Source organism: Ictalurus furcatus, chromosome 13 (genome assembly GCF_023375685.1).
Source record: "Ictalurus furcatus strain D&B chromosome 13, Billie_1.0, whole genome shotgun sequence".
In the NCBI taxonomy this organism is placed as follows: Eukaryota; Metazoa; Chordata; class Actinopteri; order Siluriformes; family Ictaluridae; genus Ictalurus; species Ictalurus furcatus.
Window position 1 is genome coordinate 7,295,431 of NC_071267.1, and position 144,179 is coordinate 7,439,609.

Here is a 144,179-nt window from a genome sequence, read left to right on the forward strand (position 1 = left end):
CCATGTCAAGATATCCATTACAGACTCATGACGGTTTTTAAGACAGTGACATCTGAGGGATTGGAGATCACGCACATTCAGAAGTGATTTTTGGCCTTGCAATATACGCACCGAGATTTGACCAGATTCCTTGAATCTTTAATTATATTGTGCACTGTAGAAGGTGAAATGCCCCAAACACTATTGATTTGTCTTTGGAGAATGTTGTTATTAAAGTTATTATTTGATGATACATCTGTTGGCAGACTGGCAAACCTTGACCCATCCTTGCTCTTAAAGGACTAGGCCTTTTTTGGAGGCTCTTTATATACTATGATTAGATGATAGCCTCACCTGCTTCACATCACCTTCTTATTTCAACTTGTCACACTGCTATTAGTCCAAATTGCCCCAGTCTTTTTTGGAACATGTTGTGTGCATCAATTTCAAAATAAACATTTACCTTCAAAAAGCTATGCAGTTGATTAGGTAAAACATCAAATACCTTGTCTTTATATGATTTTTGTTTAAATACAAGTCAAAGTACATTTACAAATCACTCCTCTTTGTTTTTATTAGCATTTTCCATATTTTCTCACTTTTTCAGAATTGGGGTTATACTATTTGTATTTGTATTTTTTTGTCACACTAAATATTGACTTTGTTTCATTTACTACTGTTTACTGTTCTTTATGGTATTTTTTTTTTAATGTAGAAACATTTCATTTCATTATTTTGAAAGCATCTTTGCTTTACACCATTTATTTGCATGTGCCTAAATCATTTGCACAGTACTGTAGGTAAGTGTTACGAAAGGGTTACACAACTCTTCGCAATATCTCCTCTGCCTCCAAGGTGCAGCTGGGTCATATGTTTTGTAAATCTAACAGATGTCTTGATGAATACCTCAAAGAAGGTTTCCAAAACATATATACAATTCCATGCATGAAAAACACTTTCATGCATTGAAAAAATCCTGGATCCCCAGTCCACCAGCCAGATACCACCACTGCAGCCCTCACCACAATTGAGGAAAAACAGAAACAACGCTGTACCTCTATTCGATTATTTTAAAGACATGTATATTATCAGAACACATTCTGATGGAGAGTTTGGGTGATGACAGGTGTCGTGTGGCAACAAATAAACAGCATTGTTACATGAGAAAGAACAATGGTTGCACAGAAACACTGCATGAATTGAGTGTAATATATGTTAGTAGACAAGAATCTCTACACAAAACACGATGTGCCAGTGCTGTTGCTTCTGGCAATCACCTGTGCAAGCAACCACAACTGGCAATACAAACTGGCCAAAACCTTTAAGCACAGCAAGGGCAGCTCCTGGTGGCAATTTCAACAACACCTTTTTTATGATCTTTGACTTTGCTCAGCAATGTCCGCCATTGTCTTATCATAGATTGAGAAACAAGATAGAACAAATGGTTCTTTTGATGGAGGACAAATGAATGTAAATGTTTGGGTGAAAACACTGAGCAAGTCCATTAACTGTCAAGGCGAGGATTTGCTTGTAAGTTGCTTGGAATGAATACATGTAAACATGCTCTAGTCCCACAGAAACTTCAACCATCTATCTCTACATGGCCGTTCCCTTGATATCCCAACTGGTCCCATCAAAACCCTACCTCCTTCCAGCTATAGCTCCTTCCATCCCTCCCTGTGGGTCTGGGTATGCACAACCTGTAATTGTGGAGTAGCCACAGCACATAGACTGTGATATAAATATCAATTTCTGCTATTCCTGTGAAAATAAAGCATGCTGTGAAAAAAAGAGAAAGAATGGCTCTTTTTTCATGTCCTATTTCAGGTTATTCTCAGAGCCCGGCACCTACAGCATCCTGAGCACTGCCTCTATGAATGTGATGCACTGCACTATTGTGTTTAGCTCTTAAGACTGTGACTTCATGCTTTCAAATTGCTATTTCCATTCTTAAACAATGCTTCGATATCAGTTATCAGAGTTATAAGAGGCTCCAAGACACAATAGATTAAAGAATATATAAAATACTTTTATGACATTTTAAATTCATCTGAAATACTAAGTACCTCTTTTGAGTTACCAAATGATGAAAAAATTTTTGCTAATAAAAGCGATATTCCATTGATTTGTTTGCCTTTCTAGATGATTGTGCAGTTGTTGCGCAATCGTGAGGCAGCCTGCTCACCTCCCATTTAGCTGCACTGAGTTATTATCACACGTCCTGGTCAAAAACAGGAACTGCAACAAGAGCTAATAGAAGCACACTGGGGCAGGAATCATGCTGCTCCATGCTCCCTCTCTGAACAAGGAGCAGCTGAACACAGGACAGATAATCACAGGGTTGCCAGGGTCATGTTTTGGACTACTTAATATATAAGTGATCTCCTTCTTTTAGAGGAAATAATTGGAATTAAATCTATATAGTGTTTTATATATTTACACAAACAAAGGCAAAGTGTAAGTGCAGACAGTGTGTCTAAAATTTACAGCACCGTTTCTATTGCACGATATCTTGCAAACATTGAAAGAGGCATTTATAGAGGGGAGTTATAGAGTACTGTAAAATTTGTCCTAAATCCCGGAAATTAGTTAGCATTTTAGCACTTCTGGTTCCAGCATCCTGAATCCAATGGGTTTTTTAAATGAGTTTTTGGATAAATGCCTGAAATAAGATCTGTGGTTAACACAAGTTCAAGATATTTTCACGTTTTATTCTACGACATAAAATACATCAGTAATACCCCACTTGAGATTTTGTTAAGCTTTTATGTGGCTTGAAAAAGGTGGTTGCTAACAAAGTGGCTAAATGGGACTACAGAGGTTGTCGGGGACAGAGTTTATTTTCTGCAATAATCCAAAAGCCAGTGGAAAAATCTTATTGGCTTTTTGCCGATGGAACCAGAGTGATGCTAACTTCCGGGTTGGCCTACAAAAATATGTAATTTTTGCTGCACTCTATTATGGAGTGGATAAGGTCAATACATCAGAAATGCGTGTGCACCACTGTGACATTATTTACTATGCAAAAGCTGAGAAAAAGAAAGAAAATGTATCTCCTTTTTTCAATGTCCAGTTTTTTTGGGCCTGCTGTATTGAATACAGTTGCTCATCTAAAGTGCTGATAGACTGCATATGTCGTCTCTCAACTATCTATTATGAGGTTACTATAAAAATTCACTATAGCATAAGTCAAGTGTAATAGCCTCTCTGAATAATTTCATTTGTGACTACGTCCTTATTAATGTTGTCCTGCCCAACCAAAATCTATGGTCATGAGCTTCTGCTGCTGCTTTGCGTAATGCTAAAACTAGGCAAACATAAATCGAATTATGGAACATTACCTCCTGTACTCCTCTCCACTTAAACAATAGAACATGATGGTTAAGTATTTGTACTGGATTTTAATGTCACAGTCTCCAATAGTCGAATGTATGAGAATTGTGATTAGTCACCACTGCAAGAAAATGTCATGACTTCAATGAGAGCACTCTTTCCAGGAAACACACACTCACAAACATGAGTAACCAGTTTTCAGTAACGTGTTTGATGTTTTGCATATTGCTTTCCTTAGATGTACATCATTGCTGTGCCTGTTGACATAAATATGGATCAAAGCAAGAAGCCTTTCGTGTTGAATATCAGCATGCCTGAGGTTGCTACAGCGCACACACCTGCCTTATGTATTTAACACACAACACACAACACACACACTCACTCACTCACACACACACACACACACACACACACACACACAGTACACAGATAAGATCCACCTACTGACTGCCAGCACAGAAACCTGCAGCTGACTGATGTCTTAGTTTTGCAGTGTTTCACTGTAATTATTATAAGGTTTTACTATTTACTAATATGTACATCCTGAGCCACAAATGCAAACATCAAATATAAGCGGTATAGAAGATGGATGGATAAAATCCATTTTAACAATGGACACTGTCACAAAGCAGCTTTACAGAAATATCTAAATTCTGGATATAAATTTTAAATGTATAAATGTATCCCTAATGAGCAAGCCAAATGAAATGAAAACATACATACATATAGAAACATCCACCGTACATACATAGAAATATCATTATAATTATAATTTTAACTGTAATTATTAGAAATAGGTAATTATACCCATTTGTGCTATGCAGAAGTAACACACAACTGGATGAGGTCCTTCTCTAGTCTGTCTGGGATCTGGAAAGAAGTAGGATGGGAAGCTAAAAACCAGGAGGAGGAGGAGGAGGAGAGTTCTATGTGTGGAATGCTCCAAACCCGGGGCTGGTGTTGCGACTCGTCCCAGACTCTGTGCCGTCACCGCTGGGGTCTGTGGCCAGACCTCCCTATGCCAGACCTGCTGGCTCCAGATCCCGCCCAGGCCAGTTTAGCTGCAGTGCAGGACCCATAATTACCGCACGACACACTACTCCCCCCCTCCACTCCCTCCTCTCTCACTGTTAAAAAGTGCAGAAGAAAGAGAGATGTATTGCTTAATATGAATATGATGCAGTGTAAAATTTATATACAAGCTAGCAGGAACTATAATGTGAATGGGGTGAGACAGGGCAAGAAAAGATATGGTGTGGTTTTAGGATCTACTAAAAACTTGTTTGAGGAAAACTTTATTACAGAGACATGAAGCAGAGTGAGGGAGGGAGAAAGAGAGAAAGAGAGAGAGAGAGAGAGAGAGAGAGAGAGAGAGAGAGAGAGAGAGAGAATTTTTTCTTAGGCTGAAGGCAAACAGCTGATATACATACATGCCAAGCAGGAAGTTCATAACACAACATTATTCTATTCTCAAATCAGAAGGTGATTATTTTCTATATCAGCAGCTCTTATATTAATGCACTCGCTCTAATATGTTATTATTTCTATAGTAACACAATTCAAAGGGACTTGTATGGTGGATGATCTACGAAATCTAAGCCTAATAATAAGCAGATTTTAAAAATGTGTTGTTATTTTAACAAAGAAATATGTGTGTAATCTTTAATATTGTGAGATTTCTGTAAGGAGATGTTTATTTAACATTTAGCAAAGGAGCCTCCAGTGCCAGCACTTTGTAACACTAAGTTTTCCTGCATGGGAAAGTCTTCAAGACTGAGTAGTTTATTCTCCTGATTTCTTGGTAACATGACATTTATTATTCTTCAGTCCCCCCAGGATTTCGCAATTTTGCAATTGCAGAAATTAACACAAACTCAAGCAAACTCCGCAAAATTCAGAGGAGCTTGCAATTTTTCTAAATTACCACAGATTTTCCGCAGATTTGGGGCAAGATTCATGTGATGTCATCACAACGAGCATTCAGCTAAAAAGCCCTCTTCGATTCATGTGCATTAAACATAAGTACAGCAAAAAGGTCTGATTTACCAGCAAACATCACCGTGAAAGATGGCCACTTGCATTTGCATTTTTTACAAAAAAAACCACAAAAAACTCTGCAAGTTGCATCACAAATTTGGAAAAAAAATTGCAGCAAAATCAAACACGTTTGGCCACAACATCACAAAAAAACTCTGTGAAATCCTGTACAGATTGACTCTGGTTTCTCTGTAAAAAGACAACCTGCGTTTTTTCATCTTATTGGCTTAGATAATAGATATAAATACAGGCTGGTGAGGGAATATAGCTTGTATAACCTAAGTGATAACAGGAAATAACTTGGATCATGGATATTCCATTACATAAATCATGGATATGCCATGACATTGAATATAACTACAAATGCATAAAAAGTGCAACATCATAATTTATTAATGAATGAAAAATTGTAATTGTTTGCAATTTGCTGTGGTATAAGCAAAATAAAACACTTCAGGACATAAGAGTTACTCCACTTCATGTTGTGCCACATCACACTACACCACTGTTGATTATTTTCTTATAAAATAATGTCCCATCGTGTTTTAGTCCTTACTCAATACAAAGCCCCACAGTGACTAAAATGAAGTGTTATATATATATATATATATATATATATATATATATATATATATATATATATATATATATATATTCACCCATGTGCATTTAACATGTATTGCTGATGGACCAGACTATAACAATCACAGATCAAAGGATTAAATTGCGCATTTCTGAGTCTCAAAAGCACAGCTACTTTCTTCTTAATGAACGGGTGCTTCATTGCTCTTTAGTGAAAGAGATGCCAGGTAAATCTTACGTTGACTAAGAGCCATAATTGAAGTTAAATAAGCAGTACAGTATCTGTTACTGAGAACTTCAAAGTCATAAAACCATATGCACAGAAAGGTCTCTCATTGAAAGCTCAAAGTGTCTTTTGTGGTCCTGCTGGTGTCCTGTAACAGAAGATCACATCATGCACAGCCTAGCATAACAGAATCTCTAAAATGTTGCTATGAAGAGACAGAAATTCCAAGTTGGTAACTTTGCCACTGGGTAAGTCTAGCACTGACAGATTTACAGATAAATATCTTTATGATTTATACAACTTCTTTCACTATCTCCATTGCCTAATGAAGGCCCAGCGTGTTTATCCAGCGTGCTTCGTAAATCTAAAAGACTTCTCGAGGAATACCTCATCCTCAGAAAAAGAAAAAGGAAAATTATACACTGAATGAGTGGCCTTTCCTTTTTTCCCCTTCCTTTTTACTGCCGCTGTAATTTCCTTTTAAGCGGAGCTTCCTAAAATAACCTTGAACCTAATAATCCCCAACCAAAATGCATAAAGGAGTTCCTGGAGGTCCTCTTGGGTGGTTTTCCCTGTTTCATTTACACAGGAGACAATATGTTTGCTCACTTATACTTAGCATGGGTTACTCTGTGAGAACACACCAGTGAGTGAGTGGCATTTAGTGGACAGTAAGAAAGTGAGAAAAATTGTAGCCCAGCATTGTAGCATATTAGAAAATACACGGGGTGTGAATCATTGTTTGGACAGTGAATCAATTTGATTGCTGACTCATTGCTTTATGGTTTTATTCAAAAGTAATTTTACAAATTATGAACAATTCAATTAAATTGACAAATTAAACTGTGATTTCATTCAGCAATCAAGTTTCTTAAGAAATACTATTAATACATTAGAAGTATTCCTTCCTCAAAAATTTCTCAGCGATATTTATTTGCTACTGATTCATTTGCTTTCTCAATAACTCTTTATGAGAATATAACCTTCAGCTCCCCCTTGCAAACCCTTTATTTAGCTAATTTGTCATGTCCAAAAAATATCTGCATTTCCTGTGGGAAAACAGAATTAATGGAGGAATACGAATATTAAACACCTGCTATTTGCAGTCTCTTTATGGATTTTTAATTTCTGCTCACCCCCACCTGCATGCATCACGCAATGCCCCCCAAAAAGCTTTCTTTAAACATGGTTGTTTTGATAATAAATCAAGATAAATTTTATTTTATAATTTTTTTCTTTACCATTATTACCATTTATTTAAATATCATTTATTACTCATATACTTCTATCAAGTGACTATGTATTCTGATGCATTGAAAAAATAAATGAATCTCTATCCAGAAAACAAAATGAATGTATTGTGCAGTTCAATTTGGTCTGTTTAAAATACTGGGTAAGGATAACAGGATAATGCTATTTGGATTAAATGACCCAAAACTGTATCATGTTTTCAGAAGCAAAGGTTCTTATTTGTGCAGCATTACAGCACCAATAATACGGCACTTTCTTCAAGTGTAAGGAGATCCACAAGGTGTCATGGAGGCACCCACGCTCCCGCTATTGGCACCAATTAGATTTAGTCATCACAGGCGTGTGGACCTTGCAAGCGTTCTCCTCACCGGCAGCTATCACAATGCAGATTGCAACACCAACCACTCCCTCGTGGCTAGGGAGGTGCGTGTATTGCCAAAGAAACTGCACCATTCCAAGAGGAAAGGTCGCCCTTGCATTAACACCTGCTGTATAAACAATCCAGAAAAATCTGAGTGGTACGTCAGTAAGCTGCAGGAAGCCCTCACTGAGAAGTCACCTGACGGTACTATTGACTCCAAATGGACACACATCAGTGAAGCTGTGTACAACTCAGCGATCAATGCTTACGGCAAGAAGGAGCAGAAAAGTGCCGACTGGTACGAAGCCCACTGGGAGGATATGGAGCCTGTAACCGATGCGAAGAGGAAAGCTCTTCTGGCATACAAGGCTGCGCCTAACCCCAGCACATTGGAAGCCCTTAGGGTTGCTAGAACAAACACCCAGCAGACTGCCCACCATTGTGCAAACATCTACTGGCTGAATCTCTGCAGCAGTATACAGGCAGCTGCCAATACCGTGGATGTAAGAACGATGTACGAAGGCATCAAGAAGGCGACTGGACCCTCTATTATCAAGACTACCCCACTCAAGTCCAAGACAGGAGAAGTCATCACGGATCAGGGGAAACAACTGCAGCGCTGGATTGAGCATTACCTTGAGTTGTACTCAATCCAGAACGTTGTTACAAAGACTGCTCTGGATGTCATCCCAGACCTACCAGCCATGGAGGAGCTAGACACAATGCCAACCATGGAAGAGCTCAGAACAGCCATCGACCGCCTCGCCTGTGGTAAGGCTCCAGGGAGCGACAGCATCCCGTCAGAAATCTTGAAAAGCGGGAAACCTGTACTACTCCAGCCCCTGCACAAACTTTTATGCTTGTGTTGGGAACAGGGATATATCCCGCATGACATGCGAGACGCAAACATCATCACGGTATATAAAAACAAAGGGGACCGCAGCGATTGCAATAGCTATCGGGGCATTTCCCTACTGAGTGTCATTGAAAAGGTGTTTGCCCAGGTTGTCCTGACACGTCTGCAGATCCTAGCCTCTCGAGACTACCCAGTGTCTCAGTGTGGTTTCCAAGCTGGCCAGTCAACCGTAGACATGATATTCTCACTACGCCAGCTTCAGGAGAAATGTCAAGAGTAGCAGATGCCCCTGTTTATTGCCTTCATTGATTTGACCAAGGCGTTTGACCTGGTTAGCCGGAGCGGACTTTTCAAACTACTGAAGAAGATTGGATGTCCACCACAACTTCTGGCAGTCATCACCAAATTCCACGAGGACATGCATAGCACAGTCTGCTTCAACGGTGCAACGTCTGACACTTTTCCAGGTAGCAGCGGAGTGAAACAAGGTTGTGTCCTTGCGCCCACACTTTTTGGTATCTTCTTTTCCATGATACTCCAATATGCCTTCAGAGACTGCAGTGAGGGAGTCTACATACACACCAGGTCTGACGGCAAGCTCTTCAACATCTCCCGCCTTCGTGCCAAGAACAAAGTCATTGAGTTACTCCTACGCGAGATGCTTTTCGCTGACGACGCAGCCCTGATCTCACATACGGAAGAAGGCTTGCAGCAGCTTGTCAGTCGCCTCCCCCACGCCTGCAAGGAGATTGGGCTGACCATTAGCTTCAAGAAGACCAACGTCATGGCTCAGGGCACAGACCATCCTCCCAGCATTGCCATAGATGGATGCAGCCTGGAGGTTATGGAAAGCTTCACCTACCTCGGGTCAACTATATCCTGTTCATTCTCCACCGATACAGAGGTAAATCATAGGATTGCCAAGGCTGCAGGAGTTATGGCCAGACTAAATCACAGGGTGTGGCAAAACTCCAACCTTACTGTGAAAACCAAGCTGCGTGTCTACCAGGCCTGCGTTTTAAGCACACTCCTCTATGGTAGTGAGACTTGGACAACCTATGCTAGACATGAGAGGAAGCTCAACAGCTTTCACCTGAGGTGCCTGCGACGCATCCTCCAAGTACAGTGGCAGGACAGGGTACCCGATACAGAAGTTCTGAAACGCGCCAACACAAGCAGCATGTTTGCCATCCTCTGTGAGAAGCGTCTCCGTTGGCTTGGCCACATTAGAAGAATGGATCCGTCGCATTCCCAAAGATCTTCTGTATGGTGAGCTGGCTGAGGGTTCACGGCTAACTGGATGCCCCAACTGCGATTCAAAGATGTCTACAAGAAGGACATGAGATGCGGCATCAACCCTAGTTCGTGGGAATCCAGCGCTGAAGACCGTACAGCCTGGCGTTTTGCTGTTAGACGGGGCACTCAGAAAGTGGAGAGGGACAGGTTTAAGCACCTTGCTGACAAGAGAGACAGGAGGAAGGCGCCTCAATTTCAGCCACAGTGTGCGACTCTATTTGTCTGCGGCAACTGCAACTGGGACTGCCACTCACGGGTTGGCTTGTACAGCCACTCGAGAAGGTGCAAATAAATTCACCCAAAACGGATGTTACACCATCGTCTCCCGAAGACGGAAGGATGTCAATCAATCAATCAATCACAGCACCAATAAGACTGTTTTAGTCATATTTTTTAATATTTAGAACATTAATAGTACATCAGTAGGGTAGCATAATAAAATCTCTTCAGATAATCTGGGCAATAATTTTTGTGAAATATAGTTGCATGTGGTACAGCAGTTATTAATACCGCAATGCTATAAACTGTACATTGTACATGTTTTACTATGCTCTCTAACTACATAATGACTGTGGCAATGTTCAAGCTATTTCACATTAAGGGGTTCAAGTGGTTGTAAATTTTCACTGCCAACTCCACAGATATCTGTGGTCAATCAAGCTCATCAGGGTGAAATGATAGTTAATTTGTGAGTTACTCATTCCTTCTGAAAAGCTGCTACCGCTGCATTGCCAGAACATGAAGGAAATTTGATTTGTGTTAAAAGTCAGGTACTTTATTTTTATTAGAATCCACGCTATGTCAAGCTTGAGTGCAGGTGAATATGTCTATAAAAGTTTTTAATCATCAGTGTCGTCTAGGAATGGTAAGACAATGCAACCACACTTGAAGATAGTTTTCCTTGTTTTCCTGTTGTTTTCCTTGGCCAACCTGCTCGATGTCTGGCTGGACTCAAACCAAGAGTAGACATCCAGAGCTATTAATTGTTTAAACAATCAATCTAATATGGCACACATGGGCAACAAGAAACACCTGCCAGTCACATGTTCCAATATTTTTTATCACTTGAAAAATGGAGGTGTGCCTTTGGTCATTGTCATGCTGAAAGGCAAAATTCCTCTTTATCTTAAATGTTTTAGCAGAAGCCTTAAGGGTTTTCATCAAAATTGACTAGAATTTGGAGATATGCATGACTCCCTCCATCTTGATTAAAGACGCAGTTCCTGCTGAAGAAAAGCAGCCCCAAAGCATGATGCTGCCACCTTCATGCTTCACTGTGGGGATGGTGATCTTTGGTGACATGCTTTGTTTTTTTGTTTTTTTTGTTGTTGTTGTTGTTTTTTTTGTGTGTGCCAAACATATTATGACCAAAAAGTTTAACTTTGGTCTCATCAAACCATAAAAACATTATTCCACATGGTTTTGGAAGATCCTGGAGCAACCTTGGGAGCAAGCCTCTTGGCAGCCTCCTTGACCAGTTTTCTCCTGGCATTCTCAGCAATTTTGGATGAACATCCTGTTTTTAGTAATGTCACTGTTGTGTTTTATTTTCCCCACTTGTTGATTATTGTCTTTACAGTGTTCTATGGTATATCCAATGCCTTGGACATATTTTGTAACCCTCTCCTGCTTGATATTTTTCAACAATGAGGTCCCGTACCTGTTTGTAAGCTCTTTGCGGCCCATGGTTTCTTAACATGGATGTTACAAAGAAGATGTCAGGAAAATCCTATAAGAACAGCTGTACATTATTTGGGGGTAATAAGTTACTTTAACTGATGGCAGGTGTCATGTTAATTAGTATTTAACATGAGTTTGAATGTGATTGGTTGATTCTGAACACTGCCACATTTCCAATTATAAAGTGATGTGTACACTTATGCAAGCTGGGTATTGGAAGTTTTTTGTTTTTCTTTTTTTTCTCTAAAACATTTCTGGTTGTTTGTCCCTTGATTTTTACATGTTGACATTTAAAATAAATATTTGATATGATTTTAATTTCATTTTTACATAACAAAAACCTGCTATTTTAACAGGGGTGTGTAGACTTTTTATTTCCATTGAACATGTAAATATCAGAAAACAATACATTTCTGTATAAACCAAAACATCTATAACTATAAACATTGTGCATAGCAAAAACAAACAAACAAAATAATTTGGTCTTGCTGTTCCAATAGCATATATACAGGTGCATCTCAAAAAATTTGAATATCATGGAAAAAAAAAATCGTAATTTAATTTAAAAATTAATAACTTTAATACATTCTAGATTCATTACACCTAAAGTGAAATATTTCAAACCTTTTTTTTTTGTTTTAATCTTGATGATTATGGCTTACAGCTCATGGAAATCAAAAATCCAGTATGTCAAAATATTAGAACAAAGAATTTATAATATAGAAATGTTCACCTTCTGAAAAGTATGTTCATTTATGCACTCAATACTTGGTCAGAGCTCCTTTTGCACGAATTACTGCATCAATGCGGTGTGGCATGGGGGCAATCAGCCTGTGGCACTGCTGAGGTGTTCTGGAAGCCCAGGTTGCTTTGATAGCGGCCTTCAGCTCGTCTGTATTGTTGGGTCTGGTGTCTCTCATAAATTCTCTATGGGGTTCAGGTCAGGCGAGTTGGCTGGACAATCAAGCACAGTAATACCATGGTCAGTAAACCAGTTACTAGTAGTTTTGGCACTGTGGGCAGGTGCCAAGTCCTGCTGGAAAAGGAAATCAGCATCTCCATAAAGCTTCTCAACAGATGGGAGCATGAAGTGCTCTCTCTCCTGGTAGACGCTGCATCGACTCTCGACTTGAGAAAACACAGTGAACCAACACCAGCAGATGACATGGCACCTCAAATCATCACTGACTGTGGAAACTTCACACTGGACTTCAAGCAGCTTGGACACTGATCCTCTCCACTCTTCTTCCAGACTCTGGGACCTTGATTTCCAAATGAAATACAAAATTTACTTTCATCTGAAAAGAGGACTTTGGACTGAGCAACAGTGTTTTTAGCAAAAAGGTGTTTTGAGTTAATTAGCTGATTAAAGCTCTTCTCAGGTCAACATTGCTGTATAATAAATTCTTTATTCTAATATTTTTGAGATACTGCATTTTTCCAGTATCTCATTTTCATGAGCTGTAAGCCATAATAATGAAGATTAAAACAAAAAAAGGCTTGAAATATTTCACTTTATGTGTAATGAATCTAGGAATGTATGAAAGTTCCACTTTTTGAATTAAATTACAGAAAGAAATGAACTTTTCCACGATATTCTAATTTTTTGAGATGCACCTGTATAGCAAAAACAAAAGAATAGGCCTTGCTGTTCCAATACTTTCAGAGGGGACTGTCAATTTATTAGTGCTACCACAGAAAATGTCTGACTAAAATGATCGAAAAACGGTCCAGCTTAGTTTTCATAATTGGTGCTACCAGCAAGCAGTTCCTGACCACACAGCTGGTAAAATTACTATACCCTCCCATACTCTCCTTAAATCTGAAATGGTATAAATGCTCTGTTCTGGGCAATTAAATGGTTCATCATGATTTTCTACAATAGGAAATCACAAGCAGGGACAAATCAATATTGCTCAAGCCGACTACAGACCATTGTTTCTGCATCTCATTTATTTAGTTCAAACAAAAGTTTGTTTCCTCTCGGACCAAAAAATGTGGTGCACAGAAGTGCATATAAACAAGAATATTAGATCACCAGTGATATTCTGATGTCTGTAGTCATCTATGTGGTCTATATACCTCTGTGGGTGGAGTGTGTGAGACTGGGACTTCCCCATACGTGATGTGTAATGTTCAGGCTGAGCTATCATATTTTCTTCTGCATCAGGCTCTCTAGGTTCCTGCTCCCCCCATCCCATTGCGATATGGAGGACGTGCTTGTGATTGAGCTGGAGGTGTGCCCAGATGTGGAGCGATTCACACAGGAAGAGAGGGGAATGTGTTTAAATTGGTTCCATGCACATAGCTGACAGTGAGGTCATTAAACTAGGAAACATCTACATGGGTGATCTGTGCACTGAAATGGAGGATATCTTATCTTTAGAGTGAGGTAGCTGGGATGAAATAAATTATTATGACTACAGTAAATTTTCTAAAATGATTTGCAGTAAATGTTTAAGGACAAAAGAGTCCTTATTTGTCATGATTTTTTGTGAACATTTTATAAAAAAATTTTATACAGTCAGTATGACTCTTTACCCACATGGAATTTTCACTAGTATGGTTCACTCTTAGCCTTGCCAATAATAAATAATAAAACCTTTCTCGTCTGTCCTTGTCCATGTTGCTGGTGAGAATATACGCCCTGGGGTCTGCAAGTCTGGGAAGCCAAGCACAAAACCACCAAGATATATAAATAAATATGAATAAACGAGCTGGATTTGCCTCCGGTGCCTAGATCTGTCCAGTATACTCAACTCCTTGGCTTGCAGCAGAGCATCTACATTTGGTTTGGCTTTTCTTGCCTGTGAAAACCACAGGAAAAGGAAATGCAGAGCCCCCAGAAGACTCAAGAAATTGACATAACAAAATGGAACAGTGTAGACTTAAAACTAACAAAAAATCCTGGAAACAGAGGTTGTTTATACCTTCTGACACTTCAGCCCTGTATTTTTAATCCCAAAGAATTCTTGCCTGGATAGTTTCTTCATGTGGCATGCATTAATTCCTTTCTCATGTACACTGCATTTACTTGAATTTTAGCACTTTTTGTTGTTAAGTTATAAAAGTTTAGCAGTGTACAACACTTACAGAAGCCACTGAGATGAGTGGTGAAAGGTCTTCCTGATTACAACATGGGTTCAGTCGCCATAACTTACCACTTCTAGACACTGTGGTGAATTTTGTCTCGCTTATAAGCATGGTGACAGAGAGTCTGCCTTGGCTGTGGCAGCCCCATCAAGTCTCCAGGGCAAGAGTGAGGTTTAGCTGGAGGACTCTCCATTTGGTCAGCATTGTCGACTCCTTGAAGTGCGCCGGGAGAAGCTGCTGCGGTCTTTCATGGCGACGAAAGGCTTGCAGCGCAGCACTTCCATCCCCTGCCCTGACCTCAGAAAAGGAAATCTGGGCTGGTGAAATAGAAGGGTTGCTCCTGATCTATTTACAGAGACTTGTGCATGTCCAGTGCCACCCACGAGTGTGCACAGTGTATACACTGATGATGTGTGTGTATGTGAATGTGCACTTGTTGTTTCTTTGGAGTGTACCTTAAATTTGATTAAGCTATGATGTTATAAGCGATGGGCTATGAGCTATGATGCCTATTTTTGTTTCATTCTGTAGATGTACGTATACAATAGCCTAAAATGTTTCAAGTGGGTATTTAATTGTAATTAAATTGTAATTCTTTTTCACATGCTGTCACCACTTGTCTCAAGTCACTGTGTAAGAGCCATCATACCTTCCAACCAAGCTGCTCCACAGTTTCCTCCATTTATAAAGGCACACATGCTTCGACAACAGCAAAACCAGTAAGCCAGTCTCGACAAATAACCATAAAAAATAAATCAGCATCTAGCTTCTTTTTGATGCCAGATTTTTAGTGCGCATACCTTTTGCTTAGATTTGGTGGTTAGATTTTCCTTTCCATGCCTATGTAAACAGTCATTAGTTTCGGCTGTTGATAGATATGTGTAAGGGGAGATCATAAAGAGAAATATGGGGGCTGCGTCGGCAGAGTATATTCAGACCTCAGCAAGTGAGTCTGTACTGTCGGAAACTCTGGTTTAAATGAGATCATGGGCATCTCTGTTTCAGCAGACATCAGTGGTTTTTTCTTTCACCTACAGGTCAAAGCTACCCATTTGTAGCATTGAAATAGTAGGCTGGTGCCTTTGATGGAGTATATATATATATATATATATATATATATATATATATATATATATATATATATATAAATATATATAAGCTGTATGTAAGCTGTGATTATCAAGATTAAAACAAAAAAGGCTTGAAATATTTCACTTTAGGTGTAATGAATCTAGAATATCTGAAAGTTCCACTTTTTGAATTTTATATTTATTTGTATGATTAAAAAAGTGGAACTTTCAGATATTCTAGATTCATTACACCTAAAGTGAAATATTTCAAGCCTTTTTTGTTTTTATCTTGATGATCACAGCTTACAGCTCATGGAAGTCAAAAATCCAGTATCTCAAAATATTAGAATAAAGAATTTATAACACAGAAATTTCGACCTTCTGAAAAGTATGTTAATTTAAACACTTAATACTTGGTTGGGGCTCCTTTTGCATGAATTACTGCATCAATGTGTTGTGGCATGGAGGCAATCAGCCTGTGTCACTGCTGAGGTGTTATGGCAAGCCTAGTTTGCTTTGATAGCAGCTTTGATAGCTCGTCTGTATTTTCAACAACCTTCACAGGGCAGGGGTGATGGTATCACAATCCACCATTTGAAAAAGACTTCAAGTATAGAAATATAGAGGCCATACCACAAGATGCAAACCACTCATCAGCATTAAGAATCAAAAAGCCAGGTTGGAATTTGTAAAGAAATACAGAGATGAGCCACAAAGTTTCTGGAACCAAGATTAACCTCTACCAAAATGATGGAAAGGCCAAAGTATGGAGAAAGAATGGATCTGCTCATGAACATACAAACATACAAGCTCATGGTGGAGGTCAAGCATGGTGGGGGTAGTGTCATGGCCTGAGCTTGCATGGGTGCTTCAGGAATAGGCTTAGTAATGTTTATTGATGATGTTACTCATGATGATTGCAGCAGAATGAATTCAAAATGTTACAGAGACAATCTGTCTTCCATTTTACAGAGAAATGCATCCAATCTAATTGGGAAGAACTTAATCATGCAGCAAGAGAATGACCACAAAATCCCTGCCAACACAACAAAAGACTTACACAGGGGGAAAAAGTGGAAGGTTTTAGACTGGACATCGCACCCATATGTGTTCCTTATCCAAACTATTGCCACCAAGTTGGAAGCACACACTTGTATAGGGTGTCTTTGTAGCTGTAGCATTAACATTTCCCTTCACTGGAACTAAGAGGCCTAAACCTGTTCCAGCATGACAATGCCCCTGTGCCCATATGTTGTTGAAAAAGTACATATGGGTTTGATGGTCTGGTGTCCACATACTTTTGGTCATATAGTGTATATGTCAATTGGCTCTCCTCCCATTTTATTGGAGAGAAAAAGACTGCTCTTTTGCCATATATTTAAGTCATAACTCGTACTAGCATACTCCATTAAATTGTGGAGCTCCTAAGCAAAATAGTAAAGGTTGGCAGGCCTGGTAATACAATATGATCGGAGTAACTATCAGTAGATGTCATGGAAGTGTATTGTTGTGTAGAGACAATTAAATTGTTATATCGTACAAGCCTAGTCTTCAGTTGATCACTCACATTGCCCCTTCCTGTCAGCGTAGGTGTTTTTTATTTACAACATAGAGTGTTGAAACTTACCAGACATTCTGGCGATAGCTAGAAGTCTGTCTTACAAGACTATGAATGATGCAAGAGTCTGAGTGGAATTAACTTGTCTGTGATTTTCTGTTTACCCATTAAAAGAGGCATGCTTATAGGCTACTAGGTGCAAGAGCTTAAAAAGAAGAGACGGAAGAATATCAGCTGACGGAAGTATAAGAGCTTAAAAAGAACAGAGGGAACACACACACACACACACACACACACACACACACACACACACACACACAGAGCTCATTCTTTAGCCTGCTCCCACAGGCCCTTCTGGTCAGGTCTGTTGCCAGTGCTAAGAGGCTGCACAGAGCCTCGGCTCACATGCTCGACCTTGCTGCTACACACAACGCAGCTTCAAGAAACAGCAATCTCAGCAGCTGGCAGAGCTGACACGGAAAATTCAAACACACCAGGATAGATGCCAAGGGGGTGTGGACACAAAGCAGTTCATATGGCCTTTCACATTTTTTACGTCTTATGTATTTCATTAAGACGTTAAAGAAGCAGGAAGCAGCCACAGCATAATCCACCGCTCATATTTCAAAGAACCATCAAGGTGTGACAGGTAATTTTCAACATTCCTCATGGCACGTAGCCCAAGTATTTCTAATCAGTTGTGAGTTCATTTAAAGAAAGCAATATGCATAGTGGCAACTAACAATAAAACACAATACCTTTTAAGTAGGCCTGCTTACAAACACAATCCATCAGATAATACAGACAGCTATTAAAATGATTTTCAGCAGTGCAATTATCCCATAATATGTGACTTCTCTGACCTGGCAAATTGAGTGACGCACTTAAATGGTGAACATGTTGACATTTCCCCTGATGCTCTGCTGCATAATAATAGGTCGTCCCATTAATGATGGGTCTAATGTGTTTATTTACCCTGTAATCGCTCACCTTTCACTCCACTGTAATGACAGAGCACTCAGGCAATACTGTTGGATCACACCAAATAAGGAGCTCACAGCCAGTTGTTACATTGGGAATGAGGAATGTAGGACACACAGAGAAAAATCTAGATTGATATAATGTTCAGGAGTCTGGCGATGTAATGGCACTGTAACGCTTTTCAAATGATTAAAGCAAATCTAATTAGTCTGGATTTTAATTGAGATATAGTTTTGTCTCAATTATTTTAATATATTTAATTGTTCCTTGTTAATCCTGCAGTTCTTATTTTGATTTTACATTATTACTTTACAGTTTTTCATTGTCTAAAGCAGCCTTATAAATCTTTTAGAACTTAAAAAGTCAATATAAATGACGCTGTGCCATGGCAATAACTAGCTATTAGCTAGTTTCGGAAGATTTTTTCCCCTTTAACTTCTCACCTATCTAAAGCTGTCAAATCAAAATGAAAACAGTGACATCCTGATAATTTGATTGCACAATGTAGCCTATCATGTGGAAAAGCATTTCAAGATTACCCAATCAGCAGTGAGAACATATGATATACAGTAAATGTGTGTTTATGAGGGCACAGATGAAAACCTAAATATGTTTGATTTTAGACTCTTAATATGGCCAAATCAGGTTCCTATGAATAAATACTTAATGTTAGTTCCTTAATGTCAGCTGTTGTATTGTGTAAAGTTACTCGTTAATGACATACTAATGCCATGATTATGCTCATTATTAACTATTGTATTGATGGTACAATAACGTTATGTAATGTAATCCAGAAATGAACAAATAACTTGTCTTGTGCAACAAAATATTTAATTCAATAAAATGAATCAGTTTAACTGGAGTCAAAGCAGTTTATGGAAGAAGAGAAGGATAACATAATGAAATTCAGCATTGTGAATTCTGCAATGTGGGTCTCACAAAAAAAAATTATCCTGGTTACTGCACTGAGTTGAGGTGAGAGCAGTACATAACATGAAATCTGTGTACTAGTTGTATTACAAAAGAAGGTGAACATTTATCGCTGAAGTATTTACGAAATGATTTAGAGACTTGCTCAAACAAGACATCACGTCATAATTAATGATAGTTAACGATTTGAGATAACTGCAATCTTTATCTTTTGCCGTATTGGCACTGTTTATGTGAAAAGGAAAACAGCAAGCTGTGGAGAGAGTCAATGAAGTGACTTGAACATGAAGCTTGCATGTGGTATGGCATTGCTCCGATCCATGAGGTCATTTTATAAAACTAAAACGCAATGACGTCGAGCTCCAGGAACACAATAATTACAGGTGCAGACAACAGAGTCTGGGGTTCTGTGGTCAGTCGGGCCAATGATTCAGCCGGATAAGAAGCTGCCCTGCACGCACAATGTAATACTCTGTGCTTTTTGGCCAAGACATGCACGCAATCAGTCCATGACGACCTGGCTACTTATGACAGCTCCTCAGAAATCTCACTGGAGGTCGTGCAATGATTTGCTGTCAAATCAGGCAGAACTCACAGCTAATCAAACAGGCCTTTTATTTCTGTTTGAGCGAGACGCTTCACAGGACGACGTGGCTGTGAAGAGCAGGAACTAGACGACTAGAAATCCTTTCAGCATTGTGTTTGTGTGTCTCTCTCTGTGTTTGTGTGTGTGTGTGTGTGTGTGTGTGTGTATTGTTGGGGATAGTAGGTGTACAAAGAAAAATCCCCTCACCTAGATGCAATGGTGCATGGGAGACATTGCTCTGGTCCTGTTTGATCTCCACAGGAGGGTTTATAGAATGGCTCCTCTCTAATCTTCCCTGTCTGTAAATGAAGGGCCCTTCAGACAGAAGCTCAGCAGGGACGTAAACACTGGAGGAGACACGCCAGTGGCACCACTGTAACATGCTCTTACACACAAGCTCACAAACACACAGGTGTACATGAAGCACACTCATTGTGCAATGCAGTGTAGCCAATGTATGGAATATATGTTATGGAATACATATATATACATATATATACACACACACACATACACACACACATACATATATACTATGAACACAGTATATAGTAAAAATTAAGTACAATTAAGGTTCCAGAGAAACAGGACCAAAGTCAGATGTAGTAAAATATATGCACATAAATGTCTGCATATTCAACAAAGTGACAACCATACTGCCTACATACGCACGCCTCCACAGCAAAAGGACACAGGGCATGTTATACTGTGCTTATTAAAATGTTTTTTGTTTGTACCATGGCGTCTTTATTTACTTCGGTGTAGGTGCTGTGGGTGGGTGGATTGTCTGGCTCTGTGAATGTGCTGTCTCTCGTTTTGCCGGCATGTTTAAAGTGCCTCAGCATTCCAGAGAGTTTTTTAAAAGATCTTTGAAGTGTCGCGCTATAACTTAGGTGTGGCAAAGCACATAGCTTTAGGCTGACTGTAATCACCAGAAAGCTGAGCTGATGTGTTCCTCATATCAAGTTCAACGGAATACGTGAAGCTCTGAGAATGAAAGTAAGGGATTGAGCATTTTTGAGTGTTTCATAAAGTTTTTTTTTTTTTTTTTTTTAAAGGGTGTCTACATATATGTGTGTGTGTGTGTGGGTGTGAGTGTGTGTGTGTGTGTAGTCTGATCGTGCTTCCTGTCTCCATTTCTGCTGGCCCACATATACAGTGAGAGAACTTTGGGCGGACTGCAGGCCACATGACATTTCAGTGCTCTTGCAGAGTGATGTGTTCACTCCCTCCCTCCTTCCCTCCCTCCCTCCCTTCCCTCCCTTCCCTCCTTCTCCTGCCCTTCAAAGCTTCGACATGTCATCTCCCACCACAAAAACAGAGGTGGGAAGACTCACTGGCGCTACTGCTGCCTCAGGGCGTCTGGCACTAAAGCTGCCTGCAAATACAGCAGGCAGAGGAGGAGAATGAAAAAAAAATAATAAAAAAATACAGGGTGTGTATTAAACAAGGCTCTTAAAGCCTACGGCACCAAACCGTGGTGGAGCGCATGTTTGTGTGAGTGCGCAAGCGATAGGTGGCAATCAGGGTAAAAGGCCTGGAATCGTCAGAGGACAACTATGTAGTAAAAAGTTGAGAAAATATTAAAGCTGCACTTCCAGGTTTGATGCCCCAATTTCAGTAATACAAACTCCTTGAACTCGTGCATGTAAAGATGTCAAAGACATTCATCTGTGACATTAATATGTACGCATTTCTATCATAAAACCACACAAAATGGATTGAATCAGACACCAGATACCATTATAAATGACAATCATAATAAAACTATAATAGTTCATGCTCATGATCATGACTGGGGGTGAAAAAACCCTCTGAGATAGGGGTGGTATTTAAAGGTCTGACACTACCTGAAGAGACAATAAAGCTTGTGGCTTTTGCATTTCCCAAAGCAGACAAAGTAAAAATTGTCACAGACACAAAGTAAGCAAATTTTCCCATTTGAAGCAGAGCACACTCACTCTCAGGACATTCATATGAAAAACTTAACCAAATAATGCAACTGTTCTACTGAAAGATAGCTAAGATCCAAAGAAAACAGGACTGCATGATGATATGGCTCCTAATCTTTGAGGCAGTGTCTCAATTTGTCCCCTATTCACCATATAACACATTATTTAGGCTGCAGTCATTTTGTAGTGTTCTCAGTGAAATCTCATGATACTCACCCTTATGACTGCTTTATTCTGGTCAGGATTGTGGTCTATCTGGAGCCTATCTGGAGAACATTGGGCATGAGGTGGGAACACACCCCTGATGGGATGTACCTACAGGAACCTAGAGGAAATCAGAGAACCTAGAGGAAACCCACACAGACACAGGAAGAGAATGTGAAACATCACTGATGGTAACCCGAGGTCAGGATTGATCCAGAAAGATGTCCTGGAGGTGTGACGTGGCAACGTGCTGTGCCTAATGCAAAAACTAAGCATTAGTTTGCCAAATCTGTTGTTACAATATGCCAACATTTAGGTCTGACATGTTTTCCTTGGAACTTCCATTTGGAATTAAACATGACATGTTGAATTCTGTGAACAAACATTAGTTTGTTGAGAATACAGCATTATGTGCATGTTATTTTGTTTTTGCTTTGCCTCATGCCATACCCTACACATGGGCTCAGCTTTGACCAGCCAGAGAATTTCGGTTGATTAATCTGGCAAGTTAAATGCATTGTTGTTACACTCTAAAATAACTGTATTATTTATTCTTGAAAAGAAACATACAAATCTTTTCATCCTTTCTAACACCAGCTTGTTAGACCTAGCCAGCAAAACCTAGTCAGATAGCTAAGATCAGCCACAAAATCGGCACATAGCTTCAATGGACTTCAAACACCAAGACACTCCTCACACTTGAATATTTTTTAAAGACAAAGTTGATATAATTACATTTGTATTGAATTAGCTCAGCCAGATAATTCTTGTCTTTTAAATTGAAGAATATCAAGGTTGTAGCTAGTCAACATATTTAACTGCTAGTCTTTTGAGTCAGTTGTTTTACATGTTAATGTTCTGCTGTTGTCCATTTTAGGTTCTTCATGCAATACAGCATTGTTTAACTGTGTTATTGTGTTGTTTGGTTTATTACAACATATTTACACATTCATATTTTTGTTTTTGATCTATACACTATTTCTTTAAGCATTTGCACTACTTATATAAATATAATCAATATTAATGTTTAATTTTTTTTTTTCTCAAACATTTCAAAGTTACACTTTGGTCTTGTTTCTCTATATAACGAACATTCTAAAAATTGTCATATGAACAATATGAACAACATATAAATTGTTATTTTGCCAAGTTTACTAAGTTTTAAATAAAGAAATAATTATAATAATAAATAATAATAACCTTTCTGCAAAAAAAGCATTGCCTTTAAAAAAAAAAAAAAAGTATCTGATTACAATAGACCTTTTTCATTTGCACAATATAATTATATTCATCAAACAAACAGCATCTTAGCAAGTGAAAATATCTTGAATATAGTCAAATATATCTAGTAAGGCAAGTGGGTTTTTATTGTCATTCCTCTCTATAGCCTGTATACATTGGAATGAAATGTTTCTCTAGGACCATGGTGCAACACATAACAGTATACAAGACTACATAATGTACTGTGCAGTTCCTGAACCACATTGTGAGACAGCTGGTCAGGATGCTCTCTATTGTCCCTCTGTAGAACCTTGTGAGGATGGGAGGGGGAGTTTATCTCTCTTCAGCCTCTGTAGAAAGTGGAAGCGCTGCTGGGCCTTCTTGGCTACTTCTTTGTATTTCCTATTATAAGATTACAATAATCCAAATATAAGATTATTAAACCTATTTCTAGATATTTTATTTACTACTTATTTACTTCGTTGACAATTTTAAAACTTTCGATTTTCTTTAGTTAATTGTCATTTTATAATAGGAAATGCCATATAAATTTGATTTCTTTGTATGTTCCTTATCTATGCCAATATACAATATTATTACCCATAATGGACCATAAATCCAGCATGCAACTGATACTACTTGCACACAAAATACCACAGTCCATAAAGATTTATTTTAGCTTGAATTTTTAATGTTCTATTGCCAGGAACATTCATTAATCTTTAGTAACATTAATCTTTAGTAAGCATTATTTTGGTCAGGGTCACATGGATCCTGGAAATGCTGGGCATGAGGCTGGAATACGTCCTGTATGGGACACCGTTACACCGTCCCTAACACCTAGGGGCAAATTAGAGTCACCAATCTGTCTTCCATTCTCACTGTATGCAGAAGAAAATATATAGTAAACAGTGAATGAGTGAGTGAGGCAGCACTTTCAGACACAGCTCATGACTCACATTTGTTAAAAATGGCATGAGCTCAGGGAGGGAAGCTGGCAGCTGAGCATGAATCCAAATAATGTTACATAAACGAATGCCTCCAGCACTAAAATATCTAAAGTTCAAAAGATATTTAATGCCATTGTAATCCCAGCAAATGACACTTTCCTTCATTTATGTGAAAATGAGGCCTGCAGCCTCACAATAACAGTTTACCACACTGACGGTGTGTTTTATCTTTTGTAACTGCTTTATCCTGGTCGGGGGTTGTGGTGGACCCAGAGCGTATCCAGAGCATGTTTTTGGGAGATGGGAGGAAACCTGAGAACTTGGAGGAAACCAATGTGGACACAGGGAAAACACTGCTGCATGCTTCTTTGACATATTTTTCTTTTATATTTGTATTATTTTAATGAGCAAAAGTCAAATTTACTGCTGGGTGCCTTCCAAGAATGTGAATGTTTTGACATGCACATAATTCCCACGCTAATTCTTTTGAGTAAAATGACAGAATAGGGGGAAAAATGAGCATAAAGATGCTGAACAAAAACTATGTCTTAATAAGAGGGGACATGATATACAAAGAGAGAAAGAGAATTCAGTGTAAAAGTACAGATCTCCCGGGAAGGTTGTACAAAGTGTCACGGCTCCCAGAGCTCGAAATACAACTTAAAGAACATGAGGGCGGGTGAAATGTGCCACTCATTGTGACACTTGATGGTTCTCTGTGATCTGGGATGCTACACCCTCTATTGTGACAAATCGGGACTTCATTTCAAACATCTAAACGTGCCACGAGAGATCATCAACATCTCGCATAACATGGTGGTGATAAGGTTTTGGATAATGGATAATATAGCAGATGTCAACCGAGGCGACTGCTCACCACAAGAAATATAAACTGCCTTCTTTACGTGTGAAACAAATGGCAAAGAAGCAAGCCCTGTGTGTGTGTGTGTGGGCATACTTTTACCTCTTGGTGGTTATCAAATGTCCCTACGAGGATTAGAATATCTGAAAGTTTTGATCTTGTGGGCCCCTACAAAAAAAACTGCTTTTTCACAAAATCTGCAGCTGTAGGATTCATTTGGGTTACTGAAGTTAGTCAGAGTTAGATTTATGTCTATGCGTTAATAAATATGTCAGTGGAAAGACCTCACAAGGATAGTAAGACTTTAATAGGTTATTAATTATGTATTCATATAAGCATAGACACTTATTTTGATCTATATACTATTTCTTTAAGCATTTGCACTAATTATATCAATATAACCAATATAAAGATCGTATTCACGGACTGATTTCCTTGTTCTTTTAAAAATGCTTAATAAAACACAGTTCAAACGCACCTACAGGTGTTAACTGTCGTCTCTTTTAATGACTATCACCTGAAACCAACTCAGCGAATATGGTTATGTATACCTACGCTACTGCATTTTTAATCAATGTATATTAATGACTGAATGACTAAACTGAACTTTTTATTATTATTATATAACACAATTCTCTTTGTTTTTTCACAACTGATCAAGCAAAACCAATCTATTCTGAGCTCTGGACCCTAATCATTTTCTATAACAGCAGATGTGACCATAATTCAAATGGCAGGCATTTATTAATGCACAAATATGTTATTGTTTCTATAGTAACACCTCATTCAGAGGGACTTGCATTGTCCCTACATAATCTAAGGCTAATAACATATATTTTAAAAAAGTGTTTTTATTCAACAAAGAAAAATGTGTAATCATTCATGTAGTTATGGTGATGGGTACTGTAAGGAGCTGTTCCTTTTATGGAAGGAGTCTCCAGTGTCAGGGATTTGTAACAGTCAGCTGAAAATCTTCAGGAGAGAGGACTTTTTTGGACAAGATGATTGACAAGATGTGTTTTTTTTTGTCTTAAACTTCAAGACAGAAAAAAAAGAGAGGCTGGTTGACTAACTTGACTAACAGGAACTTGTCTCGTTGACATTAAACCTCATTAAATATGACTATAAAGGTTAAAATGGACAATGTGTTATTCATTAACGGATTAAAAATTGTTATTGTCGGCAAACTGCTGTCATATAAGGGGAATAAAACACTTTGGCGACAGATGATAGGAAAACTTGGGCCGCATCACACCACCATGCCATGGATTATTTTCCTATAACAACACACAAGTCATGCTTTATTCCTTACATAACAGCTGCTCAGACAGTAGTTCCGACTTCAAGGCAAATCATATGTCTATGTTAATGCATTAGTTCTAATGCATTATCGTTTCTATAGTAACAGCTCATTTAGAGTGACAAAATAAAAAACATTGTGGTAACAGTTTCATTGTTTTATTTTATTCCTTACTTGTCTAAGGGATTTTAAAAGCCTAAAGGTGATAGCAGGTGATGACATCCTGACTCCCACTCACATGAATTAAATGTCAGTAGGAATAAACATAATGATAAACTACTGGTTTTGTCAACATTTTGTTTAATTTGATCGCATTTAGCAAAAATAAATAAATAAATAACAATAAAACGTTTTAAAATGTGATACCTGTGCTGTGGCTTTATAAACCTTCCTCCCAACCCCTGAAAGCAGACAGAGGCCTGAAAAACAGGCACAGAGCTCAAAAATTCATGTTTAAAAATAAGAGAAGACTGCCATCCAGTGTTGAGATAAGAAACTGCTTTCTGATGTACCTTTTATTCTTCATATCATATGAAGCATATTACAATTGCAGTTAAAATGAACATAGCCAATAGTAATAGTGATGAGAGTTCCTTCATGTACAATGTGCGGTTGAAAATTTACTCACATACTTGCACAATGTAAATATTTCTGATGATATGTACATATGTATCTCAGCAGTAATTAAAGTAGGAACATCAATAAAGATTAAAATGTGTGAAGTGAGGAATAGAGAGTGATGCCTTGCCCTGATGGAATGCACCTGAAATAAGAGGCTTTAGTTAATTGAAGCGGGACCTTTCAGGTGGCCTATGGAATGGCTGCCCTAAGGTGCCATGGGAGGGGAGCCCGGGGCATCATGGGTGGAGAGGTCAGGAACAACTCGTTAGACTGGAGTTGTCTTAGCAAACAGCCTTCACACGCAACAACTGAGTTTGACATGAGGCACGTGGAGATTGAACAAAAATAAATCCTTGTCATGTAAATCATTGATTCAAGGTATAAAATAATTAACAAGGCTGAAGGGGGGTGCATCTAAATGGATTGAACACTGATTTAAGAGTTTAATTAGAGAATCAGGGATAGAGGAAGAAAGAGTGAAAGAATAGTAAGAGTGCCAAGGCAAATAGCATTAAGAAATTCTCACATATTTGAGTGTCAAATATTATTTTGAATATAATATATAGCATACAACACAGGTTTTATGCCAAGAAAATATGCTCATTTTGTTTATATGGGCAGTGCTGTAAGTGTTTGTACAATCACTAAACATCTTTAGATTAATCATAAATAAACTATAATACAATAAAATGAATTATTTCCAATTTGCAAAAGGTTTACCTAGAAGGATAGATGAGCACAGACTTGAGACATTCATACACAATATCATGTATTTGCCAATTTGAAAAACAAACAATATCTTTGTTGAAGCAAAGCAGATTTACAGAAATCACAACAATATTGATATTTCCCAAGACTGGATTTTCAAGATGTGACATTCAGGATCAAATACGTAGGAAGAAATCCCAACCCTCCATCTGATACATTTGACTTAAAGGTCCTTAAGGGACAATCAGATACATCTGAGATTTAGTGAAGACTGTTACTTATTGTGAGAGACAGTCTTGTGAAGCAAAGTCTTGTGAAGCAAAGGGTCCCATTGAGAATTTTGATTTACTCTGTGAAGAAGAAGAAAAAAAAAAATCACATTAATGTCTAGTGCTTTTGAGCAACATGATGTGTCAGGAGGACATAATCAACAGAATAGAGCATGCCTATATATATATATATATATATATATATATATATATATATATATATATAAATTCCATTCATTATACTTCAAAAACTGACTCAGTGATTTCAAAGGAAGGCCACATGATCCTTACCCCATATGAACCTTACACACCTTTACACAAGACTTGCACACCTCTGTATGTTTTTTACAATGCCTTAGAGTCATGTTACATAACATGAGATAAATAAAAAGGCAACCTGAGTGAACATACAACACCGTTTTTTGAAGCAAAAAAAAAGTTGTCCAAAACCCATCACCCATGTGAAAAACTAATTGCACCCTTAAACTTAAAATCTAGTTGTGCCACCTTCAGCAGCAATAACTGCAACCAAACTTTAACAATAACTGGAGATCAGTCTTTCACTTATGTCTAAGACTAGGATCTAGTTCTATGCTTTGGTTATGCATCGTCTTGCTGCATAATCCAGTTGCGCTTGAGTTTCAACTAACGGACTGAAATTCTCTGACATTATCCTTTAAGATTTTCTGGTAGAGAGCAGAATTCATGTTTCCCTCAATTACTGCAAGTTGCCTAGGCCCACCAGGCAAAGCATCCCCACACCATCACACTTCCACCACCATGCTTGACCGTATGTATGATGTTCTTTTTGTGGAATTCTGTGTTTGGTTTATGCCAGATGTAATGGGACCCCTGTCAGTTGAACAGTTGAACTTTCGACTCATCAGTCCACAGAACATTCTCCCAAAGGTTTTGAGGATCATCAATGTGTGTTTTGGCAAAATTCACACAAGCCTTAATGTTCTTCTGGGTTAGCAGTGGTTTTCACCTCAGCACTCTGACTTTTATTGATGTAAGAGAGGCCTGTAGGTCCTTTGATGTTGTCCTTGGGTCTTTTGTGACTTCCTGGATGAGTAGTTGCTGTGCTCTTGGAGGAATTTTGGAAAGTCGGCCACTACCTAGGAAAGGTTCACTACTGTGCTGAGTTTTCCCATTTGAATATAATGGCTCTCACTGTGGTTCTTTGGAGTCCCAGAGCCTTTGAAATCGCTTTGTAACCCTTCCCAGACTGACGTGTTTCAATCACCTTCTTCCTCATCATTTCTGGAATTTCTTTCAATTTTGGCATAGTGTGTTACTGTGTAAGACCTTTTAACCAACTTCATGCTGTTGAAAAAGTTCCATTTAAGTGTTGATTTGATTGAACAGGGTTTGCAGTAATCAGGCCTGGTTATGTCTAGTCCAGCTGAACCCCATTTTCATAGATTTGGGGAATTAGTAACTATGGGGGCAAATAAATTTTCACACAGGCCCAGTTGGTATTCGATACATTTACTGCTTCAATAAAAAACTATCATTTTAAAACTGTATTTTGTGTTTACTCTGGTTGCCTTTGTTTTATCTTAGATTTTGTTTTAATTTCTGAAACAATTTAGTATGAGATCTACACAAAAAAAGAAGAAATGGGACAAAACAAAAATACTTTTTCACAGCATTGTAAGTGCATAAAGATTCTTTCCTGTAAGGATTGATCAAGTGTTACATTTTTAATATAATTCACACACACACACACACACACACACACACACACACACACACACACGCGCACGCACACACACAGGCAAACATAATGGCAATCGGGGCCCATCTGACAGAGGAGATGCAGTGATTACATCTGAAATATGGAGCTGTGAGAGTAGGATAACACAAAGACTGCTGCGGATGTGTTGTGGACCTGGCCTGAGGGCTCACTCCCTTGGGTAAAAAGAAATACTGTAAACATGTCCATCCTCTCTTTGTTCCATTAAACCTACCCTTTACAGACACACGATTTCTCCAACAAGTGTACATTACCTATGCAATCACATCATCTCTCACACGCCACACAAATCTCTGACTTCTGTAAAAGAAAGGAAAGGGTCATTAATGCTGCTCAAGATTAAGGTTTATTGATATGTTTATGATCTATAATTACCAGAATTTGCTCCTTTCTTCCACCATGCCTGAATGCTGAATACCACAGCGCTAATTTGCTCTACCATTCTTATTCAGACCTTTTCAGAATTCAGAAAACCCTCTTCTTTCTTAAAAATGGCTTATCCTTTTTAAAAAAATTGTGTGTCCTTTTTAACAATAAATGCAGTCTTCACAGGCAAAACCCAGGGCTCAAAATAAAAGACATTCAAAGTTATTAATTGTTTAAACAATCAATTTAACAGGGCACACCTGGGCAACAAGAAACACATCAGTCACAGGCTCCAATTAGTTATACGTGCATCACTGTATGGTCTCTCCTACAAGACAATGCAATCAGCTGTACATCAGGGAGAAACCAAGAAGAAATTAACTTATTGTCAAGCAATACATCAAGTTTATACATCAATAAGTGAAGGACTTCTCCTTTGCAGTAGTGAAACAGTAAAAGACCTAACATTAATTACATCTCATTGCATTGCAAGTTGTTGCTATGGTAGGAATGAATGGGGAAGCTGAATGGAAAATAAATGAAGTAATGGTAAATTAAGAATATTTTGAGATCATTAATGTGAATAATCACCACCATGATCATCAAAATACTGACTGAGGGATTATATAACTGAATACAATGGTGATAATTAGAAAGTGTAAGAAAAGCAGTAAATCTAGAGAGGATTTTATTTCTAACAATGACCTAACCGAAGAAACTGTTTGTAAAAATTGCCTAGGTCTGTCGGTGAAATGAAATGGCAATCATGCCAGAGGAATCTGCCAAAAAGTTCACACGGGGAACGTTCTGTTCCTCTTAGAGCTCAGATTGTTACAGTGGACCTGGCACTGAACCACCAAATTACAAAGGAAAAAAAAACCCTAGATACCCTTTTTTATGCTTTAAATAGCTTTGGCACATGAGGTGGCTCTAGAAGCAAAGACTTCTAAATGCCTGAGGACAGGTTGATCTATTCCTACAAATGGCAAATTTCAGATTTATATATGAAAAGCAACAATCTGATTATGCTGTGCAATCAGTCCTTACATAAAGACATTTTGTAGACACCATGGTTGGATCAGTGGGTGAACCTGGGTGCAATCATGTCATATGGAGGACACTAATCTCATCATCTCATCTCATCAAAAAATCTGAAGAACTGATTGAGTGCAAGGTGTTTTTTTAAGAGCATGCACAAATCTTCTCCACTTTAATAATGAAGAAGATTTTGGTCCTGAATCAGACTTCACAATACAGTTCTGCTCATATAATTCAGGCAAAAGTCTGTGGACACCTTATTATTTGGAAATGAACATTTTTTAGAAAAATGTGTTCCGAATTTTTTTATATAAGGTGAACGTATTGAAATCATTCTCATGTCTGGAATGGGAATCTGTCACAAGGTTGTAATGGACTTTAACAGGAAACATGGCTGCCAAATTTATTAACAAATTCAAAAAGACTGGAAGTGCTGCGGACCAACCGAGAAGTGAATGTCCACAAACATCCACTGACGAAGGTACAACAGATGTGATGCAGGCTTACAAAGTCCCCTCTGTACGGAGACTTTTGGACACCCTGCACTTTACTTTAGTATTATTGAAAGTGAATACTTGTACACTCTTTACAAAGAGAAAAACATACTTTTTACTCCTTATATTATCATTTAGACCTTCAAAATCCCAAAAGTGATTTTGAGAGAAAAACTTCTCTCATCTAGCCAAAGAATGTCAGTTTAGCAATCATTTCAAAAGGCTATCACAAATTGTACAAATTTGTCATTTCCTGTGACCTTCTTTACACAATGCTACACAAGGTAGGTAGTGCTATAGCTGTAATGTATGTTTGAACATAAACCACTGGACTAAAGTGTTGAATGTGCGCTCCCGGCTCTACTGTAGTAAAATGTTGGCGTAAGTAAAGACTTGTATAATAGGAGCTGTTTCCTTCACCTCCTAGAAGTCACAGTCTATCTAATTTGGAAAAGCATGTTGCGACACATTTAGTTAATTTGCTAACATTGCTAACATAACTTATCTAACTTACTGCTAATCCACCCTGGCATGGTTTATTTTTTGCACAACAGCATGCTCCAAAGTGTTTTGTATTGTATTGTACAGAACTTTGGCCAGCATTTGTGTTTAAATAAATATGTAAATAAAGTGACTTGACTTAACACGACTAAAGCACAGAACTAGCCTATCGCTGGAGGATGCAATTTAAATAAAATCTAAAACTACCACACCACAAAATCAAGGTCCTGCCATGGCCATCCCAGTCCCCTGACTTGAAGCCCACAGAAAACCTGTGGGGTGAATTGAAGAGGAGAGACCACCAGAGTGGACCTCAAAACTGAAGGATCTGGAAAGATTCTGTATGGAGGTATGGTCTCAAATCCCTCACCACATATTCTCCAACCTCATCAGGTATTATAGGAGAAGACTCAGAGCTGTTATCTTGGCAAAGGGAGGTACCACAAAAGTACTGACTAAGAGGGTGCCAATATTTGTTGCACACATATATTTAACAGATTTCTTTAGATAAACCTGTGTTTTGTTTGCAACTGTTTGATATCCATGACAGCAGAGTATTTCTGTGATTTTTTTTAACAAAAGATTTTGTCTGCTTAGGTTACCTTATTTTACAGTAAACCCCTAAATACAAATATTACATTTAACCCACTAAAGTACACTCAAATGTCAAATGTATTGCTTCAGTGAAGAGAGACCAGTAGTTCATGGTTTACTTTTTTAAGCAAGGTTTTAGTGGGAATAATTTGTACATAACTATAATAACTTGTAAATAACTTTTGAAAACTCAAGGTATTTAAAAAAACAAAAAAAAGAAAAGAAAAGAAAAAAATGCAGTGAAGCTCCTGCCAGCTTTTAACTTGTACTGTTTATATCTGCATAGCTGAAAACTCTAAAAGAAAGTATTTCAAAAGCAAAACAAATCAAAAACGCAGTGCAGCTCCTCTCTCCTCCGTCCTCACTCTCCCAAGGGCCCTTTAAAAAGAGAAAATAAATTAATCAACCATTTTGCCACTCTTTTTTATTCCCTTTTTCACAGTTAAAACAGATGCATTTATGACAAAGAACTGCACAGATGCAGATGTCACAACAATCCATCAATAAATCCTCGTGTAAAATATAGTGGCTGTGGATGAGAGAGGAGTTGACTGCAGGAAGTCAAAGACGTGGTATTTAAGTTTATGTTCTGCTTGTTCAGCAGTCGTTTGATAAATTGTTATTAAATACATTCAGACAGATTTGAATTGCTAGTTTAATTCTCAGTTCTTATTGTTTTGGTTATGGGCACCAGCAATTCAGGAAAAATGGTATACCAGCCTCTAACATTAAAAACTAATGTTTTGGTTGACATTATGTTCTGAAAACAATGTATTTCTAATACATTTCAATTTTCAGTTTTTATATAATAATGTAGTTCTTACTTTGGGTACACTGACTGACAGCACAGTCACCTCCAGACAATTGACAGCACAATGGCAGTGGCACGAATGGAAAAGTCAAGGGGTGGGAGATGGGCCTTACTGTGTGAGATCTCGCAAGATCCCGCAAAAGGTTTTGCAAGATCTCACAATTGTCTTTTTTTTCCTCCATATCTGGCTCTTGATCCTTTTACAGAGCAGAAAATTGGGTAAAATTGCATGAATGTTTTGATTTTTATATTTTGATTAGATTGAAGTAGCTTAACTTACCAGCTATAATATTTGAATATTAGTCCAAGTGTCAAAACAACAACAGCAATAAAAAAAAATATTTTCATCTCAGATCCATGTAATCAGCTTATATGTGATTGACTGTGTTTATACTTGTCTAATCCATTTGGTAAACCAAAATGGGCCCTATTTGTGTAGCCCATTTTGAGCCTATGCCATCATTTCCCATTGGTGACCCAACTAGGAGCCACATAGGTAGTCCATGTGGGACCTACTTAGTTGACCCAAGTAGGCCCATGACCACTCAGTACCCCTGTAGCTCAAGTGTAACCCACGTGGAGCCCACATAAACATGTTGGCTGGGCAGTTACAGAAATAAATTGTTAGTGCAGTGTTGTAACTAATAAAAAAAAGACTCATTTCTATATAGTACAGAGATGAGACAAGATAAAGGTGACAAAGTGATTGATAGTTAAAATGGCTAGTGCATGATTATGGGTTGTCTGTTAATTTCAAGGTAGGTAAGCAACAGGCATGGACTTTAATATTGAGGCCTAAATATCAGCAGCAGGCATTGAGTTCTGGAAACTGGTGGACTTCCCTGGACACTTCCGTATCTTCTGGCAGATTTAAATATTTCTGAATGTGTTTTTTTAAGAGGCAGAAAACTGGGCAGATCTTGACAGATCCATCCCATCCCTTATTTAGCGAATTTGATAAGCTTTCCTCTGGGAGGTCATATAGGGTACCTAGAGCTACAAAGAATATTTTTTAGGAATTCTTTTATTCCACAAGCTGTTGCCTTGGTGAATTCCTAACTTAGTTTTTAATTGCCCAATGTATTACTTTCTAATTCATCCTAATGGATGCATTTTTCAATTTAGATTTCAAACAATGTATTTATTTCTATGCAACTGCTCACTGCACTTTATAACAAGAGAGTGAAGGTCCTTTATTTGTTATTTGTTGTCTTCATCGTGAAGCCAAAGGCAATTTTCCAAAAATGGACAATAATGTTATCAATCAGTCAATCAAATCAAACTTCTTAAGCAAAGCCCAGAATCATCACACTGCTGGATATGGTAAGCCATACCTATACTGCAAATATACATACATTGTGGTTTTAAATATATATATATATATATATATATATATATATATATATATATATATATATATATATATATATATATATATCTCAGCATGTCCATGGCAGTACATAAACCAGAGCTGGAAACCACCACACTGCTGGATATGACATGGTAATATGGTGTCAGCTCTGTGGAAGCCCTTTTGAAAAAGGCCGTTTTTACATGCAAATGTAGAGCTTCTGATTCCTTTTGATTCAGCACTCAATGTTAGACCTCAGTGTGCTTGCGAGAGCACAAGTGGTGTTCAGGTGAAATTACTGAAAATTGGTTTCTTGCTTTGTTAAGCACCTGTGGCGAGATCAAAGGACACTACTGCGTATGTGTCATCTCGATTTCAATGGGCGGTGATTTTGCAATACCTGATAGGACAGTCATTGGGAGACAAAAGAAAACTTTATACAACCTCATGACAATGCTCAGTTGCTCTCGGTGAAATTTTCTGATTAAAGAGAAATTAAAAATTGTAAGTGAACAAAAAAAAGAAACAAACAAAAAAAACAAACAAACAAACAAAAAACATTGCTCAAAAGCCTTTTTAGGAACTTTCTTCGTTGGTAAGACATTAAACAAAAGCTTTGTTTTTACATTAACATTTATAGCATTTGGCAGACAACTTGATCCAGATTGTCTTACAGAAGTGCTACATCAAAAGCGCATCCTCATGCTAGCTAAAACCTTGTTGGGGTTAGTATAGCATGAAAAAACACAAGACAAGTTGTTTTAATAGATTGCTTAAATGTAAATTTTAGTGCTTGGATTTTTAATATACCTATGAATACTATGGCAGGATAAATTAGAGAAACACAATCTAATATGTGGCTCCTAACCAGACATACCATATCTACCGCAGAAATATTTTTTCCCTCCATTTAAATAGGTTTTCTTTTCTTCATCTTTAAATAAAGCTACAGGAGACATTTAGACATTCTCTAATCTTCAAGTGAGTCATCACTTCCATGAACAAGTGATTGGTGGTATGATGAATGCTCATCAGAGCCACTCGACTACACCAGAAACCTTATATAATACAATTCTCCACTCTTCATTAGACTGTTCTAACCTTTCTGGAGAAAAACAAAAACAAAAGAACTGTCCCTTCTACAGGTGATGCCATTAAAAAAGAGCATCAAAAGAAAGAATGCAAAATGATTAGCTAGACTCCGAAAAGGCAATTAATGCCAATTTAGCTTTTGTACAACATCTTTGTTACTGCTTCTTTATTATAATTGGATCTCATTATACGAACTCCAAAGCCACTTTGTCCTTAATGCAGTAGATTAGCTGATGATTCCAAACTACAGCAGGAGGAAATGTTTACTAAGATCTCTCATAACCGCAGGTAACCAATCACTTCCATTATCACTGTGAGCTTGATCTCATCCATTTATGATCTACAATCAAACAGAAGCCAGTGACAGATGTCTGGAGGATTCAGGAAGCCAATATTTCGTCAGTGCCAAACACTGGCTATGTTCAGCTCCAAACTAGTTTGTTTGGTGGAACAGTATGAAACAGAATGAAAAATTCAGTATAGTTTATTGCATAAAAGGGATCTAGTGATGACAAGTAGGACACTGAATGACACGGCAGCAGTAAGACAAAGAACTTTTATGGAAAAATGCTAGAATATTTTTGTAAAGCGTTTGTGCATTTTATGTGGTAGGTTTGCAGTCAGCTTCTTCAATAACCACTATTAAATCTTCTTTGAAAATGTATTTTTATTTTTAGCTTTTGAATAGGTCCTTTAATAGTAGTAGTAGTATTACTAGTATTTTATATTTATTCGTAACTCTGTCATTGTTTATTTGTTTAATCGATCTGTAAAGCACTTTGGGTCAACTTCTGTTGTGTTTAAATGTGCTCAAAAAATAAGATTTTGACTTGACTTGACACTGCTAGAACAGATTTTGCCAAGTTAAGCTCTCTTGAATATAGGCAAATCTATGTAATATTTCTCATCATGAGAAAGTTATGAAGCCTACTTCTAGGCATTTTACCAGCTTGAAATGTACTTATAAATCATTTTGCTTCTTTACTGAAATAAACATCTGAATTAATGTAAAACTGTCTGTTATCCAGAGATCCATAGATGTTTCAAGGGTTAGGGTTTAAACTGTACTTTTTCTTGTCACTGGGGTGGTACCATCAAGGGTCCATATTTTGTAACTTTAAAAATTATAATATTAAAAATTATTCTAAAGGTACAAAACATACAAACTTGATGGTACCACCTGAGCAACAAGGAAAAAGTACCATTTATTTCTGAGAGTGTAAAGTACTATGAAAAAGTAGTTTCCCCATCCTGATTTCTTCTGTTTTCTGGTAGAGAGCAGAATTCATGTTTCCCTCAATTATTGCAAGTTTCTCTAAATCAGCAAGTCAGCAAAAAAAAATTCTTTCAATTTTGGCATAGTATGTTACTAGTTAAGACCTTTTAACCAACTTCATGCTGTTGAAAAAGTCCTATTTAAGTGTTGATGTGATTGAACAGGGTTTTGCAGTAATCAGGCCTGGTTGTGTCTAGTCCAGCTCAACCCCATTATGAATCAAGTTTCACAGATTTGGGGAATTAGTAACTACGGGGGAAAATACATTTTCACACAGGCCCAGTTGGTATTGGATAACTTTTTTGCTTCAATAAATAACTATCATTTAAAAACGATATTTTGTGTTTACTCTGGTTGCCTTTATCTTAGATTTTGTTTTCATTTCTGAAACAATTTAGTATGAGAAGAAAAACAAAAAAAAGAACAAAAACAGAAGAAATCAGAATGGGGCAAATACTTTTTCACAGCACTGTATGCAAGTCATTATAGCATACATCATGTGTACAAGGTTAAAGGAAATTCCACTGATATTTAAACATAGTGAGCTGCAGTGATGTGTCGCTTTACTTGCACAGCTATGGAGCTACAGCAAAGACCTTAAACATCCTTGTCCGTACAACTGGTTTGATAATATGCAGGTGGAAAGTTCATGGAACCACAACTGATCACTGGCTCAAAATTTCACAATGACTAATGATAAGGAAGGAAAGAGATAAGGCAGTAGTCATATGAACAGTTGCAGGAAGAGTTGACCCGAAAGCAGCAGGAACAACAGTTACTTAGAACAATAAGCAGTGAACTACTGCAATAGTCTTGGCTCCTACACCTCATGTACATGCAAAGGAAACATATTAGAGGAGAATATAATCTCATCTGGGGAGAAAATGCACAACCCCCCACCAAAAGGTGAACGTGCTCCTGAGTTGAACTGCTCTGAAGATGGAGGATTGATGGAGGATTTTGAAATCTTGAGTCCATCATAGGGATCCTTATAACCTTGGGGAATTGATGATTTAGGATGAGGAATTGGGCCAAAATTAAACCACAATGCTGCAAAAAGCTAATTACTTATTGATATAGACGTCTGGAAACAGACTGCCAACAGCTTTGCAACAAAGTACTAATGTTAGTAATTTGTGGTGTCTGAATACTACCCCCCCCCCATCAATTTTGTTCTTCTTTGTGCTTATGAATACAACTTTTTTTGTTCATATTTATAAATGCAAAGTCAAAGAACTTTGTGTATGTAAATATTAACTGGATATACTGTATGCACTGGAAGTATATTAAATAAAAAGAAAAGCATCAGAATACTAATTTGTGTGATCTTAAAGAGAATGTAAAATATTAAAAAGTGACATTAGTATACATATTTCCGATGTACAGCAATTTATCAGTGTTATGGCTGTTATGTTACATAAACATAATTTAACATGAACTTTCAAGAATTTTGCAGAAAACATGCATCCAGTATGAAATGAACAAAAATATATTTAGTGTTTAAAAGTAATAATAATATTATATAATTTAATATAATTAAATTATATAATATAATTATATATTTAAAAAATTTCAGCGTTTCAGGGCAATTTTTTTTGCATGAATAGTATATCAGGAAATGATGTCTCATTGGAGAAAAAAACTGATGAAAAGAACTGATGCAAAACTTGCCAAGAGGATTTAAGCCACTTCATGTAAGTGGTGATTCTATTAAACTGATTCACATTATGGCAATGGGGGTAGGGGGGTAAAGAGGGTCAATTTGGTAAGGTACACGGTAGAGCTGGGAGGGGGTTGGCAGTTGTATGTGTATAAATGCACCGAGCACTATGTGAAGGACCAGAGAAAGACTGCAGACTTCACCACATCCTCCAAAAAACCTGAAAGAATAATCCACCAGCACTTGATTTTTGAAGAAAAAAAGTTACAAATAATTTTTTAACTATAGTATCATCCTGTCAGTTCACTGATTGATTGGTAACATCCTCATTGTCCGTTATTCTCTTTTTGATAATGGAAATTTGGAGACTGCTTGCTGTAATCATCACCGTGAGTATCCTTGCATGCAGTGTTCAAGGAATGTCCATTACTCTTAACAAGGAACACTGGATTTCCAAGAACTTGGAGGTATGAATGGCTCTATGTACACATATTGTCTCTTGCATTAGTAAGCTTAGATGTCAATGTAATATATATATATATATATATATATATATATATATATATATATATATATATATATATATATATATATATATATATATATATATATAAATCATTCAAGATTCAGAATTATGTCTATATATAATGACAAGGACAAGGATTTTGTTTCAATTATTAAAGCCACAAATAGGAATTGGGCTGCAAACAATGATATTTCTGTATGATTTTTCTTTTAAAACAATAAAATAACTGAATGTAAATACTTCTAATATAGTTGCAAAACCAGCTGCTGTGTACATGTAAACTAAACTACAGCAATTGAATAGTGAACATTTTCCTGCTGTGGATTTTATACTAACACAAATGCAAATGGAAAAAAGTAATAAATATAAAAATCTGACAATCATTTGATTTAGCTAAATACACATTGTATTTATGGTTACTAGGACAAACCTTTGGTGGACACATTAGCGAGTGAAGTGGAAAGTCTAATCAAGAGATCCAAAGCACACCAGTTCTATAGTCTAATGGGAAAACGTTCTGGTGAGAATTTCTTTTTCCTTGACAACAGGCGTATGTGAAAGCAATATTTCAAACCTGACTAGCTTTGATTAATATGAAGTTTACACATACACTTTGTTAAATGTACAATATGAGTATATGGAGTGTTAAAATAAAGGAAACAAAACTTTTTCAACTTATTTCTCTATAGATATTCCTCAGCGTATGAGATTGGGTCAGAAAAGTGAGTAATGAAACAGTAAAACCTCTAACATACTAATTAAATCATTTTGATCACTATAGCAACATTATGCTGATAATCATCTATTATATTAGAGACTATCATATTTATCAGGGGGATACATATTTCCTTTTCTTGTTCTGCCGTCTTTACAGGAAATAAAGGAGAGAAGTTTGTTGGTCTCATGGGTAGATCATTAAGAGGAGGTAAATTCTAGTGGTCACTACAGACAGACTCTCTGCACTACATTAGACATTTGTTGCTTGCAGTCTGTGGTGGTGTTGATGTAGTGGTGCAAGGACATGATCCATCATCCTGCACTCGATTTCCTCATTTCATGCGGAGTGTGGCGTGGCCTTTGTTACTACTGCTGTCATTCAGCTGGAAACATTTGTCTCACCTAACATTAGCTGTTGCTCATGCTGGATTGTACTACATGTTAAACACTCTCATGCTGCAAGAGTAATCACTAATCATTGTAAACACACCAGAAATTGTAGTGTTAATTAAAATCATAGTTAATTATGTTGCTCAGACTTAATGAGAAGAAGCATCAGATACAAAAATGCAAGCTAGTCATGCATTGTGCACTGTTTAAGCCTTCAAAGGAACGCAGTTTGCGTAATTTGTTGAGCTCAAATATATTTCTATAGTAAATGAAATGCAATTAAATACATTAAGAAATAAATTTCTGGTTCTGTAACTATTACCATTTGGTGATTTTCTGAAAATGACAAACTCTGGAATCTGGTCTAAAATCCCAGATTCCACTGGCTTCCAAAGTTACATATAAGATCTTTAAAATAAAGTTGTTACCTCACCCCACTGTTTAAAACATGGCATTTGTTTTTGCAGACACATTCACAAGAATAATCCCAGCCGAGACAAGTACAGCTATGCAATCAGACAAGCAATCAGGTGCAGCATTTTAAATCACACACATTTAACTTATTTATATATGCGATAAATGCCACAATCTTGTAAACTGACATCTTTGTTTTCTTCCAACAGATTTGCAAGAGGAATGGGACAATCCTCAATATTACTGATAGTCACGATACTATGCGAGAGCATTTTCCTATTTAGAAGGAAGCAAAAGCATCCATTAACATGTAAATTAAGCCTGGAGATGTGAAATAAACTTATTACTTGTTGCACAAAAAAAAGTCTTCGCATGGATATGTAAAATACAAGAAACATATGTGCACATTTCAATGGTTTATTTGAGATCTGAGCATGACTTTAAAAAAAAAAATGTCAGAAAGGAATGAAAAGCGAAGAGCTCTGAAAGAAGGAAAAGATGAAATACTGTTTGTGTGCTGACTATACTATACTGAAATTGACGTCAGTAACAGGATTAAACCCAACTTGTAAAGCATGTGTGTTCGAATTCCTGTTGTAGGAGGCGCCTTTCATGTAAAGTGTCATCCCTGATATAAAAGGACCTGATTGAAATATTCAGTTAACTACAAAGTCTTTCTGCAGTTGATGGGTGTGAGAGCTGCATAAATACTTTGCAATGACACCTATGCTTTGAAGCTGACTGGCCCAACCCAATTCCTATCGTTATGTTAAGTTTAGTTTCATCAAAGCTAAGCCGGTTAATCAAAACTTTCAGTAAAATTTGAATATTAAGGTGTGCTGGAATTAAAGTCTTTCTAAAGATTGGGTGTGTTTTCGTTAAGTCACAGTCAAATGTCCTCCTTTGAAACGCAGAACACTCCAAAATGTGTACTCAAAAGAGAGGATCTGCAAAATAATTACAGTGGCACAAGAAAAAAAAAAAAAAAAAAAATCACAACAGAGCTAGAAGTAAAAAGGCCACACAGAGACCAAAATAACAATGAACGCTGTAAATTCATTGGAAAAGATGCTGACATATGTAAAAGGCTGAAATGGGAGAAAAGTGTATTCAATGGGACTTCCTAGGTTCCTTTGGGAGGGGTCCATTTCAGTGAACTTGGATCTATGGTCTTGTTGCTGGTGCCTCGTTTAGTCTCTTTTGCTTTCCAATCATCAATCAGATCCTGTGATGGTAGACATCAAGGAACATTTTACAATCATATTGTACAGATGAAAGAAAAAAAAAAATCACTATCTACTAAAGATATGACAATGTTAGTATTATAAGCTTCTCTCTGATGAAGAGTCACCCTGAGGTATGGGATATAAAATTTTTTTGGAGATTCCCTCTAGCAAAACGGTAAAATCCTGAAACAAGACCCACACTTTACTTCAAAGTTACTTAAAATTTACATCATCAGGGTATCTGCAGTTAACAGCACTTCAAATTTAATACTTTTAATACTATACCAAATATAATACCATATTCAAGACATTTCCAAAAAATTTAAAGACCTGAACGTCACTTCAATCCTGCTACACGATTCATCAGCTATAATGGATTATGTTCATGCATACACTTCTATTTCTGGGTTTAAGTAAACTACAGCAGGGTAAACTTCTATAGAGGTATATGGGACACCATAGTACATATCCTTTTTGTATTACCATTTGCTCCAACAGTGAAAGAAAAAAAATCAGTATTTCCTTTCCATGCCTTTCCAAGAGAGGAAAAAAATATAGAGAGAGATGGATTACGGCAGTCAGAAGAGAAAAAGATGTAAAATTTACCATCACTCCCTCAGCAGCTGTATCAGAAACCCCCTCACAACAGTGTATACAAGTTTTTTTTTGTAATTTAATGCCAGGGTAATGCAACAAGTAGGGTTATAAATATAACCTACAGAAAAAAACTTTTGCTATTTTGTTATATTACTATTGCACTGAATAATACTTAATAATAATAATAAATTTTTATTTGGGGTACAAATGGTAATATAACAATAGCAATATATTTCTGACTTAATTGACTTTTATGCGTTATGTGGCTTTTACTTTGGTGGATAACTGCAGGAAGACCTTCACTTAGTTGGCAAGTTTTTTAAATTCACTTCTCATTACCCATCAGGTGAAATGCTGTAAACCTTTGCCCACAAAAATGTTTGAGATTATGCTAACGTAAAACCAAAGTGAATCTGGCGCGTGTCGTGTCTAAATGCACGTTAAAAGCGACTCAAAGTCACAGCACAGACAAAGATGACGGTGAGGAGCAGCATTTACTGTGAACTGAGCCGCTCTAAAACACTGATGAGCAACACACAAACTGAGTGCTACACAGTCACATGGCTTTACCGTTTCAAATAGCAACGAACAAAAATAAAATTTAAATCTTCTTTATGGTGTTGGTTAGGGTGCATTTTTAAGACCTATGAAATGTGAATTTAAGACATTTTAATGTTAATCAAAGCCTTATTTTTACATTAAGGAATTTAAGACAATTTAGGACCTGCAGACACCCTGATTATGGAAACTGAGATATTTAGAAAGTGAATTTTTAAACAGTAGCCAAGCATGCTATTTTGTAAGATCAAATACTCATAAACCACAGCAAAAAACTAACTTAGAATAACCATTTTATTGTATTAAATGCATTAGAAAAAAAGAATACATGTTTCTGTGCAACCACAAAAACATACTACAAGCTGCTAGCTGATCTTATGTACACTGGAAAGTTCAGTTTAATAGGCACATTGTATACAGCTAGCTAATATTAGTAATATTTAAAGCTAATGTTATCTCTCAAAGTCACTGCCTCTTCTCACACACCATACCTAGGCTTCAAGTCAGATCTTTTATGAATGAGTGTAAAAAGAATGTGGATATTGATTGGCCAAGACCATGTTCATCCTCGATGATGACTGGCTGGCAGATAGAACCTTACAAAATCAGGTTTTATGAGTCAGGAAATAGAATGTTTCATTCTGTTTCATAGAATGCCCCCCCCCCAATATTACACCAAAAACAAAAAAAACAAACAAGCAAACAAAAAAAAAACACACAACAGGACTATAAAGTATCTCCCAGTGATAAACCATGTGTTTAACACATTTTCAACCAAAATGCCAGACAAAGTAATACTAAGGTCTAATTCTAAGGTCACAGTGTGTAAGAATAGACTAAGAGCTTGGTGGATCTTATTCCATAGCATTTTTTTTCCTTTTTATTATACCACAGTGCTACTGAATTATTATAACTGATTGGTCAGAATGTGTTGGTTAACTTTCTTTAGCAGCAGCTCTGACAATAGTGCTGCAAGACAATTCACAGGTTTAAATTAACATGCTTGTTCTAATATTATTGTTTCTATGGCACATTGCGACTTATTTTTAATATCACCAACCTCTAATATCCACAGGCAAAACTATAATTAGCATAAAATAGATACTAGTGCATATGTTTTACCTGTCTCTTTAAAACCAAGTGTTTCCCCTTCCAGTACTTCAGCATCTGCAGTGACTGCAAAGTGCTGACGATATCCACCGGGTTCACAGCAGTCTCTTGGCTGATTTCTGAACAAAAGAAATGCGTAAGGTTGCAGAAATTGTCTCAGAGAACCATCTACAGAGCAATCACAGTGGTTTTCCTGCACTGTTTCTTACCACTGGTGGTCTTAACATGCACTCTTTCCTCCCTTGTCAAAACCATAGATTGATTTTTGGAGTCCATGCACTAGTGATCTGAATTCTCTCTTATCTTTCCGCGGCTAGTTAAGATGGCACACCTACGTATCCTGACTTCTGACTGTGTGCCAGAGTTCCACCCTGTAGCTGACTGGGTGAGGTTTTGGGTAAAGGACCACTCTGCTGTACTTACCTTTGATGGAGATCTCTTTGCCCTGGAAGTTGTACATGTATCGCAACAGGACTTCCTTCCAGTAGCTGCGGTAGCTGATGAGCCCCAAGTCAGAGAGAGGTCTTTCAGGAGATCCCACCTTCTCTTCCACTTTGGACAGCAGATAACCTACAGCAAACACAAATAGGTTTAGAAAATATGGACACACTACAAAGATCAGACTTGCACACTGGTTAATTTGAGTTGTCTAGCAAAGCTTAGAGTATCGATATACAAGCTCTGGAGGGCACAAAGTCACATTTTTTTATTCTTTTTTTAATCCAAGCATGTTTTATCAGGAGGAGATTAAAACTGTCATTATATATGAGTGACAGCTTCTATGAGCGAAGTAGTCACTGAGGCACCAACAGACTTTTTTCAGGATCTTCGGGAGGAGATTGGAGCTTTAACTTTAATTTCTACTTTCCATAACTGTTTATTTCACACTGACATAATGAGTTGAAAAAGTTCAGGGGCGTGTGCTTGCAATCGATTCTGCGGGAGTGTAGGTGGGACCTTGATACTGTAGCTCCACTTCATGCTCATTACTGCGCAGACTCGGGCTCCGAGTTCACTACTGTGCAGACTCGGGCTCCAAGATGTCAGCGCCATATTGGGACATTGGCTGCTTCACTTTTCAACAAAGGAAGAGAGTGAAGGTGCGTCTGATACTGATATAGCTATCAGTCAGCATGACAGGAGGGTCTGCAGCACTGATGTATGTAGTGGGCAGTTGATTATCAGTATAAACAAAAATGAATCTTCTTAATGAGGCAAAGACACAATAATGATGCAGCTGTCTGGTCCTCAAAATGGCAGCGATTATACACATTATATGTGGTGGGCCATGATACTAATACTTGACTGTTTATGAACACTCACTAAAATCAATCAGCATCTTGCCATAGCCCTGCCTCATGTACTGTGGCATGGTGAGAATGCAGGACACATTGTAGTTCAGGAAGGAGTTTTTTTCCTGCAAAAATCAGACAACACGTTTAGCAAAACACTCTCAGTTAGTTATCAATAAAATGTCTTTAGTGTGTGAAATATTAATGTGAATGTTGTATGTGTAACCTGTGGAGGAGAAGGCATATCTGGCTTTTGGGACCTTCATACCTTTGAGAAATATCCCACGAGATGGCAGCCTGTGTTGTCAGCCTCAGTCATGACATAAAAGAGGAAGGGCTCAACGTCATAGTACAGTGTCTTATGGTCCAGAAACAGCTTAGCCAGCAAACACAGGTTCTGGCAATAGATCTACCAAGAGGAAGGTAAAAGGTTCTTTTGTTAAGGTGCATGACTTAAGGAATGTGTTTCATCTCCAATAAAAATCACTACACAGCAGACATGCAATGCTGTAATGATCAGCTATTACCTTGTTTTTTTTCCCATCCACCTCAAACACTGAGATGGCTCCTTTTCGATAAACCTCATCTCCGGGGGGGTGTTTCCACACACATTTGGCCTGTGGGATTCAAATACAAATTAGAAGCAAGAAAAGAAGCAAGCTGCTTACTAGGTATTATGCATAGCATAATGATAGGGAAGGATAACTGTCTGAAATGCTGGATCAGTATCAGGTTGGATTTGACATGGCAAGGCTCGACTTGCCATACCTCAAGGCAAAGAGGACTGCACCCAGTACTGCACCCAGTTGGTCGAATGAACTTTCCCTGGCTGAGTCATTAGCCATCTTATATGCAGGTTGAACCCACCGTTACGTTAACTTAAGCAAGAGCTAAACTTAAACCAACTAAAAAACTCAAACAAACAAATAAATGTAAACGTAACCAATACCCTGTCTCCATACCTGTACTAACTTACATATACTGTGCATTTGAGTAGAAGTTCAAGTGCATTCTTTGCCCGAACCAATACTCTGGATATGGATATCTACCAAAATGCCATAAATGTCAAATTTATTGACAGATTTTATGATCTCACATACTGATGTCTTTTTATCACATCCCATAAAAGCATATGACGTTGACAGACAACAGACCTCACAAGAACATACTGACACACACACTGTCTTAAAGCATGTGACCACAATACCTGTGACATGCTTTATTTTTATAGCATTATAACATATAGCATTATTTATAAGGCATCAGCTGATACTCAGAACAGAGATAGAAAACAGGACATACTTAAAAATGAAGGCTATACAGAAAAAGAAAAATGCGATCGGTTCATCCCTGAGATCACAGTTTGATTGAAACTCTTAAAAGTAGACTAAGAAAGAAACAGTGGTTTAGCAAAGAGTAAGATTTTTACCATGTGTCTGCGCAAGATAGTCTGACTCTTCATGTACTTCAGGCAGAACTCGCAGACGTATAGGCGGCCAAGCCGGGCGTATTCCTCTGGGTAAGGCGAGTGGTACCAGGTGTCCAGCTCGTAGCGACCAAACAGAATGGTTTTTATCATGTTACTACCTTCAGTGATTTGACCTTGCATGCGCAGCTTCTCCTGAACAAATCCAGCATACAGACAAAAATACAACTGAATAAGAACCTACCATTAAGTTGTATGTAAAATAACTGAAGAAGAGAAATGAGGAGAGATATGAGAGGAACTGAATACTATTAGCAGAAGCATCACAAAGATGGACCTGATCAAAGCAAAGTTGTCACTGGTCTTATTTGACAAGTTAAAATTCTGACAGCTTATAGTTATGGCTGACCATTTTAGAGAGTTAGAAATAATACAATATAAAAACAAGTCACTTGTAACCTTCTAACATGAGAAGAACTTGAGCACGTGAAATATGCTCACACACAAGTCACTTTCTGCAAGTGATTAGTGCTGCCTAACAGCCAACACTACGCCGATTGCAGAGGGTTCCCAAATTATAGGTCACCTGATTTACAAATAAGGTCATAAGAGAAACTCTCCTCTTTTGTTTTATTTATTTAACAAATTATTATTAGAAATATCTTTCTAACTACGAAGATGGATTTTTCCCTGTTTATCTCCGCTAAACTAATTATTGTTGTTTTTCAAAGCAATAAACTTATATAATACTTATGCACCTATCATCAAGCTCATTACTGAGTACTAACACTAACTGCTTTTCCTATTAGTGTTTGTTAGTCTGTTTTGTGCACCAGTCTTCTGGATTTTCTAGATTAGCAAATATTTTTTAATGACTTGAGCGACTTACAAATGAGGAAATACAAGCAAAATCACAACAACAATCACAACAATGGCGGACAATTTTAACGAGAAATTCTCCTTAAACTCTGCTAAACGTTGCTGTGCATGAATCATTCAACATTTTACAGTTTGACCTGGAAATCAGACGGACAGGGATGTTTAGTCTCTGGTATACTATCTAGTCTAGAATGTCGTTTTTAAATCTTCCAGATCTACATAAAATCTGTGTGCGAACAATGCCACTCAAGCTGCCATTGCTTACAGCATTGCCTCAAGCAGAAACTATGCTCCTCTGCTTCATGTTGGACTGTATCACACCACCCCCACACGGATTAATTTTTCTATAACAACATGCCCCATCATGTTTTATTTCTAATGTATCGTTCGCAACTGGACGTGACAGTTGAAAGCGATGTGACCTTACAAACACACCTCCTAACTTATTGAAGAGATGCGTCATGAAATGTTAGTTCACCCTTCACAACAGGGTGGAAAGTCTGTGCAAGGAATTTTCCATTAGGTTTTAGTCACTTATGTTACAGACATAATACAATGTTCAGATGTTACCGTAGTCCTAGATTATAAATCTGGAATTAACAAAAAATTGAATCTTGCATTCACATAAAATTCGTAAAGTCCATTTAGGGTTATTTGCCCAAATGTCTGGTCTCTCTGTGGAATATTAACACCATACGATTTTATTGGCCAACCAATAAACTAGTCGAGCCTGAATACAAAAACGTTTAGAGAAGAGTGCAGAAGGAGTTGTCTGTTCTTACCAGATCGTCAGACGCTCTTGCTTGGGCTTTTCTAAACAGCTCAAGATCATATTCACTTGTGATGTTCTCCAAAAGTGGCTCTCTAGTTGTTCCATGGGTCTGCCTATGTTCCTAATGAGAAACCAAGCTTAAATTCAATATGGTGGATACAACAGAGTAACACAAATAGTATGGATCACAGCAAACAAGAGACATACCATGTACTTTTCTTTCTGCTCCTTTGACAGTCCAGTGTCCTTCTTCTTCCTCAATTCTTGAACTTTCTCCTTATATTTTACCTGCCTTGCAGTAGGAGCCTGCATAAATAATATACAATCAAATCAAACTCACTTGAGCAATTCCAGTGTAATGGATGGGATATCTGAACTCAGTTACTTGCAAAGTATTGTATGGAGAACATAAACAAATATTCAAACAGGACAGATTCATTTTCATATAACAGATACAGTAGGTGCTATACACATTCTTGAGGAAATTCTATTAATTCTATTTTTGTATAAAATTTGAATTAGGAACAAATAGATATTTCTACTTAGGAATAAAAATTAGAAATATAATTACTGTAAATCCAACTCCAACCTCAGGCAAATACCATAGTTTCACTGAACACCACGTCAATCATGATGTGACGGTCGAGGTTTGCCCCCTAGTGGCACTTGTATCATGTTTACATCTTTTTCACAACGTTACACAGTCATTGGCCACATACGAGCACAGGAGAGAGGCTAACGCAGGTTTAAGCACCTTGTCCTATGTAAGGTACTACTCAAGGCATATAGGTACATAAGTACATACGGTATGATCAACAAAAACGGAAATAAATAAACGGTTAAACTTGTAAAAACCCAGCACATATTGGATTATAATTATAGAATGATCATGTACCTGGTGACGAGTAGCATGTCTGTTGTCCTCATTCTGAGTTTGACTTCTTTCCTCTTCTTGCTTTTCCCGTTCAGTAGCTTTTACCTTAACACAGAAAAAATAGCGCATAAAACTTGTACAAACCGAGGTACAAGACAAATGTGCTCAATTAACTGCATAAAATATTAAAATCACTATCAAACCTTGCACTCATCAGCTGATAGGTTATGGTAAAGAGGACAGCCAGATATGGAGAAGTGTCTTTCATGTTTTCCAGTTAAATGTCCTGTGAAAGGTTGGGAAAGCATTATAGTTATAAAAAAAAAAAAAACTGTGAAAAAGTCTTATTCTTTAAAAAAATAACTTTTATTCAGTGAAAGAAAACAATGTCTTGCACGGTACTGAGAAATATATATTTACCTACCCAGAGAGTTGCATCCAGGTGTGGGACATTTCATGTTAAAGTTGTAGCTCTCGTGGAAGCGGCGGCGCTTTGGTCGATGAGACGGATCACTGCCTGAGTCTTTCTGGTCCTTGGCAGCACCTTCATCATGGGACGCATTGGGACTGGAGATGTCAATGTCTGACTCGGATGAGGGCGCGTTGCCTGTAGGAGTCCTGGGTGGTGACTCGTCTCTCTCTGCTACTTGCTTCACGTCTGCTGGGACATCTAACGTGAAGAGCAGTACAGATTGCAAATTACACAAAACAGATTGTGTATGAGAGCACTACAATGCATGCATGAGTTTATTTTTTATCCCTTGACCTGTTCAGGATAGAAGATATAATTTGTTTGACCAATATCAATCGCAAGCTGTGGACTAAAATAATACATGTGCTACTGTTCCAAATAGATTTTAATTTGGTATGAGAAGCATTCCTGTTGTATAATCACTTAAAAAAAACAAGCCAAACAGGACTTTACAAACAGAACTCATATATTCATTTTACAATCTTAATAAGTAGACATTTAGTCAATATTTACAGGGTTGTCGTGCTCATCGTGTGCACAACAACCCTGTAACTCATGACTGGAAATTCATGAAGCAGATTTCAGTGTGCACCCATCACGGGAATGAAGAAACATGGCTAGGAAAAACCCTACACTGTTTTTAAAAAAAAAAAAAAAAAAAAAAAAAAAGTGCCAATAATAGGTTCTTCATAGTTTTAGTTTTCATTTTCTGTTACAATAAGTAGTATGTGGAAACACGTTCTCACCACTATGATAAAAAAGCAATACATGAAAATGTATTTGGTTTCAAACGAATACATCATGTAAGGCCAATGCTGTTCTAAGATGACAATTAACACCGGTGTGATGTAATGCGGCCCACCGCAAAACAAGTACTGTTACCACCCTGTTACTGTGTCTTACACTACAGTATTTTTTTTAGTTACTGAATGACATGTCATAACTTTTAACCATTAATAGTCATGTTGTGGGATGGCTGAAACAAGTTACTTCCTGTTATATCACAGCATGGTTGAATTCTCGAGTCTGATCGGTCAGAAAGTAGGGAAATGTTAAAGACTTCAGGACAGAGAACTTTGAGCTTTCAGCTTTCTCTGTAACATGCAATAAATTGCTTTTTTGGTCTTATTAACTTCAGGTAAGAGGGGAAAAAAAAGAGGGTGCAAACGTTAGCTGTATAGCTGGTATAATATAAAAAATTATAAAAGAACTAACTTTTCCCCCGACAGATGTTCCATAACATAAAATACAACTATGAACAGTTAGAAAGCATGATTTGTTGCTCATTAATGAATTACATTTGTAATCTTTGGCAAATCGCTATACTTACACAATACAACATATACAAATCACTTGAACAACAGCACATTACAACAAGTGCATTAACATAACCCTGTGACTCGCCTTGCAGTGGACACTACTGTGAAAGCTGTTGTGACAGTAAACTAATTTACACCTTCTAACCAATCAGATTTGAGAGTTTAGCAGTGCAGCGGGGGTGCACATAACGCGTGTCAGTCCTCTAGGCGGCGCCGTTACACACCAGAATTTACAGAATTACCTTGAGCAAAATCTGAAAAACAGTACAAGGCCGTGATTCAATGTAGGAATAACATATAGAAGATAACACGGACATAATTTTGTTTTGAAACCGGGAAAGAGTGAAACTTTGTACAATTTTGTACAATTGTTTAAAAAAAAACTTTAAACAATTATAAACCAAGTAAATTTTCACTGAAAGCATCTCCAAAGTGTTAAGTCGGCTATATTCAGCAGTATGAGCAGATCTTGTATTGAAGCAATTCAATTTAACTAGTGTTTATATCCACAATTCTATCAAATACTGACTGATGGATGCTTTAATTTTAGTTTTACTGACTTGATGTGGTTTGCATCACCTATGCTGTGTGCTTCTTTGGAGTCTGTTAGAAGAAAGAGAAAGTAAACTGTGTCATCCTGCAAGAATAGATTGGCCATTATAATGAGCTACAGCCTTTATAAAGCATCGCATTTTATATAATGTATTTACTAGGGCTGGACGATATGACCTAAAATCAAAATCTCGATTAATTGAACATTTATCTCGATTACGATTAATGAACGATTATTTTGCTTTTGGGGTTTTTTTGCCCTCATAGTTTGACAAGGTTTGTACTGTAAATATGCTCAACTATTAAAGGTGGGATATTTTTTTTTCCTAATGAAAGCATGTATTTCTTATCTTTTTTATTTTAAAATAGTTGAAGGAAACACAAACTATTAAAGTATAAACTATCATCCTATCTGAGCAGAGAGCAGATGTGGCTGCAAAGTGCAGACTTCAGCTCAGCAGCTACCTTTTTATGACATGTTTTGTACATGTTGGGCAGCGCAGTTTGGAAAAATATGGTTGCAGTGGCACAGTGCATGTTCTGTCAAGAGTTTTAACGAGGTGTTTAAACCCACTGTAGCTATGGGAGCCAAAATATTTCGCGATGTAGTAACAAATGGCATCAATTATTTTTTTCCATCTTCTTCAATCCTTTACATATTATGTAGCATTTTTTTTAATGCTTGTGTTATCGGCACTTGTTGCTGGGCGCTTGTCAGTCTCTCTCTTCTTGAGCCATGCACTGTTACGTCATTGTGTTCCGAGTGTTGAAACAGATTGGTGGTAGTACCTTTGGTCGCTGAAATGGTTTTTCTGCAATGTTCACATTTGACGTCATCTTGTTAGGTGTCTTCATTACCGAAGCCAAAATGCATCCAATTGAAGGACATTGTGTATTTCTTTGGTACAAGCTGCACCTGTTGCTCAGTTAACTCTGTGCTTGAGTCCGCCTCCATGTTGCTTCCATGCCGCTGACCGGATGGGGCGGAGTCACGTGACTACACATGCACTAGTATGTTCTTAAGGGGAACATAGTAACAGGATAAAAAAAACACGAAATAATCGACAAGGGGCAATTACGTCGATTAGAGGCTCTGAATTTCGGTTTCAATTACTTTTCGATTAATTGTCCAGCCCTAATATTTACATTAACACAATATTATGATTGTAGTTTTCTGTTAATGAACCCATTACACAATAATATCACACAGGAATATCACACACTTGCTTGTGTTCATTTATACTCATCGTTCAGTGAGGTTATGAGTATAGAAGAGAATTTTTTTTAATTAGATTTTAGACTTTTTAGAGTGTTTTCATCCGTTTCTGTCGTGAGCTATTTTAAAGTTTTTAATGGCGTACACAAAGCATGAGCTGGTCTATAGAAGACAAAAAGTACTGAATGAGGGTAATTTTATTGTTTACACAGAGGCATAAATCTGCCTTCTCTCTCTCACACACACACACACACACACACGTTACACTTGTTAATGATTGCATGGCTGAAAAGCAGAGAGTGGGTTTAGACCAAAAATGGTGACTACTGAAAAACTTTGGTTAGATTTGTGGTGGCATGAGCTGTTTAAAATGTTAAGCTATAACCACTGCAAGGTTTATTACACTCCACTTCAACCAGCGTAGCTTTTTAGCCCAGATTTCAACAATAAGCGGTGTGGGTATGATGACATTTTAGTGATTCGGAATTGTGTAAAAACAAAAGAGCAGAAAGATATTACAATGATTAATCTTTGTGATGCTTTCACACCTACCTAGTTTTGGAAGGACCTATCTAACTTTTTCTTAGATCGGTCTGTTTTAACATGTGAACGTCATCATTATAAAACAGTTTAATTATGGTCCGCACTAGAATGATGCAGATCTAAGCGCTTGTATCATGTTTTTTTTCTCTCCATTTTTAGTCATTTCATTTGATTCTTGATGACAGCTTGACCTTTACAGACCCCATCTCAACAACTGCACGGTCCTGTAGGTTCATCCTGTACAACATCATGAAAATCAGACCATATCTCACCAAACAGGCTACACAGCTACTAGTCCAGGCTCTTGTTATCTCAAAACTGGACTACTGCAACGCACTACTCTCGGGCCTCCCAGCAAGCTCCAATAAACCCCTTCAGATGATTCAGAATGCAGCAGCACGCCTCGTCTTTAACCAGCCCAAGAGAACCCATGTCACACCCCTCTTCATCTTCCTCCGCTGGCTTCCTGTAGCCGCCCGCATCAAATTCAACGCCTTGACGCTCACATACAAGACCTTGTCTGGAGCAGCACCCTCATACCTCAACACTAACCTGAAGGCTCACGTTCCCTCACGCAATCTGTGATCAATCAATGACCGACGCTTACTAGTACCTACACAGCGTGACTCAAGGTCCCTTTCAAGAACCTTCACACTAACTGTTCCTCAGTGGTGGAATGAACTTCCAACCTCAGTCCGGACCACAGAATCTGTCACCATCTTCAAGAAACAGCTAAAGACCTCTTCCATGAACACCTAACCAACCCCTTAAAAAAAAAAAAAAAAAGTACTCTGCACACTTTGCTTCTTCTAGAACTCAATTAATGGATCTTGTATGGTAGCAATACTTGTATTGTTCTCTGCTTGATATATGGCTTTGCTTGTATATTCTCATTTGTAAATCGCTTTGGATAAAAGCGTCTGATAAATGAATAAATGTAAATGTAGTCATTCCACAGACCGTGGAAGATGTTGCTACCTGGTCCCAGCCACCTGTGGAGAAAAATTTTGTGGCATTTGTGGCATTTAGCAGACGCCCTTATCCAGAGCAACTTACATTTAGATATCTGAGCAGTTGAGGGTTAAGGGCCTTGCTCAAGGGTCCAACAGTGGCAGCATGGCAGTGCTGGGGTTTGAACTCACAACCTTCTGATCAGTAGCCCGACATCTTAACCACTGAGCTACCACTGCCCTAAAAATGCACACAAACCTTTCTACAGTCTCAGTAAGATTCAGCACAATTCTGAATTAACTTGGCAAAATGACCTGCTCTGCTTTTTCTTCTAGCAGAGTTAGTTAGATGGGGTTCACTGAGGTCCTTCATTAAATTTGAGGACTTTCAGTAACTTAACCACTACTGTCTTGTTTTGAGGATCAGTCTCAATGGACGCAAGCATTGATAAAGCTATTGAACGGCTAAATTCTAGTACCTCAACCCCCTTGTGTATTACCTAGTTACACTCTAGCACTATTTGGTGCTTAGAGGAGACAAATCACCTACCTGTACTGTGACCATGCACTATTCTTTCTAGCCATTGGGAATTTACCTTGAGAGCTCTGGCTGAGGCGGACAGAAGCTCTGGTTAACCGTGCGTTGCTACGTGGATTTGCATCACTGTGCGAGCTGTCTGTCTTCTCATGCTCTGTGGAGTCGTCTGAATCTGCAGTCCCGTCTGAACTGCTCCCGGCAGCTCTCTGTAAGCAAACAGAGAAGCAGAACTTTGCTTATTTGCAGTAATTCAAGATCTGACTCAAGACGTTACACCACTCATATTCTGAAAGATTCGTCATTCAACACCTGGAGGATTGAGGAGAGTGTGTGATGATTTAGGCATCAGTGTGCACAATGCCGAACTCGCCGCTATAAGCTTACCCTGCATGTTCGTTATATTAGCCACGTAGCTCAAGTACAGCTCTAAAGAAGCAAATATCAGATGTTAAAAATGTTTTGGATAACCGACCAAATTTGAGGAAATGAGACACACAATAACTGTGTAAAGTTACATTTACTTTCGATGACCTACACCTTTAAATCATTGAATATTTAGTTATAGTTTATTCACCATTGAAATAATACATATGTTGCTACCATGTGTTGTCAAGTCATTTTTGTTGTACAGTTTAATATTGAATCTAAAAAATATAAGTTTTAATCTAATTACAATCATTACTTTGGCCCGAAAGTAGCATTTGCATGTTAATCCTCAACCAAATGAAGCACATTCTACATACAATCATAGTTTCTGCTTTATTTATCGTTGACGATAATCGATGATGCATTTGGAAATGACATAAGTGTTATGTTCTATATGGCCAAAAGTATGTGGCCACTGGAGACTTGACCATACCATGCCAAAACCATGGCCAATATGGAGTTGTTCCCCCTTTTCTGTTATAATAGTCTCCACTCTCCTGGGAAGGCTTTTAACTAGGTTTTAAAGCATGGCTGTGGGGATGTGTCCATTCAGTCACAAGCAAAATAGTGAGCTCAAGCACTGATGTCGGGCGAGGATGCCAGGTGCACAGCAAGCATTCCAGTTCAGTGGGGTTAAAGTCAGGGTTCTGTGTAGTACACTTGAGTTCTTCCACTCCAACCGTGGCACATCATGTCTTCATGGAGCTCGCTTTGTGCACTGGGGCATTGTCATGCTGGAACAGGGTTGGGTCTCTTAGTTCCAATGAAGGAAAACTGTAATACTACAGCATACACAGCAGGGCTGGACGGGGACGAAAAATCAGCCCTGGCATTTCAGGTCTAGGCGGCCCCACCACTATGATCCAGAATCAATCCAAATACACATCGTTTAAAATACACACACAGTGTGCATACCTACTGTATATACCAGTTTAAGTGGACCAGTGTACTCACTGGTGCTCGACCTACTCTCTGGTGATCTGAGGTGGCCAATCTCCATGCTCAAGTAAAATTGTCAAAGAAAAGAAACTTAAGGTCAAAGTAGTGATCAGCTATTCAACATTTAACGCATGGAGCTGATATAATTTATTTCATTTGATAGCCTATTAAATATTTAGTTCATACAGGTTTCAAATATCCAAATATTGATGATGAATATATCTTAACGTTTACAGTACACAGTTAAGATCATCCTTTGTTTAATATTAATGATAAGAAAGGAGGAATTAGATATTTCTTTGTATGTGACATACGGCAATTAGGTCAATTCCGTACATGTTTTGGGGATTTGACCTGCAGTCTGCATTCATGAGCAATGGATAGTGGGTTCTGGCTGCAGAAGTGACTCCAGAGAGGAGGTCTGCAGCCAGAGCATCTTGAACAATTTGAACAAATAGACCCCACAGGTCTATTATACAGCCACACGTCTTTATCAAATGATGATCACCAAAGTCACTCACGGCAATGTGAGGTGGAGCTTTTCAGCACCCCCTTTGCACTTTGGTCTGTCCATTTTAAGAAATGGAGAAGAAGGGAAGAGAGGTGAAGCGATATTTAGATATAGGCAGAGCAAGACACTTCATCACTCCATCTATGGTGCCTTGTGATTGGGTTTACGCTGTTAATACAGAAGAAAAACCAACGGGCCGCTGTCCCTGCATGGTGGGCCAGTCTTTGGCAAACACAAAAAACACACTGTATAGGCCCAAAGGTGTGGCAGCCCGCCGGGAAAATGCCCGGTATGCCAGATTACCAATCCAGTCCTGATACACAGAGATTCTATACAATCGTGTGCTTCAAACTTTGTGGCAACATATGGGTGTGATGGTCAGGTGTCCAGACATGTTTATCCATATGGTGCTTGAGCAAACCCAAATATTATGGGGTTAATGCCATCACACTTTTCTATCCGGTGTGTACCAGATAAGGATGGGTTTCCTTGAGTCTGGTTCCTCTCCAGTGTTCTTCATCGTGTTATCTCTTGGAGTTCTTCCTCGTCGCTGTCACCTATAGCTTGCTCATTACTGATCTAAATCTACATCCGTATGTCTGTAAAGCTGCTTCGTGACAATGTCTATTGATAAATGCTCTATATTAATAAAACTGAACCGAACTAATGATGCTTCATTTTAAGACAAATTCTCAGCAGCAGTTGCTAAATGACATGAAGACACAGGTCATGCTCATTATATTGCTATTCTTGCATAAACTATGACACGTCTAACATTCTAACATATGGAAAAGAGTGAAAATATCAGCAATGTCCAAGAGTAAACTGTAATATAGTACAGTTCACACGCGCAGCCATTTACCTCATATTTAATATACCGCTAGTTTGTGTAAACCGGGTCACGTGAGCAAGCCGGGATTCGAAACGTCGACTCGGTTCAGAGGAGTAGATTCATTTTGCTCAAATGGTTCGGAGTCGACTCGCCATCACTAGCCCATAACACACTCAGCGTCTAGCTATCTAACCGACCTTAACATTACACTGACTTCCAAACAGACAAACACTCTGCAAAAACACGAACAGGGTAGTTATTGCCGTTGGCCTCTCGCTTTTTCATTAGGAAGAAAGAAAAAAAAAGTATCCGCCATAATAGCTAGCCCAACAGTGCTCGTTTTTTCAGTGATAGTGAACAGCCAGTGGACTTTTCACACTTTTATGTTAAACGCCGTCCGTTTATATCGGTCTACCGATGTGTGTTCATGGTTAAGTATTACTTAAACTATTTAAATAAATAACTTCACAATATCAGCGTCAAAACACAGAGCTGAGTGTGAAAAAGGCTAACAGGCGTCTAGCTAATACAAAAGAGGAGTCCTGCTGTAAATTTAGCCGTGGCTCAATCCGAAATGGAGTCGTACAGGATACATAGGGCACTAGATAGGCATACGAGGGACTTACTTAATACACTAAGAAGTGCGCCTATGTAGTGCACACGGACCTTTTTGAGAGAACACCCGTCGCTTCGCTAGTAAAACATTGACCCTTTCGTAACATCTCCCTTCTTACCTTTCTTCGAGGCATTATGACTGTAAAGTAATTCCCGTTTCTTCTCAGTGACAAATAACTAAGTATATGTTCTTAATTTTTCCTTTTTTATTTTAAGATGGGTTGCCTTTATCATTTGGAGCACGGACTTTAAAATTCACTAACTGTGTAGTTTAAGCAACAACAGCCTTTATCGCGCGCCACATTCTCTTTTCCGGTTGGAACCGACCAAGACCGGAAATGGTGATGTAAACTGTTGTAAAAAAATTACACCAGAAGATGGCGACATCTACACACGCTATGTTTATGTGCCGTCCTAATGATCGTTAACACAATTTTAAAGTCGTAGACACATACACTCGATTCAATTCGTACTTACAAGAGAAAGGTTTTGTTTTTGGTTTGTTTTTGCGTGTTACTAATCATAACCCTTACATCATGGTGTAGGAGTCAGTGATAGTTAATCTTTTATTCTTATATATGCAAAGTACCTCATGAAATTCGGGGCCCTATGAAATGTTAATACTCTATTTAGGCTCTATTTATTTGACCCATATGTATTTTTAACATTAGATTTTGTATTAGTGAATACAAATGTCATGTAGCCTATGATATGGACTGAAAATAGCACCATCACAGCATGTTTATTGGTGTGCATCAACAGCTACTCACATATAGTAATAAAGTCAGTAGACAATAAAGTCTAAATTTTCCTTTAAGCTTTTGTGCATGCTCATTTTTACTAATTAAAAATGCAGCATGAATGCATATTGTTAATGCACTATTAATGTAATGTTGGGAGAAAGTGTTTGAAAGTGAAATGAAAATACACCTATGCTATTATGTGCATTTACTGAAATCATTTATACAGTGACTTGCATAAGTTTTCAATCCCTTGAACTTTACCACATTTTGTGATTATTGAAGTGGGGAGAAAATCAACATAGTTTCCAAATTATTTACAAATAAAAACATGGAAAAGATCTGATTGCATAAATTACACAGGTAGATCTTGACCTGCATTACTGCCTGTCGCACCTCCGCTGGTGCCCATAGGATTACCCCGCTCATCCTTCAGCCTTGCCAACATGCTTAATGCAACCAAAACTATACAGGCCTCCCCAGTGGCTGTTGTGAGCACCACTGGCACTGTTAATGCATGCTCAGTGCCATTGGTTCTGTATGGTTTCCTCCTGTTACACCTAACACCACTCAGGCATGTTTGCCTAAAGCAACCAAAGCCATACAGACTTTCCCAGTAACTAAGGCTGTGGCAAGCTGGACTGGCACTGTTGCTCTGTACGGCTGGCTCCATATGGCATAGGTCAGCTACAGGGTCATCAGCCAGGTACCACCGCTCAACAATGTTTCGCTTCTTAAGTATTCACCCCCTGTTGCTACAAAACCCTTAAATTGCAAGCAAACGTTTATTTATAATAGATATCCCAAACTTTGAACATCCTGCACCAGTAACTCCATTACTTAAAGAAAATGGAATGATTTTGCCTAGGAGAGGCCATCCATTAAAAGTCAGTGACCAGGTAAAGATGGAATTAGTCAGAGAATCAACCAAGAACAAAAGGGTTGAATGCTTATGCAATCAGAACTTTTGCCTATTTTATATATTTTTAAAAATGCAAACTATATTGTTTTCCCCACAGTATTCAATATTACAGGCTATTTTATATAGATTCATTACATGTAATATTTTTTTTAAAGATAAATAAAAGCTGAGATAAAAGCTCCCCCCCCCCCTCCCCCCCACAACACACACACATTAAAAAAAAAGTTATTGGTGGGTGCCTGGAAACATTGCTGGTGCTTGAGAAGCCTGATGTGAAAACATTTTCCCCCTAGAGTTTCTGGCAGATTCTCCATCCCCCCATTCACACAGACGCAGAAGGAAAACGCTGTGGTTTTCCCGACTGTTCCACTCAGGCCTTTAAATGGGAATGGGGTGGAGGGGCAAAGAAGGCACCTCTAGCAGCTGATACTGTCCATCCTAAAATAGCCCAGATCACTGAGCTACACTTCACACACACACACACACACACACACACACACACACACACTGCGCTCACTCTCAGAGTGGATACAGAATTTGCAAAAGCTCTGAGAATTATACTGGATTATACATTAAAGAATCCAAACATTTCTACTACACCGGTGAACTCTGAAGACTCAAGATGCCACCGATTGTCAGACCGGATGACTGGTGGGTGAAACTCTAGTGTGTTGTGTGAAAGGGGAGTACACCGCATGATTATGAATGCCCATGTGCGTTCACTGAATAACTGTGCAGATAGTGGTGTAGTTACTGAATCTGAAATGATGATACAGACATGAGGTATTAAGTATTTTATAGTGTTTAAAGTATTTGTGTAAATTATATTTTATGTTTTTTCTTTCCTTCTTGCCTAAAGTCAACCAGCAAAAACACTGTGGTTTGACCGCAAAAAATACATTACAATAAACTTCCTGGTTCAGAAAGCAACAAATGTTCAGGTCGACATCCAGGACACCAAAATGATCCTAAGGTGAGAACCTATTGCTATGCAGTGCCTTGCATAACACCCCCCCCCCCCCCTTTAAAACATCTACCTTTTGTAACGTTACAAGCTGGACTTGAAATGGACTTAATATGGTTTTTATATTTCTCAGATTTTCTTGTAGCCAGGTACCCCTTTAGTTCAGATTTCTTTCCTGAACATTATTTAAATGTGCACAATACTATTTTGTTAAGTAGAGCTATATAGCTTTTTATTCCTGAACTTTCCACCAACAGAGCACATTACATCCAAGTTGAAATTAGTTATATGACAACTTGGTTTGGAGTTATTGAATTTCAATTCAAGTGACCAGTGAAACAGTCTATAACAACAAAAAGAACCCAATAATAAATATAATAACTTTGTTAATGGTGGGTTGTGATTTCCACCATTGTAATTAATTAAAAACTCTTGGTTATTCCCCAGTTTCAGAACATTGATTTGTTCAAGATGCAATATATATATATATATATAATCACCCCTCTGGGTAAATACTTGGTAGAACCACTACTGGCTACAATTATAGCTGCAAATCTTCTGGGATATACTATATATGCTTTACACATCTGGATCCTGATATGCTCTTTTGGATTGGATGGAGACTGTTTATAAAAAGCAAATTTCAAGTCTTGCCACAGATTGTCAATCCTGGGCTTTGACTGAGACATATACTACACATTCAGGATCTTAGTTTTCAGTTTTTGAACAACTTCAGTCTTGCTGGAAGGTGAACGTCTGCTCCAGTCTCAAGCCTTTATGACAGTAAGTCCCAATTAAGTCCATTTCAGTTCCAGGTTGTAATATTTATGCAAGGCACCATATAGCAACTTCTGACTTTACATAGAAGCTTAAATATTCATGCAAATAGTTAATGACAGTTCATCTAATAATTCATTCATTTACGTCTTTGTTTTACAGCTGCAAAGACGACGACGACAACAACATTTATAATGAAATCGAATTTTATGATCGAGTGCACAAAAACGTAAGCTCACAAACCTGTGCTTCAGCAGTTTTGTTATGTAAAGTCATGTAAATAATTAATTCATTGTGCACAAATGCTCCTTGACAGCATTCAGTTAGGTCAACCCAAATGAACAGTGGTAGCTCAGGGGTAGTTAACACTACACTACTGATTGGAAGGTTATGAGTTGAAATCCCACCAGCCTGCCTCTGTTGGGCCCTTGATCAAGGCCCTTAACTGCTCAGTTGTATAAATAAAAGTAAGTTGCTCTGGATAAGGGTGTCTGCCAAATGTCTTAAATGCTATTTCATATTTATTTTTGCAGCATGGCTTCAACTGCTTGTCCTGAGCAATGGAATTTATCTACATTCAAAATTCAGATGTTTTTATTTACTAACTTATTTAAATTTATTTTAAAAAATAATATTTTTTGATTTTCTTAATATTTATTACTCAAGAACACATGAAAGTGCATGAAATTTAGCATTTTTCATTTAACAATGAGTAAATACAGTACATAGTTAAGTTAACTAGTAGATAAAGAAGATAGAAAAATATGCAGCCAAGTACAAAATAGCTTTTTATTTCAGATTTCTGGGGGTAAACATGCAGACAGTCTTTTACACACAGCATGTAAATTTTATTCCAGTTTTACTTGCTCTCAGTGGTGATAGACAGGATGTCAGGAAGCAGTATTAGGTGTATTAACATGAAGGAAGTCTTAACTTCAAATGTTCCGCAAGACTTTTGTGACAAAAATAGCGTACATAAATGTGTCCCAGAGTGTATATAAATATCTTATCCCAAAAACATTATCATTTTATAATTTTTATTTATTTTTTAACTATTGTTAGTAATGACACAGTCTTTGGCTCCTTGGTGGTGCAGTTGGACTTTTCGACCCTGCAGGATCATACAAGACTGGCTGTTTCATTGCTATGTGTTGACAAGCAGTTGACTTCTGAAGCCAGTGCAGAATAAAACAGCATAGGGCATGTGGCTGTAGGTGGTGTGATGCAGCCTGACACAAAGCATATTTACTGTTATCACCCCAAAGTTTATAATTTTCTTATACCATCACATACTGAAGTGTTTTATTCCTACGGCAATTTGACAACAATTGCAATATTATAGTTAGGCATCCATCCTAAATGCTCATCACAGTAGTCCCTGTTATAACTTACGTTATAACAGCTATAAACAGTTGTTTCCTCATCAGCCCTCTGTCCTCAAATTAGACAAATATGCAGCTTGTCATATTACGGAAAAATGAGAAAGTGCAAAATGCTCCATCCTGAAGACTTTCCCATGCCAGATAACTGAAAGTTACTTATTTACCTCTGACCGTTACGAAGCACTGACTTTGAAGACTCCTAAAGCCAAAAATGTTAAATGTCTCTTCACAGAAAATTCCACCATACCCACAATGAGACACATTTTTAATCTGTTTATGTAGAGCATCCACCATACAAATACTATAATGTAAAACAACCCCAATTCCGAAAAAAGTTGGGACAGTATGGAAAATGCTAATAAAAACAAAGAGGAGTGATTTGAAAATGTACTGCATAGTTTTTTGAAGATAAACATTTATTTTGAAATTGATGCATGCAACATGTTCCAAACAAGTTGGGACGGGGCAATTTAAGACTAATAGCAATGTGACAAGTTGAAATAAGAAGGTGATGTGAAACAGGTGAGGCAATCGTCTAATCATAGTAGATGAGGTACCTCCAAAAAAGGCCTAGTCCTTCAAGAGCAAGGATGGGTCGAGGCTCACCAATCTGCCAACAGATGCATCATCAGAAAATCCAACACTTTAAGAACAACATTCACAAGATAAATCGGTAGGATTTTGGGCATTTCACCTTCTACAGTGCACAATATAATTAAAAGATTCAAGGAATCCTGTCAAATCTCGGTGCGTAAAGGGCAAGGCCGAAAACCACTTCTGAATGCACGTCATCGGGGATCTCGCAGACATCACTGTTTTAAAAACCGTCATGAGTCTGTAATGGATATCCTGGCATGGGCTCGGAAACACTTTGGTAAACCTTTTGTCAGTCAACACAATTCACCGCTGCATCCACAAATGCAAAGCAGAAGCCATACATCAACACTGTCCAGAAGACTTCTCTGGGCTCAGTCTCATCTGAAATGGACAGTAGTAGAACAGTGAACAGCAAAAACATATGCTGCCATCCAGTGCAGGACAACGCCAAACCACATTCTACCCAGATTACAAGCGCATGGTTGCGTAAGCAGAGAGTGCAGCTGCTAGCATGGTCTGCCTGCAGTCCTGACCTGTCTCTGATTGAGAATGTGTGGTGCATTATGAAGTTCAAAATAAGGCAATGAAGGCCCCATACAGTTCAGCTGAAGAGATGCATAATGGATGAATGGGGGACAATTCCATTTGCTAAACTTAACCAACTGCTTTTTCAAATTACTCTTTATTTATTTATTTTTAAATTATTATTATTATTTTTTTTCAGTTTCCATACTCTCCCAACTTGTTTTGTAATTGGGATTGTATAACAGTATATATATATATATATATATATATATATATATATATATATATATATATATATATATATATATATATATACATATATATATATATATATATATATATATATATATATATATATATATCATAATGTATTAGAACAAGTGTGTTAATATGAACCCATGATTTGTTTTGCATCTGGAACTGTTGTCTGAACTGTGCTGTTATGGAAAACTAATCAACACATTCTGACCAATCAGAATTGAGAATTCAACAGTGCTGTAGTATAAAATGAATAAGAACTACCATTTGAGACAACATTTTACTGCCATGAAAAAAGCATAATTTGCTTTATAATGATGTATCATGTAAAATTTCTGTTTGTTTTTGTCTTTTAGGATTCCAGGGAAAAGGTATATGACCGGACCATTAATGTTCTGATAAGAAAAATGAAGGACAATGTAGCCTGGCCTCGTCTGACGAAAGACACAGCCAAGGTAACACTAATGAAAAGTTTATGAATTTCTGAATTTTTGCTACAATGCTTTGTGAAGAATCATCCAGAGTCCCTGGTTCAATCGTGACCTTGGGTTATTGTCTGTGTAGTGTTTCACACTACAGTGTTCTCTATGTGCCTGTGTGGGTTTCCTCTGGGTTCTCTGGTTTCCTCCCACCTCCAAAAAACATGCATGTAGGTGGATTGGCTATGCTAGATTGCCCGTAAATATGAATGTTTGTCCAGGGTCTATTCCCGCCTCACATCCAACAATTCCTGGGATAGCCTCCATATCCACTGCAATCCTGATCAGGATAAGGTGTATGCTGGAAATAAATGAATGTTTGGTGAAGACATACAGTACCAGCGTGAATGTAGTGAGTGTTGGGTGGAAGTGATTTTCTGGAGGGCAAAAAAAACAAACAAATAAAATGGATTATATGGATTTACACTGGGGTGTATGTCAACAATAATAATAATTAAAAAAACTAATGTGAACATTCATCCTTCACAAAAAACAACTAATAACTATACATATTAGCATTAAAGAATATCCATCACTAAGTGTTTAGAAATGAAGCTAAGCACTGTGTTGCTGTCCTGATCGTCACAGCCAGCCTGGCTATCAGTAGACTTCGATAACTGGAGAGACTGGGAACACGAGGAGGAAGATGGCCAGGCAGAGTTTGAACAGTACATGGATGTGAGTACACTTCCTCATCACTGCTTGCACTTCAGCTTGCTTTTTACAAACTTAAATTTATTAGCTTTAGACATTTTATCTAAAACTGTTTACAAGGACACAGAATATAATCTGAACCACACACTTTGCACAAAACAGCACACATGATTTATGTCTTGAATCTCAGGACATAGTGAGATAAATAGTGTATTGAATATGCGTTAATTATACACAATTTGGTTTATTGCTGTTTTTAAACATAGATGCTGTCTGATATGAAACAGAAAGGAGAGCCACCCAGCATGGATGACCTTGACCTTGATGTAAGTACATTCAAAGCACTGGTTTTAACATTTGATATATTTCTGGAGGTTAATATTGAAACAAAATAATAATAAAAAAACACATGATTAACTTCACAGAGTGACTGAGTGACTCCTTCTTCCTAAGGTAAGTCTTTACTCTGAAAAAAATCTCATCTTCTTAATGTCTAAAGCACTTTTTAAATTACATATTCTTTTTCAGATTGTTTTTCATTCTCCACAAGGCTCTGGAAACCAGCTCACTGAAAGAACATGTATTATTTAAAGATTAACACTTATGAGATGTGCTGTTATAGAAAAATAATCAACAATGTGTAATGTTACCACCCCAAAGTTATTTTTTGATAATAGCATGTCACAAAGTGTTTTATTTCTCTTATACCGCAGCAATTCACAACATTTTCCTAATTTATTAAAGAACGTGACATTCTTCGTTTTTATCCATTTATAGTTACTTTGCATGTTATTGAACATTGAAATAAGTAAACAATAAACAGTCATTTCCTCTTTTTTTTACTTGCATCTCATTATTTTGTCTCTTGAAGTTAATAAGACAAAAAGCTGCTTGTCATGTTACCGCTAAATCGCGATGCATAAAGCTTTCTGTCCAGCTTCAGTTTATAATTTTACTGTTACATAGCCCTGACATTTGAGACTGCTTCCAAAAATGTGAAATAAAACTTTCAACCATTACACACATTTTTAATCAGGAAAGTCCACCATACAACTCCTGGTGTACGTTGTTACTATAGAAACCATAGTATGTTAGAACAACTGCATTAATATAAACCTGTACACTGTATATAAACCAATCACATTTGAGAATTCAACAGTGCTGTGGTATAATTGTTATTAAATTCTTTGGTTGTTCATATCTGGCCACATTGTTATTTATATGTTTTTTTCTACAAAAATGTTTTGTAAAGACATTCAACACTAATCTGTGTAATAAATTTCTATAAACAATGTTGTTCATAAACATTCTACACTTTGTATAAATGTCATTTTGTAGCATACTGTTAGTGTTACTATCAAGGATCAGAAATTATAAAATTTTTGTTTTTGGTTTGTTCTGGACAGAAATTATATTTTTTAAAATTTCTGTTCCAGCAGTCCATGCCCCTTTTTAGTTGGAAACTGTTATAATTAAACAAAAGAACGATTAATAATGTTCTTTATGTATGATAGCCTATTCTGCTTATAGGAAGCCTGGGTATAAATGAATTTATTTTTTACATTATCAGAACATCCTTCTACTTTGCAGCATGATTTGTTGCTTGCGATTTTGTTAATGGTTATATATATATATATATATATATATATATATATATATATATATATATATATATACATATATATATATATATATACACACATATATATATATATATATATATATATATATATATATATATATATATATATATATATTGTGTGTGTGTTTGTTTGTTTGTTTGTTTTTGTTCCCTGTAATGTTTCATATCCCTGGTCACTATGAAAGAAAATTAATGGCGAAAGAGAAAACATACCCTTACTGTGAATAAAGAAGCGTCCTAACATCCATTAATGTGCTCAGCATCCAGTGGTTGCTGACCGCTGTTGCTCAACTGACCTTTCACAGCTTTTATAGGGACATGACATCGCACTTCCAACTACGTCAGCTCTTGCAAATGACAGTTAATGTGTGCCCACTCTAATAGCATTAATGCAGTCGAGTCTAGCAGTTATTAAATAAACTCCGCTAGCCCATTGACAGACTTCCAGTACCACAGCACAGAGGAGCCAGAGGAGTGCACAAAGGAAGGTCAGCAGTGATAACAAAATAATAAGGATACAATATGCAAAAGAGAGAAATAGCAATACATGGCTAGGGGACAGACTGACCTATTTGAAAAGTCGCTAGACCTTTACCTTTTGCAATGGGGGAATTTCTCTAGTAGTATAATTAGCACATTTAATTAGATTCTGCTTTTCCTGTCTCTATTCCTGTCTTGCAATATCTTATTGGGCCTGAGCCAATAATTATTTTAGTATTTATTATAATATTATATATAAAAAACACTGTTTGGTTCGCATTGTGCATGTAGCCTTCATGCAGGAATGCAAAACATTGATAAGCCTGTTTGCACAGTCTGTGATGTAACACAGTGCTGATCCTTAGGTCTTCCAGTGGCACAAACAAAATGTTCTGCTCAAGAGCTGCAGTGGAGGGAAAGGGCTAAAAGAGAACAACAAGGCAGTTAATGTTTAATTGTGGTTCTCATTATGAAAATGTACTTAGAGAGGGATTTGCAATGTGCAAAACAAGTGAAAATATTTGGATTTTTTTGAGACTGAGTTAATGATAGTAATTACCGCGATGTCCGTTAATATCAATTATAGAGAAGTGTAATGTGGTTCTGGTTTTTTTTCTTCATTACACTCAATTTAGTCATCTGCTCTATTACTTCAATACCACTGCTATGGTATGCTATAATAATACACCATTCCTACCCGCCTCAACATGCTTGCAGGAGTGCATTAATTATTTTACTTATAATGGAACTTGATGTCTTTCTGAATCGTTAAATAAGCAAGAGCAGTCAGTTTTGCAAACCCCATGATCCATTTAAAAATGCTGAATGGCACATGATCTCTTTTTTATACCTAGTGTGGCTTACCATTAGATAGTACATTATTCTTTCATATTATATGTAGAAAGTTTTACTTTACTAATTTTCAGTCAATAAAACCCTGCAATTTCTACCAAAAATTTGGACACATATGTACTATTAAATATTAACACATTGAAATAACACATGAATAAATAAATAAATAAATAAATAAATAAATAAAAAAGAAATAATAATAATAATAATAATAATAATAATAATAATAATAATAATAATAATTATAATAATGAACACACTATTGCAGGCATAGATGACATGGATGCTTTTTATCAGTTAAGCAAAGAGTTTGGTTTAATATACAACAACATAGCAATACATAATTAGTCGAAAGGAAAAAAGTTTCATCCAAGCATAAAGGACCGCTTATGTTAGGGATCCAAAACAGATTGGTCATTTTAATGCTCAAAGCTGATTTAAGTCTTTAGCTATTGATTGCCGGATTTATTAGGTGTGTGAGAGCAGGGAAATCACCAAACTGTGCTATGCCTTTTCCCCAAGTAACAATAGAATAACACATTTTTTAAAATGTACATTTCTCTTCAGGATGACACCTTATTTATTTCTACACATAAATGCACAGATCATTTAAGCTTTATGCGTTACACCGAACAGTTCCATAATCTCTAAAATCTACATCTACAAGATATGCAGTTGTAACTGTTGGACTTGCATGGCTCAGATGGCAATTAGTAACTCAGCATTGTACAATCCCACACGTATAGAACACTATCTTCATTGAGTAGTACAGAGTGCAAGAGCTGACAGAATGACCTTTGAACATGTTTTCTGAAAAATAGTCAATTTGTAATGAATGGGCCAGACTCATTCAGAAGATATGGAATGAGATATCATTCCAACTGAAGTTAACCAAAACAAACCACTCTTACACAACAACTGGTCATTAATTGGTTCTTAAAAATCTAGTAAGGTGACCTTGGAGTAGATACAGAAGACCTTCAGTCCGGTCTTTTTCACATACAAAGCTTAAGTCCTTCACAGAAAATAAATGGAACATTGCTTGAGATGTTAGAAGGTCTCAGAATGGGCTTGGCTGAAAAGTTCTTAGGCACCAGTAGTGTAAACCTTTAAATACTATACAATACATGTTCATTACTTGGCCTCTGAAGTATTTTCAACAAACATGGAAGTTTGAAGCCTGATGCTGGAGAAGTACCTGAGCTGAATCACTGTTGAACATATATACATATATATAGCAATATACTGACCTTCAGACTGAGCATTTATCATTCACCACTGTCAACCCCTGAAATATTTATCTATGAGAACTTTTCAACTTTACTTTCCTGTAAAAACAAGGACAAACCTCTAGGAACAAGTATGGTGGGAACTAAAAGGGCAACAGTACTCTTTGTGAATGACAGAATGTAAAATATTATATGGTTATCCGAAGGGAAGGTCAAAAAGTCCAGGAGCTGCAGAAGAATTAATGATATTACAATAGAGCCTATTCTGAATGGTGTGCTGGTGTTCTTCTTGCTTTTGTTATAGAGTGGTGAGTGGAGGCCCAAGCCCAGACCAAAGAAGGTGCCCATGTTGCGCATCAGGCTGGCGAATGGTGTCGTGTCCATGAGGACCCAGGCTGGATTCACGCACCATTTCTGAGCTTTTTCCAGAGTCCACAACAGATCCACACCTACAGCCTTCAAGAGAACATAAAAGCCCACGGTAAAAACGAGCAGGAACAGAGTGATGCTGAAGTACCTCTTCAGGCTGGTGTTGTAAATCCACTGCTGTCTTGAGAATATCTCAGCTACAATGATACCTGGCATCAGAAGACAAGAGTTTGTTTGATGATATATCAAAGCCACATGGCTTAGATGATGTAAAGAATAACAATGTCAAGCAGTGGAGAACTGTCCACCCACCTAAGATAACTCCACATATAACCTGGTGGGGGAAGTGGGCAGCAACATAAACACGAGACATGCAGACAAACAGCTCCACCAGGCCCAACAGCACCCATAGCACCATCTGTAAAAGCCTGGTGGTAGATAATGTGTCAAATTTGTGCTATATATCATCAAAAACTTAACAGCGTAAGGCCTCAGAATACTGAACTTTATGCAGAGATGATGTTTGGCTGACTTCTACAAACAATATGATAATTATTGCACAATAACATCATGCACATGCAGCTTTAAAAATTGGCAAAGCCAATTCATTACAAGTTGGATGATTTGGATTGATTTGGATGATGGAGCAGGGATCTTCTTCATGGAAATTGTCATGATTATTTTATAGTGCCACCAGCAATACTGGAGCACTTGTATGCAATGGCCAGTACAAAAAAAGTCAGAGAATATGGAAGCTTATAAGCACGCATAAGTGGTTTCTTCTTCATGCAGCCCTTGCAGACGTCATCTCTGCATTATGCTGAAGCCTTTAGTCTGACAGGAATAAAAAAAAGTATATATAGGCAATAATAGAAAAAATCTCAAGTGAAGTTTTTAGATATTTACACTTGCCTGCCTTGTCTAAAAACTCACCAGTAAAGCAAAGCAGGAGGTTTTCTCTGAGCAGCAATGGATAGCAATGATGTGATCATTGCATACCCTACTGCAGCAGAGCCCATTGCATGACCAGAAGGACTTCCTTAAAGGAAAAAAATCAAGCAGAGTCTTTTAGACATGAGTACTGTCTACAGTTTGATTTTTAAACTTGTAAAGAAATGTTTCTTTTCTTTGGATTCTTTTTAGTCAGATGATGGATAGACATAGGACATGCAAATGCAAAAAATAAGTTGTGAAATGAGTTCCATGTGTCATACATGCAAATAGGGATGCAAAATTTGTGAATGAATTTAAGCAGTTGTCTCCTAGCAAAGAATCAGGGAATGCATAGTAAACAATATGACCACAACTGCCTTACACTGTTTGTCAAGATAAGATCAGTGCTATACAAAGGGCCAAAGGAGGAGAAGGAGGGAGTGTTAAACCATACCAGTTTAATTCAGGTCAATGATTTATTCCTATCAACGAATTATCAATGGACTGATTTCAAATGTAGTCCATAGGGTATAGCATTAAGATAACCCAATACAAGACATCATCTAGTCAGATTAGTATATTAATTGCTATCTGAGTTGCACAACCATTTACAACAAGAAAATCGACAGACCATGCAATATGAATCAATATTATTATGAAGATATATTAAGATATATGAAGATATAGTAATCAGGAGTATTGAAGAGCATGTCATGCATTAAACCTGGTCCAGTCTCGCATGTGATGGAAAGCTGCCTGAGAGCAGGCGCTGACTCAGTGCCATAAAACCTGGTCTCATGAACCCACCAGTAAGGCCTTTCTCCAAAAAGAACCCTGTAAAACAAATGCTTACTGAGATGCAGAACAGTTTGAACAATAGTCTAAACATGTATCCTAATTTCAGAAGCTCTTACCATTTTAGCACCAGGTTAAGCCAGTCCCCAACCACACCCACCCAGATGAGCTTGATGCCAACGTCCCTTTTCAGGTGGAACCAGATGGGGAAGAAGACATAGAAGGTGGTGTGGAGGTCTGCCCCATAGGAAATCAGCTGAAACCAACTGTCATAGGCAATGTACTCTTTTTGCAAATAGACCGCCAGGCTCACCCCCCAACTATGGAGCAGATCCATGACTCAGTGACAGCAAAGGCTGGGTGCTTATCCCAGCACAATCACTGAAGCACAGATGATGGTGAATGAAGCGTGCAGACTTGGTGGTTTTACCTCTTTTTCACATTTCTCTTGCCCCTTCTAGCTGGACTTTATTCAAGGCTGGATCATCATGTTTACATGGCTCCTGCTGTATCCAGGAGTCTTCAGGGTCCATGACCTTTCCACCCGCTGTGATGGTGAAGGGGGCCAGGACTGATAGCAAAAACATGGGGTAAGATGATTGGTTGTGACACACAGAGTATGACGTCATATGATGTCATTAAACCAAACAAAAGAGGTTTCTGTTGGATAGATTTTTTCAGCATTAAATATAAGAGGTTGGCTTTCATATATTCATTATATTTTATATAACTTTACATAATCATAAAATAAGTTCACAACAAAATATACACATTCATTTAAATAAAAAAATGCAATAATTAAATAACATTTATTTGCTTAGATTGTTTCAGTGCTATTTGCAAACTGTGCTGCCTTTCTCTCAGTTACTGTTACTCTCAGTAACAATGCTGATATATGCTACAAAATGACTGAAAAGTGCCACCTCTGTTTTCTCAAACAGTTGAATGCAAATCAATACTAACTGATTGCCAAAGACTGAAAGCTTTGTTGCTAATATACATGATAATTATTTTCAAGTCTCAATAAAAATGACTGAACACTGAAACCTCAGGTTGTAGTTTGTTATATACACAAGGTTTGACATATTCCAGAAGCATCTAGGGCAACTAAAAGAATATGGCTATAACAAGCTTTTAGTGTTCCAGGTCATTTTAGAAGTGTGTCACTCCATCACTTTTACTGACTGAGTGGAAAAACTTCTTCAAGATTATATAAATCCAATCACCTTTGCTTAGTACAACATAAAAAGAGAATATGTTATAGCGCTGCTGTTCAGAGTGCAGAACATATTTTGAATGAATCCCCAAGACTTGAGGAATGAATACAAAACTGCTGTGAAAAGAACCCAGACTTTTGGAGGACTTTTGCTCTGCACTTCCTAGTTAGTACATCTGAAGATCCAACAGAGATTGCAGGAGTGATACAAAACTAGGACAAAATGGAGATAAAGGACTTTCAGGCATGGCCTTTAACTCAAAGAGTTATATAGTAAAATCAGTTGGTTAAAGATGTAGATGCCACTCCATACTGCACATAGTAATGCATAGTGAGCAACTAAATATACATGAGAAATATATAAAATAATAAAAGTTAATTTGAAACATTTGAAAAGGTTCATTTGAGGGTCTGCAGGACACAATAACTGTAATCAGAAAACTTTATGTAAATAATATTACAACCTTCGTAATTAGAAATCTTTTCAACTAATTTAAAATGTCACTGAAAATGCATGATAACTAATGGTGAGTGATAATGTGTCCTCATTTTCTGGGTTCAAACCAAGTTGGAGTCCTGTAATTTCTTTTCCTCCCCTTAACTTGTTTATGTCCTGTCAGCTTTCCAACAAACAAGGTGTTTGCTAACTGTATCTAACTTTTTTCTCTGTCCCCTCTGTTTTATTACACATGTGCAAGGTCCAAAGATCAGTGTTGTCCATGCGTTCAGCTGGTGGGCCTGCTGATATAAAGCCCAGAGCCAGCATGATCAAGGCTATCAGTATTCTCTCTCTCTCTCTCTCTCTCTCTCTCTCTCTCTCTCTCTCTCTGTAATCAACAGGCAGATTTGGTTGAAGAAGAACGTTGTCAGAATGAACACGCTGATGGATGCTATGCATGGCTATGGTGTGAGCTCCACACAGTATCTACAGACTCACTACAAAGACGCACAGGGCTGGTTCCTTTTCGTCTCCTTCGCTGCTGACCTGCGCAACACCTTCTTCATCTTCTTCCCCATTTGGTTCCACCTGAGGGCATCTGTGGGCATCAAGCTAATCTGGGTGGCCGTGATTGGGGATTGGCTCAACCTTGTCTTCAAATGGTATGGCATAATGAACTGATTATATACATTTTTTATATATATATATAAAATGATTTGTTATTTATGAAAATATTTCTGCTCTTATTTTTGTGAGTAATTGTTAGAAAAACATTTATTTTAGTAATATAAAATATATAATATTTATATCCATCCAACCATCTTCTATACCACTTATCCTTCCTTCAGGATCACGGGGAAACCTGGGGCCTATGCCAGGGAGCTATAATATTTATATAATTATTAATAATTGAAATTAATATTTTTAAACTTTTTAAACAAATAATGTGGCTGGCAATTGTCATATTACAAAAATGTATATAAAGTGTATATAAAGTATATGTATATAAAAATGTACATTAAGTGTTACTTTATATATTACAAAAAAAAATATTCTGAAATCACTGTGATGACATTTTTCCTGTATGATCTTCTTAAGCAAATAAAGCACTTTTTTCACATTTAGGAAAACATCTAGATTGCATGGCTTGCATACAGTACTGATTTGCTTTTGTTGGCCCTTTTCTATTTTGTGAACTGAAGGATACTATTTGGAGAGCGGCCCTACTGGTGGGTCCACGAGACACCTTACTACAGCAACATGTCTGTGCCGCACATCGAACAATTTCCCATGACCTGCGAGACAGGCCCAGGTGCGTCCACTCCACAAACCATTTTACTTTACTCTAAAGCATAAACGTCTAGTACACAATACACACTTCAGCTGGGGTCTCATGCCAAGTATAGCTTGCTACAATAGATAAACAGATTGAACCTGATGAGTGTGACATGGGTTTGATTTGATCCCAATCACAGTGTGTGTTTTACTCATTTGGCTGATGCAGGTAGTCCATCGGGTCATGCTATGGGTGCAGCTGGAGTTTACTATGCCATGGTCACCTCCATCCTCACCATCATGCTAAGCAAAAAGAAGACATGTTCCACTAAGGCACTGTAAGAATCTTTAATTAATATCAGATATCACTTTCTAATGGAATATTAATCTCACATTTGGTTTAAATTAAAATAGGAATGCACTTATATAATTATATTATAATAATATGTTTAATTTGTATAGAGCCTTTCCACAGATCAAGGACACTTTACAATAAAAGAAAATAACAATACAGTAAACAGTCAAACATATGGGTCATATGGACAGTGGATATTTGCCCAGTCCAGAACAAGAAGCAATGAAGTTGCATAGCTATAATAATTCTAACAACATTCAAAGCTATAACAATGGACAGACACTTAGCGTCATGTAGACAGCACAGAAAAACTTTACAGTCTGAGTAATGATACCAAACTTAGTATTAAGCAATCAGGGATATCAAGGAACATTTAATTTAGCTCTGCTTATGTGTCCCTGGTTTAAATAGTGGCCATGAAAAGTGCATGCACTAAGGTTACTAGGCTAGGTTCACTATAATGTTATCTTGTTTATTTAAAATAAAGTGAATTACTACATTAGTTATGGGTCACTTCTTTCCAGCTAAGTATAGTTTTATTGTCATCATTGTGTCAGAATCCCTCGTTCTGCCTGTCTTCCTCCCCAAGAATAGCATACTAGATAAGAGAGCCAGGTTGTTAGTGGTTGCCATGTGCAGCTAGCAAAGAACTCCTCAAGTGTTTTATGTTTAAGATGCTTTATCAGGTTGCTTGTACTGTAGTTACATGTACTGTAGTTTCTCTTCTTCATATTTTTTCAAATTACATAGCATAGCATGACACCGTATAAGAACATTTATGAGTTTGAGTAAATGAGCAGTGTATCAGACAGGTACTCAATACCAATAAGTATTGGTATCGATGCAGCTTTCATGTTATCATGTTTTCTCTTCAATGTTCCAGGTATTTGCGTGGCACCCTCTGGACTCTTTTTTGGACCATTCAGATCTGCGTTTGTCTCTCCAGGGTTTTCCTTGCTGCCCATTTCCCTCATCAGGTCATTGCTGGTGTAATTACAGGTCAGTTCTCAATAGAATCGGTACATGTCATGTGGAAAGTCTGAGCAAGACTATGCAGAACTTAAATGTCCTGTATTCTTCACAGGTATGATCGTGGCTGAAGTCTTCAACAGGCAAAGGTGGATCTACTACACCAGCCTTCAGAAGTACATCAAAATCACTATGTTCCTGCTCATTTTTGCTGTAGGCTTTTATGTTCTCTTGAAAGCTTTAGGTGTGGATCTGCTGTGGACTCTAGAAAAAGCTCAGAAATGGTGTGTGAACCCAGCCTGGGTCCACATGGACTCGACGCCATTCGCCAGCCTACTGCGTAACATGGGCACCTTGTTCGGTCTGGGTCTGGGCCTACATTCACCACTCTATACCGAAAGCAAGAAAAGCACCAGCACCTCCTTCAGGATTGGCTGCATGCTCAGCTCTCTCCTCCTGCTCCACCTTTTCGACTCCATCAAGCCACCGACACACACAGCTGCACTCTTCTATCTGCTCTCATTCTGTAAGAGTGCCACTGTTCCGCTGGTCACCGTCAGCATCATTCCATACTGTGTGTCCGGAGCCTTGAGTTTACCAAACAAGAAACACCTCTAAAAGAACTTCTGAAGGACAATTCTATTCAGAACACAAACCCTCAGCAGTATTTTCCAACTTTCATTCATCACAGCACATCTCTTCAGATATACTAACTCAACTTCAACACCAACTTGTACTTGGTATGCCCATACACCCCCCCCCCCAACCTGGGGAAAAAGACAGAAGACTTCCTTAAGCACTGTAAAAAGTTGTTTATTGCTAAGGATTATGGTGTTGTGTTTAGATTACAGTTTTATTTAATCTCATAACTCGTATCTTAGTACTCTTTAAGTGTACTGAGAATAGGCTTGGCGTCTAACCCAAGCACACAAATGCTTTTAGATGAGGTTCGTTTTTAAGAACTGAGATGTACTTTATGACAGGGATGAAAAACGGCATTTTTATTTCACACAATCAAACAGAAGTGCTGCCTGCCTGTATTGTGAAATTCCCCATTTTTGTCTGTGTGTGTGTGTGTGTGTGTGTGTGTATGGAATTGATAGTTGCTTGTGCTTTCTGTAAAATTCTATTTTTGAACACGTTTATTTTTAATAAAACATTCCAAATATATAAATATATATATAAAATTTTGTCATTTATCAGCATTTCCTATTCATAGGCTATTTCTAAGTGTTTCTTCTAGACGTATGCATGCAACATACATAAATAAAACAGATATTTGAGATCTCCAATAATTTGAATGAATTTTACCATTTTACTATGTGTATACAGTATTTTGTTTTTAACTGTCAGTAACTGAACAGCAATCACTGAACTTGAAAAAAAGACTCATCTGACAGAAAAAAGTTTGTCATAAAGTGTTTAAAACATGCTTCAAGTTACTGAAACAATTCCAATGATACTGACTGATTCTACTTTCTTTTTTTGTGTGTGCAAATATTCTATTCAGATTTTGATATCTTGTACGAAGATTTTAAAACTGCTTCTCAGCCATAAAGCCCAGCAAATAATTAAGTAATGAAACACAACAGGACATTTTGTAAATGGAAAATAATCAACAAAATGTTGGTAGGATGCATCCTGACACAAATTTGGAGTTATCATTTTAACCATTTATAATTACATTTATATATGCCAGTGTTGGGTAAATTACTCAAAAAAGGAGCCCACTACAGATTACTAATTACTACTTTAAAATTGTAATCTGATTACATTACTGATTATTGCATGTAAAATGATATCAGATTACTTACTATAGTTACTTTCAAAATCTATGAAACCTACAAAAATACACTACAAAGTGAAACTCATAGTTTATCAGAAAAACTCATTTTATCATTTATCATGACACTTGCCTCGGGTGTTGTTGTCACTGTTTGTAGGACTACCAGACCGATAAAATCTAAAACTTTTCTAACTAGGCTAGTTTGGTCTTGCTAGCCAAGGGGAGGCACGGTCATTGTATGAGTTTAGCTGCTACAGTGCCATGCGATGCACATTATCTTTCCTACGCCCTGCTCAGATCATGTTCATGTAAACTGGATCTAATATAGACATTTACGCACCTTGTTTTCCTGCTCAGCATCAGAAGATGTTACTGTTTCAATTTCAACTCCTTTACTGGTTTAAAAAAATGCAGCGTATATAAATGTTCCCTCACACTGACTGTGAGCTAGTGTTTGGCAGAATTGAGAGCTGTCAGCTAATAAGACACGAGTGTTTCCATGTATTTTCCTGTAAACCCTGTCTGCTTGGTCTCACCTCCATTCACTGAAGATATAAAATTACAGGTGGTTTTCTTTTACTGACGTCCAGTTACGTATTGACAAACCACTCCAAGTGGAGAATTATTCGTGGCTGAAGAAAAAAATCTTCGTGGCAAAACGTGTTTATTTTAAAAAAGCATTTTACTTAATATTGTTTTCTTAACAATAAATTTGTAATGCAAGTAATGTAATTTTATTGACATCAGTAACATGCGTTACATTACTGCGGTATCAAAAAACAATATTAGATTACAGTAACGTGTTACACCAAACACTGGTTATAGCAGCTGAAACAATCATTCTCTTTTGTTCTCCCTCCTGAAAGAAACCAGAAAGCACAAAGTCCTCTGTCCTGGAGACTTCTCCTGGCTGAGAACTTGCCGTGACACCCCAGATAGTAAACATCTCCTTACAGAAAGCTTCACCATATCAACAGCTACATGTTTTTCTTAAATAACATTTTTGATCCATTTATTATTAGCCTGTAGCTGGTCCATCATACAAGTCCCTGTGTATGAGCTGTTACTATAGACACAATAATGTACTACACCAAGTGCAATATTATAAACCTGTGATTTATTACAGTCAGCACTACTGTCCAAACTGCAGTTATTGAAAATTAATCAAGAGCTTTTGACCAATTTGAGAAATCAACAGAGCTGTGCTATAAATGCTTATAACATACACCAGGGGTTCCCAAACTCTTCCAGGGCAAGGCCCCCCAAATGGCATTAACATTTGACCAAGGCCCTCCTTTTGCAAGATGTCTTTAAAACATATTAAAAACACAGACTTCTGAATATATCCCCCCCCTTTTTTTTTTTTATTAATAATTACATCTTAACATAACATTAGGAATTGAGTGTGTGTGTGTGTGGTTGTCTGAGAGTGAGAAAGAAAAAACATACTAGTGGGAGGGATGGGCACACCAAATTGTTGAGGGCCCCCGGGCGCCCCCGGGCGCCCCCAAACTTTGAAAACCACTGACATACACAATTCAATCAAAATATTTCTCATCTATGGAAACGATCTGCCTCGGCTTCGTGTGTGCGTCTGTGTGTTTTGTCCTGTTGATTGAATAAACTTAACAGCGCATTCGACTTTCTTGCTTTAAATACAATTCATAAATAAACCTGATTTAACTTAGATTAACAAAGATTTACAAGATTAACAAATAACCGAAAATTTGTCAGCAAAATTGTTAGAATAATAAATTGTCATAATGGCGGTTTAAAGAGCTGGCTGTAGTCAGTCCAGCTGAAGCTTCATGTGCTCTTTAGGCAGCGAGGGCACCAGGATCCATCTGTTCATCTGTCACTCCTCTCCTGCAGTGCGCCGGCGGCTGTGCTCCTGCAGCAAAGCCTCCACCTCGGCTCTCTTCGCCAGGCTGTTGGCTTTGCCTTGGAAACGGCCGTTCTTTCCTGCACCTTTTCCCTGTAGCAGCTGCACTACTCTGTGTGGACACAGACACAACAGCTTTAGCACATCGGCTCAGAACTATTTCAAGTAGCAAGAGTCCATTAGCCTATTCATGTTTAAGACTATGCAACAAAGCTGGACTTTTTGACTTAATAACAGCATCCGTCATCTAGTTAATTCACTTAATTTGTGGAATAACTCTGACACTAGTACTGAATTGATGAGAACACTATCAACTCTATTTGAAGTGTGACATCCAATGAGAGAACCATATATTACATTTATTTCTGAAATACATCAACAAAACAATTTAAAAACTATACATTGAGTCACATCATAAAGCAAAAGGAGAAATCCATGTTATTGTCAGTTACTAGTAAAGTCACTCTACCTTTCCTTTTTTCATAAAGAAAACCTGGTGGTTATTTGCATTACCGTGGCCCAACTTCAGTTACGAGATTCTCAGGCCCTGCAAGGAGAAACAGTCCTGCTCCTTTCTCTTCCCCCACCGTCAGAAAAATTATTGTGTCCTGCACACAAAGACCAAATCATAACTGTTGGGAAATTAAACTCCAGAATTACTGGTGCACACAATGAATATAAGCAAACATTAATATGTATATTAAAATAGTTATCAATTTCAGTGGGTGATATTTTGAGCTTAAAACACCACTATTATGCTTTTTTAGATATTACCTTTCCTGTAGTGTGTTATATAGCAGTTTGCTATAAAGTCTGCAAAGTTTCAAAAATCAAAGTGCATGACAAATGGAGTTATTGAGTCCCAAAAGAAAGAACTGATTCTGAACAGCCTGAAATGAGTCATCGGTAATTCCAGACTTACTTCCTGCACAAACCTACTTCAAATGTAATACTTTTTAATAATATATTCAAGACATTTCCAAAAGATTTTAAGACCTGAACGTCACTTAAATCATACTACACGATACATAAGCTATAATGGATTATGTTGATGCATACACATCCATTTCTGGGTTTAAGTAAACTATAGCAGGGTAAACTTCTATAAAGGTATATGGGACACCATAGTAATTACCCTTTTTGTATTACCATTTGCTCCAACAGTAAAATAAAAATAAAAAAATCCAGTATTTCCTTCCCATGACTTTCCAAAAGAGGAAAAAATATACAGACAGTTAGAAGAGAAAAATATGTCAAATTTACCATCGCTCCCTCAGCAGCTGTATTAGAAACCCCCACACAAGAGTGTTTACGAGTTTTGTTGTAATTTAATGCCAGGGTAATGCTCTTTTATAATATTACTGCACTGAATAATAATAATACAAATTTTATTTGGAGATACAAATAGTAATATAACAATAGTAATATATTTTTAACTTTATTCACTTTTATGTGTTAGACCTTGTGGCTTTTACTTTGGTGGAAAACTGCAGGAAGACCTCCGTTTAGTTGGCAACAGTTTTCTAAATTCACTTCTCATTACCCGTCAGGTGAAATGCTGTAAACCTTTGCCCACAAAATTGTTAGAGATTACACTAACGTAAAACCAAAGTGAATCTGGTGCGTGTCGTGTCTAAATGCACGTTAAAAGCGACTCAAACTCACAGCACAGACAGAGATGATGTTGGTGAGGAGCGGCATTTACTGTGAACTGAGCCGCTCTAAAACACTGATGAGCAACACACACACTGAGTGCGACACAGTCACATGGCTTTACCATTTCAAACAGCAACGAACGAAAATATAATTTAAATTTTTTTTATGGTGTCAGCTCGGTTGCATTTTTAAGACCTTTCAAATGTGAATTTAAGACATGTTAATGCTAATGAAGGCCTTATTTTTACATTAAGGAATTTAAGACTTTTTAAGGACCAGCAGAAACCCTGACTAGAATTCCACCTTCCTCCCAATTCTTCCTCCTCACCCTTACACACCGGGTTCTACAGAAAGATTTTCTAAGTATCCACATAAGAATCTTTGATTCCTAAAATGTTCTGGGAACAAATCTCTCCCTCCCCAATTTTGTCTTGCTAATTACCACCCACTAGCTAACTCTCCCCTATCACACATCATCTACCAATTGTGGAGGGTGAGGGCTAATACATGCTTCCTCAGAGACATGTAAAGACAACCTCCACATCTTTTTTTCCTGAACTGCTACACATGCTGCTTCACAGGGCAGCATAACACACTCAACTTCCCCAAATCTATGAAACTGCATCTATAATAGAGTTGAGCTGGACTTGATGCAACCAGGCCTGATTACTGCAAACCCTGTTCAATCAAATCAACATTTAAATAGAACTTTCTCAACAGCATGAAGTTGGTTAAAAGGTCTTACCCAGTAACACACTATGCAAAAATAAGAAATTCCAGAAATTATGAGGAAGAAGGTGATTGAAATACATCAGTCTGGGAAGGGTTATAAAGCGATTTCAAAGGCTCTGGGACTCCAAAGGACCACAGAGAGAACTATTATCTCCAAATGGAAAAACTCGGCACAATAATGAACCTTCCCAGAAGTGGCCAACCTTCTAAAATTCCTCCAAGAGCACAGCAACTACTCATCCAGCATGTCAGAAAAGAGCCAAAGAAAACTTCAAAGGACCTACAGGCCTCTCTTGCATCAATAAATGTCACTGTTCATGACTCCACTATCAGAAAGACACTGGGCAAAAATGGCATCCATGGAAGAGTGGCGAGGTGAAATCCACTGCTAACCCAGAAGAACATTAAGGCTCGTCACAATTTTGCAAAACCACACCTTGATGATCCTCAAACCTTTTAGGAGAATGCTCCGTGGCTTGACGAGTCAAAAGTGAAACTGTTTGGAAGACGGGGATCCCATTACATCTGGCGTAAACCAAACACAGAATTCCACAAAAAGAACATCATACCTACGGTCAAGCATTGTGGTGGTAGTGTGATGGTGTGGGGATGCTTTGCTGCTTCAGGGCCTGGGCACCTTGCAATAATTGAGGGAAACATGAATTCTGCTCTCAACCAGAAAATACTAAAGGAGAATGTCCGGTCTTCAGTCCGTAAGTTAAAACTCAAGTGCAAATGGATTATGCAGCAAGACAGTCAATACATTTACATGGACAACAATAATCCAATATTAACCCGATTAAGACAATACTCTGATTAAGAAATTACCATTTGACAGCGATTTCTGATTACCGTAATCTGACTAAAGTCATACTCGAAGTAAACAAAATCTACTTAAGACATGTGGAGTATTCCTATTTTAGTCGCATTATCAAAGTGCATTACAGTCATGTACACACCTTAATCACACTATTAACGTTGTGTGGGAGTTTTTGCCGCATTTTGCGACAGGACACACACACACGGCAGTGGTCAAACGTTTGACGGTAAACAAGAGACATGGCTGCGTCTGAAACCGCATACTTGCTGTATAGTAGGCGAAATACTTGTAGGACGTCGGACGGTGTGGCATGGGGACGTAATGATGTGTGCCATTAATCGATCTATGTTCTATAACATGTACAACTTGAACATGAAAGGAAGATTCTAAAAACAACTCATGTAAACACCTTACTCAGAGTATTGTCTTATTCAGAATAAGGATAATAATTAGATTAATGTAAACGTAGTCACTCACTACACTCAGGACGACAATAATCTGAAAATGTAACAGTATGAAATAGTGACTGAAACGCAACCTTCAAGAGACTACATGTTAACCAGAAATCACTTCCAAGCTGCTGCTCTGCACTGCTAAAATCCTGATTTTATAACCATAAAGTCATCTGACAAAATCCCCATACACAGAAGTTAAAGATAACAGCTGTGCTGTGATTTCAGCTATATTTACATGTAAAATTATCACTAGGAGAAAACTGGAAGCGACTGAATGTGCTGCTCCTCTCCTGAACAGTAGCCATAGAGAGAGAGAGAGAGAGAGAGAGAGAGAGAGAGAGAGAGATGTACGTGCAGCGAGAAAGCAGGACCTCGTGCTTGCAGGGCAATACTGACTCTCTTCTATGGGAAGTTGGCAAGGTTTGCCCAAAAAGTAGATAAATTTGTCGCTAGATGCTTTTTTGAAATAAAAAAAAACACAAAAAAGCACCTGTTTTACAGAATATTCCTATGGAGTAGACCGTGTTTTCAAAAATACCAAAGCTTCATTTGGGACGCTGAACTGAATTTTGGAGCAGCGTTTATTATTATAGTGTATATTATTTTTTTATATAAAAAAACGCTTTGACCAGAGGTTGAGTGAACGCAGCCTAACTTTATTTAGCTACCAAGCCAAAGAATTTTTTCATATATATATATATATATATATATATATATAAGATAAAAAAATAAACACTGTTCCAAAATACAGTTGAGCGTCCTGAATGAAGGGTGTTTTTGTTAGTTCAGTCGAGATATCTTTATCTTACATCAACTAACTAGCTTCGCTGGCAAACGTAACTTAATTCAGTACATGAATATCTATGCAAGTTATCTAGGTTAGCAATTTCTTTACATGTATTATTACACTTTTGCTAGGCTGTCTCTGCTATCGCTAGTTTGATGTTGCTATCACATCCACAAGAATTACACCCTAACAAAAAATGTTTATAGTTCATTTATTTTTTGTTGAGGTTTACCTTATCAATGGTTGTAACTACCATCCCGAGGTGATGGTACAGAGAAATATCCCATTAGCTGTTTGATTAGCTTTGCGATTTGCATCTGGCCCAGACCAATCACACAAACATACGTCCCAACACTGCTTGCTCATTCCTGTTGCCAGTTTACCTTTCCGTTAGCGATCAAGCTACCACTCCGTTTTTTTTTTTCCAGTACAGCCTACTATCACCATTGTTTTTACTTTCATTCTGATGTCACCTAATTGCCTTTTTACTTTCATTTGGCTTAGGCACTCCACAAAAACAATTAGGTCCTGTGCCTAAGCCTTTCTATGGTAGGGAAAACCCTGACATGATGTTACAAGGGTTATCAAGTGCTTTTCTCTGTCTAATCCACACTTTTAGCCAAATAGCCTGATAATGTTCATGACCAAAAAGTTTTATTCAATACTCATGTGACCATAACTTTAGTTCCAATGATGCTGGGTGAAGGAACTGTATATTGTAGGTTGCTCTAAGGAAGAGCTTCTTTCATGCAAACCTTCTAAACAGCTTCTTTTCATTCAGGTGGTGTCTAACAGTTAATCTTTTAAAATGTCAACTCATCAACCAATATTATGTTGTGTTAAAAGCTCGTTGGGTTTTCCCCCATGGCTGTTTCCTGACAAAGGGATTTTACCTGTATGCAACCTCATATTTAGCCAAAGTCAAGAATAAAGTTTTGCATTTAATTGGTTTGGATTTGATTTTAATATTGATTTACATCTACAGCATTTGGCAGACACCCAGATCAAGAGCAACTTACATTCTTACACTTGTAGGTTTCAATTTTGGCAGTTTTCTGAGAGAAAACTAAGTGGTTTCTACAGTTTTAATGTTTGTTTTCTATAAAGTGATTGCCAATGCCTATTCTCTTGTACTGGACTGTATTTTCTGGTCCCTACTACATCAAAATGCAGTAATACCTCACCTGAAAGCCAATCTCATTGGCAATGATGTTCATGAACTCGTTGTCACCATCCTTGCTATGAGCAGAGGGGAAAAAAAAACATGAAATATGAAGATCCTTTAAAACTACTAATATTTTGTTCAGATGTAGAGGTGGACACGTACTTGTGCAAACTGAAGAAGTTGCCTCTCTCTGGCTGGCTCTTGAAGTTCTGTGCTATAAGAACAGCCATGTCCCTGAGGATAGTGAGGTTACTCTGCCAAGAAAATATTTTAATAAGTTTAATGAGTTTGTTAAAGTCTCAAAGTAACCACTAATCTGAGTTTGTTTTACCTTCTGAAGGCGCCTGACAGTTTTCTGCAATTTGTCCACGGCATCAACATGTTCATCTGGCCCTGTTCTGAGGGACAGCACACATCAGAATTATTACACACAATTTTACATGATGACTGGCATAAAGAACCATTTACAGAAAGCACTCGCTTGCTCTGCGCACTCACTTCAGCAGCGATGTCAGTGACTTTTCCGTGTTGTAGCATTTCTCTGAGTATTTCAGGACTCTGTTTCCAGCTATGAAAATTAAGTTGGTCTTGTTCTTCTTCCCTTTCTCCATCCCTAGAATCTTAATCACCTTGAAAAGAAAGAACAAAATGTTTTAGTGACATGTTTGATGTCAACATTTTCAAGGGCCAGTTTCACATGCTCCAAACCGCAAACATAAATCACTACACAATCTCTAACCACACTGAGGAGTTGGATACACTTAAAAAAAAAATGCATGGTTATGTGGTTGACACTATAGGGCACAATGACAAAAGCATGTCAGTGCTAAGGAAAGTATTTCCAACCATCACTTTCTTCTTCAGCACAGAACTGGCCATCACTTTACACAAGCATAAAAAGAACTTGTAGATATTAAGTGATTCAGATAAAAAAAAAAAATCTCTTCTATTGGATTTCTAGAATACAATTGGATTATCAGGCTGTGTCCCAAATTCACACACTGTTATATTTACTATAGGTCCTGAATATGACAATGAGTCTTTATTGATCACATATACATACGTACAGTGAAATTCTTTTCTTTGAATACCCCAGCATGTCAGGAAGTTGGAGTCAGAATGCAGGGTCAGCCATGATACAGTGCCCCTGGAGCAGAGAGGGCCTTGCTCAAGGGTCCAACAGTGGCAGCTTGGCAGTGCTGGGGCTTGAACCCCCGACCTTCCGATCAGTAACCCAGAGCCTTAGCCACCAAGCCACCACTTCCCCATATACCATGTAAAAATGACTTGCATATGCTATGTGATACATAAGTAATATAACACTTCAGGATATGTTGCTATTTGAAAACAATCACTGCTAAATACATAACTAATTGTCTTTGAACAAGTGTGTGATGATTTAGACTGCTTCCTTTACTTGTTTGCTACATCACCCAGGTATCACTGGTGTAAGACTCTTCATAAACACCAAATTATTACAGAGTACTAACCTGTAGATGACTGAGATTGGACACGTGGGTCCCACAACACATATTGGCGTCTACTCCCTCAATATCAATGATCCTGATTGGTCCAGCATGATCATCAGGAAGCCCTCTGCTCCTTGCCTGTGTACAAACACACTTTAGTGCTTAGTCAGTTCTACCCAGAGTAGGTCTGACAAAGAAAGACACATCTATATCCTGTTTCACTCTTTGCCACATTACATGTTTGATTCAAAGCACACACTCTGAACTTTTACCCAGGAGAGACAGTACACACACCTTCTCAACATCAGGGTCATCTATAGAGAGGAGGCGCACATTGACTGGGACATGAGCACGGATCCTGTCATTGACCGCATCCTCCAATGCCTCCATCTCTCCTGGCTTCACAGAGGCCGCATCCAGCTCGATACTGCTGCGCTGACGGCCCAACTCCCTGCAGCACAATGCAAGCTTTAACACACACATATACAGACTCTCATGACATCTCATGGCTTTCAGGTGCATGAAAATAAATACTTTACTGCTGTTCAAATTTCAATGAAAATAAAATGGGTTTGCAATACTTTTGAAAATGTTACATGTTACATTCTGAAGAGTAGAATCAAGGCTCATACCATGAGGTAGTTTTATATCCAAACATTGTGTCTGCCAATGCAGTGATCAGATGTTGGGCTGTGGAAAGAATACATGGCATTACTAAAGGAACTAACCATAGCGGCTAATAATTTTTAACACATTTTATACCACAACTCTAATGAAATTCCCCAATCAGAATGTATTGATTAATTAATCTATAATTTATAACAGCAGCTCTGAGAGTAGATCTAGACTTGTATGGTGAACAGTATGCATAAATGGGTTAACAATGTGTATAATTATTGTTATTTTTAGGTTTTCTCTGAGGAGACATCTATACAGCATTTTTTGCAAGAGTCTCCAGTGCTAGATCTTTGTAAGAGTCAGGGGTAAGTTATAACTTAGGGTTAAGGATTTTCCATCACAGGAAAGGCTTCAGGACTTTGCACTTTTGTGGTTTCTCTGTAACTAGACACAGTGTATTTATTTTTTGTCTTATTAACTTTAAGATATAGAAAAAAGACAAGTTATAAGTTGTGGTTATAAAATAACGAACTACTGCTTTGAAATGGGATGCATCACCACCATGATGGCGATTATTTTTCTATAACAGCACGTGCTGTCATGATTTTTTTTTTTTACATATTGCAGTATTATGTAATTGCAATATTGTAATATAACTTTGTACACTGGACTGGAATTTATTGTTGTATGCACCATTTGCCAGTTTTGCACTATAATATAAATGCATGGCTAATTACCAGCAGTAAAATGTTTGTGTGTGTGCTGCATGTGCACCTGAATGCTGCTGCATGTGATCAAACCTACGCTCCCAGTCCACCTTGAGCCGAACCTCACGGCCTTCTTCTATTGCTGAGGTGATGAAGTGCACTGCCTCTGTTCCCTGCCTCAACACTCGCACCACAGCCACATCCTCGATGAGTCCATGGTCATCAGGCTGTGTCCCAAATTCATACATAAAAACACACATCACACCGTTACATTCATATAAACTCCTGAACAAAACATGTCATTTACTCTACGCTTATTCTACATATGGAATAAAACAATTTGGAGAGTGCTGAAAAATTTGGGGTTATAGTAACTCCGCTCCACATTAGGCCACATAACACCATTCCAGAGTCGATTATTTCCCTATAAAGGCACATCCCAACGTGTTTTATTCATCTTATACCACAACTTGTAAGCGCCCTGAAGACTTTATCATGTCAGAAAACTTTATGTCTAACTGTTACAGAGTACTGACACAGGAGATCCCTTCCTTCCAAAAATACCAAATCATCTCCTCACTTCATTCTATCAACTACTACTCACATTTTTAAGCCATTTTAATTGCAGCATTCACTTTACAAGTCCCTGTGAATTACTGTCACTTTACAAATCATATTACGACAGCGCATTAATATAAACCTGTGATTTGCCTTGGAGCTAAAACTACAGGGTGTCCCAAAAGTCTCCATACATAGGGGAAAGTAACACTTTTTACCAAATTGTCATACTTAGTTAATATTATATTTTTGTCAGATATCCTTTAAAAAACGTGCTGAAATCATTCTCATGGCTGGAGTGGGAAGCTGTTGCAAAGTTGCGATGGCCTTAACATGGCAAGTACATCACACACAACACTGTTGCCAAACTGGGAGCCAAAGTTGGGAGAGACGACTCCATGCGGGTTTACAAAGAACTGGCAATCATGTAGAGAATGTTTTGAAAATAAAGTTACATTTGACTAAAAAGTGTTAATTTCCCCTATGTAGGTAGACTTTTGGGACACCCTGTACTGTCAGAGCTGTTATAGAAAATGACCAATCAGATCTATTTGAGAATTCAACAGTGCTGTGGTGCATCCTTTATTAAATGTGTCTTACATGCTTAGTTTAAAAACTGTCACTGCAGCAGATTTGCTAACTTGGAGTTAATATTAAACATGTGATAGGCAACTGTCTGTCTATTGTGTCATAAAATGTAAGAGCCTATCAGACGCCAGTATGTAAATGTAGATCATACAACACCAGATACAGTGGTGCATGGAAGTTTGTGAACCCTTTAGAATTTTCTACATATCTGCATAAAATATGACCTAAAATCATCAGATTTTCACTCAAGTCCTAAAAATAGACAAAGAGAACTCAATTAAATAAATGCGACAAAAATATTATACTTGGTCATTTATTTATTGAGGAAACTAATGCAATATTACACATCTGTGAGTGTCAAAAGTAAGTGAACCTCTAGGATTGGATAATTTGAAGGTGAAATTAGAGTCAAGTGTTTTCAATCCATGTGTGAACACAGAGCCCTGACCTCAACCCCACTGAACACCTTTGGGATGAACTGGAACTCTAACAGTGTGCCTGAACAAACTAATGCTCTTGTGGTTGAATGATCACAACTCCCCACAGCCACACTCCAAAATCAAATGTAATGCCTTCCCAGAAAGTGGACGTTATAATAACAGCAAAGGAGGACTAAATCTGACCATATAAAGTCAGATTCACAACCTCACTATCCCTACTTTTTTGTGTAAATACACATTAATGGTCACCTGTCCGCCTCCCTCGGGGAACAGAATTGTGTCTTTTAGTATCACATTGAAGCCCTTCACTTTTTCTTTCTTGCCGTTGTTGCTGTCCAGTTTCAGTTCGGCAGGCGAACAGGACACCACCGACGTAACAAACTGCAAAAAGTAACAGAGGCATGAAGTTACCCCCCCAGTAGTGAGACAGAGAGAGAGTTAGCCGCTTAGCATGTAGTGTGTGAGGAAATTTATTTCATTAACAGTAAATATCTACAGTAATTGATATTTAACCTTAAGATGTATTACATATATACAATCTGGTTGATTTACATACTTCTTTCATATAACTATCCCTCTGACACTGAAAAGCCATGTTACACAGTGGAAACAAAGCCGGAAAAAAAATTCAGCGTTACGACAGGGTACAGAGTCAATATGGCGCTGAGAGCAATTTTTCAAAATAAAAGTTCCAACCTTAACACAGTTATGTAGGTACACCAGAGACTGTAAACATGGGGAGAACGGGTGGACGTCGAACAGTCAGTGAAGCCAAAATGTTTGAGGCCCACTAGTGGTTCGCCGCAGTACAATTTTTTAACACCGCCTATTCCCGAAAGTTCCCAAAAGTATTGGCAGTAACATACATTTTGTGTTTCACAAAGTTTGCTGCTTCAGTTGTTGTGGTGTTGATTCACATTGTTTCTAGATAATTGTGCTGAGTGATCAGATGCATTTTAAATAATTGCAAAAAGCTTCATTGGCCAAAAAAAAAAAAAAAAAAGAACTTTGTCACAAAACCCCAAAGTTCACTGTGTTTTGGTCCTTGCACAAAATGACCAGCAAACATCATTTCACTAATCATAGCATCAGCACATGGGAAAGTGTCAAGGAGTACTACTCTGGTGAAATCACTATCATTCTGATTGGATTATGAGAGCAGACTGATTGCTATAAAAGGAGGTAAGAAGTGCTTCCACTCATTATTTTCTTCTGTTAGCAATGGTTACCTCCAAAAAAGATGTGCAGCCATCATCGCTTTGCATCAAAATAGCCTCACTTGCAAGGAAATTTCTGCAAAGAATATTGCCCCTGAAAGAACCATTTATCGGATCATCAAGAACTTCAAAGAGAGGGGTTCAACTGGAGTGAAGAAGGCAGCAGCACATCCCAAAGTAACCAGCAAGCACCAGGACTGTCTCCTCCTGAGGAGTCAGCTATGGAATCATGTCAATACCAGTGCAGAGCTTGCTCAATATTGGCAACAGGTGCGTGTGAGTGCATCTGCACGCACAGTGAGGCGAAGGCTTTTGGACAATGGCCAGGTGTCAACAAGGGCCGCACAGAAGCCACTTCTCTCCAAGAAAAACATCAAGGACAGACTGACATTCTGCAGGAAGTACAAAGATTGTGCAGCAGAAGACTGGTGCAAAGTTATTTTCTCTGATTAAGCCCCCTTCCAACTGTTTGGGACATCTGGAAAGTCGATTGTCTGGAGAAGAAAAGGTGAACGCTACCATAAGTCCCATGTCGTGCCAACAGTGAAGCATCCTGAGACCATCCATGTGTAGGGGTTGCGTTTTATCCAAGGGAGTGGGCTCTCTCACACTTCTGCCCAAAAACACTGCCAGGAATAAAACATGGTATCAAAATGTCCTGCAAGAGCAACTTCTCCCAACAATCCAGGAGCAATTTGGTGATAATCTGTGCATTTTCCTGCATGATGGAGCACAATGTCACAAGGCAAGAGTGATAATGAAGTGGCTCAGAAATCATTACATTGAAGTTTTGGATCCATGGCCAGGCAACTCCCCGGATCTTAATCCCATAGAGAACCTGTGGTCAGTATTCAAAAAGAGAGTGGACAAGCTGAAGCCCACAAATTCTGATTAACTCCGAGCAGTAATAAGGCAAGAATGGCTCACCATCAGTCAGGATTTGGCCCAGAAGCTGATGTCCAGCAAGCCAGAGCGAATTGCAGAGGTTATGAAGAACAAGGGTCAACACTGTAAATATTGACTCTTTGCATATATCGAATGTTTTTTGCTAATAAAAGCCTTTAAAACTTATGAAATGTTTATCATTGTTTTCCAGTATACCATTCCACATGAAACATGTGAAAACATTATCTATAAATACTGAAGCAACAAACTTTGCAAAACACAAAATTTATGTCACTGCCAATACTTTTGGCCACGGCTGTAAGTAAAGGAAGAAGAAGTCAACCTTAAAAGATCAGTCTTTTTTTTTTGTAGATTAGGCTGCTAATAATTAGGTGGGTTCAACATTTACATTTTTTTTCTTCTCCTGCCCACTATGTACTGTATCCTGTAAAATGTATACAAGAAGACCGACAGCCAGCTCAAACAAACATAAACAAGCATCCAGGACCAGAAATTAGTTTTCCAAACGGGTATTATTAGCGAGTGAATACATTTTTGCCTAGGCCATGGCTTAACCCTATTTATTGGAGTATGCTGATGAACAGATAGACACTATAGCCTCATGAACACACATGATTTTCCCAACATGCATGTGAAGCTCTCAACACTCAGTTATACTTGATTTTAACTATGTACGCACGTATGCAGGATCGTCGCTGTGTATGTCCTCAGAAATTAATGAGATGCATCCATGTAGTGCAATACAACCATAAATAGTGTAGGTAGCATAGAACCTCTGTTTCTCCCCAGAACACTATATATATAAACATGCATGAAAATCAACTAAAAAATACATTTTATTATTAAGCAAAGTGTCATGCACATTAATCTAACTGCAAATTTAAAATATATAATTTAAAACATTTAAACATTAAAACATTGTTTATTTTAAAAATACAGATTTTTGGTAAATCATCAGTATGTGCTCATTGTCCTCATACCATGTGGCTATATAACTCAGTCCTGTTATTTTCAGTCCTGTTACTTATATAAAGAGAAGGGTTCTTAGAAAAAGTCAGGCAAGATTGTTTTCATGAATTTAATGTAGTTCTAGCTAAACCACTATTGCATGTAATTTTTCCAATCGAACCATTTACTGTTTTGTAGAAAACAAGAATATTTTCAAACTGATCTTAGGTACTGGTAGTCAGTGCAGCGATCTGAGGACTGATAATATCTTCAACTTTTTGTTTTTGTCTTTCATACCTTTCGTAGAAAATATGTCGAGAACCCATACTATGCAGGAACCAGACACACCCACCCATGGCATGCTGTAGGTGTAGGAGTGAGACACACCCACCACCCTCTCTATCTCCTCCCTCTCTCTGTCTCTCCCTCCCTCTCTCTCCCTCTTTCCATCTTTCTTTTTCCATCTTCTTTGCTGTGAAAAAGTACAAGCACATAGCACATCCCTTAAATACAGAAATCTCACACACACAACATGCATGCATGGCCATGTACACTCACATGCACATTCACACACATGTGCATGCACATACAGACGCACATTCTTATTACTCAATGTTCATTCCTGTTACTAAATATTTTTTTCTAAAAAATAAAGTTAAACCACTATTTTTTTTTCAGTTATGTTTGTTCCATAATTTTCCAATTGTTTTATAAATTACACAATAAAATATATATAAACTTGAGGTTTGGGTCTCTTTTAAAAGGATAAAATGGCTTTGCTTTAAAAAAAAAAAAAATCTTAGAAAAATACAATTTGCATGCATATATGGTGATTTTGTAGTAACAAATATCAATTATTTGAACGTGCAACTTTTAGACCGTCATGTCACAGCAAACCAATGACTACCGTTCCCATCCTGCACTTCGGCCTACAAATATGGCCACCATGGACTGCAATTCCCAGAACACTCATTCATTCTAATCACGCACACTTGCATCCAATGACACACGCACTCACAACCACAGTATATAAGAGACTGTTCAAACACTTAGTCTTTGTGAAGTATTACGCTTGGTTACTTAGTCTCTGTCATTATTCCAAGCCTTATATCGTGTTTGCTTTTCTGGTTCATGCCAACCCCAACGAGAAGCAATGGTTCAGGTTCCTGTTGTCCCAGTTTTTTGGCCCACCCCGCCAGAGAGCACAGTGTCTAGTGGCCATGGGATCCAGCTGACTTGAGAATGTAAGTCAGTTTTTGGGACTATTCGTGATGGTGTTTGGCAGTTCAGAATCCAGGGCCATGAGGTGGTCTCATATATAGAGCTCCAGCCAGACATCAACGAGGTGATCTCACCTCCAGAGCTCCAACCTGAGAGCCACAAGGTGCCCTCACCTGCAGAGCTCCAGCACGAGACACACAAGGTAGTCTCGGCTCCAGAGATCCAGTTTGAGGTCAACGTGACATCCTCCACAAGACCCATGAGGTTATCTCATTTCCAGAGCTCCAGCATAAAGCCATATTCCTGTCTGAGTTCGAAGAGACGGCCTCTTAAGCCAAGTTCTGGTCTGAGGTCGAAGAGATGCCCTCTCAAGCCACGTTCCTGTCCGAGGACGATGAGATGGACTCCCAAACCACGTTCCTGTCCGAGGTCGCCGAGACGGCCTCCCAAGCCAAGTTCCTGGCCGAGGTCGAAGAGACGGCCTCCCAAGCCAAGTTACTGGCCGAGGTCGAAGAAACGGCCTCCCAAGCCAAGTTCCAGCTAAAGGTCGATGAGACGGCCTCCCAAGCCAAATTCCTGTCTGATGTCGACGAGGCGGCCTCCCACACCAAGTTCCAGCTAAAGGTCGACGAGGTGACCTCCCTCACCAAGTTCCAGTCCAAAGTCGTTGACACAGACAACCAAGTTCTTCTCACGCCTGAAGCCGACGTCACGACCGACCAGGTTCTGCTCATGTCTGAAGCCAATGTCACAACCAACCAAGTTCTGCCCATTCCAGAGTCTGTCGTCACAACCAACCAAGTTCTGCTCACGCCCGAGTCTGCTGACATGGCCAACCAAGTTCTGCTCACGTCCGAGTCTGCCGACACGGCCAACCAAGTTCTGCTCATGCCCGAGTCTGCTGACACAGCCAACCAAGTTCTGCTCACGCCCGAGTCCGCTGACACGGACAACCAATTTACAGTCCACCAAATGTGCACAAAAACAGACAAAATAGGGGAAACTGAGGAAAACTATACAAAAATATGTACACTACAGCACTTGGCTGATAACTCCTTCCACAGAAAGGTAAATACACCATATACTCACAATACACCTACAAACTCCAAAGTACAACCCACCTTTTTACAAATGAACAGGCCTGGCTTTTAATCTGGAAGCTCCACCCACATGGACTCATCCATGTTCTTCCAGAGGTAAGTATTATAACAATAACTTTTCATAAACTACAATATCTATAATAACATAATCTTCATGTAACACATATACACATTCATTAATATTGATTATATAATGTATACAGTGCATCCGGAAAGTATTCACAGCGCTTCACTTTTTCCACATTTTGTTATGTTACAGCCTTATTCCAAAATGGATTAAATTCATTATTTTCCTCAAAATTCTACAAACAATACCCCATAATGACAACATGAAAGAAGTTTGTTTGAAATCTTTGCAAATTTATTTAAAAAAAAAAAAAAAAAAAAACATGTACGTGTTATCACCCGCAGTCAACTGTCTGCGGGTGATAGGGACTTGTCTTGATTGATTGGATACCCAGCTGTCTGTGGAGATGCTTCATTAAGCTCGATGTAAAATTGGTGCCTTGGTCTGTGATGATCTCGTCTGGGATACCAACTCTGGGAAACATTTGCACAAGTGCACTGATTACCTTGGCAGTTGTAATGGATCTTAGGGGGAAGGATTCAGGGTACCGAGTAGCGTAGTCACACATGACTAAGATGTACTGGCAACTGGCACTGCACTTCTCCAGAGGTCTGCCTAAGACCACTGCGATTCTTCTGAATGTAATGGAGATCACCGGCAGTGGGTACAGAGGCATTCTGGCAGACCTGCAAACAGCACTGGTTTTCTGACAAACAGAGAATGTGGCACAGTGTGTGCGTACGTCAGTGTACATGGAATGCCAGAAGAAACAGGAGCTCAGTCTTTGGTATGTTTTCTGATGTGCAAGATTTCCTGAACATGGTATAGTGTGTGCAAGGTGTAACACAGGAGACCTACAACATTTAGGGATGACAAGATATGTAACACCATCAGACATCATATACAAAATATCATTTTGCAAAACATACATTTCAGCACCAAGAGTTTGTATTTTGTTTTCCCCCAATTTGGCAAATAATGGCTTTAAGGTAACATTGGCCTCCTGTAACGGGGCAATATTGATTGCGATCTTCCACTCTCTGCCCTCCAGACTGTCTGTGGATACCTTGGGTGTCAGCGTACCCAAATACTTTGCAATGCGTTGTTGGCGCCATGTTTTTCAAGGTTTGTTACAGCTCTGGATCAGACTATCATGTAAGTCTAGCAGAGGCTGCAAACCAGTCTTGGCTTGAGCTCGTGTGAGCACTGGACATGATTTGACAGTTCTTGTATTTGTGGGTTTATCACACAGAGTCATTCAACACTGGTATATCCCATCCAAGAACCATGTCAGCAGGATGTCTGTCAACTACCCCAACACACATCAAATACATTTGTTAATTGACATTCAGTGTAACCTCAGCTGTAGGGTACATAACTGTCACCGTGAACACATTGTACTGATATAGTCTTCACATAATTAATCAGATTTTCAGGGACATAAACACGTTTAAGCAGCGACATTGAACTTCCTGTATCAATCAAAGCTTTCAAGGTCTGTTTATTCACAGAAACTGTGCAACAGTGCATAAAGAGTTCTGTACAGTCTGCATTTTCGCCCCCCACTTGGCACATAGCAGTAGCTCAACAGTTTAGGCTTGCGCATAGGGCAGTTAGCAGCTTTATGACCTTTTTGTTGACAGTAAAATCACATCAAACTTTTCATAGACACATTCGAAACAGTACCTTCTTTGTCCTGCTCAGTCTTTGAAGTACCTCTTATCATTATTGGCCGTCCCCCTCAGCGTGCATTAACGTACTGCATTGCTAGTCGGGCTGCTGTCAGTCCATCTGCAGGCTCATGCTCTTTCACACATGCACGACATACAGCAGCATATGCAACAACTGCTCTAGGATAATCAGCTCACAGATTTCCTCCTTGGTGTGCTGTTGTGACCTTATCCAACAAGCATACATTCTCTTCAACCGATGGTAAGTCTCTGTGGGTGTTTCTCTCGGTTTTGAAGAGGTCTGCCAGAAACGCTGTCAGTAGGTTTCTGCTGAAATGTCGAATTTTTTAAATTTTTGAATTCCTCATACACCACTGAACGCTCCTCATCCATGGCGATGTATGCTTCTAGTGCCTTCCTGGTAAACAATGGCATGAGTTGACAAGCCCACTCCTCCTCTGGCCAACTCCAAGTCTGTGCCAAAGACTTGAATCGACAAAGGTAGTTTTCGATGTCTTCCCCCTCATGATATGCTGGCATCGCAGGCTCTGAGCACAGTATTGTTGGCCGTCTTGGCACCAGCACTCTCGGTGACTGTCGCTCTGTTGACGCCATCTCACTGCACCAAATCATTGGAATAGGGAGCTCTATTCGCGGACTCGGTGTCAATTCAGGTGAAGCTGGTGTTGTTCCATGATGCTGCAGTGACTCTCTCACCATCTCACTCTCTGATGATTTTGAGACTGGCTGCTGTCGTGACGAACTCTCTTTCACCACCACCATCTCCATCTCTTCCTCCTCCTCAGGCATAGTATCCCAGTCTGCATCCTCCTGGGCAAACTTGCACTGAGATCACAGACTAAGGCTGCACAATTAATCGAATATCGATCGCGATTATGATTTTGACTGCCCACGATTAAATCAACATGATCGACTGCGATATTGACGTTTAAAGTTCGTCCTCCGCTCATAGAAAACTCCGCTGCAGATCAAATCAAGTGCTTCCTAAACTTACAGCCAATCACATAGAGCGGCGCAGGGATGACGTCATTCTGTAATGCCAAACCCGGAAATGGGGTTAGCATTTTAGCGCTCGAGCAGCCAGTTTCGATGCGAGCTCCAGCGCTTGCGCGAAGGGAAATCATGATGCTAAATGGCACTACAGAGGTTGTTGTGGACATTAAACCTCATCACGGAGTTTGGAGTTCAGAGTTGTATAATACAATCGGAATAAAAACTACAGGAAGTCCAAAATGCATCTACAAATACAGATAAAAAATAGATATTATAATAACTTCATAAAATATTTTTAAAAATGAGAAATGAAATAATGTTTAATTAATATGGGTTGCATTTAATATCAATTTGACATTAAGTCACTAAGTTCACTATTTCCTTAGAAAGCTATTAGCCTTTTTCCTAATATGGATCATGCTTGTGTTAGTCTACTTCTAATTAGGACTCTTTATTGTTTAAGATAGTTAAAATAAATATTTTATGCTTGTTTATTTATCAATTAACCAACAGTATTTCTCATTGCTATTATTTTAATTCAATTAACAGTGACCATGAGCAGAGAGCTTACATTTAACTGTTTATGACAGACCTCCTGATTGAAGTTTAAACAAAAAAAGATTGGTATCTGGATCGGTATCGGCTGTAAAAATCCTGATCAGAGCATCAGTAATGAACACCATTAGACTAAAGCTCTTTGCATCTGACAGGTAAATGAACTCACCCAATCACATCCTATATGAGATTATTCAGATATATACACACAATATACACAGAGTGGTTTGAGAACTGACTCCAGCCTAGAACCATGACAGTGGAAAATGTCTAATAGTGTAGCTTTAAATATATTTAAGAGGAGCAGACTTCAAAGACTGAACATTGATGGTTATTGTATTTGTTTACAAGGTGGAACAGGTTAACGGTTGTTTTTTGCATACAGTCTGTAATATTAACTGAAAATATTAAATTTAGTTTATCAGAAGGTAAATTAATTTGTCATGGCTCACACTATGTTCCTAAATTCTGTCATAATTGACCAGCTCAAGTTTTCTCATGCCTACTTGTGTGTTATATTGTGGCACATTAATGTTACCATATCTAAAAAAAAATAATAATAATAATAAAATAAAAAAAATTTCAACTGTGATCCTAAATTTTTGTAATTAGGTTCACAAGTGCTCCTAAAAGAAAGTCTTGCGTCTCTCCTCTTGGAAACACTGTTATTGCCTGTTCTGCATACGCTTGAATTGTTTTCATTTGGTTGCATATTTGATCACATATTTTCATTTGGTTGATGGCATTTTTATTTTTACTCATCCTATATTTTGGGTACAATTTTATTTATATTTTGCTTCTACGAGATGATGCACTTTAAGGATCAGTCTAATTTGATGCAAAGATTTGTACATTAGCAGGAATGTAGCAAAACATGGAGGTGAAAGCAGCGGTCTGTTTATTTAAATGTGAAAGTGCAATAAAAAATATGTTGTCCCTAAAATGAATGAGTAATCGTGATAAATAATCAAGATCTCAATATTGATCAAAATAATCGGGATTATCATTTTGGCCATAATCGTGCAGCCCTATCACAGACCCTTCCTAGTCCGCCTCCTCATGCTCCTTGTCTTGTGGCTGGCCATACCACTTCTAACACCACTTGTGGCGAGGCTTGATGGAAAAATGGTCCTGCACAAGAAAATTGATGGCAAGGCTGCAATGTTACTTTTGTGCAAAGGTGTCCGCCAAATGTGCACAAAAATATGTACATCCACGTGAAGGCCCAAAAAATAGACAAAATGGGGAAAATGGGGAAACTGGGGGAAATGGCGGCTTATTGGTTAGCACGTTCGCCTCACACCTCCAGGGTTGGGGGTTCGATTCCCACCGTGGCCCTGTGTGTGCAGAGTTTGCATGTTCTCCCTGTGCTGCGGGGGTTTCCTCCGGGTACTCCGGTTTCCTCCCCCAGTCCAAAGACATGCATGGTAGGCTGATTGGCATGTCCAAATTGTCCGTAGTGTGTGTGTGATTGTGTGCCCTGCGATGGATTGACACCCTGTCCGGGGTGTACCCCGCCTTGTGCCCAATGCTCCCTGGGATAGGCTCCGGGTTTCCCCGTGACCCTGAAAAGGATAAGCGGAAGAAGATGTATGGGATGGGGAAATGGCAGAAGACTATACAAAAATATATACACTACACCACTTGGCTGGTAACTCCTTCCACAGAAAGGTAAATACACCATATACTCACACTATGCCTACAAACTCCAAAGTACAGCCCACCTTTTCACACATGACCTGGCTTTTAATCTGGAAGCTCCACCAACATGGACTCCTCCATGTTCTTCCAGAGGTAAGAATTAAAACAACAACTTTTCATAAACTACAATATCTATAATAACAATCTTCATATATCATAACACATATACACATTCATTAATAATCATTATATAACATAATATATATAATATTCACTTTTATATAGGAAGCAACTTGGATTTTGTATTCCCAACCCCCCCCCCCCCCCAAACAAACAACAGTTAAGATGGTCCAGTTACCGGAGTGGCTGCACAGGGAATTCAGCGATATCTGGCTTTCTGTATGGCTTCCGGGGTTTGCCATTTGCTTCCGCTAACCTGGACTAAGACACAACATACACAAACAACTACAAACAACACGACGTGCAGCTAAGTACAATAAACATTTACTGGTATCTCCGTGTTTTTATTGCTGGATATGGGGAAAGATGCGGTAATGGAGTGGATATGTGTGCATGTTATGTATGCAACTGGTGCGTAAACCTGCCCTAGTGTGCTCCCAAGGGTAGGGAAAACCTGAAAAAGGGTGGATAGTGGATTATGTGTGCGTGTAAATGTAATGCTGCCGCAATCATGACAGAGCCCTCTGTCACACCCTCCATTTCTTCTTTTTGAACCATCCCTTAGTGGTTTTGATAATATGTTTAGGATTACTATCCTGTTTAAATGTCCACTTTCAGTTCAACTTCAACTGTCTGAGAGATGGCCTCACATTATCTTCAAGCACTCATTGATATGAGGCCTGGTCTTTGCCTATATTTTCATTAGCAAATTGTAGTCTTGCAAAGGCTTTTTCCTGGCACGCCTCCCATGCAGGTAAAATTTGTGCAATCTCTTTCTGATTGTAGAAGCATGCACTTTGATGCCATCGGTTGCAAGACTTCCTAGCAGATCCTGTGATGAAATTTTGGAGTCCCTTGACAAATTGGAAGTTCTTTGAAATCTGTACCATTTGAAAATTTTCCTTACCTAATGATGCACTTCAAATAATTTGGAGATCTTTTTAAATCCCTTGCCAGACTCATAGGCATCTTCAGCTTTTTTTTTCTGAAGGCCTTACAGAACTCTTTAGAACTTGGCATGATAACACCACACACCTAAATAGCAAAGGGAACACCAGACACTAGGTATTAGAGAGGTATAAATAAGACAGTCATCCAATTTTGAACACCTGATTCTAATTTTATGGATTTCAAGGTGTGATAAATGTAGGTGTGTTCATGCTTTTTCCATGTGACTGATCTGTTTTTTTTGTTAATTTAAATTGTAAAAATTACTACAAAATGTCAGTTTTATGTGTCATTTGATAGTGTATCAAAATGGACTGTTTCAAAGAGGATCAAATGTGTGCTTGTCCAAATCTGTAAAAAAAAAAAAAAAAAAACCCAAACAAACAAAAAAAACGATTTCCATGGGGTGTACTTATTTTTTTTTATGACTGTATCTAATATTCTAGACTGTTATTGAGTACTAACACTAACCAGTTTTCCTATTACATTTAGGGGGTTTTCACATATAATTATTTTTAAATGAACCATACTCAGTCCTGTTAAAGTGGGCCTGAAAATGAACTGTAAATGTTCTCTGTGCTTTTGGTGTTCACAATACAATTGGACTCAAAAGAGGATTCAGTTCTCTTTCTGGAAATTTTAGTGTTGATGTGCTCTCAGACCACTTGGTGTTCACACTATAACTCTTTTACCATAGTTTAATAGTGAATGTCGTTCAAAATGGTTGTTTTACATGATGAAATAATTTGGCTGAAATTCTATGATTTGGCTGAAAAATACAGTATGCAAAGCAGATCTAAAGTGAAATACCAGAAGCATTTTTAATGCTGAACCATAAAAATCAGCCCATGCTTCATGCCATAGTACTACTGGCTGGTTTGAGTAGACAAAATACATGCATACCCTACATATATTACACATATACTGTATTATACAGTAACTATTGTTCCTGTTACTGACACAATACTATTATTACTGCTGCCTAATCTATATAACATAATTGCTGTTACCACAGTGGCTCTATTAGCCTATCTGTCATGTTGCTACCTAACATGATGATCTTACTGTGGGACCACATGACCCCATGGAAAGTCATTTGAGTTATGTTAGGTGACAGAAAACTGGAGCTATATACAGTTGTGCTGAAAAGTTTGCATACCCCTTGCAGAATTGGCTAAATCTTAATGGTCTGGTCTGCACTTATATAGAACTTTTTTTAACCATAGCAGTTCCAAAACACTTTACATGGGTGTCTTATTCACCCATTCTCTCACACTCACAGTAACAGAGCTGCCATGTAAGGTGCTAACTTGCCATCGGGAGCAATTTGGATTTCAGTGTCTTGCCCAAGGACATTTCAGCATGTGGAGTCATGTGGACCGGGAATCAAACCGCCAACCCTACCATTAATGGACAACCTGCTCTACCACCGCTACCACAGCCACCCCATAAAACAGTTAATACTATTGAAGGGAATTCTCTTATATCATGTATTTTCTTATATTATGAACTGCTGTCAAATACCTATGATGAATGTAATCACTTAATTACCTCTTCTGATAAGCAGATCACCTGCCATACTTTATTATAGCTGACACATGTATTTTCTATACCTTGAAAAGACTTATTCTTGTGACTTATTTTTATGTGCTGTGTGCTTTGTTTGAATCTGTCTAGCACCTGCACAAGTAGAAACCTGCCCACGCAATGCTGTTATCTATGTGTATAAATACTCCTGTTCTAGATGAAATAAACTGGAAGTCTCTGTGAACAGCATGTCAGTGTGTGTGTTCATTTAGACTCTCCAGGCGCCTGAACACTCTGCAGTCAACCACACTTTCCAGCTCATTGCAGCACAGAAGTAAGAGTTAAGAGAAGTAAAAGGCTAAAAGGCTGACGGAGGACTGAAGGACATAATCTGAGATTCCTTTGTCTCTAACAACTATTAACAAAATCAGAGGGATCATAAAAATTCCATATTGTTTTTTATTTAGTACTGTCCTTAATAAGCTATTTCACATAACAGATGTTTACATATAGTCCACAAGACAAGATAATAGCTGAATTTATAAAAAAAAAAAAAATTACCCTGTTCAAAAGTTTACATACCCTTGATTCTTAATACTGTGTGTCATTACCTGGATGATCCACGACTGTTTTTTTTGGTTTTGTGCCTCCAAGTCCTGCACATGCTTTTCCAGCATATTCTGCATATTTGACCCCTTTCCAACAGTGGTTATATGATGTTAAGATCCATCTTTTCACACTGAGGACAACTGAGGGACTCATACACAACTATTACCTAAGGTGCAAACATTCACTGATGCTCAAGAAGGTAACACGATACATTAAGAGCCTGGACGATGTAACCTTTTGGACAGGATGATCAGTGTAAATTGTTATTATTTTGTTTAAAGATCTTTTTTTCATTTAGTACTGCCCTTCAGAAGCTAAATAAGATAGATGTCTCCCAGAAGACAAAATACTAACAATTTAAGAGTCTGAGGGAGTGAATTCCAGATCTTTGGTGCTACAATACTGAAAGACTTGCCAGCCATAGTAGAGAGACTGGATCTAGGGGACCAGAGGTCCTTAGAGAGTGGGTCGGATTCTAGGGGACAAGCAGTTCACTAAGATATTAAGGTGCCAAACTGTGAAGTGGTTTAAATGTAAGCAGGATTATTTCATATTTAATGTGAAATGAAACTGTTAGCCAATGCAGTTCAGACAGGATTGGTGTAATGTGAGCTGAGTGCTTGGTACGTGTAACAAGTCTAGTGGCAGAGTTTTGAATATTTTGCAACCTAGCAATAGAATTAGCAGGTAAACACAAAGGAGTGCATTGCAGTAGTCAAGACGTGAGGATATAAATGCATGAACCAGTGTCTCAGCATCTTTGAGGCTAATGAAGGGACGTGGGCGAGCAATGCGGCAAAGGTGAAAGAATCCAATTTTAGAAATGGAGTTTATATGAGTTTCAAATGTGAGGGTCAAAGATGATGCCTAAATTTTTACAGTACTAGATGGTTTAATGAATACTATCAATTTCACAAGGTTATAAAGGATATTTTTAGTAAGTGTTGGTGTTCCAGTAATAATGATCTCAGTGTTGTGCATGTTCAGTTTTAAATAGTTGGAGTTAAGCCATTCTTTTATTTCATTTACACATGCTGATAGTGGACCGGTCTGGAGAGTGGGAGCAGCTCTACAAGTTGTATAGATTTGAATGTCATTAGCATAACAGTGGAAACTGAAACCATGGTGGTGAATAAGTTGACCCAAAGGCAGTATACATATACAGTATCTCACAAAAGTGAGTACACCCCTCACATTTTTGTAAATATTTGATTATACCTTTTCATGTGACAACACTGAAGAAATGACACTTTGCTACAATGTAGAGTAGTGAGTGTACAGCTTGTGTAACAGTGTAAATTTGCTGTCCCCTCAAAATAACTCAACACACAGCCATTAATGTCTAAACTGCTGGCAACAAAAGTGAGTACACCCCTAAGTGAAAATGTCCAATTTGGGCCCAAAGTGTCAATATTTTGTGTGGCCACCATTATTTTCCAGCACTGCCTTAACCCTCTTGGGCATGGAGTTCACCAGAGCTTCACAGGTTGCCACTGGAGTCCTCTTCCACTCCTCCATGACGACATCACGGAGCTGGTGGATGTTAGAGACCTTGTGCTCCTCCACCTTCCATTTGAGGATGCCCCACAGGTGCTCAATAGGGTTACCTTCACCCTCAGCTTCTTTAGCAAGGCAGTGGTCATCTTGGAGGTGTGTTTGGGGTCGTTATCATGCTGGAATACTGCCCTGAGGCCCAGTCTCTGAAGGGAAGGGATCATGCTCTGCTTCAGTATGTCACAGTACATGTTGGCATTCATGGTTCCCTCAATGAACTGCAGCCCCAGACCATGACACTCCCACCACCATGCTTGACTGTAGGCGAGACACACTTGTCTTTGTACTCCTCACCTGGTTGCTGCCACACACACTTGACACCATCTGAACCAAATAAGTTTATCTTGGTCTCATCAGACCACAGGACATGGTTCCAGTAATCCATGTCCTTAGTCTGCTTGTCTTCAGCAAACTGTTTGCAGGCTTTCTTGTGCATCATCTTTAGAAGAGGCTTCCTTCTGGGATGACAGCCATGCAGACCAATTTGATGCAGTGTGCGGCGTATGGTCTGAGCACTGACAGGCTGACCCCCTACCCCTTCAACCTCTGCAGCAATGCTGGCAGCACTCATATGTCTATTTCCCAAAGACAACCTCTGGATATAATGCTAAGCATGTGCACTCAACTTCTTTGGTCGACCATGGCGAGGCCTGTTCTGAGTGGAACCTGTCCTGTTAAACCACTGTATGGTCTTGGCCACCATGCTGCAGCTCAGTGTCAGGGTCTTGGCAATCTTCTTATAGCCTAGGCCATCTTTATGTAGAGCAACAATTATTTTTTTCAGATCCTCAGAGAATTCTTTGCCATGAGGTGCCATGTTGAACTTCCAGTGACCAGTATGAGGGAGTGTGAGAGCGATGCAATATAGGACGCTCCCAGAGCAGATTCTAGTTATTAACAAAGAGCAGATTCTGTTCATTACACCAAGATATTAACCAGTCATTCAAAGCGAGAGGTGTACAGCTTGTGTAACAGTGTAAATTTGCTGTCCCCTCAAAATAACTCAACACACAGCCATTAATGTCTAAACCACTGGCAACAAAAGTGAGTACACCCCTAAGTGAAAATGTCCAAATTGGGCCCAATTAGCCATTTTCCCTCCCCGGTGTCATGTGACTTGTTAGTGTTACAAGGTCTCAGGTGTGAATGGGGAGCAGGTGTGTTAAATTTGGTGTCATCGCTCTCACACTCCCTCATACTGGTCACATATTTCTTTAAACAGATTTGTCCAAGTAATTGAACCCCTTCTAAATAAAATCAATTCTTCCCTTAGCACTGGCTATGTACCAAAATCATTTAAATTAGCAGTTATGAAATCCCTGATTAAAAAACCGGACCTGGACCCCTGTCAACTGTCCAGCTATAGACCAATATCAAATCTCCCCTTTATCTCCAAGATCTTAGAAAAGGTTGTAGCACAGCAGCTATGCTCATACCTTCAAAGGAACAACATTAATTAAATGTATCAGTCAGGAGAGAGACAGCGCTAATTAAAGTAGTAAACGACCTACTACTGGCCTCTCATCGGGGTTGTGTCTGCTTGCTTGTGTTACTTGACCTTAGTGCAGCTTTTGATACCATTGATCATACTATTCTCCTTGATAGATTAGAAAATGTTGCTGACATTAAGGAAACGGCCCTCTCCTGGTCTTATTTGACCGATCGTTATTAATTCGTAGATGTAAATGGCGACTTCTCCATGCATACCAAGGTTAAATTTGGTATTCCACAAGGTTCTGTTTTAGGCCCATTGCTTTTTACTCTATGTATGCTAGGGCTGCACGGTTATGGCCAAAATGATAATCCCGACTATTTTGATCAATATTGAGATTTCAATTATTTATCACAATTATTCATTCATTTTAGGGACAACATATTTTTATTGCACTTTCACATTTAAATAAACAGACCACTGCTTTCACCTCCATGTTGTGCTACATTCCTGCTAATGTACAAATCTAAGCAAAATATAAATAAAATTGTACCCAAAATATAGGATAAGTAAAAATAAAAATGCCATCAACCAAATGAAAATAAGCATCAAATATAACAATATGCAACCAAATGAAAACAATTCAGGCGTATGCAGAACAGGCAATAACAGTGTTTACAGGAGGAGAGATGCAAGACAATTTCTTTAATAATAATTACCAAAATTTAGGAGCACAGTTGAAGTTTAGTTTTCTTTTTTTAGAGAGAGATGGTAACATTAATGCACCACAATATAACACACAAGTATGCATGAGAAAACTTGAGCTGGTCAATTATGACAGGATTTAGGAACATAGTGTGAACCATGACAAATTAATTTACCTTCTGATAAATTAAATTTAATATTTTCAGTTAATGTTACAGACTGTATGGAAAAAAACAACTGGTAACCTGTTCCACCTTGTAAACAAATACAATAAACATCAATGTTCAGTCTTTGAAGTCTACTCGTCTTAAATATATTTAAAGCTACACTATTAGACATTTTCCACTGTCATGGTTCTGGGCTGGAGTCAGTTCTCAAACCGCTCTGTGTATATTGTGTGTATATATCTGAATAATCTCATATAGGGTGTGATTGGGTGAGTTCATTTACCCGTCAGATGCAAAGCGCTTTAGTTTAATAGTGTTCATTACTGATGCTCGGATCAGGATTTTTACAACCGAAACTGATACAGATACCAATCTTTTTGTTTAAACTTTAATCAAGAGGTCTGTCATAAACAGTTAAATGTAATCTCTCTGCTCATGGTCACTGTTAATTGAATTAAAATAATAGCAATAAGAAATACTGTTGGTTAATTGATAAATAAACAAGCATAAAATATTTATTTTTAAATATCTTAAACAATAAAGAGTCCTAATTAGAAATAGACTAACACAAGCATGATCCATATTAGGAAAAAGGCTAATAGCTTTCTAAGGAGATAGCGAACTAATCTTAATGTCAAATTGATATTAAATGCAACCCATATTAATTAAACATTATTACATTTCTCATTTTGTTTATATTTTATGAAGTTGTTATAATATCTATTTTTATATTAAATGATTTATTTATAACTAAGCACATTTTCTGTCTTTACATTTTATTAGTTTTCTGTTTGTTGTTCCTTTTAGATCGGTTCCCCAGTATGCCTGCTGATAATATTGTTTTTGGGGGTTAAATAAAAACATGGAAACTAGAGTTGACTTTTCTGATGATATCTGGCAACCTTAAGTTTAAATGACTTGACTACGCTATGTATTTGAGTTAGTGAAGAGCGTGAAGGAGAGCAGCAGCGTACTCCTTCTGAACAGTTGCTAATCTGGATTATTAAATAATTCCTCACCAAGCATAAAGAAGTTTGAATTAAACCCACCTTGTAGTGTTAGCATTATTATTAATTTACTCCGCCTGACGCCACTGTGTCTACATGAGCAGGTGAAAGTTCAGGTCATTTTGCGGGATCAATAAAAGATGGCGGTTTGTGAGATTGGGAACTTGAGAGAAGCAAATGATGTACAGAGTTATGCTCGTCATCATAATGGCTTCTCTGCAGTATTTACACACTTGTTCGGTCGACTGAGGAGATGAAAAGCAGTGTGACCGAGCAGTAACCGTTGCTTGGTGTAGATGCATTTTGGACTTCCTGTAGTTTTTACTCCGATTGTATTATACAACTCCGGACAGGTCACTCGCACCGGTCTGAAAATTTTTTTATTCACAGTCGCAAACACGTGTGAAATAGTCGCACTGTAGAGCCCCGAGTTTATCTGCAAAGTTTATTCCTGTTCAGTGTGATGATGTTTAATGTCCCTGACAACCTCTGTAGTGCCATTTAGCATCGTGCTAGTGTCATGATTTCCCCTCACGCAAGCGCTGGAGCTCACAGTGAAACTGGCAGCTCAAGCGCTAAAATGCTAAATCCATTTCCGGGTTTTGGCATTACAAAATGAAGTCATCCCTTTAAACATTAATATCGCAGTCGATCATGTTCATTTAATCATGGGCAGTCAAAATCGTAATCGTGATCGATATTCGATTAATTGTTCAGCCCTAATATATGTTACCTCTAGGTCAAATTAATTGAAAACATGGAATTAGATTACACTGTTATGCTGATGATACACAGCTGTATGTTTCAGAAAAGCCAGATGAGAGACAGCAGCTTAATAAAGTTGATGAATGTGTAAAAGACTTTTGACGCTCATGTAGATAATACTACTAGGAGAGCCTTCTTTCATCTCAGAAATATTGCTAAGATAAGAAATATAATGTCACTACATGATGCAGAAATATTAGTCCATGCTTTCGTCACCTCTAGACTAGATTATTGTATTGCCTTACAGCCTGGTTGTTCCAGTACGAGCATAAACAAACTCCAGTTAGTCCAGAATGCAGCTGCTAGAATCCTTACTAGAACCAGAAGATATGACCCCATCACCCCGATCTTATCCACAATTCATTGGCTCCCAGTGAAATCATGCATTAATTATAAAATACTATTATTTATTTATAATGCAGTAAATGGTCTCGCGCCTCAGTATCTAAGCAAACTTTTGGTTTTCTATGATCTGTCACACCTACTTCGATCAAAAGGTGCAGGCTATTTGTCGGTCCCTACAATAGCGAAGGCTACAGCAGCGGGAAGAGCTTTCTCTTACAAAGCCTCACAGTTATGGAACAGCCTTCGAATTAGTGTTTGGGACTCAGACACAGTCTCAGTGTTTAAGTCTAGGCTTAAAACGTATTTGTTTACTCAGGCTTACCATGAGTAGACTTTCTTTTACGCAAAGCACAGTCTTACTTAACAATCTCTCACTTTCTCTTTCTGTCGAGCCACACATGACTTTATGGAGATTCTAGTGATCCTGATCCTTTTTGCTCTCTGGACCTACCTGATCCTTTCGGATGCCCTACCTCTAGATGGAGCTCTCTTCAACTCCAATTCCACATGGACATTCTCACTGTGGTTGCTGGGACTACAGATGCTATTTAGGCCCTGGGACTGTAATTACAACATGCAGTTTTGCACTAGGGTCTCCTTTGAACAGTGGACTAGTTCAACAAACAGACTTCATATAAAAACCATAATGAACTTTCCTTTAGTTTCACACTATCCGTTGTTAACCAGATGAGGATGGGTTCCCTTCTGAGTTTGGTTCCTCTCAAGGTTTCTTCCTCTTAACATCTTAGGGAGTTTTTCCTTGCCACCGTCACCACCGGCTTGCTCAATTGGGATAAATTCACACACTTAAAATATGTATCCCGTGTTTATATATTTCTGCAAAGCTGCTTTGAGACAATGACCATTTTAAAAAGCGCTATACAAATAAAATTTAATTGAATTAATGAATAGTAGCAGTTCAAGAACCAATCCCTTTGAGACAACTAATTTCAGAGATACAGTAGGTGACTGATATTCCTGCATAGAAATGTAAAACTGTCTATCCATGAGATATGAAGTAAGCCAGGAAAGAGCAGCACCCGTGACACCAATATCCGAGAAGCAGGAGAGAAGTAAGTCATGACAGAAAGTATCAAAAGCGGAACTAAGGTCAAGTAATAGAAGAATGGAAAAAGAACTGGAGTCACTAGAGAGTAATAGGTCATTGACAACCCTTATGAGGGCAGTTCCAGTACTATGGAGAGGGCAAAAGCCAGATTGAAAGGGGTCAAAGAGATTATTTTGATTATTTTGAAGCTGGGAGGCAACAGTACTTTCCAGTATTTTGGAAATGAACGGTAAGTTAGAGATAGGGCAAAAATTTGAAAGAACAGTAAGGTCCAAGTTAGGTTTTTTAAGAACTAGAGTAGTAGAGGGAGAGAAGCAGAAGCTATATATGGCATTTTAGGGGCTAGTTAAGTGCTCTAAACTAAAAATAAAACGTAGTGGTGGTGCACAAGATTAAAGCTCTCGTGAACTGGCGATGAATCCTGCCACGCACATCCTGTTGGTGTTAGTCCGTTTATCACAGGAAGCGCCTTCCTTTCAGTTTTAGGCTACCTTTGTTTTATTGCCTTGGAACACCGCCTTCGGCGACGCAAAGAAGCAAAATCTCTACGTTACCAATCAAGATTCGTGACATAGTTAGTCACATGCTAGACCACACAATCGTGTGATGTGAAGCTTGCAGCTCTGAATATGGAGCGCACTGGTACAGGACTGCTTATCACAAAAGCCCTTTTTCAGGGAAAGCACCTTCTAGGAGAACTCATTTTCAGCTCTGGTCCAATATAGGACAAATGAAGGATCTTGCGCACAGATCAAAATGACAAAGGAAAGTCCGAGTTCCTGCCACTTAATATTGACTTCCTTTGCGGGATTTTTTGGCCCGTACAAAGAATTGTCTCTCTCACAGTAAAAAAAATAAATAAATAAACAAACTTGAGTTGAAAGCATTCACAAAATCAAGGTCCTGCCATTGCCATCCTTGTCCCCTGACTTGAAACCCATAGAAAACCTGTGGTGTGAATTGAAGAGGAGAGTCCACCAGTGTGGACCTTGAAATTTGGCAGATCTGGGGAGATTCTGTACGGAGGAATGGTCTCAGATCCCTTGCCATATATTCTCCAACCGCATCGGGCATTATAGGAGAAGACTCTGTGCTGTTATCTTGGCAGCGGGATGTAGCTGAAAGTATTGACTAAAACGGTGCCAAGAATTGTTGCACAATATTATCATTCGCTGTAAGATCTTGCGCACATGTCGCGACAGTTTAGCGTGAACCTGCAGAAGCATGCCCCTGGTAGCAGGTGCTTGGCTCGTTGGTCTAGGGGTATGATTCTCGCTTAGGGTGCGAGAGATCCCGGATGCAGCACTATAGGTAGACGTGTCAGCTGTCTTTCTAGCAAGGCTTCATCTTTAATTGCTCTGACAATTAAGCATCCAGAACGAAATAGATGCACCGGTGGAGTACTGGTACCATGCAAGGTTCCCATTCTCGTGAACCTCTTTGGATTCTCGGCTGGAGCAGTCTTGCTTGTCCCTTTTAAGGGCATGTTGAGAAAACCTGCAGGATTTCTATGAACACAGTCAATTTGAAGTTGTTCTGGAAGTTCCATGTGTGAGAAGCTCAAGTGGTGCACAAGATTAAAGCTCTCGTGAACTGGCGATGAATCCTGCCACGCACATCCTGTTGGTGTTAGTCCGTTTATCACAGGAAGCGCCTTCCTTTCAGTTTTAGGCTACCTTTGTTTTATTGCCTTGGAACACCGCCTTCGGCGACGCAAAGAAGCAAAATCTCTACGTTACCAATCAAGATTCGTGACATAGTTAGTCACATGCTAGACCACACAATCGTGTGATGTGAAGTTTGCAGCTCTGAATATGGAGCGCACTGGTACAGGACTGCTTATCACAAAAGCCCCTTTTCAGAGAATGCACCTTCCAGGAGAACTCATTTTCAGCTCTGGTCCAATATAGGACAAATGAAGGATCTTGCGCACAGATCAAAATGACAAAGGAAAGTCCGAGTTCCTGCCACTTAATATTGACTTCCGTTGCGGGATTTTTTGGCCCGTACAAAGAATTGTCTCTCTCACAGTAAAAAAAATAAATAAATAAACAAACTTGAGTTGAAAGCATTCACAAAATCAAGGTCCTGCCATTGCCATCCTTGTCCCCTGACTTGAAACCCATAGAAAACCTGTGGTGTGAATTGAAGAGGAGAGTCCACCAGTGTGGACCTTGAAATTTGGCAGATCTGGGGAGATTCTGTACGGAGGAATGGTCTCAGATCCCTTGCCATATATTCTCCAACCGCATCGGGCATTATAGGAGAAGACTCTGTGCTGTTATCTTGGCAGCGGGATGTAGCTGAAAGTATTGACTAAAACGGTGCCAAGAATTGTTGCACAATATTATCATTCGCTGTAAGAGCTTGCGCACATGTCACGACAGTTTAGCGTGAACCTGCAGAAGCATGCCCCTGGCAGCAGGTGCTTGGCTCGTTGGTCTAGGGGTATGATTCTCGCTTAGGGTGCGAGAGGTCCCGGGTTCAAATCCCGGATGAGCCCACATTTTACGTTTCCAGACGGAAAATACTAACGGATCCCTGAACCTGTGGCTATTCGGGTGTTTGGCAGGCTGCATAGACACCAGTCAACACGACTAAGCTTCCCGTCATCGTGTGATCCCAACGGTCAAGCTCTGAATGAGGAGAATGTTGATGCTAGTCTGTTGATCAGAAAAGACCCTTTATTGGAATTCACCCATTCAGGTTTCGCCTACCTTTGGTTAGTGCCTTGGAGTACCAACTCTGGCGATGAAAACTTGCAAACTCTCAACATCACCAAGCAAGCTTTGTGACATAGTTAGTCAATTGCTGGCAAGACAATCATGTGATGTGAGCAGTCCAGCTCTGAATAAGGAGTTTGTTGATGCTAATCTGTTTATCACAGGAAGCCCCTTTTCAGAGAATGCACCTTCCAGGATAAATCAGTTTCAGCCCTCGTCCAATATAGAAAAAATGGAGGATCTTGCACACAGATCACGAGATAAGGTTCCAGAGCTTTCCAAAGTCTGCCAGGAAAGGGCTAGAGGGTAGCTGTGAATGTGCTAAATCAATCTAAAAGCGTTTCCTCCAGTAGCTTAGTTATATGTGTATGCAAGAAAATCAGCTAGCGCAGTCTGCTCATGTTGGCCCAGTGGCCTAATGGACAAGGCATCAGCCTTCGGAGCTGAGGATTGTGGGTTTGAGTCCCATCTGGGTCAAGTTTCAGCTAGTGTCTAGCAAGTCGTCAGCAGCATTGTAGGTAGACGTGTCAGCTGTCTTTCTAGCAAGGCTTCATCTTTAATTGCTCTGACAATTAACCATCCAGAACGAAATAGATGCACCGGTGGAGTACTGGTACCATGCAAGGTTCCCATTCTCGTGAACCTCTTTGGATTCTCGGCTGGAGCAGTCTTGCTTGTCCCTTTTAAGGGCATGTTGAGAAAACCTGCAGGATTTCTATGAACACAGTCAATTTGAAGTTGTTCTGGAAGTTCCATGTGTGAGAAGCTCAAGTGGTGCACAAGATTAAAGCTCTCGTGAACTGGCGATGAATCCTGCCACGCACATCCTGTTGGTGTTAGTCCGTTTATCACAGGAAGCGCCTTCCTTTCAGTTTTAGGCTACCTTTGTTTTATTGCCTTGGAACACCGCCTTCGGCGACGCAAAGAAGCAAAATCTCTACGTTACCAATCAAGATTCGTGACATAGTTAGTCACATGCTAGACCACACAATCGTGTGATGTGAAGCTTGCAGCTCTGAATATGGAGCGCACTGGTACAGGACTGCTTATCACAAAAGCCCTTTTTCAGGGAAAGCACCTTCTAGGAGAACTCATTTTCAGCTCTGGTCCAATATAGGACAAATGAAGGATCTTGCGCACAGATCAAAATGACAAAGGAAAGTCCGAGTTCCTGCCAATTAATATTGACTTCCTTTGCGGGATTTTTTGGCCCGTACAAGGAATTGTCTCTCTCACAGTAAAAAAAATAAATAAATAAACAAACTTGAGTTGAAAGCATTCACAAAATCAAGGTCCTGCCATTGCCATCCTTGTCCCCTGACTTGAAACCCATAGAAAACCTGTGGTGTGAATTGAAGAGGAGAGTCCACCAGTGTGGACCTTGAAATTTGGCAGATCTGGGGAGATTCTGTACGGAGGAATGGTCTCAGATCCCTTGCCATATATTCTCCAACCGCATCGGGCATTATAGGAGAAGACTCTGTGCTGTTATCTTGGCAGCGGGATGTAGCTGAAAGTATTGACTAAAACGGTGCCAAGAATTGTTGCACAATATTATCATTCGCTGTAAGATCTTGCGCACATGTCGCGACAGTTTAGCGTGAACCTGCAGAAGCATGCCCCTGGTAGCAGGTGCTTGGCTCGTTGGTCTAGGGGTATGATTCTCGCTTAGGGTGCGAGAGATCCCGGATGCAGCACTATAGGTAGACGTGTCAGCTGTCTTTCTAGCAAGGCTTCATCTTTAATTGCTCTGACAATTAAGCATCCAGAACGAAATAGATGCACCGGTGGAGTACTGGTACCATGCAAGGTTCCCATTCTCGTGAACCTCTTTGGATTCTCGGCTGGAGCAGTCTTGCTTGTCCCTTTTAAGGGCATGTTGAGAAAACCTGCAGGATTTCTATGAACACAGTCAATTTGAAGTTGTTCTGGAAGTTCCATGTGTGAGAAGCTCAAGTGGTGCACAAGATTAAAGCTCTCGTGAACTGGCGATGAATCCTGCCACGCACATCCTGTTGGTGTTAGTCCGTTTATCACAGGAAGCGCCTTCCTTTCAGTTTTAGGCTACCTTTGTTTTATTGCCTTGGAACACCGCCTTCGGCGACGCAAAGAAGCAAAATCTCTACGTTACCAATCAAGATTCGTGACATAGTTAGTCACATGCTAGACCACACAATCGTGTGATGTGAAGTTTGCAGCTCTGAATATGGAGCGCACTGGTACAGGACTGCTTATCACAAAAGCCCCTTTTCAGAGAATGCACCTTCCAGGAGAACTCATTTTCAGCTCTGGTCCAATATAGGACAAATGAAGGATCTTGCGCACAGATCAAAATGACAAAGGAAAGTCCGAGTTCCTGCCACTTAATATTGACTTCCGTTGCGGGATTTTTTGGCCCGTACAAAGAATTGTCTCTCTCACAGTAAAAAAAATAAATAAATAAACAAACTTGCGTTGAAAGCATTCACAAAATCAAGGTCCTGCCATTGCCATCCTTGTCCCCTGACTTGAAACCCATAGAAAACCTGTGGTGTGAATTGAAGAGGAGAGTCCACCAGTGTGGACCTTGAAATTTGGCAGATCTGGGGAGATTCTGTACGGAGGAATGGTCTCAGATCCCTTGCCATATATTCTCCAACCGCATCGGGCATTATAGGAGAAGACTCTGTGCTGTTATCTTGGCAGCGGGATGTAGCTGAAAGTATTGACTAAAACGGTGCCAAGAATTGTTGCACAATATTATCATTCGCTGTAAGAGCTTGCGCACATGTCACGACAGTTTAGCGTGAACCTGCAGAAGCATGCCCCTGGCAGCAGGTGCTTGGCTCGTTGGTCTAGGGGTATGATTCTCGCTTAGGGTGCGAGAGGTCCCGGGTTCAAATCCCGGATGAGCCCACATTTTACGTTTCCAGACGGAAAATACTAACGGATCCCTGAACCTGTGGCTATTCGGGTGTTTGGCAGGCTGCATAGACACCAGTCAACACGACTAAGCTTCCCGTCATCGTGTGATCCCAACGGTCAAGCTCTGAATGAGGAGAATGTTGATGCTAGTCTGTTGATCAGAAAAGACCCTTTATTGGAATTCACCCATTCAGGTTTCGCCTACCTTTGGTTAGTGCCTTGGAGTACCAACTCTGGCGATGAAAACTTGCAAACTCTCAACATCACCAAGCAAGCTTTGTGACATAGTTAGTCAATTGCTGGCAAGACAATCATGTGATGTGAGCAGTCCAGCTCTGAATAAGGAGTTTGTTGATGCTAATCTGTTTATCACAGGAAGCCCCTTTTCAGAGAATGCACCTTCCAGGATAAATCAGTTTCAGCCCTCGTCCAATATAGGAAAAATGGAGGATCTTGCACACAGATCACGAGATAAGGTTCCAGAGCTTTCCAAAGTCTGCCAGGAAAGGGCTAGAGGGTAGCTGTGAATGTGCTAAATCAATCTAAAAGCGTTTCCTCCAGTAGCTTAGTTATATGTGTATGCAAGAAAATCAGCTAGCGCAGTCTGCTCATGTTGGCCCAGTGGCCTAATGGACAAGGCATCAGCCTTCGGAGCTGAGGATTGTGGGTTCAAGTCCCATCTGGGTCAAGTTTCAGCTAGTGTCTAGCAAGTCGTCAGCAGCATTGTAGGTAGACGTGTCAGCTGTCTTTCTAGCAAGGCTTCATCTTTAATTGCTCTGACAATTAACCATCCAGAATGAAATAGATGCACCGGTGGAGTACTGGTACCATGCAAGGTTCCCATTCTCGTGAACCTCTTTGGATTCTCGGCTGGAGCAGTCTTGCTTGTCCCTTTTAAGGGCATGTTGAGAAAACCTGCAGGATTTCTATGAACACAGTCAATTTGAAGTTGTTCTGGAAGTTCCATGTGTGAGAAGCTCAAGTGGTGCACAAGATTAAAGCTCTCGTGAACTGGCGATGAATCCTGCCACGCACATCCTGTTGGTGTTAGCCCGTTTATCACAGGAAGCGCCTTCCTTTCAGTTTTAGGCTACCTTTGTTTTATTGCCTTGGAACACCGCCTTCGGCGACGCAAAGAAGCAAAATCTCTACGTTACCAATCAAGATTCGTGACATAGTTAGTCACATGCTAGACCACACAATCGTGTGATGTGAAGTTTGCAGCTCTGAATATGGAGCGCACTGGTACAGGACTGCTTATCACAAAAGCCCTTTTTCAGGGAAAGCACCTTCTAGGAGAACTCATTTTCAGCTCTGGTCCAATATAGGACAAATGAAGGATCTTGCGCACAGATCAAAATGACAAAGGAAAGTCCGAGTTCCTGCCACTTAATATTGACTTCCTTTGCGGGATTTTTTGGCTCGTACAAGGAATTGTCTCTCTCACAGTAAAAAAAATAAATAAATAAACAAACTTGAGTTGAAAGCATTCACAAAATCAAGGTCCTGCCATTGCCATCCTTGTCCCCTGACTTGAAACCCATAGAAAACCTGTGGTGTGAATTGAAGAGGAGAGTCCACCAGTGTGGACCTTGAAATTTGGCAGATCTGGGGAGATTCTGTACGGAGGAATGGTCTCAGATCCCTTGCCATATATTCTCCAACCGCATCGGGCATTATAGGAGAAGACTCTGTGCTGTTATCTTGGCAGCGGGATGTAGCTGAAAGTATTGACTAAAACGGTGCCAAGAATTGTTGCACAATATTATCATTCGCTGTAAGAGCTTGCGCACATGTCACGACAGTTTAGCGTGAACCTGCAGAAGCATGCCCCTGGCAGCAGGTGCTTGGCTCGTTGGTCTAGGGGTATGATTCTCGCTTAGGGTGCGAGAGGTCCCGGGTTCAAATCCCGGATGAGCCCACATTTTACGTTTCCAGACGGAAAATACTAACGGATCCCTGAACCTGTGGCTATTCGGGTGTTTGGCAGGCTGCATAGACACCAGTCAACACGACTAAGCTTCCCGTCATCGTGTGATCCCAACGGTCAAGCTCTGAATGAGGAGAATGTTGATGCTAGTCTGTTGATCAGAAAAGACCCTTTATTGGAATTCACCCATTCAGGTTTCGCCTACCTTTGGTTAGTGCCTTGGAGTACCAACTCTGGCGATGAAAACTTGCAAACTCTCAACATCACCAAGCAAGCTTTGTGACATAGTTAGTCAATTGCTGGCAAGACAATCATGTGATGTATGCAGTCCAGCTCTGAATAAGGAGTTTGTTGATGCTAATCTGTTTATCACAGGAAGCCCCTTTTCAGAGAATGCACCTTCCAGGATAAATCAGTTTCAGCCCTCGTCCAATATAGGAAAAATGGAGGATCTTGCACACAGATCACAAGATAAGGTTCCAGAGCTTTCCAAAGTCTGCCAGGAAAGGGCTAGAGGGTAGCTGTGAATGTGCTAAATCAATCTAAAAGCGTTTCCTCCAGTAGCTTAGTTATATGTGTATGCAAGAAAATCAGCTAGCGCAATCTGCTCATGTTGGCCCAGTGGCCTAATGGACAAGGCATCAGCCTTCGGAGCTGAGGATTGTGGGTTCGAGTCCCATCTGGGTCAAGTTTCAGCTAGAGTCTAGCAAGTGGTCAGCAGCATTGTAGGTAGACGTGTCAGCTGTCTTTCTAGCAAGGCTTCATCTTTAATTGCTCTGACAATTAAGCATCCAGAACGAAATAGATGCACCGGTGGAGTACTGGTACCATGCAAGGTTCCCATTCTCGTGAACCTCTTTGGATTCTCGGCTGGAGCAGTCTTGCTTGTCCCTTTTAAGGGCATGTTGAGAAAACCTGCAGGATTTCTATGAACACAGTCAATTTGAAGTTGTTCTGGAAGTTCCATGTGTGAGAAGCTCAAGTGGTGCACAAGATTAAAGCTCTCGTGAACTGGCGATGAATCCTGCCACGCACATCCTGTTGGTGTTAGTCCGTTTATCACAGGAAGCGCCTTCCTTTCAGTTTTAGGCTACCTTTGTTTTATTGCCTTGGAACACCGCCTTCGGCGACGCAAAGAAGCAAAATCTCTACGTTACCAATCAAGATTCGTGACATAGTTAGTCACATGCTAGACCACACAATCGTGTGATGTGAAGTTTGCAGCTCTGAATATGGAGCGCACTGGTACAGGACTGCTTATCACAAAAGCCCTTTTTCAGGGAAAGCACCTTCTAGGAGAACTCATTTTCAGCTCTGGTCCAATATAGGACAAATGAAGGATCTTGCGCACAGATCAAAATGACAAAGGAAAGTCCGAGTTCCTGCCACTTAATATTGACTTCCTTTGCGGGATTTTTTGGCTCGTACAAGGAATTGTCTCTCTCACAGTAAAAAAAATAAATAAATAAACAAACTTGAGTTGAAAGCATTCACAAAATCAAGGTCCTGCCATTGCCATCCTTGTCCCCTGACTTGAAACCCATAGAAAACCTGTGGTGTGAATTGAAGAGGAGAGTCCACCAGTGTGGACCTTGAAATTTGGCAGATCTGGGGAGATTCTGTACGGAGGAATGGTCTCAGATCCCTTGCCATATATTCTCCAACCGCATCGGGCATTATAGGAGAAGACTCTGTGCTGTTATCTTGGCAGCGGGATGTAGCTGAAAGTATTGACTAAAACGGTGCCAAGAATTGTTGCACAATATTATCATTCGCTGTAAGATCTTGCGCACGTGTCGCGACAGTTTAGCGTGAACCTGCAGAAGCATGCCCCTGGTAGCAGGTGCTTGGCTCGTTGGTCTAGGGGTATGATTCTCGCTTAGGGTGCGAGAGATCCCGGATGCAGCACTATAGGTAGACGTGTCAGCTGTCTTTCTAGCAAGGCTTCATCTTTAATTGCTCTGACAATTAACCATCCAGAACAAAATAGATGCACCAGTGGAGTACTGGGACCATGCAAGGTTCCCATTCTTGTGAACCTCTTTGGATTCTCAGCTGGAGCAGTCTTGCTTGTCCCTTTTAAGGACATGTTGAGAAAACCTGCAGGATTTCTATGAACACAGTCAATTTGAAGTTGTTCTGGAAGTTTCATGTGTGAGAAGCTCAAGTGGTGCACAAGATTAAAGCTCTCGTGAAATGGCGATGAATCCTGCCACGCACATCCTGTTGGTGTTAGTCCGTTTATCACAGGAAGCGCCTTCCTTTGATCACAGGGTTTTTGACTTCCAAAAGAAGGAACCGATTCTAAACTGTTGAAACGAGTAATTAGTAATTGCAGACTTACTTCCTGTACTAACCTACGTAATTTGGTAACAAAAACCTGCTTCTGGTCTTCATCCAATGCTCGCGAACAAAAGGAGTTGAAAGTGGATATGGTAGTGGGCGTTTCCACATGCTGACTGCCGTAGACCAATCACAACAGACTGGGAAATCTGACCAATCAGAGCAGAGTATGATCTCTGAAAGGCGGTGTTTAGAATGAGTCCTTTAGATCGGATCATTGAACGAGTCGTTTGTGACACTGGGGGGAAAAAAGGTAATGCTGCAATTTAAATTATAAGCACATTGAAGTGTTTTTTTGACCTTGGATGCATGTAAAGCTATTGTAGGAGACCTTTAAAACAAAATTAGGCACATTTCAAAACCATAATAGTTGTGCTTTAATGCACGATGTGGAAGCAAAGAACCTTCATAGAGTGCATTAAAATCGTGTAATGCACACCTAGCCCTGGATTATCCTACTTAAACCATGGTCATATGCCAGCATTGACAAGTTAAATCTATCACTGATAATTGCAGTGCAAAATTTGACTAAAAAGATCAAAAATAATGGTTAATTTTCGTTAGTTATTTTATATAACATTATAAGATATGACCCCCTTTATGCATTCGTGAAGTTTTTTTTTGGTTCATGCATTATAGGGTTAAATATCAAAAATCTAAAAGGCGTGCGTCATACCTGACACCTAGTCAAACACTTTACAGTTGGTTTTGTGACTGTACATCATTCCCTTCAAATGCTATTGAGCTTTAAATAATGGCATATTTTGTGTATGAGCCCATTCTGCAGTGAAATTCATGTCTAATTTACATGTGATTTAATAGTTTATTTTATTAAATATCCAAAATGTAAAATGTGTGCTTCACACCTGACACCTAGATTAACACTTTACAGTTGGCTTCATGACTGTACATCATTCCCTTCAAATGCTATTGAGCTTTAAATGATGGTATATTTTGTGTATGAGCCCATTCTGTAGTGAAATACGTGGCAATATTTACATATGATTTAATAGCTTATTTTAATTAATATCAGAAATCTAAAAGGTGGGTGTCATACCTGACATTTAGATGAACCCTTTACAGTTGGGATCATGACTGCTATTGAGCTTTACATTATGGTATATTTTGTGTATGGGCCAATTCTGTAGTGAAATTCATATAAAATTTACATGTGATTTAATAGTTTATTTTATTAAATATCAAAAACGTAAAATGTGTGCTTCATACCTGACACCTAGATGAACACTTTACAGTTGGCTTCATGACTGTACATCATTCCCTTCAAATGCTATTGAGCTTTAAATTATGGTATTTTGTGTATGAGCCCATGCAGTAATAAAATACATGACAATATTTACATATGATTTAATAGCTTATTTTAATAAATATCAGAAATCTAAAAGGTTTGCATTATAGCTGACACCTAGGTGAACACTTTACGGTTGGTTGTGTGACTGTACATCATTCCCTTCAAATGCTATTGAGCTTTAAATTATGGTATATTTTGTGTATGTAATACACATGCAGTAATAAAATACATGGCAATATTTATATATGATTTAATAGTTTATTTTGTTAAATATCATAAATCTAAGAGGTGTGCATTATAGCTGACACCTAGATGAACACTTTACAGTTGGTTAAATGACTGTAAGTCATTCCCTTCAAATGCTAATGAAGTTAGAAACGTGTTTAACAATGTCGTATGTAACTTTAGAGACGGTCCCTTAATTTCCGCATATGTGCGAATATCGAACGTCCAACGACGAATAAAGCTGGTTTGTCGTTGGACGTTAGCTATTAAAATAAACTGACCAGACCTCCCTGTGTTTAACACACCTTCCAGCCAATCACAATCGAGTATTCGGACAGACCATGGTATAAATAATATATACGCAACAGTTATATCAGTCCACTAATTTGATTGGTTGAACAATGTTCCAAGCGCGCCTATATTTCATATAACCGCACTGGTGAGTTTCACTGTGCGTCTCACTCCGCTCCTCTGAGTTCACCATGTAAAAATCTACTTCCTAGTTCGAAACTGTTACTACAATTGTGTTAACGACATCATCAGTGGGCATGGCAAATGAAAGTTTTCAGGAACGTAACTTTTGACTTAAAATGTGAAAGCTTGTCAGATGAAGATGGAAAGGAAGAAGGGACCCAGCTGTGCCAGAAGCACCTTTTTAACGGGAATGTACAAATCAACGTGAGGTAGCTAGTCAGCTAGCCGACATGCTATAAAGTGAGTACGGCTACTTCAAGGTCTATTTCTGCTAGCACAGCAAAAAATAAACAGAACATTTGGCTGTATTTGTCTCAAATGTCACTTACTCTATATTAATTTCTTGTTTATAGATATATGTTGTATAAAAGCAATATCGCACAAGCAAGAGTGCAGTTATACTGAATAACGGCAGACATTGCGTGTAACCGCTCTCCTTCTCCTGCGATATTGCTTAAATATAGTGGCATAGCTGTGTGATTTCAGACAGAGCCACGTTGCTTTAATGTATAACATGTCACTGCTAATAGAGCCTTTATTTGATTGTTGCATTGGGACTACATTATTGACAAATATGCAACCGTCTAAAGTGGCAGATCTTGGCTAAGACACACACACTCTCTCTCTCTCTCTCTCTCTCTCTCTACCAGGAATGCGCACATCACTACGCGCGCTCTCGCTCGTGAACGCGCCTACGTAACGGTAAAGGAAACGAGGGAGCGAATCGCATGAAGGGAGTCTACACAGCGATTTGGAACAGAAGGAGACGTTAGTTAAATAAGCCCCTCCCCCTGGAAACAGCTTCACCCCTGCCGAGCGAGGAATCTTGGGCCGCGTCCTAAACTGCATACTAACGCAATAAAGAGTGTGTCCACGGCGCAGGAAACCGTTTTCCGATAACGTTATCTTCTCGTTCAGGCACACTGACCTGAACACGGGGCTGACACCGGAAAGGAAGAAGCCTCAGGATTATCGCCCCCGCCCCTGTAAGACATCTTTAAAGTTAAAGAGCAGGATTGTGGCAGACATGTTCTCCACCGAGACACACTAAAGCCAGGGAAGGATTCACGTCTGGTAGGTTATTATGGGATTTTTCTCAAATTTTAAATACCCACATCTCTGCGCATTTTTATAGTTAATGGGAAAGCGTGGACGTTATTTGGCTCGATGTGTGATTTTTCAGCTCACATCTCAGTGTTCATCAGCTGTTGATCATTTGCTATAACTTTCCCCTAAAGAATCTTGACACTCTGTCGCCTGTAGTTAAAAAAAAAAAAATTGTGAATGCAACACAGTTGAACTAGCACACGTACATGTCTTTACACATCTACATTAGTGAAGTTTGGTCAAAACTAGTATTCAACCACTTGGAATAATGAAGCTCACCGTTCATTTAAAACTGGACAGATGTTGTTTAGTGGCTTTTATTTTCTTTCTTTCTTTTTGTTTTTAAAGTAAATGTATACACAAATCCTTTTTTTTTTTTTAAACGATGATAGGCTAATGGAAACTCTAGCTATCATATAAAGTGGTACTATTTTAGGCTAAATCCCAAATGGCTAGTTATTCCCTGTAACTTGGTGACTTGTACACCTTGTGTAGTGCACTAATAAGCAGACATTTGGGATTAAGACTTTATTAATATGGACGTTTTGTCCTAGTCCTTTGGCAGTCTGAGGCGCACACACACCCCTACCTGTGTTTACTTGCACACATTTCCGGTTCAGATGAAACCCCTGAATTGGCTACTGCTTTTATTAATGATTTACGTTGGGGAAGTCTGATTCCTGTGGCGATGTTGGGCTCATTTGCGATCTCTCAGGTGTCTTTAAAAAAAATAAAATTATATATATATATATATATATATATATATATATATATATATATATATATATATATATATATATAATTTTTTTTTTTTCACAACTGTTTTCATCTAGGGGAACAAAATGTCGAGCAGCTAGACTCACACCCTGCACACGTCAACCCATAGTCTTCACTTGCTTGGGCTGTTTTGTACCTAGAGCCACTTTATGTTCAGAAAATTGACTTAAGAAATAAACCAATATCCAGTCAACCAAATTCAATACACCTAATTTTAATAGAAACTCATTGCTTTGAACCTTATTGCAACCATGCATAGGTTGTGCATGATTATTAGTATATCGTGTGACCATAACATGTATGCAGGCTGTATACCTGTGCTAGGAACTCAATAATTGCCTAACAATCCTGGAAGTGTCACTTTTCTCACATGGCCACCTATATTTTTTGTTCTGCAGCCAATACTTGATTTAAGTTTGGTTTTGGCTTGCGGTAATAAGAGTGCAAACTAAAGTTTTTCCATACTGCTGAAAAAGGGGAAAACCTGAATTTTTAATTTGGATGGGATATATATTTACCTGGGTTTATTTCTCCTGGCCATTTTATAGAAGATAAAATATGGCATAATCCTAACTGTACATGTACAGTCAGTAAAATATTACAGATGGGACTAAAATCCCAGAGATACACTGATGATAATTACATTACCCCACCTCCCCAGGGAAAGGAACATGTTTTCTTGATGGTTGTTCTTTTTGAATGCTCACATGGCATAGTTGCAGTAGCTGTGTGTATTACCCATAATACATTGTGACCATTTATCAGTTTTCACTCACTAATGGCAGTGAGCAGTACTCTGTGTACACTGTCAATACATTTCACAGTTTTTTTTTTCCCCCAGGTGATTTGATTTCTTTTAAGAACCCTTCTTTCAACACGAGCAGTTGAGTAATACTATAAATATAGGAGGTCACATGGGCTTTGTGTGTTTGTATAAGCAGTGATTAAACAGATGACAGTCAAGCATAACCTGCTATAGATAAAACAGTATAGAGATATCGCAGTATTGGGTACAGATTGATATTTTTATAGAGTAGTAATGCTAAATTTCAGATAACATTAGAACTGCATTTAGAGCTCTACAGGGTGTCCCAAAGGCCAACACTGCATTGGTTATGTTTTCATCAGTGGGTGTTCGTGGACATCCACTTCTCAGTTGGTCCACAACACTTTTTGAATTTGTTAATAGGTTAATCAACAGTGTCATGTGTGTGGGTGTGTGTCTGATGTGCTTGCGATATTTCCTGTTAAAGTCCATCTCAACCTTGCGGCAACTTCCCGATCCAGCCATGAGCATGATTTCAATACGTTTTTCTTTTGTCAAATACATTCTTAAAGGCTATCTGGAAAAAAAAAATAGATATAATATAAACTAAGTATGAAAAATTTAAAAATTTCCCTTATGCATGTAGACTTTTGGGACACTCTGTACATTAACGTGGTACCACTGCTTTCACACTAGCAAGTGACAGTATGTCAGCGCTTCATTTCCTATGCAAGTTCACAACACAGAGGTACAGGCTGTGACAAGCAGCATTCAAGTTATGATTATGCAAAAAAAAAAAAAAATCGGTTTTATTCAAATATATTTTAAACCAAACTCCCACAGTGTTGTGTGTAAATTATACAGGAATCTGTACACATTTAACTACTAATGTCTTATCAAAATGTAATTTTTAATGGAAAAAAAATCTTTGTCGTCAGGGACAAAAATATGCTTAATCCTGTTGATTCTGCTGTGAGTTGCTCTGGAAATTATTTAATAGTAATACACAGTCAGGTTCCAATTGGTGGTAGTTTTTTCGAACACGCAGATTAAACAGATTCCTCCCGTTATCACACCGGAAAGATGTAGACCCGTTGGCCAGAGACCCTCTCACAAATTTCTGGTATGGCTTAGAAATATTAGACATAGTCTTACCCATTTAACAAGGCCTTGAGTTTTACTTAGTTACTTAACGTGTACTTAACATTATCCAGTTGCCTGGTTCACTACCACCATCTTCAGAGACACGCCTGTAGTGAGTCTGTAAACTCACTCCTGAACACACTTTCCCTGAATTTACCCGAAGTTCTCATTGACTGGTATCTGGTTGCGACAGACAGATTGACAGTAGTGGGGAATAGTGGGGAACAAAGCAACACAACCCATGTTATAACCACAACCCTTGTTCTTGCACAAGCAACTTGCACTAGCATTTAAAAACAGCTGGTTAGAGCTCTGCCCTATGTCATGACTCTTTAAAACTGTCCACTGTTGTCGTGATTGTTGTAATTATTTGTGTCTCAAATCAGAAATTGTTACCTTGCGTTCAAAAGTATTTATTAATCTAGAAAATTCATAAAACTGGTACACAAGGCAGACGTTTTAGTAGATTTGAAGGCTGCATGATAGGTTTTTAAAATTTGGAGTGTTAAGTGCAGTACTCCCTAGTTGTCATACAGCCCAGCTAGCTCAGTCAGTACAGCATGAGACTCTTAACCTTTGTGTCAATTAAAAAGTTACACATTCATTTGTTTTCAGAATTGTAACCCTGATTACAGGGTTTGTTTACATAATGCCACATATGTTTGTTTGTTTTTTTAATGAAAAAAAAAGTAATTATTTTCTATACTAAATGCTAAGCAGAATTTTTTTCTTTGATTATTGCAGTCTTTGCTATGTCAATGATTAATAACATCATTAATTTTGATGCATTCATATTTTTTATACAGTGTCATTTAAAAAAAAAAAAAAAAAAAAAAACACTCCGGTCCATAGAGGACAAAAATGTCCGTGTCAAAAATCTCATAGCAATATTTTATATATTTTCCACTTTCACTGACTTTTTTTTTTTAACAGCATCAGTTCATAACATTTATTCATTTTCAGTCTTTTAACCCTTTAAATGCTTAAATATTAATTTCCTTACATATTGCAAAAATCTTCAAAGCTCAGGAACCTTCTTTGACTCATATACATGGTGTGGGATTTGTGCTTTCCAGTACAATATAATTTCTTTATTTCAAACTGCTCACACACACACACACACACACACACACACACACACACACACATACACACACACAAATTTCAGTGCATGCATACAAACCACAACTCTGATATCCATACAAACACACCCACACAATTGTAGCTGCATCATTTATTCAGTGCTCTAATGCAGTGCTCTATAATACAGCAGAATCAGAAAAAAAGGAAAATCATGTATTTTCCCCAGAGGCTAAACCTGAGAAAGTAGTACACATTTCAGAATTAAAAAAAAAATTCAATGTTTTGAAACGTTGTCAACAAAATAAAAGCCTATTAAAACAGAATGCATGATTTTATGCTTAAATCTCACAGGGATTAATATTGCAGTTTGAATGGGTTTCAATGGGGACATTTTTATCCTTAAGGTCCTGAGTGTAACTATTTTGTGTAGCTAGTTTAAAATGGATTCATGAAAGAAAATGAGGGTGAAATATTAAAATTCCAATAAAAATACATATCTTTTGCAAAATTTAAGCTGTTTGCATTAACACAGACAAAATGATGATGATGATGATGATGATAATAATAATAATAATAATAATAATAATAATAATAGTAATAATAATAATAAAAAAGAAAGACAATGTTCATAAGTATGCACAAGGGTTAACCTCAGGGTCATGTGTTTGAGCCACATGTTGAGCAGTAGCTTTTAACAATTACCCTTGAGGGATCAATAAAGATTAGCTATCTGTCTAGAATCGTGTATAAGGATTCAATTTGAGACAAGCACTAGTTTGTTGTGGACATAGTGTCACATGGTGACACTTGAACTTGGAATTGTAAATTTAGAAGGCACATCCGTACTTGAAACACATCCACAAATACATCTACAAGAGACAAATGTGAGCAAGCAGCTCAGTGTGGTACACTTTTATAGGATAATGAATAACTTTTTTAAGTAATATATAACAATATTCAGATTTTCTTATCACGGTTCCTTCATACCCCTGGTTAATATCTAACTGGTCCTTGTCTTTGGCTCAAGGTTAGCGATTTACTGCTTGTTGTACGTGTTATTCAGTTCAGAACTCAAGAAGCCCATCGAATGATGGCAGGTGCCTGAACTCAGTTGTAGACAATCAGTACATTTACATGGACAACAATAATCCGATATTAAGACAATACTCTGATTAAGAAACTACCATGTAAACAGCGAATATTGATTACCTTAATCCGGCTAAGGTCATACTCGAAGTAAACACAAATGGAATTAAGACGTGGAGTATTCCTGTTTTAGTCACATTATCGACGTGCATTACAGACACGTAAACACCTTAATCACACTATTAATGTCGTGCGGGAGTTTTCGCCGCATTTTGCGACAGGACACATACACACATGGCAGTGCTCAACCGTTTGATGGCAAAAAAGGGAGTATGACTGCATCCGAAACCGCGTACTTACCTGCTATGTAGTAGGTGAGATACATATATTTCGGCTACTATATATTAGGTAAGTATGCGGTTTCAGAAGCAGCCCCTAGCTTCAAGCAGTCCTCTATTTGCACGTATAGCATGACAAATAATTAACTGCACTTGAAGCTTTTGTAAAGTTAAAAATGAACTGTATATGGTACCATAACGAAGACGAACTGTAGGTTGATACGTGAAATTCTGGAGGGAACGTCAGACGGCGTGGCACAGGGACGTAATGACGTGTGCCGTTAATCAATCTATGTTCTATAACATGTAAAACAGGAACATGAAAGAATAGTTTAAAAGCAACTCATGTAAACGCCTTAATCACAATATTGTCTTATTCAGAATAAGATCAATAATTAGATTATTGTTGTCCATGTAAACGTAGTCACAAACATAGATTATAAGAATCTAGGGTGGGGTGGTGTCAAGGTTAGTCATGGTGTATGATCGGATGGTGACACGACTTAACTTTTTCAAAATACCAATTACATTAAAATGCATTACTGTCTATCTGGTTTTTATTATTAGGATTCCTTTGTTAGGAGGAAACCTAATATGGTTAGTCTTCTTCGTTTTCTTCTGATTCTGATTGGTGAAAAGTTTTGCAATTTGGTATTACAAGCCACGAGTAACCCCACATGAGCCCATACGTGGCACTACAGGCCACACCCAAATTCTATGCAAGTCCAAAATGTCTGATAATTGGTATACATGCCTTATTTCTCATGGGGAACAAAAAAGCCATTGGGACCCATAAGGTCTGCCATGATAGATTTTCCAGTACATTAAAAAGTTGTCCAAAACTACAAAACTTCTCCTCATGAACCGTAGGTCCGATTGACTTGAACTGTGGTACGTGTGTGGGTTACATGTCTTTCTACAGGGTGATAAACAATAAGGAATCAAATAAAAATTTACCTAACTATTTACATATTGGTGAATTAACAACTGTTGCAGATATTTCTGTGGACTTGATCTGTGCCACACACAGACGACAATACAGTATGTTACCAGGTGCGATGGCAACCTCATATCTTCAAAAACAATGACTAATTGATTAAAAGTAATAATTTATCGCAAATGCTAAAATAATGCTTTACACATCCGCTAGTCATACAACGGATACTCCGATTCAATCACCCGTTCATATGAAGACTCTTGACAATGTTGAGTAAAAAATCTGAGAAATGGGTGAATGTGAGATGAAAAATAGATTTATTGTGAATGTCTGAGATATGCATGCTCGGCTAAATGTTCGTGCACTCTGCCAGTGGATGTCCCCTTTCCTCCACAGTCCGCGCACGCTTGGGGCCATGCACATGAATCCATGGCTTTCTCGCAAAGGGTGGGCTGACTGTCTGTTAGGCAGACATTCTGTGGCTGATTTGGCCACAGCTAATGCTAATAGAAACAGTAAACCTTCTCCAGAACCATGAACCTTGGTCATTTTTGTCAATTTTGTTCTACTGTGGCACACTGAAACTAGAGATTAGACTTGCACTTCTCAGAAAGCATGGACCATAACAGAGTATAGGTGGCAATATAGGCCATGCCTCAAAGTTGACACATTCAAAATGATGGCATTTCTACTCTGTCAGGCCAATATGTCTGAAAGTTGATATGTATGCCTTGTTGCTCATGGGGAACAAGAAAGTCTCAACAACCCATTGAGATTTTTCTCTACAATGATCATTTCTGGAAAACTACAAAAATGAACTTAAAATCTGCCATTTATCCAAATGCGTTGAAATGTATATGTGGAATACATTCCTCTACCATGTCAATTTTTAAATGGTCTGCAATCTTGAGGAGGAATCCACCATTATACATTGCTGTATGTATGTATGTATGCATGTATGTGTGTATGTGTGTGTGTGTGTGTGTGTGTGTGTTTATTTAATAATTGATCCAGTGGTCCCTAACCTTTTCATGTCTGGCTCTGCCTCCCCAAACATAAAGGTTGGATTTAACAACCCCCAGACATACCCCTGATTCACACTATAACAACTTCAGTTTCTTGGCACAGGGGGCACGAGTTCTCTGAAAACACTTTGCATGTTTAATCCATTACTGTTGTAAACACTTCTAAAAACCTCTGTTGCCGCTTGTAGCATGTTTGTAACTTTATCATACGTGATGTCGAAAATGAGAAAAGGAAAACATACAATTAAGTGTTTGATCTTTTTGTTTTTTGTTATATATCCTATACAAGGATGTGCAGAGACTTTTATTACAAAATACATCTTTTGTATGAATGTTTCCCTTTAATTTTCATCAAAGGTTTGGGTGCTTTTTTAAATGGTCGGTTAATACAGTAATACAGTAAACTCAAGATAGTTCTATGCTACTGTGCAAATTTCAAACCATACCACCACTACTAGAAACTGTTAAGTAGAAATGAGTTCTCATTCACATGAAGTTGCTTCCTGGGTGGTCTGTTTTCTGTTTCCAGTTACATAAGTTCCTTTCGGATGTTAATGGAAAGACTGAGACCTGCAAGCTTGTGGAAAGCACGTGGTCCTAATATAGCTGAGTACTTCACTCGTGTGCAGTTGTGCAAGGTTTCCTGTTTTACATCGCCTGTGGTTTGCTGGTTTGTTATTTGGTTGGCTGATTTAGGTTTGCCTTCCTTGTCCTGTCACATACTGTGACTAGATTTTTGTTGCTCTTTTGCTTGAACGATGTAGTGTTGTTCTCATTGGTCTGGTTCACAGTGCAGATTAACGCTTGTTTCAGGTCGAATATGGAAAGTTCCTCCTATTACATATAAGTCACTGTATGTGAGAAGCGATCAGTAACGGGGAGCAGCGAATAAAGACATCCCATGATCTTTAAAGACAGAACTTCTTTTTGAATGTAATTAAGGCCCAACGTCACAGCCCTTGAGCGTTGCTAATAAGATTTCCTTACAAGGAATTGGATCAGGACCTTCCTGCCTTTTGGAAAGGCCTAATTTGGAAAAACATGCTATCAATTAGGCTAGTCACATGAGGTTTCTGAGGGTGTGCCAGTATCATATCGTAGTATCCTAGTTTCATTTAGTGTAATTTAATAGTCAAAGCAAGATGTCTTTTGCTCTTGTCAGTTTGGGGAGTTTGCTTATTTATTACAGAGGTTGTTATATTTTCTGATACAGTTGGGGAAATAACTATTGAACGCGTCAACATTTTTTTTCAGTAAGTATATTTCCATTGAGGCTATTCACATGAAAGTTTCACCAGACGTTGGTATTAACTCTGCTTGTGACTTTCTGCCCAAAACCCTCTCGCAATCTGCAATCGATTAGCGACCGACGTTTAGTAGTTCCCACTCAGCGTGGCGCAAGGTCCCTTTCCAGAGCCTTCACGCTAACTGTTCCTCAGTGGTGGAATGAACTTCCAATCTCAATCCAGACCGCAGAATCTCTCACCATCTTCAAAAAACAGCTAAAGACCCACCTCTTACGTGAACACCTAACCAACAAATATATATATATAAAATTGCACTTACACCTCTACTCTGTGCACTTTGCTTCTTCTGGAACTCAATTAATGGATCTTGTATGGTAGCACTACTTGTATTGTTCTCTGCTTGATCTATCGCTTTGCTTGTATTGTTCTCATTTGTAAGTCGCTTTGGATAAAAGCGTCTGCTAAGTGAATAAATGTAAATGTAACTCAAAATACACACACACAAAGAAATCCAAACATTAATTAATGAAGTTATGTGCAATAAAACGGAATGACTCAGGAAATAATTATTGAACATGCTAAATGAAATTTATTTAATACTTATTGGAGAAGCCTTTGTTTGTAATGACCACTTCAAGACGCTTCCTGTGTGAAGAAATTAATCGGCCGCAGTATTCAGGTGTGATATTGGCCCATTCTTCTAAATGTATTGTCTTTAAATCTTGTTCAATTTGATTAAAGTCCAGGGATTAACTAGGCCATTCTAATACCTTGATTTTTTTCTCTGAAACCAATTGAGCGTTTCCTTTGCTGTATGCTTTGGATCGTTGTCCTGCTGGAAGGTCCACCCACATCTCATCATCATCCTGGTGGATGGCAGCAGATTCTTCTCAAGAATCTCCTGGTAAAGGCCTCCATTGATCGTTCCTTCAATTATATGAAGTGTGCCAGTACCATGCGATGAAAAATAGCCCCACACCATGATGCCTCCACCTCCAAACTTCACTGTTAGTATAGTGTTTTAAGGGTGATGTGCAGTGCTATTTCTTATCCAAACATGGTGTGTGGTATGACAGCCAACAAGTTAAATTTTGCTCTGGTCTGACCAGACTACACTTTCCCACTATTTCATAGGCTTGTCCAAATGAGTTGTAGCAAACTTTAAACGAGCTTCGACATGCCTTTTCTTTAGTAATGGAGTCTTGCGGGGTGAGCGTGAGCAGTGGAGTGCATTGTCTATTGTTTTCTCTGTGATGATGGTACCTGTTGCCTCTCCAGAAGTGTTTCTGGAGCTCTTTCCGAATGGTCCTTGGCTCTTGGGCTATTCTTCTGACTATTCTTCTGACTATTCTTCTGACTCCCTGGTCAGAAATCTTGCGAGGAGCTTCTGTGCATGGCCTGTTGATGACTGAGTGATGTTGCTTCCACCTGCGGATAATGGTCCCAATGATGCTTACTGGAAGAGCCAGAAGTTTTGAAATGCATCTGTATCTGATTCCATCAATATGTTTTGCAACAATAAGATCGTGAAAGTCTGGGGAGAGCTCTTTGCTTTTACCCATTCTGCGATGATTCTTGTGTGACACCTTGGTAACAAAAAGCAAGTTCTATAAGCAAGTTTTATAAACCATCAATTTACTAACCCAGCTGATATTAATTGGCACAGATGGGAGGTATAATTACTTTCTAACTACTTATGGATTTGAGGTGGTTCCTTGCATTATATTGCCTTGGAGAACTTTTTTTTTTATTTTTGTTTTTTTTAAAAAGCTTGTTCAATACTTTTTCCTGTGTCACATAACTTTATTCGTGGACTTTAATGTTGTGAATTTTTTATATTTGCAGATTTCTTGAGTTAATACTGATGTCTGGTGAAAATTTCATGTGAATATCCTCATTGGAAATATATTTACTGAAAAAAAATGTTGATACTTATTTCCCCCACTGTGTAATAAACAGAATTTGTGGTTATGTTACAAGTTTGATCAAGATTTGTTCATAAAAGTGTGGTTTATTCGTCAGTGTCATTTTGTGGATAACCAAGTAAAGTAATTTGCACCCGAGATGTGTAATGTGCTAGCTCATTTTTATGTGAGGAATGATTTGTCATAAAAGCATTTGAAACCACAAAATTACATGGGCTACTTGTTCTCTGCTGAAATCATTGTGCTACTCAAGACAAAGGTGTTTATTTGCTAAAGGTCCTTTGTGCAGAAGAAAGCAGACAGTAGACTTTGTACTTAAAACTCATGGTCAGTATATCTCTATACCCGCAGACTTGAAACCAGACTCTGCAATTAGTATAGGGGTTGAACAGTGGAAAATCCTGCTCGTCCAGGGAATTGAGCAGGGCTTTGAACTTCGCACTATATGTGTCCTGTTCATTTTCATTCACATTCTCTTCAACTCTGACCCCAATTAGAGGAAAGTAAAAGGCCTGTATTTGGCTTCATTGTGCTTATCTGTGATAATAAGCTGTGTGTAGTTAACAGTTTGTGCCTGTTTTCTGAGAGGTTAGAGCTTTTTATCTGTGTCCCACAGCTTTTATATAATTCATTTAAATCAAAACTCATTTTAGTTAACAGGTCTCATTACACGTATGTCAAGTGGGCTGGACCAAATAAATCCCTTTAGTAAACAAGTAAAACATCAACTGCTTGAAGGTTCGTTGTGAATGCACAAAAGTATTGATCATTTATCAAAACAAATACAGTGACTTTGACCGTGGCCTGATTGTTGGTGCCAGATGGTTGGTCTGAGTATTTTAGAAACTGATTATTTCCTGGGGTTTATACACACCACAGTCTCTAGAGTTTACACAGAAGTAGTAGATGTGTCTGATGTACACTTCCAACTTCAATCTTATTTTTGTTGCTGTAGCAACGCTTCAGAGTTACATGCCTAAAGTGCATGCCTCATGTGAAAGAGGAACATTGTAACAATACAAACACAGGATTAAATACACCTATTAATACTTAATATTTTCACATATCTTGTGTGATTGGAAGAAAAATAGTGCTTTTTCAGAAGTTATCGATGAATGAATGTTTTATCCTGAAAAACTAAAATAAAATGATGAAATCATGCATGTTGCTGGTTGGGTTGATATTGTGTCAGAGCCAAGCTTCTTCTGTAGCTAATTTACCATTATCAGGGTTTAGCTCGTTCATGGTAATTGGATTCAGCCTTATGGAATGTGTGTGTTAAGGAATTCCTGGAGGACAGAGAGTGATTCAGTGTGTGAATAGGGCTGTTGTGGCTTGTCTTCTACTCAACAGTGATGGTGTGTTAGCAAACTCTGTTTGACCCACTACTATTTCTTTTTGCAACGTTCTATTCCCCTGTGAAACTCCAGTAGTTTAAATAAAGTAGATGTTCATCTTTAGTGTTTCAGCTGCTACCATTTGAATGACTTCACATTGGTTAGGCTTCTGTTTGCAAAAATGGAGCAATAACTTAGCATTTGTCTCATATTTAGTCATTAAATAGGGCCAGTGATGTGGTGGCTCAGTAGGGAATTAAGTCATCTTTGAGAATAAGAAAGGCAAAGAAATAGGCCAGTTAATTATGCAACCTAAAGACGCTTCTATAAACACTTTTAAATATTCTTCCTCTCCAAACTGTGACGGTCTCTGGTGCAGACTGTTTTTTTGGCTTGATGACATTATGGTGGCCAACAGACAGCACAGGGCTCTAAAGTGCAAGAGGGTGGCTGTGTTGGGAATTTGTATTCCCAATATATGCTGAGCTATTTTTGGGATGTAAATAGCCTACCTGTCAAAAATAACCATCACCTCTCGCACTGTACTTCACTGATCAAAAGAACAAAAAAAGATTGGGAACATACTCGGGAATGAACTCAGGACAATCCTGGCTGAGGAGTGTAGTTTGTGTTTCTTTTAAGAATCGCTTCTGTGTAACAGGTCCAATTGGAAAACATGCCTTGACATTGAACTCCAAACCAAAGACACCAAGTGTCAAGTTTAGAAACTCGCTTGTTCAACGCTCACTATTGTAGATCTGTATATTCTGCCTAAGGTCCTTAGGCTCATGATGGACTCTTTGGAGCCTCAATAGCTACAGTACTTTATCATCCAGTGTGAAAGGAGAATAACACTGCGGTGGTATTCTTCGCCTCATGTCATCTCAAGGTCATATATGAATGGCTTCTGCTGTTATAATCAAGATAATTAAGAATTGCCTTGTTTTGTAGGTGTTCCATTAAATGAAATATATCCAGTATTTGGGTCATTTTGGTTGTTTCATGGTTAGTCACGTTGTATGGTTAGACGGTTACCTCACCACTGACTTTTTAAAAATATCTATTAACCTTTTAACAGTGTCTACCTATTATTTATTAATGTATTTGTTTGTTTATTTATTTTCTCTCCCTAAAGGACTCAAGCAACCTTCAGTTCTCTGCACAGACACGACTGTACTGAAAACCCTTTGACTCTTTAATACACTACTGTTGTAAACACGTTGCTACCTCTGCTGCCACCCTTAGCGTGTTCATAACTTCATCCTTCACAACGGCTATCAAACTCTTAGTCACTGATCTTGTAATCGCAGCACATACCTAAACAAAAAAAAAAACACCTCTTTCTGTACGTTAGATTTTTAGATTCATTGTGCTTCCTTTGTTCACAGCCGCTCTGTCTGCCAGTTTATAAAGACAATATGATAAATACTGACCGTGTAAGAGATTATATGGAAACATGTTCTCAGAAATGATTGATAAGAAAGAAGAACAAATTAGAGCATATTTATTTCCTTTTTTGTGTACAAGGAAGGAAGGAAGTGCAAAGACTTTCCTTTAATCAATATTTGTAGACCAGGTTATCACACTGTGAAAATATCCAACCATAATACTCCTGCTTCTGGTATTTGTGTCTTGGCTCATGGGGCTGATAATCTGGGATGGGTGAAATTCAATACCGGTGAGAGTCAGATGTGTATTGTGGTCTCGCTCACTTTTGTATGTTTTTTTTTTTTTAAATTAGAAAGAGAATGCTGCTTTAGAAAAACACACTCCCTATGGAACAGGATAAACACAAGATGAAAAATGAGCTTGGAGTGTTCTTTACAACAGTGACTTAATGCCTTCTGAGGTGGATTCTTCTACTCTGACACTAGGAACTGCATCAATGTTCCACCTGAGCATCAGGCTCACAGAAATGCCATGCACGCCGTTCCTGAGAAGAGCAAATATTTCCAGTCAGAGAATGGCCCTACTCAGAAAGACAGAACTTGACCAGCAGTCTTGGCAACCAACAGAGCGAGTAAATATATTCTTGTTCGCTTACTCATAAGAGGTATACATATTCAACCCCTTTCTTGTTACCAGGCAACTAGCTAACAGCTTTAGGCCAGAACTAGAGCACCAAGTACTATGTTGTGGAACATGTTTGAGCCAATCTCAGTGAGGGGGTGGGGCATATGAGGGGGGAGTGAGCTGAGAAACCCCGAGCACTTGAGGAACGGCCAGCAGTTTTTGAGCACATTGAGAAGCACAAACAGCTACTTGTAGCCAGGACTGATGTGAGTTTGAACAAAAACTTTTGCTTTCTGGAGAGAAAACCTGCAGAGAGTGAAAATAATTGAAGTGTAGTATACAAAGTGTATGTAGTTCTTATATACACAATACACAGGTAGGTGTTAATTGTGCTGTTAACTTAATGAAGTTAATTATTAACTTGGGGGATGTTGAAAATAATGTGTCCGTTATTCAGCTGGTTGTGTGAGTGTACAGTATGTCCATGACCATGTTCAAAGTTTAACTGCTTGTAATGTTAGACATGTGAGTGTGGGATAGTAAATGTAAATTAATAAACCTTGTGTATATAGGATATAGGTGTTTATGTCTTTGCTTTCTTGCTTCAGTGAAGACGTTATATTAACGGGAGTTTCAGAAAAGTCCCCTGACTCTTCTAGTTTGAACTTACAGGAGAGTATGATTCCTGCTGGTTTATTTATTTAGGTTTAGAAGATGGACCATATAAAGTCTCTCTTTAAATAGTGGTTGATTACTCCCTTGGTGTTGAGTTCTCGTACCAGTGAAGGAAGAATAACAGACAGCTGTTGTTATATTTTCTGTTCTTCGAGCATGTCTTGTGAGAAACTGGTGTCTGTACGTTTTCATAGGATGTCACACTAACGTAGTCTCTTCTGAGCTCTTTTAAAAAGAATTTGACATCAATCACTTATCACATTCTCAGTTGTGTACATCACAAACCTCTGGTTGCACAATTTCAACATGTACCATGTAATGCGAATCACTATTAACCACAGCTGAAAAACATGAAAAAACACTTCTCCCCCGCCGTGTTAAAGTGATGGCTGCATGACATAGGCTTTCCTGTGCCAAAACTAAAATGTTTTTTATAGTTTTTCTTCTCCACAGAATTGACTTTTAAGAGGAAACTACACCCAATGTGGAGTACCTGAATGCTGTTGAATGTCTCGTTACCACAAAACAAAACAAAACAAAAACCATTGAGAGAGTCCAGTGTAATCACTCTCTTTAAAGGAAGGCCACCAAGAAAACAACAAAAAAACAGTAAAACTGCTAATGGGTATGAAATGTAGTGCAGTGTTTTAGCTGATAGTAAAACACTAGTGCAGAGCAAGCTGTGTAATAGAAAGCAGATGTGTGGTGGGGAGACATCCCTTCCCCCTGTTCCTTGAACAGACTTGTAAACAGACATGCCACACCCTGGCTAAGGCACTCACAAGTTCTTTGAATTCTTCCAAGTGGAGGCCATGTGCTTCAGCTTAAAAGAGGTTAACCAGTAAACACTTCTCCAGCTATAGAGTTCGAAGCTGTGTGGCTGGTAGATGTTGTTTCACCTTTTTGAGTAGTAAGCTGTCTGCTTTTTTTTCCCAGCAGAAAATTACTTGGGTAATGTATTCCACAAAACTTTCCTGTAAGACAGCATTAACTAATGTGCATATGACCTGTTTTCACTTTAGGTTTAAGCCTCAGCATAATTCTCTGTTTGACTCATGCTTCTCATGCGTCTGCAGTCATTTTGTGCTTGTGGCAACCTGTAATCCAATTTGTGTTTGCCGTTTTCCAGTTTACCTGGTTAGTGTGTGTGATTTCAGTTAGATCTTTAAATAAACTGACTAATCATTGATTGTTTAACAAATGCAGAGAAATTCTGTTGATTGTATTTATTTATTAATGTAGGGGTTGCATGCAAATGTATCCAATATATGCTACATGGAGTTTTACAGTACAATGGATGTTACTAGTCATTGTAACTGTGGTTTAAGCCTCAACGGTCCACAGTTGCAAGATTACAACATTTATCAATATGACCTAATTATGTCATTTGAATAAATTTGAAGAAAAACTACAAATCCCAGGACCACACAGCAATATGTTTTTATGGGCAAATGTGAGCACTACAGCATTACCATCATTCTGTTTTCAAATAACGTGGCACTCAGTTGCGGACAAAATTGCCATATTTCCCTAGCAAGTATATTGCATAAAGTTTTTTTTTTATCTTAAAATTGTAAGATGTTTAGTGAATTTAAAAAAAAAAATTGTTTTGAGTATCTCTGTGTCGTAGAGATGTTTTGTTAACTTCCCCAGATTTGCTTTTATTTAGCCCTCAACACCAATGAATACAGTATGCAGAAGCCTGGAATCAGTCATTATTTCATCAATTTATTGTCAACATTTAATGTGATTTTATCTTCTTATTTTTAAACATTGCATGGGTTTTTTTTTTGCAATGTTTTATATCGAAGTATATAGTAATATAACATCATACAGTCACTTTGCCATTTTATACCTTTTATCCCCTTGCTCATATGTTCTTAAATAGGGCCACAAAAACCCTAGACCCTTCTCTGATACTGATCGAACTGAGATTATGTTGTACTTGTGTGACTTGATATGCTGGTATTTTAATCTTATGACCATGGAGATATAAGTGGTATTATAACTGGAGTTCCCAAAGTAGCTAAATTCCCTTTATAGCAAGCTAGCTCACATTGATTTGTACATTCCCATGAAATGTGCTTCCGGTAAAATTGGTGGCCGTTCTTCCTTGTCTTCATCACCTTCATCTGATGAGCGTTGCTATTTTAAGTTATATTCCTGAAATATCTTGTTTGCCATGTCCACTGATGATATCACTAACACTACTATATTAAATGTTTTCAACTAGAAAGGGAAATTTTGTGTAGTGAAGACAGATGAGCAGAGTGATACAGACAGTGAAACGTCCCAGTGTGGTTATAGGAAATATTTGGAATGCCCCTTGACCAATCAAATTAGTGGACTCGAAGTAACTGTTGTATAATGTGCAATGTTAGACACTTATGTTTGAAGAGGATTATCATGTACTCATTCATTTCTATTAATCTGTATTTATACATTAAATTGCTTGCGATATGTTATTACATTATGTTATCTAGCACCATTTAGCCCAGTCAGTTAGGATTCTGGGAAACCAAAACATAGGCCTAGGCAGTGCGTTGGAGCTATCACTTGTGTGGTGGGCTAACTAATGAATTTATGACAGTGAAGGGGAAGAAATTCCTTCTCAATAGTTTACAAGCCATCCTAATTTGTTCAATCACTAGAAATGAACACCAAGACCAAAATGTAAACAATTTATGAGAAAATTTTGGTCATTTTGAACATAAATTTACTGGGATACATTGTGTTTTACACAATGGATTAGATATTGTTTGATTGGATACACCTGAACAGCCAAACCCTGATTATGATATGGTTAACATGTTTTTAACTTTGCTTAGTTTTTTTTTTCTTAAACCATCTGTCTTTTCTTTTAGGAGATGATGACCAGTTGACATCCAGAGCCACAGACATCTACAGCTGTTTTCAGCCTCTGTACTTCTGCATGATGAGCATCACTGGAGGAACACTGTGCATCCTCTAGCACTCTACGCTGGTCCCTTCATTCCGTCTCTACAGGTTGCCTGGGGACGGGCATGAAGAAAACAGCGCAGTGGTCCGGGGAAGAGGTCACCATTGAGCTGCGCATGGAGACTCATGTGAATGGCCATGCTAACGGCCATGCTGCCGGCGACAAGAGTAAGACTACGTGTAACGTCTTGGTCAACGGTTTTCATAAGGAAGTTGTGCGAATTCCAATCCCTGGCCCACCTAGCTCTTCATTTCCCACTGAGTGGGGCAAAACTGCCGTGGCCTTGTTATATGCCATCTGCTGCTTTATTTTAACCACCGTAATGATCGCTGTAGTCCATGAGCGTGTGCCTCCCAAGGAGGTGAGCCCTCCATTGCCTGATAAGTTCTTTGACTTTTTTGACCGTGTAGAGTGGGCTTTTACCGTGTGTGAGATTAATGGGATGATTCTGGTCATCTTATGGATCGTACAGTGGAGTCTCTTGAAACACAAGTAAGTTTTCTTTTAAAAATAATAGACACTTTTGAAGTCATACATGTTTCTCAAATGTATTGGACTACATTCTCTGGTGACCTCAGTCTTTCCTTTGGCAGGTCTATTGTTGGTCGGCGGTTCTTGTTCATTGTAGGGACGCTGTACCTGTACCGGTGCATCACCATGTACATCACTACCCTGCCTGTTCCAGGGATGCACTTTAAGTGTTCAGCTAAGGTACAAATTATTCTGAAACTGATTCAAGAGAAATAACAAAACATGGAACATCTTGATCTTGTAATAGATCATTAGGCATATGTCCATAATCAGTTCTACTACAGTGTTGTTATTGTAGACAGGTTATTGTGCTGTGACTGCCTGGGCAAGCCTGCTTAGGTAGCCATAATTTTATGGGTAAATCTTCCCACACCTGATGTAAAGGTTGTTCAATTTGGAAGGCAGCACAAGGTTTTAGCCAAATTTAAAGTGACAGAGTTCTTGTTGAAATTTAACAAAACAAAAAAGGTTTATAAACATTAACTATCTCAAGCTAGCCTTTTCTTTAATGTTTTGACTATAATGTTTGTTTGTAGGTTGTCAAGCTGTTGCTCTTGTTAAGTTAGGTAATGCCGGACCTACACTAGAGAATAATTGGCCCAGTTTGGAAGTCAATTCCCCTCTCCCAGGTGTAATGTCCTTTGTTTAGGCTGACGATTACGTTCTCGTATTATCCTCTGGTATGAGGTAGGTTAAATTCAATCTTAACCCCTTTGATCTGCTTACAGTCCAGTCGTTGCAATCATGATTTAAAATGTTTAATATTTATTAGGACTTCCGCATCCTGTCTCAAATGAGAACGCGATCTTTGTCAAGTATCAAAGTGCGATAACCAATGACAGCTGAACTAAACTGCCAATGTTCTTTTGATCTGAAGTCATGTTTGTTCATGAGAAATTCTGAGAGATGCCAGGTTCTGAAAGTTGGGAAAATTGGCTGCTACTCTTTTGCAAGCACAATCTAAACTCTTGACCAAAAAAATAATTGAGAAAAAATATGGTGATTTTAAATCATGCACTGATGCACATCAGTACCGATACTGATACAGAAATTAATAATTTACCTAATATTAGCCAATCAGGGATGTCTCAAACATTATATTTAGATCCGTTTAGGGACGTCACCAGAACCGATACTTCGGTACCAAGTCGGTACCAACATTCTTAAAACGTGACGGTACTTGGTTTTCTGTAGTAGCGTAAGTACAGTTGGTAATGAAGGTACCTAGGTTGCAATTCTTCCGGAACTGATGGGGGCAGCAAATACACGTAAGTGTTTTAGTCGGTCCACAAGTGGTAAAGAAGAAGAAGAAGAAGGCCTACAAGCACACAGGGGAAAAACTACAGATGTTTAGCTCCGCCCCGACTCGTTGAGAAGAGAGGTGGTAAAGAGTCAAAAATGGAAACACTTCACATTCGAGGTGGATGAGCAACCGATCACAAACCGAAAAGCCGTTGTGCAACTGATGCTTTCGTTCATTTCAAACAAAGCGAGGAAACACTTCGAATTTGGCGACGCACCTGAAAGCTGGTCCTATATTATGTTTGTTTGAGGCAGCTGGCATTGTGGCTGTGAAACCAGCTAACGTTATGCTCCATGCAATGTTTGCGATAGCCAGTTATTTGTTAACGACGCTAACGCATTGCAATGTTAAACTACCTCCTAATGGGCCACCATGCATCGCCATTCAGCCCGTGTCCTGTCAGCTAAATGTTCATGCGTTTAATAAATCTTTTTGGCCTGCCACCATATCAGTGAATTTAAACTAATGCTTGCATTCAGAATATAAGGTGTGTGTGTGTGTGTGTGTGTGTGTGTGTGTGTGTGTGTGTGTGTGTGTGTGTGTGTGCGCGCGCGCGCGCGCACACGCTTGTTTAGGAGTGCACCTTAGCACTTGTATCCTCCACTGTTTTATTAGTCACAGTCAGACAGTATTTGATAACTAAAATATCCCCTCTTTCTCTCTCTTTTTGCCAATATTAGCCAGAGGAGGATGTCCACCAGAAGATTTTTTATTTTATTTTTAAAAAATTTAACCACATCGGCTAGCAGTTTTCTCACCTAGCCATCTTTGCTGCAGCATTGCTTGCTGCTGCATTGCTTGCTGCTGTGTGCTGCTAGAAAGGAACTTGTCATGCTGAGTTATGTGATGTAAGATGTTTTTACAGTTTACTTGTATTGTAGGGCAATATTGTAGTTACTCTTCTGCTTTGATTGCGATCATTAATTGTAAAATACATCCAGATTGCTGTCATTTCGTGTTGTCTGTTCATTAGAGGAACAATGTACACTAGGCTCACATCCCATAATCTCACATGGTAGAGGATGTTTTACGAGTAAATGAGCATGGCAGTATTGGTTTTAATGTATTTCTAGAGGTGTTATATCTAGGGTCTCATGTTTTTCAGCATCGATTAGGATTGTATAAATCTTGTGTGTATTAGGAAGTACTCTTTAGTACTCAAGAGCTCATCGTTTTTAAAATGTCCAATGTTTAAGCAGAGATGAGAGGCTAGCAAGCAGTTGCAAGTGAACACATTACACAAGTAGAAATGATGACGCATGATGATATAATCTTGGTTAAAATGCTAGCTGCTGACACTGAGGTTTTTCCCCCA

The 144,179-nt window shown here is 38.5% G+C and overlaps 6 protein-coding genes and 6 non-coding genes across 23 annotated transcripts in view; 9 read left to right on the forward strand and 3 right to left on the reverse strand.

The window, feature by feature from the left end:
• Positions 1-41,298: 41,298 nt before the first annotated feature.
• On the reverse strand, positions 41,299-58,849 carry kat7b (K(lysine) acetyltransferase 7b). Its single transcript, XM_053640184.1, has 14 exons — positions 58,662-58,849; positions 55,278-55,425; positions 50,054-50,299; positions 49,833-49,915; positions 49,651-49,734; positions 48,963-49,061; positions 48,766-48,876; positions 47,108-47,299; positions 46,206-46,295; positions 45,947-46,087; positions 45,710-45,803; positions 44,810-44,956; positions 44,399-44,505; positions 41,299-42,120 (listed from the first exon to the last, which is right to left on the reverse strand). The coding sequence occupies exons 1-14, from the start codon at positions 58,674-58,676 to the stop codon at positions 42,019-42,021; spliced, it is 1,659 nt and encodes a 552-aa protein (XP_053496159.1). The 5' UTR covers positions 58,677-58,849; the 3' UTR covers positions 41,299-42,018.
• A 1,692-nt stretch (positions 58,850-60,541) lies between these two features.
• Positions 60,542-67,119, forward strand: ptges3l (prostaglandin E synthase 3 like). Of its 2 annotated transcripts, XM_053640094.1 has the most exons (8): positions 60,547-60,855; positions 61,064-61,177; positions 62,108-62,174; positions 65,064-65,162; positions 65,775-65,864; positions 66,107-66,166; positions 66,266-66,293; positions 66,369-67,119. In XM_053640094.1, the coding sequence occupies exons 1-7, from the start codon at positions 60,827-60,829 to the stop codon at positions 66,272-66,274; spliced, it is 468 nt and encodes a 155-aa protein (XP_053496069.1). In that variant the 5' UTR covers positions 60,547-60,826; the 3' UTR covers positions 66,275-66,293; positions 66,369-67,119. The 2 variants fall into 2 exon arrangements, with proteins under 2 accessions (XP_053496068.1, XP_053496069.1); XM_053640093.1 differs by lacking the exons at positions 66,266-66,293; positions 66,369-67,119 and having other exon boundaries at positions 60,542-60,855; positions 65,775-66,207.
• Positions 67,120-69,089: 1,970 nt separating this feature from the next.
• g6pc1a.1 (glucose-6-phosphatase catalytic subunit 1a, tandem duplicate 1) lies at positions 69,090-72,576 on the reverse strand. Of its 2 annotated transcripts, none has more exons than XM_053640092.1 (5): positions 72,260-72,576; positions 72,070-72,179; positions 71,378-71,451; positions 70,725-70,869; positions 69,090-70,621 (listed from the first exon to the last, which is right to left on the reverse strand). In XM_053640092.1, the coding sequence occupies exons 1-5, from the start codon at positions 72,475-72,477 to the stop codon at positions 70,116-70,118; spliced, it is 1,053 nt and encodes a 350-aa protein (XP_053496067.1). In that variant the 5' UTR covers positions 72,478-72,576; the 3' UTR covers positions 69,090-70,115. The 2 variants fall into 2 exon arrangements, with proteins under 2 accessions (XP_053496067.1, XP_053496066.1); XM_053640091.1 differs by having other exon boundaries at positions 70,725-70,840; positions 71,346-71,451; positions 72,260-72,575.
• Positions 72,577-74,144: 1,568 nt separating this feature from the next.
• Positions 74,145-77,712, forward strand: g6pc1a.2 (glucose-6-phosphatase catalytic subunit 1a, tandem duplicate 2). The gene is made up of 5 exons (XM_053639981.1): positions 74,145-74,457; positions 74,998-75,107; positions 75,300-75,408; positions 76,309-76,424; positions 76,510-77,712. The coding sequence occupies exons 1-5, from the start codon at positions 74,228-74,230 to the stop codon at positions 77,010-77,012; spliced, it is 1,068 nt and encodes a 355-aa protein (XP_053495956.1). The 5' UTR covers positions 74,145-74,227; the 3' UTR covers positions 77,013-77,712.
• A 1,817-nt stretch (positions 77,713-79,529) lies between these two features.
• On the reverse strand, positions 79,530-91,352 carry aarsd1 (alanyl-tRNA synthetase domain containing 1). Its single transcript, XM_053639980.1, has 12 exons — positions 90,614-91,352; positions 90,307-90,438; positions 88,539-88,698; positions 87,779-87,836; positions 87,441-87,597; positions 87,168-87,284; positions 86,176-86,306; positions 86,009-86,075; positions 85,840-85,931; positions 85,697-85,751; positions 80,576-80,670; positions 79,530-80,174 (listed from the first exon to the last, which is right to left on the reverse strand). The coding sequence occupies exons 1-12, from the start codon at positions 90,650-90,652 to the stop codon at positions 80,036-80,038; spliced, it is 1,242 nt and encodes a 413-aa protein (XP_053495955.1). The 5' UTR covers positions 90,653-91,352; the 3' UTR covers positions 79,530-80,035.
• Positions 91,353-113,135: 21,783 nt separating this feature from the next.
• Positions 113,136-113,207, forward strand: trnap-agg (transfer RNA proline (anticodon AGG)). The gene has a single exon. It is a non-coding gene; the product is annotated as a tRNA-Pro (tRNA).
• Positions 113,208-113,831: 624 nt separating this feature from the next.
• Positions 113,832-113,904, forward strand: trnar-ucg (transfer RNA arginine (anticodon UCG)). Its single transcript has one exon. It is a non-coding gene; the product is annotated as a tRNA-Arg (tRNA).
• A 2,346-nt stretch (positions 113,905-116,250) lies between these two features.
• trnap-agg (transfer RNA proline (anticodon AGG)) lies at positions 116,251-116,322 on the forward strand. The gene has a single exon. It is a non-coding gene; the product is annotated as a tRNA-Pro (tRNA).
• Positions 116,323-116,946: 624 nt separating this feature from the next.
• trnar-ucg (transfer RNA arginine (anticodon UCG)) lies at positions 116,947-117,019 on the forward strand. The gene has a single exon. It is a non-coding gene; the product is annotated as a tRNA-Arg (tRNA).
• A 1,161-nt stretch (positions 117,020-118,180) lies between these two features.
• Positions 118,181-118,252, forward strand: trnap-agg (transfer RNA proline (anticodon AGG)). The gene has a single exon. It is a non-coding gene; the product is annotated as a tRNA-Pro (tRNA).
• A 624-nt stretch (positions 118,253-118,876) lies between these two features.
• trnar-ucg (transfer RNA arginine (anticodon UCG)) lies at positions 118,877-118,949 on the forward strand. Its single transcript has one exon. It is a non-coding gene; the product is annotated as a tRNA-Arg (tRNA).
• A 3,454-nt stretch (positions 118,950-122,403) lies between these two features.
• The window catches only part of sgms1b (sphingomyelin synthase 1b), a 30,254-nt gene continuing 8,478 nt past the window's right edge, over positions 122,404-144,179 (forward strand). For 4 of the 10 annotated variants that reach the window (XR_008387500.1, XM_053639893.1, XM_053639892.1 and 1 more), the window contains exons 1-4: positions 122,405-122,852; positions 123,263-123,686; positions 140,936-141,522; positions 141,624-141,741. Coding sequence is in view for 9 of the 10 variants with exons in the window: in XM_053639893.1 (XP_053495868.1) it covers positions 141,095-141,522; positions 141,624-141,741 (546 nt within the window). In the remaining variant the exon portion in view is untranslated. Of the gene's footprint in view, positions 122,853-123,262; positions 123,687-137,124; positions 137,404-137,554; positions 137,773-140,935; positions 141,523-141,623; positions 141,742-144,179 lie in introns of those variants that run through there. The other 6 variants (XM_053639888.1, XM_053639889.1, XM_053639887.1 and 3 more) reach the window with 6 other exon arrangements.

Bases quoted from the DNA above. Each gene is read 5' to 3' on its own strand.
- aarsd1 (XM_053639980.1), bottom strand. From the start codon at position 90,652: ATGGCTTTTCAGTGTCAGAGGGATAGTTATATGAAAGAA. The intron at 86,076-86,175 runs GTGAGTGCGCAG...GCTGTCCCTCAG, and splicing joins TCACTGACATCGCTGCTGAA to AACAGGGCCAGATGAACATG. The intron at 85,752-85,839 runs GTACGTGTCCAC...CTCTGCTCATAG, and splicing joins AACTTCTTCAGTTTGCACAA to CAAGGATGGTGACAACGAGT.
- g6pc1a.1 (XM_053640091.1), bottom strand. From the start codon at position 72,477: ATGGATCTGCTCCATAGTTGGGGGGTGAGCCTGGCGGTCTATTTGCAA. The intron at 72,180-72,259 runs GTAAGAGCTTCT...TTTGTTTTACAG, and splicing joins CTTAACCTGGTGCTAAAATG to GGTTCTTTTTGGAGAAAGGC. The intron at 71,452-72,069 runs GTTTAATGCATG...TTTTCCTTTAAG, and splicing joins CACATGCGAGACTGGACCAG to GAAGTCCTTCTGGTCATGCA.
- ptges3l (XM_053640093.1), top strand. From the start codon at position 60,827: ATGCCACCGATTGTCAGACCGGATGACTG. The intron at 61,178-62,107 runs GTGAGAACCTAT...TTTGTTTTACAG, and splicing joins GACACCAAAATGATCCTAAG to CTGCAAAGACGACGACGACA. The intron at 62,175-65,063 runs GTAAGCTCACAA...TTTGTCTTTTAG, and splicing joins ATGATCGAGTGCACAAAAAC to GATTCCAGGGAAAAGGTATA.
- kat7b (XM_053640184.1), bottom strand. The intron at 49,735-49,832 runs GTTTGATAGTGA...TTCTGTGTTAAG, and splicing joins TATCAGCTGATGAGTGCAAG to GTAAAAGCTACTGAACGGGA. The intron at 49,062-49,650 runs GTACATGATCAT...TTATTTATGCAG, and splicing joins GACATGCTACTCGTCACCAG to GCTCCTACTGCAAGGCAGGT.
- g6pc1a.2 (XM_053639981.1), top strand. From the start codon at position 74,228: ATGAACACGCTGATGGATGCTATGCATGGCTATGGTGTGAGCTCCACA. The intron at 75,409-76,308 runs GTAAGAATCTTT...TCAATGTTCCAG, and splicing joins ACATGTTCCACTAAGGCACT to GTATTTGCGTGGCACCCTCT. The intron at 76,425-76,509 runs GTCAGTTCTCAA...TATTCTTCACAG, and splicing joins CATTGCTGGTGTAATTACAG to GTATGATCGTGGCTGAAGTC.